Source organism: Trichomycterus rosablanca, chromosome 3 (genome assembly GCF_030014385.1).
Source record: "Trichomycterus rosablanca isolate fTriRos1 chromosome 3, fTriRos1.hap1, whole genome shotgun sequence".
NCBI classification, from domain to species: Eukaryota; Metazoa; Chordata; class Actinopteri; order Siluriformes; family Trichomycteridae; genus Trichomycterus; species Trichomycterus rosablanca.
Window position 1 is genome coordinate 47,325,633 of NC_085990.1, and position 144,179 is coordinate 47,469,811.

General features: G+C 41.4%; 1 protein-coding gene across 1 annotated transcript; it reads left to right on the plus strand.

Moving 5' to 3' along the window:
- The first annotated feature begins 7,573 nt into the window (after nt 1-7,573).
- Nucleotides 7,574-76,752, plus strand: foxo6a (forkhead box O6 a). Its single transcript, XM_062992178.1, has 2 exons — nt 7,574-8,053; nt 75,154-76,752. Exons 1-2 carry the CDS (start codon nt 7,574-7,576, stop codon nt 76,750-76,752), a joined length of 2,079 nt encoding a protein of 692 aa, XP_062848248.1.
- Nucleotides 76,753-144,179: the final 67,427 nt, after the last annotated feature.

The window sequence follows — 144,179 nt, forward strand, 5'->3', positions numbered from 1 at the left end:
TAAAATGATCTCAAATGCCTTGAAGTGACAACCAAAACCTGAAAGACGCAGAAGGAAGCGTGGAACTACTGTTTGAATGGAGCGAAGAATAGCCAGAATGGCAAATACTCAGCCAATGATCACCTCCAGAAAGAATTAGGAACATCTGAAGTTATCAGTGAGTACAGAAGATGATTAAATGAAGCCAATTTACCAGCAAGAACTCCTTGCAAAGTCCCGTTGTTAAGATAAAGACGTGTCCTGAATGGGTTCAAATTTACCAAGAACATATTGACTGGTCCAAAGAGAAACGGCTCAACATTTTGTGGACTGGTGAAAGCAAAATTGTTCTTTTTGGGTCTAGTGGCCGTAGACAGTATGTCAGACGACCATCGAGCACTGAATTCAAGCCAGAGTACACTGTGAAGACAGTAAAGCATGGTGGTACAAAATGATGATATGGGATGTTTTTCATTCCATGGTGTTACGCCTATTTATCACATACGAGGGATCATGGATCAGTTTAAATATATCAGAATACTTGAGGAGATCATGTTGCCCTATGTTGAAGAAGAAATGTGCTTAAAATGGGTGTTTCAACATGACAATGACCCAAAACATCTTGGTTACAGACAAACAAGATTGAGGTAATAGAGTGACCAGCCCAATCCCCTGACTTCAATCCCATAGAGAACTTGTGGGCTGATATCTGAAACGTGTTTTTTTGAGGCAAAACCCAAAATTGCAGAAGAACTGTGGAATGTAGTCTAATCATCCTGGACTGGAATACCTGTTCAGAGGTGCCAGAAGTTGGTCGACTCCATGCAACACAGATCTCAGAAACAATTGTTTTGCCACTAAATATTAGTTCAGTAATTTAAAGTAAAGTGAAACCTCAAACATTTTTTCATGTTATAGATAATTTTTTTGAGTTTTTAATGAAAATTGCTGGCACTGCTATTTTTTTGAACAGCCTAATATTCAGTTTTTTTAACTTTCTGTAAAGGATTAACACAAACTGGCTACAAAACTGGCTACTACAAAAGTATTTTCAGTGCATTTGCATTTATGGAAATAAAAGTTATTATAATGATTTTGTGCTTTATTCACTTTTTTAAAATCACTGCTATTTTTTTGAACACTACTGTATATATAGAAAAAGAGATGGTTGGAGTCAACTTGTTCGTGACGTCACGTGTTTCGCACATTTCGGTTCCTAATCCGAAATTTGTTCATACGTTAAGTTGAAAAAGATCGCTCGTTAAATGTTTGTATGGTAAACGGTTCGTAACTCAAGGGTCTACTGTATATTGGATGAATATGTTCCAGACTCCCAGAAATTACACATTATAAAGCATTGTAAAATCATGCAAAAAAAACATAAAACACAATAAATACATCTATCTATCTATTTCCTGGGCTGCTCCCGTTAGGGGTTGCCAGCGGATTGTGATCTGCATTATTGATTTGGCACCGTTTTTACGCCAGATGCCGGTGTATATCCGGGCTTGGGACCGGCACTACAATGTACTGGTTTATGCATCCTAGCGGCTAGGTACCTATAGGACAATTCAGTGTCTCCAATTAGCCTAGTGGCATGTTTTTGAACTGTGGGAGAAACCGGAGCACCTGGAGGAAACCCACGCAGACACAGGGAGAACATGCAAACTCCACACAGAAAGGACCCAGACCGCCCCACCTGGGGATCGAACCCAGGACCTTCTTGCTGTGAGGCGACAGTGCTACCCACTTAGCCAATGAAACACAATAAATACATCAAATAAATAAAATTTTCATAGTAGATTCTGCCATGCTGAACTACCTAGCAAGATCAGACACACAAACACCAGTTGAGTTCTTTTTTCACCTGCAACATGGTTCTTACAACTTTTTATTTTACTGCTATCACTGCCTTTCTTGGACCCCATGGCAGCAAATTTAATAAGAATATAAAAAAATGAAGAAAAATGAGAACGGTTACTAAAGCAATAAGCCACGAGAGGCCGTGCGTTACTGTGATTTTAGCACGGGGATGACGTTTTTGGCACGACGCGAAGCGGAGTGCCTAAAACTTCTTTCCCCGTGCTAAAATCATAGCAGTAACGCATGGTCTCGAGTGGCTTATTGCTTTTATAAAACGGCGGTCAACATAAAATATAATAAATACAACAATGTTTAATTCATAAATGTATTTATTGTGTATAAACTTACAATAAAGCGTTCTTCCGCGACGCAAAATAGTTCGATTAACAGTGTTGCTAGGCAACATGAGGGCGAAAATAACATTAACTTTTTCTATTCAGTGGCGTATTAATATGGAATGATGTGAGGTGGTCAGAGGTGTGCGTTTATCGGGGATTTTACAACGGCTTCGAACGCGGTCCTCAGATTTTAGGACCGGAACTATCCGTTTTATAAACTAAATTTTAGCACAAGTGAGCACTGACTGACTGACAGACACAGGTAAACTGACCCAATCGTCTATTGTTCAGCAGTCGTGCTGTGGCTCTGTGGCCTGAGAGATGCATCTTGTGTCATACATGTTCCAACAAACTGTGGTTGGTTGGTCGAGAACAACCAACATTGTTACCTCAAAATATGATCTACAACCAAACTGTTTGAGATGGGAGACATTTGAGAACCAAGGTTCCACAGGGAATCAAATGGGATTATGGATGGCGCTCAGGTGGTGCAGCGGTGCTATTGGTCGGCCAGGCATCTTCACAGACAGGATTTTCTATTTGGACCTGTCACAACCCCTGCCCAGGATAAAGTGGTTGATTAATTGAAAAAATATATATATATTTAATCTGTACATGTAACCTTAATTTCTACATACACCGATCAGCCATAACATTAAAACCACCTCCTTGTTTCTACACTCACTGTCCATTTTATCAGCTCCACTTACAATATAGAAGCACTTTGTAGTTTTACAATTACTGACTGTAGTCCATCTGTTTCTTTACATACCTTTTTAGCCTGCTTTTACCCTGTTCTTTAATGGTCAGGACCCCCACAGGACCACCACAGAGCAGGTATTATTTAAGTGGTGAATCATTCTCAGCACTGCAGTGACAATGACATGGTGGTGGTGTGTTAGTGTGTGTTGTGCTGGTATGAGTGGATCAGACACAGCAGCACTTCTGGAGTTTTTAAACACCGTGTCCACTCACTGTCCACTCTATTAGACACTCCTACCTAGTTGGTCCACCTTGTAGATGTAAAGTCAGAGACGATTGCTCATCTATTGCTGCTGTTTGGCTGTTTGAGTTGGTCATCTTCTAGACCTTCATCAGTGGTGACAGAACGCGCTGCTCACGGGGTGCTGTTTGCTGGATGTTTTTGGTTGGTGGACTATTCTCAGTCTGGCAGTGACAGTGAGGTGTTTAAATACTCCATCAGTGCTGCTGTGTCTGATCCACTCATACCAGCACAACACACACTAACACACCACCACCATGTCAGTGTCACTGCAGTGCTGAGAATCATCCACACCCAAATAATACCTACTCTGTGGTGGTCCTGTGGGGGTCCTGACCATTAAAGAACAGGGTGACAGCAGGTTAAAAATGTATGCAGAGAAACAGATGGACTAGTCAGTAACTGTAGAACTACAAAGTGCTTCTATATGGTAAGTGGAGCTGATAAAATGGACAGTGAATGTAGAAACAATGAGGTGGTCATAATGTTATGCCTGATCATGTAACTTATGTATATAGCTGGATTAAATATATAACAGTCAGTTTTATATTAGTGGAATCAGTTCCCGAAACCTGGTATAAACAGCAGCATTAGTTGGGCACCCTAATATTACTACTGACTTAGGGATTCAGCATATGTGTGGGACTAGTTAGTTATTGCATTTTCTAATCAACAACCCTCTAAACTGTTTTGTTAGGCTTGTTATTAGATAGAAAATGTAGATTGGGACATGCTAAATCCATAAAAGCCAAATCCTAGGAGACTGTTGGCGGAGTAACAGGTTGCATATGACTCATAAGTACATCTCATACCTGTTCTATGTTTAGCAGTAGCAATAACACAGTTGTCATTTTCCAAGTAAATGGCACCACACGTTAAAGATTCAGTGGGAGTATTGTGTAACTTCTGAGTGTGTCCAAATAGTAGGTGTGCTGGGTGGATCTAGCAAGGAATTCATGCTAGTGCATAGACGTGATCTGTGGATTTGGTTTGTGGTAACTTGTGTCACTTACAAAATATTTAGCTTAATTGTGTCTTATCCTCACTCTGTCCTAAAAAAGACCGTATACATTCAAAACAGTGTAAAGCGTTAACAAAAATATAATCATACTGTATGTTTAAGTTAAATCAGAAATTACTGAGTCTTTCTGGCTATTATAAACATCTTGACGTCTGGACTCTTTAGCTTGACAATACTTAGAACTAATCAGGCTTGGAAGATCACAAATGTAATGTTTTAAGGTGTAAAACATGGTAGTTAACTGAGGGACTCACTCACCCAATTTGTCTTGTTTAATTTTAAGACCTTACCAAGACTGAGGTTGCTTATACACAGCAAACCCAAGTGTAGAGTGAATTTATCTTCATTTTATTTAATCATACAAACCCCCCAGATGAGCATATTATACAACCCCAAATCAGAAAAAGTTTGGACAGTATGTAAAATGCAAATAAAAAATGAAAATGCAGTGTTCCTTACATTTACTTTGACTTTTATTTGATTGCAGACCGTTTGAACCCAATATATTTAATGTTTTATCTGCTCTACTTCATTTCATTTGTTAATATACCTCCATTAATATACCTCAGCATCTGCCAGATCTGTCTTTTATTGTAAATGTAGGAGAATTAGACATATAATACAATTAAGTTGATCAGTGAAAACATAGGAAATCTTTGATAAAGGTGTAAGAGGATTAACAAATCACACGTTCTAGTTTTAATTGCATTAAACAAAATGTCCCAACTTGAATGAGGTTTTTTTAAATGCATTTTCTCCCCTTTTTCTCCTATTTAGGGCATCCAATTGCACGATTGCTTCATGCTTCTTCTCCACCAATGCTGATCCCCGCTCTGATTGAGGAGAACAAAGCTAACCCATGCCCCCTCCGACACATGGGCAGCAGCCATATGCATTTTGTTACCTACACTTTGACGAGTGAAATGCGGATCGGCACTGTGTACGGAGAGACACACCCTGACAGCACTCTTTTCCCATCTCTGTGCAGGTGCCATCAATCAGCCAGCAGAGGTCGTAATTGCATTAGTTATGAGAGAGACCCTATCTGGCTTAATCCCACCCCTATCTGAAAAACAGGCCAAACGTTGTTCATGTGGCCGCTCAGCCCAGCTGGCAGGCAGAGCTGAGACTCGATACGATGTATTCGAGATTCCAGCCCTGGTGTTCCAGCATGTGTTTTTACCGCTGCGCCACCTAAGCGGCTCTGAAAATGAGGTTTGTGTGAAGTTTGCATATTCTCCCTGTGTCTGCATGGGTTTCCTCTGGCTGCTCCAGTTTTCTCCCATAAGTCCAAAGGCATACAGTCCTAAGTGGGTGTGTAAATGTGTGTGTTTACCCTGTGATGGGCCACCTGTCCGGGGTGTTTCCTGCCTTTTGCCCAATAAATGAGACCCACCGCGACACTGAGCAGGAAAAAGTGCATGGTGGTAAAACAGACATTGAATGAATAAATGAATTAATGCATCAATGAATGGAAGTTACAAAGCCTGTAAAAATTATTATACCATTTTAAAATAGTCACCGGTTTGTCTTACAGCCTGAAATTAAAGCCAATTAAAACATTTTTCAGCTTTAATGGCTCATTTTGAATCAGAAATAAATATGAATACCATTGAAATGATCAGCACCCTAATTCATTGCTTCAATAAGCCACCATTTGCTTTAAGTGCAACCATACACCGACTAGACATAACATTATGACCACTGACAGGTGAAGTGAATAACACTGATTATCTCTTCATCACGACACCTGTTAGTGGGTTGGATATATTAGGCAGCAAGTGAACATTTTATTCTCAAAGTTGACGTTAGAAGCAGGAAAAATGGGCGAGCGTGAGGATTTGAGCGAGTTTGACAAGGACCAAATTATGATGGCTAGAGGACTGGGTCAGAGCATCTCCAAAACTGCAGCTCTTGTGGGGTGTTCCTGTTCTTGTGGGGTGTTCCGGTTTGATCCCCAGGTGGGCCGGTCTGGGTCCTTTCTGTGTGGAGTTTGCATGTTCTCCCCGTGTCTGCGTGGGTTTCCTCCTGGAGCTCCGGTTTCCTCCCACAGTCCAAAAACATGCAAAAGAGGTGAATTGGAAATACAAAATTGTCCATGACTGTGTTTGATGTTAAAACTTGTGAACTGATGAATCTTGTGTATCTACCTGAAACATCTATTCTGTCATGAATGTAACTGAAGTGTAAAACATGATGTTAAAATCTTACAAACGTAGAGGGCTTAGAGGCTGTAGTGAGAGAAAAAGCCAGCCAACCTTAATGCTTGACTAAAATGTGTTGTTACCAAAATCCAGAAAAAGCAGCATCAGTTGCTTTTAATTGGTAGAGGCATCTAAGCCCATGTTAAGATAAGGCTTGTTTGGCTGTGAACACTGTGACCCATGTTCCAGCAGCTTCTATTTCATGACAGACCTGTTTTTGGTTGCTCTTGGATTACACCTGCTTATTCAGACATATAGAAGTTGAGATGCCATTGCGTGCTCTTCGTGTGAACATAAAGCCTGTGGCTGAGATCTGTGTGGAAATGTCTTTCACAAGGATTTGTTAGCTGGAGATGGATAGACCATCACTGGTCGAAACGTCTTAAAGAATTTGTTCACCCTTAATCTTGCCCAGTGCAATAGATGGGCATGGCTTCGTTCAGGGTGCACGCTCCTGTCTGTCCAATTGCAGGCGAGCTGCATTTCTTCAACTGCACACCACCGGCGCGTCATCATTTTACAACCATCAAGAGAACTGAGAGTAGCAACGCATGAACACATGCACCGATCTTACCGGCTCATAGTGATACAGCTAAGCGAGGAACAACTGCTGCACTCGAACCTTGGATTGATGATGAGATTTTGAACCAAAAACGTCTGGAATATTTTACTCTGATTTGAGCAAGGTGGTGTCACCATGCACATAACGCATGACTGAGCAACGGTGCGCACTTCTGCTCCAGCTGACTGAGGAATTTCAATTTATTGGACATTCATCAACACTGATACTGTTTATTAGTAAAGTAAAGCTGGAACTTTTCTCAATGGAACCCTGGTCGCATCTGAGATATCATCTGTTGCTGCAGCCGGTATAACTGAAAGCACGATCAGCTTACAGATTGAGAATCTTCTCAGCTCATTGCTTTTTATTTCACACTGACTGACTGGATATTGCTTTGCCCTCCTCAATGGTCCATAAAGTCATTTAACAAAAACGTGCAATGCCGAATATTGTTCCATCGACGATCGTTTTTACGCATAGGATTGTGAGACATCAACCTGTCGGTGTGAAATGCTGTTTCCTTCACCGGATCTCCCTTAAAAGTAAACATTTCTGATTAATAAAGACGCACTGATTACTTTGGATTCACTATTATTCCAGACTATGATGGTGGAGGACGAGGAGTTGGAGACGCGTCAGCTTGATCTGGACTCGGACCTGGAGCCGCTCAGCCGGCCGCGCTCCTGCACCTGGCCGCCACCGTGTCCCGAGGACTTCCCCGCAGACCTAAACGGTGCTCCCTGTCCACTAACCGTGTTAAAGACCGAAGCAGACATAGGACAGAATCAGTCGTGCAGATCGGGAAGGAAAAGCGTGAATCTGGGCGAACTAAAGCGTGAACCTGGAGCGGCACTGATGCCATGCCTGACCGCCGCTGCGCTCGATGTGGCTGGGCAGCTGCGCAAAGCAAAGTCCTCCCGACGCAACGCGTGGGGCAACCTTTCCTACGCTGACCTGATCACCCGCGCTATAGAGAGCACGCCCGAAAAAAGACTCACCCTGTCACAGATCTACGACTGGATGGTGCGATTCGTTCCTTATTTCAAGGATAAAGGGGACAGCAATAGCTCGGCAGGGTGGAAGGTAAGGCACACCTGCTGCACCTATGGAAGTAGCCTAAATCAAACGTGAAACTCAAACTGTTAAACGTTCTCCTAAAGTTCCTTTTAGTTCAACATTTTGTGTCCAGTTTTTAACGTTATCTCAAGGTTTTTTTTTACTAGTTATAAAACATGACACAATCTGTAACACTTTTAGATGATAATAGACATGGACAAGCTTGTCTGTTTCTATTCCAAAACTGCTGGTTTAGACTTTAGACCATAATCATCAACTGTACATTTCTTACGTTAAGTAGTACTATTAATTAATTATTAATCGAATATACAGTATATTATAATCGTGACACTGTAACATTTATAGGAAGAACATAAAACTTTCTAAGAACGTCCCATTAATTTAAGGGTGTTCATAACTTTGTAAGAACGTTTGGAGACGTTTGTTTTCTGGGGAACTGCTTTGTACCAGTAGTGTTTTCACAATAGATAAGTTTTCCTTACATCTGGAAGGGTTGCATCTGGGCTGTCCTACAGTGTCCGTTATTAGGCTTATACTATGATGAATTATTACATTAACCTAGTTTTTGAATTGAGACTGGATATAATCAAGCACCCAACAGTGGAATCTTGGCTTTGGTGGGTTTTGAACCTGGTACTGACCAGGTAATGAGCACCCCATCCACTTTTAACATTAAGAAATATATATTTGTTGTTTGGGTTGCTATTCATCCATGGTACATAGGTATTTGATTATTAAATGATTCTGATACTTACATTTACATTTTCTGCATTTAGCAGATGCTTTTATCCAAAGCGACTTACAGTTATGACTGAACAGAGTTTTGAGCAATTGAGGGTTAAGGGCCTTGCTCAGGGGCCCAACAGTGGCGGTGAGGCTTGAATCGGCAACCTTTTGATTAATAGCCCAGTACCTTAACCACTGAGCTATCACTGCCCTTAATATAGCTACTTAAAAATTAAGTTAAGATTTAATTTAAATATAATGAATATTTAATATTTTAATATTATTATTTTTTAAAGTGTTTTGTTAGTGTGGTTATTTCTTTTTTTTAATTTAGTGTGTTAGATTAAGAACTCTACAAATATATATATACAGTGTATCACAAAAGTGAGTACACCCCTCACATTTCTGCAAATATTTTATTATATCTTTTCATGGGACAACACTATAGACATGAAGCTTGGATATAACTTAGAGTAGTCAGTGTACAATTTGTATAGCAGTGTAGATTTACTGTCTTCTGAAAATAACTCAACACACAGCCATTAATGTCTAAATAGCTGGCAACATAAGTGAGTACACCCCACAGTGAACATGTCCAAATTGTGCCCAAAGTGTCAATATTTTGTGTGACCACCATTATTATCCAGCACTGCCTTAACCCTCCTGGGCATGGAATTCACCAGAGCTGCACAGGTTGCTACTGGAATCCTCTTCCACTCCTCCATGATGACATCACGGAGCTGGTGGATGTTAGACACCTTGAACTCCTCCACCTTCCACTTGAGGATGCGCCACAGGTGCTCAATTGGGTTTAGTCCATCACCTTTACCTTCAGCTTCCTCAGCAAGGCAGTTGTCATCTTGGAGGTTGTGTTTGGGGTCGTTATCCTGTTGGAAAAAAAGTTTTCGAAGGGAGGGGATCATGCTCTGTTTCAGAATGTCACAGTACATGTTGGAATTCAAGTTTCTCTCAATGAACCGCAGCTCCCCAGTGCCAGCAACACTAATGCAGCCCAAGACCATGATGCTACCACCACCATGCTTGACTGTAGGCAAGATACAGTTGTCTTGGTACTTCTCACCAGGGCACCGCCACACATGCTGGACACCATCTGAGGCAAACAAGTTTATCTTGGTCTCGTCAGACCACAGGGCATTCCAGTAATCCATGTTCTTGGACTGCTTGTTTTCAGCAAACTGTTTGCTGGCTTTCTTGTGCGTCAGCTTCCTTCTGGGATGACGACCATGCAGACCGAGTTGATGCAGTGTGCGGCGTATGGTCTGAGCACTGACAGGCTGACCTCCCACGTCTTCAACCTCTGCAGCAATGCTGGCAGCACTCATGTGTCTATTTTTTAAAGCCAACCTCTGGATATGACGCCGAACACGTGGACTCAACTTCTTTGGTCGACCCTGGCGAAGCCTGTTCCGAGTGGAACCTGTCCTGGAAAACCGCTGTATGACCTTGGCCACCATGCTGTAGCTCAGTTTCAGGGTGTTAGCAATCTTCTTATAGCCCAGGCCATCTTTGTGGAGAGCAACAATTCTATTTCTCACATCCTCAGACCTCAGAGAGTTCTTTGCCATGAGGTGCCATGTTGAATATCCAGTGGCCAGTATGAGAGAATTGTACCCAAAACACCAAATTTAACAGCCCTGCTCCCCATTTACACCTGGGACCTTGACACATGACACCAGGGAGGGACAACGACACATTTGGGCACAATTTGGACATGTTCACTGTGGGGTGTACTCACTTATGTTGCCAGCTATTTAGACATTAATGGCTGTGTGTTGAGTTATTTTCAGAAGACAGTAAATCTACACTGCTATACAAGCTGTACACTGACTACTCTAAGTTATATCCAAGTTTCATGTCTATAGTGTTGTCCCATGAAAAGATTTAATGAAATATTTGCAGAAATGTGAGGGGTGTACTCACTTTTGTGATACACTGTATATATATATATATATATATATATATATATATATATATATATATATATATATATATATATATACACAGTATATATATATATATATATATATGTAATTAAAAATTACATATACATACAAGTTTAATGGAGAATTTTAATTTGTGGATATAGAAAGGAAAGCCTGGTTCCCTCTTCAGTGCAGTGAATTATGTAATTGGTCGCTGGCCTTCAATAAATGCTTATATTGAATACACATTTGCACATACATACAGTTTACATACAGTACAATCTCCCAATAGGTGTACAAATTTATTAGGCTCATGTGACCGTTTTGACACTCGTTAAACAATTTAGTGACCCCACTTGCCCAGTGGATGGGAGCATTGTCATCCTGGAGACTGCTTGCACCACAAAAGAAATGTTCCATCACACTGATCAAATATTAATTTTAAAATAATTAATGTATTGTATTGATTTGCAATGACCCTTTTCTCTGAAAAAACAAGTGGACCAAACTATTCTTGCAACTTATTTAGAGATTCACCTGGTCCCTTTAATGTAGGGGTCAAGCACTTGAATCTGTACCACTTTCTTGTAGTAATCCACTCATGCACTTACTCACTTGTTGAGAATATGGTAAAGGATAATTCTGACTCATCCAGACCTTTTTTCCACGACTCTATAGTACACCACCTTTCCTTTTTGCACAACTGTATCCACTTCATTTGCTCTCATCATCATGATCCAAAATCAAGATCAATTACGTCTACTTAAACTATATGATAAGTGGAGTCTGGCTTTAGACCCTTAAAAGCAAGCCAAAGTGAAGGCAAGGAAATCTCTGTGAGATAGCATTAGAAAAAAAGTGTTGCCAGATTTAGAAAGAGAATCCATTATTCTCCTAACAGTGTGCTCCTGATAATACGCTCATGATCATTTTTCATAATTATTACACAGCTTTTAATTTACAGTTCATTAGTTTCCCATGTTTGGCTGTGAGAATGAACCACTAATTTATTGCTACTGTTGTTCTTCGTCACAACGGACAGTGTAAATGTAGAAATATAAAATAGAATAATGTGTCGGTTCACATGAGATGATTATACATTTTGCTTCGTAACCACATTTACCACCAGGAGTAGGAGTTTAGCTTTTTCCCAGAATGCAATTCTGTATACGATTAATATACACACAAAAAACAACACAGTGCTGGTTTACAGCCCTTTTATTCCAACCTTCTAAAAATAATTGTATAATTATTACAAAAGTTTGTACTATGTTTGTATAATAGTCCACGTTGTACCCTTCAACATTTTAGAAATTCTCTTCACACTTTTTAAAGTACTAACTGTTATCCATTTATCTGTTTAGTGTATATCTCTTTTGGATTTCTTTTTATCCATCTGACTTTGTGCAAAGTGCAATAAGCTTTGTGTTCCTGATCTCACATGTAATCCTTTGTATTATTCTGCCTGTTTAAATAGCATAATTCAAGCATACCCAAGCATGAACATAATCCTTAAAGTGTGGTGATTAACTGCCCTCAAACATTACGTAAAACACCTGAGTCCTTCAGGTACCTCGGTCACACTCATGTGGTTTATCCCTAAGGTGGGCCAGAGTCCCTTGTGTGGTATTGTTGTCTTGTAGCTTAGTCATGCTGACAAAGGATGTGTCTGTTCAGTCTCTCGGATGATCTACATTTGAAGACTTTTTACATCTACACTGATCAGCCATAACATTAAAACCACCTCCTTGTTTCTACACTCACTGTCCATTTTATCAGCTCCACTTACCATATAAAAGCACTTTGTAGTTCTACAATTACTGACTGTGGTTTATCTATTTCTCTACATAAATTTTTAGCTCTTTGCTTTGTTAGCCCCCTTTCATGCTGTTCTTTAATGATCAGGACCCCCACAGGACCACCACAGAGCAGGTATTATTTAGGTGATGGATCATTCTCAGCACTGCAGTGACACTGACATGGTGGTGGTGTGTTAGTGTGTGTTGTGCTGGTATGAGTGGATCAGACACAGCAGTGCTGCTGGAGTTTTTAAATACCGTGTCCACTCACTGTCCACTCTGTTAGACACTCCTACCTAGTTGGTCCACCTTGTAGATGTAAAGTCAGAGACGATCGCTGATCTATTGCTTCTGTTTGAGTTGGTCATCTTCTAGACCTTCATCAGTGGTCACAGGACGCTGCCCACGGGATGCTGTTGGGTGGATATTTTTGGTTGGTGGACTATTCTCAGTCCAGCAGCAACAGTGAGGTGTTTAAAAACTCCATCAGCGCTGCTGTGTCTGATCCACTCATACCAGCATAACACACACTAACACACCACCACCATGTCAGTGTCACTGCAGTGCTGAGAATGATCCACCACCCAAATAATACCTGCTCTGTGGTGGTCCTGGGAGAGTCCTGACCATAGAAGAACAGCATGAAAGGGGGCTAACAAAGCATGCAGAGAAACAGATGGACTACAGTCAGTCATTGTAGAACTACAAAGTGTATATCAGTGTATATTTTTATATTTTAAAACATTTGCATCTCATTTCAACATCATTCTGTTTCTTTATTTCTTTATTTTCATTCACAAGATTATTACATGACAGCACTCACTCACTTACTCTCTTTACCAAGTAGGAATAGCACCTAAGTTTGATTCCTCGGCTGGGCGACCAGGGTCCTTTTCTGTGTGGAGTTTGCATGTTCTCTCTGTGTCCATGTGGGTTTCTTCAGGATACTCCAGTTTCCTACCACAAGTCCAAAAACATGTAGTCAAGCCAATCTGAGCTACTAAAACTATCCTAAGTGAGTGTGAATGTATGTGTGTGTGTGAGTGTGTCTTCCATCTGATGAACTGGTGACCTGTCCAGTGTAATTCCTACCCAATTAATCCTGAACAGAATAAATCGGTGGTAAACAGACAGTAAATGTGTTATGATGTGGGAGGAAGGACCCAAGGATGCGGAGGTTTAACTAAAAAAGGTTTTATTTACAAAATCATAAACATAATATACATAAAATAAAAGGAATAACAGTAACAAAAAACACTTCGGGGAATCCCGAAGGCAGCCGGTGACGCCAGACTGAAAGAAACAAGGGAAAAAACATAAAGGGGAAAAAGGGAAAGCGCGAGGCGCGAACCCTGGTCGCTCACCTCCAGGCTGGGAGCTTAAGCACGCTGCCACAGCAACGCTGAAAGCAAAACCGCTCCCAGCACTAAAGAGGCGAAGCGACCGGGTTCGCGAGGTGGGAAACCTCGCGCTGTTGGCCGAAGAAGGGGGGATAACACCGCCGGTAGATAAATGGCACGGCGCTCACCAGCAGTTAATGCTGGTCAGCGCCATGCCATCCACCGGGTGTGATTTACTTGCGGATTTCAAAAGTTAAAAGCAAAGGCGCTGTCACCAGCCAGGGTGGCTGGGAAGTGGCCATTTGCTCCTGCGCTCCAGAGGGCGGAACGTGACGCTGTCACCAGCGGTAGCTGGGAGGGGGTCAGGTTCCTCTGGGCGCAGTCATGGGGTCTCTAGGTGGCGGCGGCACGGCGGCTCGACGGCTCGGCGGCAGCGGCCCGACGGCGACCTGAGAGCGGCAACCAGGCGGCGGCGGCGGCACGACAGCTGCGGCACTATGGCGGCAGCTTGGCGGCGGCGGCGGCGTGGTGGCGCCCACTAGCGGTGGCCCGGCGGCAGCGGCACGGCGGCGGCGGCACAGTGCGGCGGCACAACCTGAAGATAAAAAAAAAACAATAAACATAAAAGGACACCGCAGTGTCAAACAAACTCAAAGAAAGAAAAAAGAATCGGCCAACATGAGCAGAAGGTGCGACGGCTACAGCTCTGCACCTATCCCTTAAATAAGGGAAGGCACAGGTGTAGCCACTTCGCCCTAACGAGCTGGCCAGGTACTTAAAGGCACAGCTCGTTTCTGCTCTGTAAGGCCTGTGGCATCAGGGAGAGATGGTACATTCCCCTGATGCCACAGAGCCTAACAAAATGAATGAATAATCGTTAGACTGTTCCAAAAAGTTAATGCATTGAGAAAAAATGCAAATAGAAGACCTCACCATGAGTGGCTCACCACTTTGTGGGCTGTGAAAAAAGGAGCCGAGCTCATAAAAAGCTCACACATGGTCAATGGACACTTTGGTCAGGGCACGGTGACCTACTACAAAGCCAACTCAATTACACAAGCTGTCTTGAGGTGTGTCTAGAGGTGTCCGACCTCCATTGTCTCTACACCAGGACAAAAGTGGCCTTCATGTGTGTCACAGTTCAGGCTTGCATAAGAGCAAATTAAGGGGTTTACCATAAGCACAGTAAGTCTACTACTGCAGCAGCTTTTAGAACCTGTCCAGACAAAGCCTGAGTAATGAGGGTGATTAGTCAATCTTTTAAAAGCATGCACGTCTTCAGTTATAGATAGCACTCTGTTTCTGTTAGACACAATATAAACACGTGCTGGTGCCTTAAAATATAACCTAAATTGTTTTATAGAAGATATACTTTATTTGTCATATATACATATACAGTTGTACAGTACAATGAAATTCTTTCTTCGCATATCCCAGCTTGTTTGGAAGCTGGGGTCAGAGTGCAGGGTCAGCCATCAAAAAGCACCCCTGGAGCAGACAGGGATAAGGGCCTTGCTCAAGGACCCAACAGTGGCTGCATAGCAGGATTTGCCTGGATTTGAACCACCAATCTTCCGGTTGATAGCCCAAAAAGCCACTAGGCTAGCACTGTCCCTGGTATATATTGGCTGCATACTAAAATAAGAGTGTCTATTTGACACACTATCTAAACATAACTCCTGGTGCTGAGTATATTATTGATAAGCGTCTATCTTTTTTTATTGTGACTTATGTATGGTTTTTAGAAATACTTTATAAGAGAGCAGGAAATAAATGTTTATATACCGTGCACTATAAGAGGAGAACTACAATACTGATTAAAGCAGCCTGTAAATAGCAACATAGTTATATATTTTAAAAATGGACTGAAGCTTCTAGATTTATCAGTTAAACAGTAAGAACTCCAGATTTCCAAATTTTTGTTTAATCTCTGACCTACGCTTTAGCTTTTAGAGGTTAGGTGTGTGTGTGTGTGCCTGTCTATTTGTCTGTCTGTGTATACTCCAGTGATCACACCTTTTTAGGTTCTGGTAGCCACATTTTCCACAGTGACGTTAACATTCGTTTATGTTCACTAACTGCTTTGTCCTGGTCAGAGTCACAGTGGGTCTAGCACTACCTTCAAACACACTTAAAACATTAACACACACTTATTTACACCTATGGGCAAGCTAGAGTAGCCAATCCAGCTTGTGCAGATGGAAGGAATCACAGATGAAACCCCCATGCACACAAGGAGAAAATGTTAAACTCCACTCAGACAGACGACCGACAAGTAAGAATGATGTATAGCTGAGCAGTTAATTGTAACTGGTTCTTATTTAAGAGCCCTTTTGTGGCTTTTTGGCAGACCTAAGATTTGAACCCACAATCTCCAAGTTAAACACTGGTCTACATTTACATTTTCGGCATTAAGCAGACGCTTTCATGCGGGCGGAACGGTGGCTAAGTTTGCATGTTCTCCCCGTTTCTCCTCCCACAGTCCAGAAACATGCAGCCAGGCTAATTGGACAACACTGAATTGTCCTATAGGTACCTAGCCGCTAGGATGCATAAACAAGTGCATTGTAGTGCCTGTCCCAAGCCCGGATAAATAGGGAGGGTTGTGTCAGGAAGGGCATCCGGCGTAAAAACTGTGCCAAATCAATAATGCAGATCACGATCCGCCGGCGACCCCTAACGGGAGCAGCCGAGGACATAGAGAAGCAGATACTTTCATCCAAAAGCGACTTACAGTACTGGGACAGTATACAGTCTAAGTAATTGAGGGTTAAGGACCTTGCCCAAGGGCCCAACAGTGACTTGGCAGTGGTGGGGCTTGAACCAGCAACTTTCTGATTACTAATTCAGTACCTTAACCACAAAGCTACAACCTCCCTGTAGGACTACCTATCTTCTGTTACATTCATTTATTTTTACTTACTGCTTAATGCTGGTCAGGGCTGTGGTGGGCTCAGCACCTCCTGTAAACCCTGCTAGAATAAGCAGAGGTCTATCACATATTAGCTTCACTAATGACTCGGAGAAGAACATGCAAAACTTGTTACAATGAGTCTCAAATGCAGGCTCCCAGGAGCCGCTATGCCGCACGGCACCCACTGTGCCTCCTGGTTGTAGTTGTGTAATTATGTTAAGAGTGTGCTGGAGTTTTTCTGACACTGCTGAGGCAGTGGTGTCGTATTCTGTAGAAGTGTGTGCAGGGGATCCTCTGATCAGTGTGACAACATGCAAAAGCAGCAGATTTTGTGCTGCTTAAATGTTTGTTGTGTGCTATTGTTTCAGGACACGTGGGAAATAAAAAAGTTGAGTGAAACAGAAGCTCTAAAGTCATGAAGCTGCACCGCATTCTTGCTTAATTTCTTTCTAGGCAAATATGTAAAAAGATTGAGCTAAGTGTGGGTGCTTATGTGCACGAGTGTAGGAGTGTGTATGTATGAGAGTAAGCAACTGATGAAGTGTATGAGCACCTGACTGCTGGCGTTTTGATGCCAGGGGATTGTGATTTAGGTCAGAGTGGGTGCCAAGCAGTCAGTCTGAGGCTCTAATCTGAAGTGACGAGAGTGTTATTTATAACGTGTCTTTAGGTAAGAGCAGAGACCAGCAGTGCATAAGGTCAGCAGCCTGCCACTGTATATAAACTAGCAAAATAAGAGTCAGGAAGTTAGACGGAGACTGAGAGAAAGGAATAAATGAAAAAAGGTTTATTTAAAATATTTTAATTATGATTTAGATAACGAATCTTTAGTAATAAAGCCAGTTGAAACATGTGGCATGAGGCAGGAATATACCCTGGACAGTGAGCCAATTCATCACAGGGCATCATACACTGATCAGCCATAACATTAAAACCACCTCCTGGTTTCTACACACACTGTCCACTGTCCACAGCTCCACTTACCATATAGAAGCACTTTGTAGTTCTACAATTACTGACTGTAGTCCATCTGTTTCTCAACATACTTTTTTAGCCTGCTTTCACCCTGTTCTTCAATGGTCAGAACCCCCACTGGACCACCACAGAGCAGGTATTATTTGGGTGGTGGATCATTCTCAGCACTGAAGTGAGTGGATAAGACACAGCAGCGCTGATGGAGTTTTTTAATACCGTGTCCACTCACTGTCCACTCTATTACACACTTCTACCTAGTTGGTCCACCTTGTAGATGTAAAGTCAGAGACAATCAATCATCTATTGCTGCTGTTTGAGTTGGTCATCTTCTAGACCTTCATCAGTGGTCACAGGATGCTAACCGGGGTGCTGTTGGCCGTATATATTTTTGGTTGGTGGACTATTCTCAGTCCAGCAGTGACAGTGAGGTGTAGCGCAGTAGCGCTGCTGTGTCTGATCCACTCATACCAGCACAACACACACTAACACACCACCACCATGTCAGTGTCACTGCAGTGCTGAGAATGACCCACCACCCAAATAATACCTGCTCTGTGATGGTCCTGTGGTGGTCCTGACCATTGAAGAACAGCATGCAAGGGGGCTAACAAAGCATGCAGAGAAACAGATGGACTACAGTCAGTAATTGTAGAACTACAAAGTGCTCCTATATGGTAAGTGGAGTTGATAAAATGGACAATGTGTGTAGAAACAAGGAGGTGGTTTTAATGTTATGGCTGATCGGTGTAAGATTGCAATGAAAGATTACTGAATAGAATAAAGTGGGACACTGTGGTAGGAGATCCAGGAGGACCCACTACTGTCACAAAAGCATTAAAAGCCAGACTGGAATTTGCCAGAACTTACTCAAAGAGGCCCCAATCCTTGCAAGAATATTCTTTCTGATAAAGCACATCATTGCTTAAAAATCTGAACACAGTCCCTACAGTCAAACGTGGTGGATGTGCACTGATATTTTGGGGTTGCTTTGATGCTTCTTGCACTGGAAGCCTGGCATCATGAAATCTAAAGAGTACCAAAGAATTTTGTCGCACAATGTAGTGCACAGTTTTAAAATGCTGGGTCTCTGTCAGAGGTTATGGGACTTCCGACAAGAAGCACTGGACTAGTAGGCCGCTCAGGTGGTGCAGCGGTAAAGGTACGCTAGCGCACCAGAGTTGGGGTTTCGAATGCATCGTATTGAATCTCATCTCTGCCTTTCCGACTGGGCTGGACGGCAGCATGAACAACGATTATCTGTTGTTCAGGGTTAGAGGGTAAGAAAGTCGGATCATAGGTCCTCATAACTGGTGCGACTGCGGCCCCTGCTGGCTGACTGATGGCCCCTGCACAGGGCTGAGGAATAATGCTGATGGGGGTGTGGCCCGCCATACACAGTGCCCGTCAGTGTGTGAACTCGACTCGTGCAGGTGAAAAATGCAGTCTGTACTGACTGTACCTGCCGGAGGGGGTGTATGTCAGTTAAAAGGCGTCCTCAGTCAGCGGTGAAGGGTCGAATCAGTATAGAGGACGCATTCAGGGTAATTGGACACGACTAGATTAGGGGAGAAAAAGTGGGGGGAAATAGAAAATTAAAAAAAAAAAAAAAAAAAGGTACTGGACTAGTAATCGAAAGGTCACTGGTTCAAGCCCCACCACTGCCAGGTTGCCACTGTTGGACCCTTGAGCAAGGCCCTTGACCTGCAATTGCTTAGACAATATACTGCCGCGGTTTTGTAAGTCGCTTTGGATAAAAGCGTCTGCTAAATGGCAAAAATGAAAATGTAAATAAGTCCAGATCTAAATCCCTGTGGTGAGAATTTAAGACAGCAGTTGGGAGAAAGAGCACTCTTAAAATTATTGATGCTGTTGGCAAAACAGAGTGGTCCAAAATTCCAGTATAGAGGTGTAAGAAACTCTTTCATGGCTACAGGAAGAGATTGATTTCAGTTTTTGTTTCCAACAGGTGCAAACAAATATAAAATTGAATGTGCAGATAAATTTGTCCAGTCCATTTCTGGGGTTCTGTGTTGTTTGATATGAAATTGTTAGGCCACGTAAAATGACAGAGCGGGGTCAGCGGATGCCGAGGCGCATAGTGCGCAGAGGTCTCAACTTTCTGCAGAGTCAATCGCTACAGACCTCCAAACTTCATGTGGCCTTCAGATTAGCTCAAGAACAGTGCGTAGAGAGCTTCATGGAATGGGTTTATATAGCCGAGCAGCTGCATCCAAGCCTTACATCACCAAGCGCAATGCAAAGTGTCGGATGCAGTGGTGTAAAGCACGCCGCCACTGGACTCTAGAGCAGTGGAGACATGTTCTCTGGAGTGACGAATCACGCTTCTCCGTCTGGCAATCTGATGGACGAGTCTGGGTTTGCCGGTTGCCAGGAGAACGGTACTTGACTGACTGCATTGTGCCAAGAGTAAAGTTCGGTGGAGGGGGGATTATGGTGTGGGGTTGTTACTCAGGAGTTGGGCTCGGCCCCTTAGTTCCAGTAAAAGGAACTCTTAATGCTTCAGCATACCAGAAGATTTTGGACAATTTCATGCTCCCAACTTTGTGGGAACACTTTGGGGATGGCCCCTTCCTGTTCCAACATGACTGTGCACTAGTGCACAAAGCAAAGTCCATAAAGACATGGATGAGTGAGTTTGGTGTGGAAGAACTTGACTGGTTTGTACAGAGTCCTGACCTCAACCTGATAGAACACCTTTGGGATGAATTAGAGCGGAGACTGTGAGCCAGGCCTTCTCGTCCAACATCAGTGTTTGACCTCACAAATGCGCTTCTGGAAGGATGGTCAAAAATTCCCATAAACACACTCCTAAACCTTGTGGAAAGCCTTCCCAGAAGAGCTGAAGCTGTTATAGCTGCAAAGGGTGGGCCGACATCATATTAAACCCTATGGATTAAGAATGGGAGTCACTCAAGTTCATATGTGTGTGAAGGCAGATGAGCGAATACTTTTGGATTGGATTGGCAATATAGTGTACGTGTTTTCCATCGGACAGTGACAATATTCAATACATTTACCAAGTAGTATCTGCATGTAGTCAGACTTTAATATTGTAGTTTTTAGTGATTTGTTTTGCAAATTCCACATTTCTCCATCAGAACAAGTAGACAGGTTAAGTGTAAAAAGAATATTTTATCACTCCATTTGGTTTAAAACTCTGAGGTATGTATAACCTGAGGTCATATCTGATTTATATTTCATTATATCACACATTAGAAAAGTAAGGCAACACAATTACATATAATGGCACAGATAGTTTTATCGACTGGGTTGTAAGTAAATGCCAGCTTCCACTTTCTTGCTCTTCTCCTGGGCCATCCTGGAATCCAGCACGAACTGTACTGCTCCACTCTCCAGTGTAATTCAGCTCAGCTGGGCTTTTGAGGGAGGGCATCTAAGGTTAAGCTCCTCGCTGAAATGGGAACAGCGGTGGCTGGATTTAAACTCCATGAGACACCGCCTGGCTTTACATGTTTCCTCAGTGGTCTTCAAAGTCACACATGGTACACAGACTACACAGGATGTTGCAAAGCCAGAACAGAACACCATGATCCTGATGCTGATAGAATATTAGAGTTACTCATGCAAAATTTATTTGCAAGTAAATTGACAAGGTTAGCTGAAAGTAGATAGAAGTAGGTTCCGCTCTGTACATGTTTGTATATTCATTTTTATTAGTTTTAGAGTGTGTGTGGGTGTATAAGTGTACCAGTGATCACACCTCATTAGGTTTGTGTTTTCCTTTGTTTCATTTACATTTGAAAATACTTAACTGACTTTTAGCCAATGTGACTTTTTTTTATTTAACTGTTTTTTTTCTTCCCCTTTTTCTCCCACTTTTAGCGCATCCAATTTCTGCCCGTCAATCATCGTCTCACTAATGCTGGTCCCTGCTCCTGATTGGGGAGGACCAGGCTGCTCCACGCCCCCTCCGACATGTGCACAGCAATCGAACAGATGAGTGCAGTGCAGTACAGCACTGTGTACGGAGAGCCACACCCTCTACCGCACTCCTTTCCCATCTCCGTGCAGGCGCCACCAACCAGCCAGCAGAGGTCGTAATCGCACTAGTCTGAGAGAGAGTCCCTATTTGGCTTAATCCCGCCCCTATCTGAACAAAAGGCCAATCGTTGTTCATGTGGCCGCTCAGTCTCAGTTTGTAGGCAGAGCCGAGATTTGATACGATGTATTCGAGATCTCAGCTCTGGTGAACAGCGTGTGTTTTTTACCGCTGCGCCACCTGAGCGGCATTTAACTGTTTATTGCCGCTACACTTTATCCTGATCAGGGTCACAGCGGGTCCGGTGCAGTGCAACACACATTTGCTTACCTCAAAAAAGTGGTTCAAAATTCCAGTATAGAGTTGTACAATTGATTTGCAAGTAAATTGACAAGGTTAGCTGAAAGTAGATAGAAGTAGGTTCCGCTCTGTACATGTTTGTATATTCATTTTTATTAGTTTTAGAGTGTGGGTGTATAAGTATATCAGTGATCACACCTCATTAGGTTTGTGTATTCCTTTGTACTTAACTGACTTTTAGCCAACGTGACTTTTTTATTCATTTGTTTATTGCCGCTACACTTTATCCTGATCAGGGTCACAGCGGGTCCAGTGCAGTGTAACACACATTCGCTTAATCATACCTTAGGGTGTTTTATTGTGACTCGGAAAACATTAGTTTACCCAGAGGAAACCCAAGTGGACATGAGGACAATAAGCCAAACTCAAACCAGACAGTGACTGGAGGTGAAGATTGAAGTGGAAGATTGACCCATGTTGCTGTGTGGCACTGTACCAGCTGTGTTGCCCTTTCAGCAAAACTGCCTTACTAGCATAATCGATGAGTGGGTTAAAGCATTGATAACACTTCATTTTTAAACAAGCTTTACTTTGCCATGGGCTTAGAGGCTGCTGTGCAAAACGTGACTCTGCTGCTGTTTTACCTCTCTCATGTGGTCAAGAACAAACTACAGCTGAGCATTAAAATGTCAGTTTCTGAGCTTATTTCTTGTGCTCAAGTCTCTAAACCCATGACAATGCCATGCTTGTTTGACTGTAAATAGTAACACCTGTGTTTCAGTTCATAGCTGACCTGTTTTCTTTCCAACCTGGGCAAAGAGATCACTGTTTCATGTGCTCTGTACATTTGTTTGTGCAGATATACTGTATAAGGTCTGTAGTTTCTGAGAAACAACTTAAAGTGACAGGGATCTGAACAGAGCTCCCTACACTTTCCTGATTAGTATGCTTGAGGCTCAGTCAAACTAGCCCAAATTATATTCACCCAAAGATGATGGGTCCCTGCTGAGTCTGGTTCCTCTCAAGATTTCTTCCTGTAATTTTAAGGAAGTTTTCCCCTGCCACTGTCGCCCTCGGCTTGCTTAACCAGGGTTTTTGGTCTGTCGGTCCTGGATTCTGTGAAGTTGCTTTGAGACAATGTCTACTGTAAAAAGTGCTATACAAATAAATTTGACCGGACTTGACTATATGTAAACAGAAAAGCTACCAGCTTTATAAATTAGAAGTCAATGCAACTAATAGAAAGAATATTATAGAACTTTCTATACCTGTAAATGAATAATTAAGTTGCTGTATGTATATTTTAATCCAGCAGATCTTTAGAAAACCCACCAAAAAACACAAAGTTGTTTTAGGCAGAAAAGTAAATTTCAATTATCCACCCAGAGAAAACAGTTGCAAAAAGCATTAAAATCCCAAGATTGCCATGACATACACTAAATGGACAAAAGTACTGAGACACCTCTTCGGATTTTTTTATTTATGAGTTCCAGCCACAACAATTACTAGCAGATGTAATAAATCAATACATAAAGGACATTATGAGTGTGTTCGAAAACCTAGTGAGCTGCCTTGCTGTCTTACTGCCTACATAGACAGCTGCCTAAGTAGAGAGGATTCTAATAAGTCATTGACTTATAAGTCATGTTATTCGAACACGCTATTTAGACAGCGATTCCATCAGTTTTCGCTAACTCAGCTAACACAGTTAGCCTCATGCTATTCAAACCAATGGGATAGGGTGGCACAACATGCTAGCATGTCAACTAATATCTCCCTCCGTGTACCGAAAACGACATAAATAAAGTGTCAAAATAAATGACACTTGTGCAAGTTTATACAAATTAAAAATCAATAATAATTTATTTACGTTTGAAAATAACTCCACTTGCTGCACCGTCCGCCATGTATGTTATTTTTCTGTGAGAAAAGTTGTGCCACACTGAATGCTGGGATTGCCTCCACCGCTAAGGCAGCATTGGATGCTCACTTGTTCTTGAGTCAAAATACTGTTGAAACACCTTACTAGGCAGCATTTTAAGGCATCTAGGATTTCGAACAGCCTCCTTCTCGGGAGCACGCTTAGGATGACGTAAAATGCTGTCTATGTAGAGAGCGCATTAGGTTTTTGAACACACCCAATGTCTATTGTAAAAAGTGCTATACAAATAAATTTGACTTAACTTGACTATATGTAAACAGAAAAGCCATCAGCTTTATGAATTAGAAGTCCATGCCACTAAAAGTCCATGTCATGTTATTTACATTAAAGACATTTCTACACCTGTAAATTAATAATTAAGTTGCTGTATGTTTATTGTAATCCAGCAGTGTCACTTTTTTAAAAAACCCACCAAAAACACAAGGATAAAAAGCAGTAAAATCCCAAAATTGCAATGACATACACTATATGGACAAAAGTACTGGGACACCCCTTCTAATTTTTTAACTCATGTGTTTCAGCCATAACAATTGCTAGCAGGTGTAATAAATAAATTACATAAAGGACATTATATGCTTAAACTTTGTAGCAACAGCCCCATTGAACAGTTTTGAAATGAACTGGAATATTAATTGCCCAGTGCCCAGCAATATGAATGCTCTTTTGACAGAATGGGCACAAATTCCCACAGACATACTCACATATAAGTCCTGTGAGAAGCCTTCTCAAAAGAGTGGCTGTTGTTATAGCTGGAAAGATCACATAGACGTCACTATGAAATGTGATGTCTAACAGGCTCATAGTCAGGTGTCCAAATACTTTTGGCTCTATATTGTACATGTACACATGGATGTTTGCTCCTTTGTGCAAACCTAAAAAAAAGAATTAAAATAAATAAATATTTAAAGGGTGGCACGGTGGCTAAGTGGGTAGCACTGTCACCTCATAGCAAGAAGGTCCTGGATTTGATCCCCAGGTGGGGGGGTTCAAGTCCTTTCTGTGTGGAGTTTGCATGTTCTCCCCGTGTCTGTGTGGGTTTCTTCCGGGAGCTCCGGTTTCCTTCCACAGTCCAAAAACATGCAGTCAGGTTAATTGGAGACACTGAATTGCCCTACGGCATGGTGGCTCGGTGGGTAGCACTGTCACCTCACAGCACGAAGGTTCTGGGTTCGATCCCCAGGAGGGGCGGTCCGGGTCCTTTCTGTGTGGAGTTTGCATGTTCTCCCCGTGTCTGAGTGGGTTTTCTCTGGGAGCTCCGGTTTCCTCCCACAGTCCAAAGATATGCAGTCAGGTTAATTGGAGACAGTGAATTGCCCTATAGGTGAATGGGTGTGTGAGTGTGTGTGTATGTGTGTCTGCCCTGCGATGGACTGGTGCCCCGTCCAGGGTGTTACTGTGTGCTTTGCGCCCATTGAAAAGCTGGGATCGGCTCCAGCACCCCCCGCGACCCTGATTGGATAAGTGGTTAAGTGAGTGAGTAAATATTTAAAATATCTGATAAATAATTTGATTATTTTGCTAAAACTTAAGATCCCTTTTCCAGATTTCTTTAAAACCAGTTTATATGTGGTACAAAAAAATAAATAAAAAAACAGGCAATGATTAAATAATTAGTGTGCATTTAAATGCGATGTGTGGCTGATTCTCCCTTTGACTTAAATGATTGCTCTTTTTTCTCCTCTCTTTTTTAAGCCTCTTTTACATATTCAAGGCACAATAAAACCTGTTTTAATTATTTATTACCAAATAGCTATGCTTGGAATGAGGCAATTTGGTTTTTGCTAGGTGTGCTGTCTTGCATCTTCCATGTACACCTTAAAAAAATAAGACTGAACTGAGAAATTGAAAACAGAATGGATCTCATAAGGCCCTGCAAATTGGCTTGAAGAGGTGTTGTGTTTTGGTGAGTTAATGTGTGTCTTCAGCTTTGGTGCTCTTTTTTCTGGCTCTCTGGACTGGGTTTGTTGCGCCAGGACTTTATGAGCACAAAGTGGGATGAGTGGTAGATATCTGTGCCAAGCCTAGAGTGCAGCCGTACTAATAGCAGTGAGATGAAGTAAGACTGAGCAGTCAGGCACAAAGAAATAACTTGATAAAGGGTACTGAACTTAAATAGGCGTTTTGGCCAGCGTTGCCTTTGTCCACTTGCTGTATATGAAGTGTTATAATGTGGGAGAAGAATAAACTACATTGTGTGTGAATTCTGAGAGGCCGACAAACAAGAGAATGTGTGGGCGCCGGCCAACCAGATGGTAGCAAACAGACCCCTGAGGTATACTGGACCCACAGATCTATAAGTGAAGGTCTTGAGTGCAGCTCGCCTCTTAGCTTTTAATTTTATTTTGTACATTTACCACGCTCACACACTTGCAAGCATTTACATAAAATAATCAAATAGAATAAACTGTCACAGGAAAGGCAGAAGTGAAGCTCCATGTTGGTTGAGGAACCTGCACAATGTACTCAAGAATATTTAAGGGAGACAGATGAGTCCAAATGTCTGAATGTGCCCAGTTTTGTAAAATTTCTTTAAATGTCCTTTTAACCGTCATACAATTAGTAAGCTGAGGTTTGCATGTTCTCCCTGTGTCTGCCTGGGATTTCTCTGAGAGTTCAGGAGTCAAGCTACTAAATTGTATGTGTGTCTGACCTGTGATGGACTGGCAACCTGTCAGGCGTCTTTCATACCTTTTGCCCAATGAATCAGACCCACCGTGACCTGGAAATGCTAGGTGCAAGGCAGAGCACACCCTGGGCAGTTAACAGTCCATAGCAGTGCATCACACACACACACACACACACACACACACAAACACACACACAGACATCTATATATAAGGGCAGTTTAGATTAAGTAATTCATTTACTGGCATGATTGGGAGATGGGCTTTACACCGACAGTAACTAAATGTGATATTTGAACCAACACTACCCGCAATGTGTCTGTCACTAAAAAAGTTTCCCATTCACAGTGAAACGTGTATATACAGTGTATCACAAAAGTGAGTATGCAAATATTTTATTATATCTTTTCATGGGACAACACTATAGAAATAAAACTTGGATATAAGTTAGAGTAGTCAGTGTACAACTTGTATCGCAGTGTAGATTTACTGTCTTCTGAAAATAACTCAACACACAGCCATTAATGTCTAAATGGCTGGCAACATAAGTGAGTACACCCCACAGTGAACATGTCCAAATTGTGCCCAAAGTGTCAATATTTTGTGTGACCACCATTATTATCCAGCACTGCCTTAACCCTCCTGGGCATGGAATTCACCAGAGCTGCACAGGTTGCTACTGGAATCCTCTTCCACTCCTCCATGATGACATCACGGAGCTGGTGGATGTTAGACACCTTGAACTCCTCCACCTTCCACTTGAGGATGCGCCACAGGTGCTCAATTGGGTTTAGTCCATCACCTTTACCTTCAGCTTCTTCAGCAAGGCAGTTGTCATCTTGGAGGTTGTGTTTGTGGTCGTTATCCTGTTGGAAAACTGCCATGAGGCCCAGTTTTCGAAGGGAGGGGATCATGCTCTGTTTCAGAATGTCACAGTACATGTTGGAATTCATGTTTCCCTCAATGAACTGCAGCTCCCCAGTGCCAGCAACACTCATGCAGCCCAAGACCATGATGCTACCACCACCATGCTTGACTGTAGGCAAGATACAGTTGTCTTGGTACTTCTCACCAGGGCGCCGCCACACATGCTGGACACCATCTGAGCCAAACAAGTTTATCTTGGTCTCGTCAGACCACAGGGCATTCCAGTAATCCATGTTCTTGGACTGCTTGTCTTCAGCAAACTGTTTGTTGGCTTTCTTGTGCGTCAGCTTCCTTCTGGGATGACGACCATGCAGACCGAGTTGATGCAGTGTGCGGCGTATGGTCTGAGCACTGACAGGCCGACCTCCCACGTCTTCAACCTCTGCAGCAATGCTGGCAGCACTCATGTGTCTATTTTTTAAAGCCAACCTCTGGATATGACGCCGAACACGTGGACTCAACTTCTTTGGTCGACCCTGGCGAAGCCTGTTCCGAGTGGAACCTGTCCTGGAAAACCGCTGTATGACCTTGGCCACCATGCTGTAGCTCAGTTTCAGGGTGTTAGCAATCTTCTTATAGCCCAGGCCATCTTTGTGGAGAGCAACAATTCTATTTCTCACATCCTCAGAGAGTTCTTTGCCATGAGGTGCCATGTTGAATATCCAGTGGCCAGTATGAGAGAATTGTACCCAAAACACCAAATTTAACAGCCCTGCTCCCCATTTACACCTGGGACCTTGACACATGACACCAGGGAGGGACAACGACACATTTGGGCACAATTTGGACATGTTCACTGTGGGGTGTACTCACTTATGTTGCCAGCTATTTAGACATTAATGGCTGTGTGTTGAGTTATTTTCAGAAGACAGAAAATCTACACTGCTATACAAGCTGTACACTGACACAAGTTTCATGTCTATAGTGTTGTCCCATGAAAAGATATAATGAAATATTTGCAGAAATGTGAGGGGTGTACTCACTTTTGTGATACACTGTATATATAAATGTGTGTATATATACTGTATATATATATATATATATATATATATATATATACAGTGTATCACAAAAGTGAGTACACCCCTCACATTTCTGCAGATATTTAAGTATATCTTTTCATGGGACAACACTGACAAAATGACACTTTGACACAATGAAAAGTAGTCTGTGTGCAGCTTATATAACAGTGTAAATTCATTTTTCCCTCAAAATAACTCAATGTAGAGCCATTAATGTCTAAACCACCAGCAACAAAAGTGAGTACACCCCTTAGTGAAAGTTCCTGAAGTGTCAATATTTTGTGTGGCCACCATTATTTCCCAGAACTGCCTTAACTCTCCTGGGCATGGAGTTTACCAGAGCTTCACAGGTTGCCACTGGAATGCTTTTCCACTCCTCCATGACGACATCACGGAGCTGGCGGATATTCGAGACTTTGCGCTCCTCCACCTTCCGCTTGAGGATGCCCCAAAGATGTTCTATTGAGTTTAGGTCTGGAGACATGCTTGGCCAGTCCATCACCTTTACCCTCAGCCTCTTCAATAAAGCAGTGGTCGTCTTAGAGGTGTGTTTGGGGTCATTATCATGCTGGAACACTGCCCTGCGACCCAGTTTCCGGAGGGAGGGGATCATGCTCTGCTTCAGTATTTCACAGTACATATTGGAGTTCATGTGTCCCTCAATGAAATGTAACTCCCCAACACCTGCTGCACTCATGCAGCCCCAGACCATGGCATTCCCACCACCATGCTTGACTGTAGGCATGACACACTTATCTTTGTACTCCTCACCTGATTGCCGCCACACATGCTTGAGACCATCTGAACAAAACAAATTAATCTTGGTCTCATCAGACCATAGGACATGGTTCCAGTAATCCATGTCCTTTGTTGACATGTCTTCAGCAAACTGTTTGCGGGCTTTCTTGTGTAGAGACTTCAGAAGAGGCTTCCTTCTGGGGTGACAGCCATGCAGACCAATTTGATGTAGTGTGCGGCGTATGGTCTGAGCACTGACAGGCTGACCCCCCACCTTTTCAATCTCTGCAGCAATGCTGACAGCACTCCTGCGCCTATCTTTCAAAGACAGCAGTTGGATGTGACGCTGAGCACGTGCACTCAGCTTCTTTGGACGACCAACGCGAGGTCTGTTCTGAGTGGACCCTGCTCTTTTAAAACGCTGGATGATCTTGGCCACTGTGCTGCAGCTCAGTTTCAGGGTGTTGGCCATCTTCTTGTAGCCTTGGCCATCTTCATGTAGCGCAACAATTCGTCTTTTAAGATCCTCAGAGAGTTCTTTGCCATGAGGTGCCATGTTGGAACTTTCAGTGACCAGTATGAGAGAGTGTGAGAGCTGTACTACTAAATTGAACACACCTGCTCCCTATGCACACCTGAGACCTAGTAACACTAACAAATCACATGACATTTTGGAGGGAAAATGACAAGCAGTGCTCAATTTGGACATTTAGGGGTGTAGTCTCTTAGGGGTGTACTCACTTTTGTTGCCGGTGGTTTAGACATTAATGGCTGTATATTGAGTTATTTTGAGGGAAGAATAAATTTACACTGTTATATAAGCTGCACACAGACTACTTTTCATTGTGTCAAAGTGTCATTTTGTCAGTGTTGTCCCATGAAAAGATATACTTAAATATCTGCAGAAACGTGAGGGGTGTACTCACTTTTGTGATACACTGTATATATATACTGATCAGCCATAACATTAAAACCACACTGTTCATTTCATCAGCTCCACTTACCATTACAATTACTGACTGTAGTCCATCTATTTCTCTACATACTTTTTTAACCTGCTTTCACCCTGTTCTTCAATGGTCAGGACCCCCACAGAGCAGCTATTATTTAGGTGGTGGATCATTCTCAGCACGGCAGAGACACTGACATGGTGGTGGTGTGTTAGTGTGTGTTGTGCTGGTATGAGTGGATCAGACACAGCAACGCTGCTGGAGTTTTTAAATACCGTGTCCACTCACTGTCCACTCTATTAGACACTCCTACCTAGTTGGTTTATCTTGTAGATGTAAAGTCAGAGACGATCGCTCATCTATTGCTGCTGTTTGAGTTGGTCATCTTCTAGACCTTCAATGGTCACAGGACGCTGCCCATGGGGCACTGTTAGCCGTATATATATTTGGTTGGTGGACTATTCTCAGTCCAGCAGTGACAGTGAGGTGTTTAAAAACTCCATCAGCGCTGCTGTGTCTAATCCACTCATACCAGCACAACACACACTAACACACCACCACTATGTCAGTGTCACTGCAGTGCTGAGAATGATCCACCACCTAAATAATACCTGCTCTGTGGTGGTCCTGGGAGAGTCCTGACCATTGAAGAACAGCATGAAAGGGGGCTAACAAAGCATGCAGAAAAACATATGGACTACAGTCAGTAATTGTAGAACTACAAAGTGCTCCGATATGGTAAGTGGAGCTGATAAAACAGACAGTAGGTGTAGAAACAAGGAGGTGGTTTTAATGTTATGGCTGATCGGTGTATATATATGTATATATATGTAGGACGTATATCCTACCTGAGCGGACTGTTTCACCAGTTGCAAATCCATCAAGTAGAAATTGGTCACGTTACTAGCTGTAGTAAGCAACAAGACCCTGTCACAGGGCTGCGATGTTCTGCAGTTATTTATTTATTTATGTTCACTAATCACTTTATTCTGGTCAAAGTAAAAGTGAACCCAAAGCCTGTTTCAGGAACCTTGGATGCAAGGCAGGAATTTATCACAGCACTTCACACTCATTAAACCTTACTCTTAACTAGGTCTGAGGTCTGAACATCAAAGCTTCTTGCATTTTTTCAACTTCATACAAAAATAGCATTAACACAGTTAGAGGTGCACTCATTTGAACTACTATCTAGTATGGTAGTAGTAAAATTCTGCAGCCAGACTCCTGGTTTCCACCAAGAGATCTGTACATTTCACCCCATCCTTCAACAGCTACACTGGCTACCAGCGACTAAACACGTCCATTATAAAATTCTGCTGCTAACCTTCAAAGCCCTGCATTGCCTCGCGCCCACATACCAGTCAGACCTGCTCTGTCCATACGTCCCATTCTGCAAATTAAAGTTCTCGAATTCAGGTCTTCTAGCTGTCCCCAGGTTTAGGCTGTCCACTATGGGTGACAGGTCATTTAGTGTTGCTGCCCCCTCTTTCTGGAACTCCTTACCTTCATCTATTCGCTCCTGTACATCTCTTTCTACCTTGTCTTTCCTCGCTTACCACTCTCAATTAGATTCTGTTCATTATGTAACATGACCATGGGTTTGTGAAATGTGCTACATAAGTCTCACTTATTATTATTATTATTAATATTATTATTATTATATTGGGACACGGTCCAACTGCATTGGATGAACAGTAAGTAAAACTGCATTTAAAAAAGGCAAAAGATTAATGGGTAACCACAGCGAAGAGAAAACACAAACCAGCAACGTTGCCACTATATATAGAGGGAAAACAATTAGTAAAACAGTACCCATAATCAGAGTATTCATAAAAAAATGTTTTAAAATATGTGGTTTCCCAGATGCACACTATAATACACAGATTAGGCATAACATTATGACCACCTTTCTAATATTGCGTTGGTCCCCCTTTTACTGCCCCATATGCAACAAACTGTGATGCTCTGTGTATTCTGACACCTTTCTATCAGAACCAGCTTTAACTTCTTCAGCAATCTGAGCTACAGTAGCTCGTCTGTTGGAACGGACCTCACAAGCCAGCCTTCGCTCCCCACGTGCATCAACGAGCCTTGGCCGCCCATGACCCTGTCGCCGGTTAACCACTGTTCCTTCTTTGGACCACTTCTGATAGATACTGACCACTGCAGACCGGGAACACCCCACAAGAGCTGCAGTTTTGGAGATGCTCTGACCCAGTCGTCTAGCCATCGCAATTTAGCCCTTGTCAAACTCGCTCAAATCGTTATGATGCCGTGATGAAGAGATAATCAATGTTATTCACTTCACCAGACAGTGGTCATAATGTTATGCCTAGTCATTGTATGATAAAAGGATTTTAAGAGGATGCATTTTTGGTGGTCAGAAAAGTAGTTTGAGTAAAAACGAAGGACCAAAATAAGTTTTTAACCACAGTTTAACTGCAGTATATCTGTAGAAGCATGTGTGAGGTACTTAGATTAAGGGGCTGTAGACACATGATGGGTCAGAAGCCTACCTGTAAAAACTGGGCACAAGGTGGAAATACACTCATTTACCTAATGGGAGTACTCTGCCATGAGGAAACCCACTAAAATATAGAAAGCAAAAACCCCTCATAGACCAGAAGTAAGGCTAGAACCATGGCTCCACTACTTTCCGACAATTACAATGTCACAACAACATATTCTGTATATAATTCATATGGCATCCTCTGTTTGTCTTTACATTATATGCTGCAGCTGTGTATTAACAGTTACGTGTTGAAATCATTGCGACTGTTTAGTTGTTCACATCGATGGTCCATAAAAACGGTTCTTCATGACCTCATAATAGGTGCATTTTGATTTCATCCCTTGCTCTGCATGTGTGTACTGGTGAACATGCATTAATGTGTGCCAGATAAAGGCACTGTAAGTGCATGTGTATATGTGTGCACACTTACATGTGTGTAGCTTATTGTGTGTGAGCGTGTGTGTGTGTGTGTGTGTTGATGGGCTCAGTGGGAGACTGGGTCCTGGGGGAATAACTCTCGTTAATAATTCAGACGATGCTCATTATCAAGGCAGTGCAGATTTCTCCCTGATTTCACCTTAATTGCAGGCAGCCTGCTCCACTCAGGCAGTCTGTAGTCACGCTGCGCTCTCTCACTTTCTCTTCATCACTTTCTCCTTTTTCTCTGTGTTACATACAGTCACACGTCCACATTTCTATATATTTACACATTACAATGTAACAATATGAAATTAAAGTAGAGTGTCTGCTTGATTTGGAGGGTATATTTTATTTTATCTATGCACTATGTACCATAAAGAGATCTGAACATTAACTTTTTCATGCTTAGCCTTCATTTAAATGTTCCTTCATCATAAATATAGTTTATTCTGACTAACTAGCAAAGGGTTTCAGTAACTTTGTGCAGTAATTGTGCAGGGTGGACATACCCTGAATAGGGTGCCAGTCAATTGCATGGCAGCACACACATTCACTCACTCACTCACTCACTCACTCACTCACTCACTCTCATGTCATGTACTGGTTGGATGCACAGATGGGTCAGCTTTCTCCAACGCCCTCTGTCTCGTGTTGCTTGTAGCAGACTAGCTCCTGATAATCCACATTGTGATGTTGTCAGTTCAGCTTATTCTTGGTCTTCCTCATCAAGTCCTGTCATAACACTGCCTTCGATGCTGTCATGTGAGTCCCTCATCATATGCATAAGTAATGCAACTTGTGAGACTTAATGTAGTTTTGTAGCTCTTTTTCTGTTCTGGTAGGGCGGCACAGTGGCTCGTCTCACAGCAGGAAGGGCCCAGGTGGAGCGGTCTGGGTCCTTCCTGTGTGGAGTTAGCATGTTCTCACCGTGTCTGTGTGGGTTTCTTCCAAGAGCTCCAGTTTCCTCCCACAGTCCAAAGACATGCAAGTGAGGTGAATTGGAAATACAAACTTGTCCATGGCTTTGTTCATTAACATATTTTATTTATGCATTTAGCACGTCCAATTGCCCGATTGCGTCATGCTTCCTCTCCACCAATGCCGATCCCTGCTCTGATTGAGGAGAACGAAGCTAATTCACGTCCTTTCCGACACGTGGGCAGCATGCCGTATGCATCTTGTCACCTACACTTTGACGAGTGCAGTGCAGCTCAGCACTGTGTATGGAGAGACACACCATGAGAGCACTCTTTTCCCATCTCTGTGCAGGCGCCATCAATCAGCCAGCAGAGGTCGTAGTTGCATCAGTCATGAGAGAGTCACTGTCCGGCTTAATCCCACCCATATCTGAACAACAGGCCAATTGTTGTTCATGTGGCTGCTCAGCCTAGCCTAGCCATGTGTTTTTACTGCTGCGCCACCTGAGCGGCCATGGCTTTGTTCATTAAACTTGATTCTTGTGTTACCAATAATTACCTGTTTTGTCATGAATGTAATCAAAGTGTGTAAAACATGACTTTAAAATCCTAATGAATAATAATAATTTTCTGTTCTGGCCATCTTGTAAACCTGCTCTGTTCTCTGGTCATCATCTTCCTCCATGAGATATTCAACAGTTTTCCAGCACTTGTTCTCAATGAGCCTGAATTAATCTTTCTTTCCCTTTCTTCAGTGTGTTCAGGCTTCATATCCATATGTGGCTACTGGCCAGACAAAGGCTTTCATGAGTAGTACCATGGTGATGGTGCTAACTGACCTCACTTCACTTTACCGGCACATTTTGCAGTATTTGATACTCTACTTTCCAAATATAAGAAGAAGTCTACTTGTTCCAAACTTCTACCTTCTACCATAATCTCCAGTACTTCTTCAGTGTTTGGTTTTTGCTGCATGACACACCAGCTCCAGTAGTTCCTCTGGTAATGTGACCATCATCATATCTGAGATTGCTAATATTTTCCAAGGATGTTAAAAAGACATGGTGAGATGTTACATCCACGTTGGAATCCTTTTCTTACCCTGAACCATGCTGATGTGTTATTGGCTGTCCTGACAGCAGCATGTTGTTTCCTATACAGATTCCTCAGTAGTTGGAGCAGGTGCGAGGGGAAACCCATCTCAGGTGTGGTTATCCAGAATTGGTCATGCTGTACCATGTCGAATACCTTTGTGAAATCAATGAAACATAAGTATGTGCCTGGTTCTTTCTCTTGCTTTTTCCTTGATGATCCAGAGGATTGAGTGGCTACGCGAGCAGCATGGATTGTTCTATAGTGAGTTGGAGATTAATAAATATTAATATATATATTATTATTATGGTGTTATGTTTTATAGAGAACGATAAGGTCAGAAATACTGTAAAACTTGTGTGTGTGCCGATGTTTTCTGATATAAACTATATTATGCCCCTGCGTTCTCATTGGCTGTTCGACACCGCACTCATTGCTAGTCAGGCAACTCAGATTCAGATATTCGTCAGGCTAGAAATCTCGCTTCGTATCGAGTTGTTACGTAGTTCACACATAACAATCGAGTGCCGAGTTTCGATTGCAGAGTGAACGCCGAGTTGCTCCCGAAGCCGGCAAATCTAGCGCCGACCAGTCGGCGAGCGAAAATCAGGGCCAAAAACGTGTAGTGTGAACTAGGCATTAGCCAACTTTGAACTTCCTACAGTGTTGGGCTTCTTGTTCTTTAACATCAATCTGTTCTTCACAAACGTCTTTCCATTTTTGACATACCTGCTTTGGTTTAACAAGTTTGTTTCCCCCATTTATGTCCTTAATGGCTATACTTTGAGGCTGGAATGGTTTGGTGAGCTTTATTATTATTTGGAACACAGGTCTGCTGTTGATTTTCTGTGCGTTTTCTTCCAGCTCACTGCATAATGAATCACACCCTTGTTTATCTTTTCTGAGCATCTTCTGCACTTTACGTCAAAGTTTTCTGCATCCATCGAGGGACTTTGTTTTTCCTATTCCACACATTTCTTATCCTTACGACTTAAAGGTCTCACTGGAAATCCACTTCTTGCATTTGTTGCAGTTCTTCTGTATTGTTTCCTTAGCAGCTTTCAGCATGACATCCTTCATCTGCTGCCACAATCTGTCTGGTGTGTGTGTGGTTCCTCAAGTCTCTCTGTTTGTTGGCAACCTTCACTTGGTATTGCTGCTTGAACTGAACATTTTTGAGTTTTTTAAGGTCCAATAGCAGTGGCTTCCTGATTTGCTTCCCTTTGAATCTGAGTTTCATGGTCAACATCATAGTCTCAATCTGCACTGAGGCATGTGTGTGCACTCACTCTCATACTTAAGGCCAATTCAGAAGAGCCAGTTCACCTTTTGAAAAGTGCAATGAGAAAAAGAATTGATGCCATGTCTTCAGTAGCAAGTGCAGCACCCACTCTTGGCTAGTCTTAAAAAATAAATAAGTAGGACTATAAAAAATAAAGAGTATACATATAAAGCAAGGGTGCTCAGGTGGCACAGCAGTAAATTACACTGGCCAGCTATGGCTGGGATCCAGGGTTTGAATCCCCAGCGGTGCTTTTGGCCGGCCGGACGTCTAAATACAAACATGATTGGCTGTGTCTGAGGGGAATGACAGAGAACCCGTGATGGATTGATGACTTGTCTGGGGTGTGCTACTGCACTGCGCCCAGTGATTCCAGGGAAACCAAACCCATCAGGACCCTGGCCAGGATAGAGCACTGATAGAGCATGGTAAAACTTGCTCTAGTTTTTAAACACCTCACTGTCACTGCTGGACTGAGAATAGTCCACCAACCAAAAATATCCAGCCAACTGCGCCCTTTGGGCAGCATCCTGTGACCACTGATGAAGGTCTAGAAGATGACCAGCAATAGGTGAGTGATCATCTCTGACTTTACATCTACAAGGTAAACCAACTAGGTAGGAGTGTCTAATAGCGTGGACAGTGAGTGGACACGGTATTTAAAAACTCCAGCAGCGCTGCTGTGTCTGATCCACTCATACCAGCACAACACACACTAACACACCACCACCATGTCAGTGTCACTGCAGTGCTAAGAATGATCCACCACCTAAATAATACCTACTCTGTGGTGGTCCTGTGGGGGTCCTGATCATTGAAGAACAGCATGAAAAGGGGCTAACAAAGCATGCAGAGAAACAGATGGACTACAGTCAGTAATTGTAGAACTACGAAGTGCTTCTATATGATAAGTGGAGCTGATAAAATGGACAGTGAGTTATAAACAAGAGGTGGTTTTAATGTTATGGCTGATCGGGGTGTAAATATATATACAGTGAGGGAAATAAGTATTTGATCCCCTGCTGATTTTGTAAGTTTACCCCCTTACAAAGACTTGAACAGTCTATAATTTTTATGGAAGGTTTATTTTAATAGAGAGAGACAGAATATCAACAAAAAATCCAGAAAAAAAACATTAAATAAAAGTTATAAATTAATTTGTATTTAATTAAGGGAAATAAGTATTTGATCCCCTACCAACCAGCAAGAATTCTGACCCCCACAGACCGGTTATGTGCCCATGAGGCACACAAATTAGTCCTGTCCCTGTATAAAAGACTCCTGTCACAGAATCAGTTTCTTCCGTTCAAATCTCTCGACCACCATGGGCAAGACCAAAGAGCTATCAAAGGACGTCAGGGACAAGATTGTAGACCTGCACAAGGCTGGAATGGGCTACAAGACCATCAGCAAGAGGCTTGGTGAGAAAGAGACCACTGTTGGTGCGATAATTCGAAAATGGAAGAAATACAAGATCACAGTCAATCACCCTCACTCTGGAGCTCCATGCAAGATCTCACCTGGTGGGGTAAGAATGATTCTGAGAAAGGTGAGGTCAGTCCAGAATTACACGGGAGGAGCTTGTCAATGATCTCAAGGGAGTTGGGAGCAGAGAAATGCTGGATATGACCCCAAGAACACCATCCCCACCGGGCATTTCTTTGCCTCCAAACACGGCGAGTGGAGTTGATGCCAAAGAGCTCAATTTTGGTCTCATCTGACCATATCACATTCTCCCAAGCTTTCTCTGAATCATTCAGGTGTTCATTGGCAAACTTCAGACGGGCCTGTACATGAGCCTTCTTGAGCAAAGGGACTTTGCCGGCACTGCAGGATCTCAATCCATTACGGCGAAGTGTGTTACTAATGGTTTTCTTGGTGACTGTGCTCCCAGCTCCCTTGAGATCATTGACAAGCTCCTCCCGTGTAATTCTGGACTGACCTCACCTTTCTCAGAATCATTCTTACCCCACCAGGTGAGATCTTGCATGGAGCTCCAGAGCGAGGGTGATTGACTGTGATCTTGTATTTCTTCCATTTTCGAATTATCGCACCAACAGTGGTCTCTTTCTCACCAAGCTTCTTGCTGATGGTCTTGTAGCCCATTCCAGCCTTGTGCAGGTCTACAATCTTGTCCCTGACGTCCTTTGATAGCTCTTTGGTCTTGCCCATGGTGGTCGAGAGATTTGAACGGAAGAAACTGATTCTGTGACAGGAGTCTTTTATACAGGGACAGGACTAATTTGTGTGCCTCATGGGCACATAACCGGTCTGTGGGGGTCAGAATTCTTGCTGGTTGGTAGGGGATCAAATACGTATTTCCCTTAATTAAATACAAATTAATTTATAACTTTTATTTAATGTTTTTTTTCTGGATTTTTTGTTGATATTCTGTCTCTCTCTGTTAAAATAAACCTTCCATAAATATTATAGACTGTTCAAGTCTTTGTAAGGGAGTAAACTTACAAAATCAGCAGGGGATCAAATACTTATTTCCCCCACTGTATATATATATATATATATATATATATATATATATATATGCATTGTATATATGCAAGTTTCAAAACATAAAAGTATTTGTACTAAAATTACTGACAGATGTTACTAAGTAGGATTATTACAATTTCCTACCAATTTTAATATTAGAAACATGATTAACTTTAATATTTTAGATGTTATAAATAACTAAGATTGATCTGAGCAGTTAAAATGCGTTTACATACTGAATTCATTCTGCTGTGGGTGGCATTTACGTCTAGTTTTTGTATCAGATACTGCAGTCTTAGCCACATAGCTTTAGACAAAATGTATGTTTTGGCTGTGTCTGATTCATTTAGATTTTAAGCCTCCTGATAGTCAGCTTTACTGGCATTGATGTTTCTTTGATAATACACTAAAAGTAAACAGCAATACACTCCAGAAACACATTTTTAAATCTAGAATTAACTTTACTACTTGTGTTTGCTCTCTTGGGCCTGAACTAATGATGCACTGACACACAGCCTGCCAAGAAACGAAGCAGCCAATTGTCCAATTAGTAATGCTACTCTAAAACGAGAGGCTGTGTATGAAACGAATGGTGATTCTATCTGGTTCATCCAATAAAGATGTAAATACCCTTGATTCAGACCGGCTCAAGCATACATACAATTTTGACAGTTTGCTATTTTCTGTTGTCTTCTTCTCTTCTTCTGACAGGACTTTACAGGACTCTTAACCAAACTCTTCGTCTTACTGTCTTGCTGTGAAGCTTTATTTAGATTTGAGTTTTGATTAAAACTATTCATTCTTTTCTATCTTAAACATTTGAACTCTCTCTCTCGTCTTCCTCAGCAAGTGCTGAGAAGATATTAATTTTCATTAACCTGGCAACTCTGTTAGCGATTATGTAAGGGAGGAGCACTGACTAAGCACACCCACACATTCAAAACAGCCAATAATAGCAACTTGTGTGTTTTTGATGACCAATGACAAAATAAAAACTATGAAAGTTCAAAAATGCATTTTTATTGGATGGGAAATTTTAATTCATTAAATGTTTTTTTACAGCTTTCAGGTAACGACAAAATTGAAGCTAAAATAAAGGTAAACATTTATTTAAAAATAAAAAAACTAAAATGACAGGGTTGGAAAAGTGATTAATGCCCTGATTTACTGCTTTGAACAGCCACTTTCATTTAAAGCCAGCAGTTTGGAAGTCGGGTGGCACGGTGGCTCGGTGGGTAGCACTGTCGCCTCACAGCGAGAAGGTCCTGGGTTCGATCTCCAGGCGGGGCGGTCCCAGCCTTTCTGTGCGGAGTTTGAATGTTCTCCCCGTGTCTTCGTGGGTTTTCTCCGGGAGCTCCGGTTTCCTCCCACAGTCCAAAAACATGCAGCCAGGTTAATTGGAGACACCGAATTGTCCTATAGGTGAATGGGTGTGTGTGTGTATGTAAGTGTGTCTGCCCTGTGATGGACTGGCGCCCCATCCAGGGTGTTACTGTGTGCCTTAGCCCAACTTCATGGGGACCAGAAATACACTGCTCTCTTTAAGTCCATCCAAACTTTTTCTATTAGATTCGGGTCAGGGCTCTGACCTGGCCACTGAAGGACATTCACCTTCCTATTCATTTTTGGTGATGTATTTAGGTTTGTTGTCATGCTGAAGGGTGAAACTCCTGCCCCATTTTTAGCTGTTTTTCTCAAGAATTTAGATGGAAGCATAAATTTCCCTTTAATCCTGACCAATTGACCAGTTCCTGCTGAAGAAATATCCTCATAACATAATGTTGCCACCACCGTGCTTCACATTAGGTAGGGTGTTTTTTTGGTGGTGTGCTGGTTTTCTCCAAACATACCGCTTGAGACCAGAGGTGGATTACCAAATAAGGTGCATAAAATACAGACAATACTCTAGTCTCTAACCATACACCTTCAAGTGCCAACAGGCAATGTGCTTCTAATAAAGAGACCTGTAAATGTGAACAGAATTTAAAAATCCCAACAACTTCTGTACCTGATGCACTCACACCAGAACAATACACACTACCATATCAAAACCTGGTAGTTTAATTTTAGTGCTAAGAATAATTTAATACCCATATAAAATACAGTTAGTGGGAATCCTATAGGGGTTGATAATAGATAAAGTAGAGGGGGGTACAGGCTAATAGGCTACAGTTAGTAATTTATATTTATAAAATATTTGAGTTTGACTATTTAATCACAGCATTTTTACAGTTTTGATATCCAGCAGAGATAATAATGGAATGCCTCCATATTTATAAAATGCTACTCAGTCCAGCTACTCAGTGATTATGTGCCATGCAAATCCATATGTTACTCTGCATTTCTGGTATAAACATTACATAAGTTACAGGTGAATGTCACCACAAAATGTAATGACAACACAACTTCAGTGATGACCGTGTCCGTGTGGGTTTCCTCCGGGTTCTCCGGTGTCCTCGCACAGTCCACCACAGTCCAAAGACATGCAAGTGAGGTGAATTGGAGACACTGAATTGTCCATGACTGTGTTCGATATAACCTTGTGAACTCATGAACCTTGTGTAATGAGTAACTACCATTCCTGTTGTGAATGTAACCAAAGTGTGTAAAACATGACATTAAACTTCTAATAAACAAACAAACAATCAATGATGATGGTAGATGGTCAGTAATAAGTCAGATTTCACCCAGTTTAACATTATTAAGATTTTTTATGAACCTCTTTGTTTAGATTGTGGACATCAGGGTAAAACAATCTGGAAATCAGAGGAAGCGTGAACTGATCAGAGCAGCGTAATGGCAGGCTTTTGGGCGTGCACTGAGATGTGTGGATTGATTCAGACCCAGCGACATGGCTTTCGCTCGTAGGCTGCTGCTGAGTCCTGATTGATAGCAAGTAATGTGTCTTGCGAGAAACCTGAGGTGATATATGCTTTGGAGAGTACCATATTTCACACTGCTCTATATTCCAGCTGAAATGCACTGACAGGGTGGCAGGCTAGGCAGGCTTCCTCAGGGTTATACGAAGTAAAGTTGTAGGCTTGTTATCATAAAAATCTCCTATAGTAGCACTGATCTGGGATCTGTTTGGGGTTTGGTCTATGACTCATTACATGTACAGCAGCTTTACAGACACAGAGACGGTGCTGGGATTCAGGTTCTGTGCTCCAGGTGCAGAAATGGGAGAGGAATATGAAGTGTGACATCTCAATGTCAGGCTCTTTGGTAGAGTGGAGACTGAGGGGGTGACATTTTGGCTGAGGTTCATATAAAAAAAACTGATTTAGCTCATTGTATTCTGACTTTGTACACAAATAACAAAATCCTAGTATTGTTAAGCTAGTCAGAATAAATGAACAGACAAAATAATTGAATTCAATATCTTACATACACTATATTGCCAAAAGTATTCGCTCACCCATCAAAATCATTGTATTCAGGTGTTCCAATCACTTCCATGGCCACAGGTGTATAAATCCAAGCACCAAGGCATGCAGACTGCTTCTACAAACATTAGTGAAAGAATTGGTCGCTCTCAGGAGCTCAGTGAATTCCAGCGTGGTACCGTGATAGGATGCCACCTGTGCAACAAGTCCAGTCAACTGTCAGTGGTATTATAACAAAGTGGAAGCGATTGGGAACAACAGCAACTCAGCCACAAAGTGGTAGCCACGTAAAATGACAGAGCGGGGTCAGCGGATGCTGAGGCGCATAGTGCACAGAGGTCGCCAACTTTCTGCAGAATTAATCGCTACAGACCTCCAAACTTCATGTGGCCTTCAGAATAGCTCAAGAACAGTGTGTAAAGAGCTTCATGGAATGGGTTTTCATGGCCGAGCAGCTGCATCCAAGCCTTACATCACCGAGCACAATGCAAAATGTTGGATGCAGTGGTGTAAAGCATGCTGCCACTGGACAGAGCAGTGGATACGTGTTCTCTGGAGTGAAGAATCACACTTCTCTGTCTGGCAATCCGATGGACGAGTCTGGGTACTTGTCTGACTGCATTGTGCCAGTTGTAAAGTTTGGTAGAGGGGGGATTATGGTGTGGGGTTGTTTTTCAAGAGTTGGGCTCGGCCCCTTAGTTCCAGTGAAAGGAACTCTTAATGCTTCAGCATACCAAGAGATTTTGGACAATTTCATTCTCCCAACTTTGTTGGAACAGTTGGAGAATCATATTTAACAGGTGCGGTGGATGTAGCATGTGGTCAGTATTGGGTAATAAAACATAGCAGAAGCCATGGTCAGGTTCCAGTTATGAGTATGATGGCCTTTGGCATTGAGGATGTAACACTCTGGAAGTGACTCAACTCTGGTTTCAGAATTTTGCATTGCTTGCTGCCTACAAAGTTGATGTAGTCACTATTTAGCGAGAGAGTTGCTTAGGTCAGTATTTAGCTAGAGTGATGCCGGGGATGTTGAAGGAGACGGTGGTGACTCAGATGGGTGAAAAGTGGCAGTCTTACTTGGATCTCTGTGTCAGTCTGATAAAAGTAGGTCAGGACTAAAGCGTGTTTTGTATTCCATCAATGTGAGCGCTGAACTCTGAGGTGGCAGATAGCTCCTCATGTACCCAAACTGTTTGTGTCTCCGACTATTCATCTTTCTGTCCTTCTTCCTCTGTCTTTTTCATGCCTGCAGTCTCCTGTGCTTTTTCCCCCCTCACACGTTTCAGTCTCTGAATCTTTGTGGTTCTTTTCGTCTCCCGTTTAACATTCACCTCACTATGTCTGCACACTCTAAGAATCTATAAATCCCTGACTCATCCGTCTCCTTCACTCTCCTCCTTCTTGCTCTGTTTCTGTCTCGGTCCGCTGCTTTCTCTGTCTCTGCTTTCTCTTCATGCTGTCTGGTGCTTAGTGTGCTAACGTTTACGACCTCTGCACCTTGTAGTGCTCCTACTGCTTCCCTGTGCTAATGCCTCCCTTTTTGAGTGACACATATAGACAGCTCCTGACAGTGATTACGGAGTCCTCAGTCTTCGCTCTGTATGTTTACCCCAGAGGTTTGACTGGGTTGACACCTAGATTCAGGGTGATGGTGGCCTGGAAGAACACTGTTAAAGAAAGCCAGAATGAGCTAGAGGCATGAGGAGGCTGAACAGATCCTACTACTGTCCTCTGGCCTTCACTTTTTGATAAAGGTCAAAGCTGGTTTTAGTCTGGATCTCCACTGCCCACAGTTATGAGTGGTGATTTGTACTTTTTTTTTGTTTATGCATTTTCTCCCCTTTTTCTCTCGACTTTTTAGCGCATCCAATTGCCCGATTGTGTTATGCTCCATTAATGCCGACCCCTGCTCTGATTTGAGAAGAACAAAGCTAACCCACGCCCCCTCCAACACGTGGGCAGCAGCCGTATGCATTTTTTTCACCCACACTAGGCGAATCAGCCTTGTGTACAGAGAGCCACACCCTGATCAACGCACTTTTCGCCCGCCTCTGTGCAGGCGCCATCAATCAGCCAGCAGAGGTCATAGTGCATCAGTTACGAGGAGTCCCTATCCAGCTTAATACCCTACCCCTATATGAACAACAGGCCAATCGTTGTTCATGTGGCCGCTCAGCCCGGCCGGATGGCAGAGCTGAGATTCGATACGAAGTATTCGAAATCCCAGCTCTGGTGTGCTAGTGTGTGTTACATTACATTACATGGATTATCAACTCTTCCAGATTGGCTTAAAGGAGCTGGAAATGTGTATGAACTTTTTAAGGATAACCAAAATGACTCAGTATGAGTAAGCAAAAGACAATGGCTGCGTCCAAAATCGCATACTTATACAGTACAATACAGACAATGACATGGTGGTGGTGTGTTAGTGTGTGTTGTGCTGGTATGAGTGAATCAGACACAGCAGCGCTGCTGGAGCTTTTAAATACCTCACTGTCACTGCTGGACTGAGAATAGTCCACCAACCAAAAACATCCAGCCAACAGCGCCCCATGGGCCGCGTCCCGCAACTGCAGCTATAGATGAGCGATCGTCTCTGACTTTACATCTACAAGGTGGACCAACTAGGTAGGAGTGTCTAATAGAGTAGACAGTAAGTGGACATGGTATTTAAAAACTCCAGCAGCGCTGCTGTGTCTGATCCACTCATACCAGCACAACACACACTAACACACCACCACCATGTCAGTGTCACTGCAGTGCTGAGAATGATCCACCACCTAAATAATACCTGCTCTGTGGTGGCCCTGTGGGGGTCCTAACCATTGAAGAACAGCAAAAAAGCATGTAGAGAAATAGATGGACTACAGTCAGTAATTGTAGAACTACAAAGTGCTTCTATATGGTAAGTGGGGCTGATAAAATGGACAGTGAGTGTAGAAACAAGGAGGTGGTTTTAATGTTATGGATGATCAGTGTATTTAGTACCTTCCTGAGCATTACAAATATGTATCATTTATACTTACAAATATTGATTTTTTATTAAAAGTTCATATTGAATTGCACTTTGGTTGCTCTGTACACTTGAAATTAAGTATGTGTCCATTACTACTTTCACAAACACTTTTGTTGTCTACTCACTTGTGCTTATATGGTCTACAATCAGGAACTGGCAGCAAAGTAAATAGTTTTTCACCTGACTTCCAGATATCTCAGCTTACAATCTAAATAAGACGTAACAGTAAAGGCTCATAAATAAAAATAGATCGGCTAAGCACAGAAAGCATGAATGAGCTGAAGTAGTGGCACTTTGTGGAAGAGTGGTATTTTAGAAATGTACTATCACTGTTGTGTTGGGATACCACAGATCAAGATTCTGAACTCCTCGGTTCGAAACTCGCCGTTGCCACCGGTCGGCTGGGCACCATCTACGGGCATAATTGGCAGTGCCTACAGCAGACACGGTTCTGCTAGGGCGGGATGACCGGACTATATGGGTGGGGTCTTCAAACGCTGTGTAAGGACCCTGATTGGCAGATAAAGAGGTGCCTGTGCAGAGTGCATAAGTGAAAAAGGGTTCCGCAAAGGGCTGCGCATGGGTCGGAGGAGGCGTGAGCAGCAATATACCCACCTTGACCGCAATCAGGGATCCACCAGCAGCGGAAGACAAATTGACTACGCTAAATTGGGAGAAAGAAAAGAAAAACGTTATAGAGCAGTCTGTGAACTTGACTTTTAGATGGTAATCTTATTTACTGAATTGCATAATTAGTGTGTTTGTGTGAGTGCTTAGTATAGTATAGTAAAGTAGAGAGGATAATGGCGTATGGCACACAAGGACACTGCATGGGGGCAGGAAGTAGGTCATGGCCATTGTTGTGTGGGTAGGATCAGACACAATTGCCAGACAACTGTATCTATGTGACAGCAAGAGTGGTGGGCCTTGGGTGAATTTTGCCAGCTCTTAAGTACAGATGAACCAGAAATGGCACATGTGAGACACGGATTGTTGACAGAGTAAAAAGAAAAAGCTGTGTGTGGTCCCATATTGCCGTAGAAGATGGAATATGCCCCCTAATAAGCATCCTTTTGTACTGCTTATTTGTATTATTTATTGACTTGTCATCTGAGTCTATTTTGTATTTCCAATGATTGCTTATAAAATGCAACATATACTGTAGTCTCCTGCCTATGTTTAAGAGCTTGGTTCTTGTGGTGCATGATCTTATTATATTAAGTATAAATATCTGTGCTTAAAAGAGCTTTCAATCTAAATTAATATAGCACCTATTTCACATATTTGTGACATACTGTTATATTTTATGTAGGGCTGTCAAAGTTAACGCGATAATAACGCATTAACGCGATCTCAATTTAACGCGATAAAAAAAATAGTGCCGTTAACGCAAATTCTATACAGGAAAAATTTACCTATACAGGCAGTGAGGGCCATGTAGAATTACATCACGAAGACCCGCATTGTTATGTTTTGTACTTAACCACGAAATACAAATGACACTAGTTATGTGGAGAACGTGTTGTCTTTATTGCTTAATCCACAACTTGGAGCATAACACGCCGTTACCCGCTGGTCACCTGATACACATATCAGCTCAGTGACGTACAGTGGTAACGTGATACGCAGATCACGTAAATGATATATATCACACGCATGATAATAATAAGCTTTTTTCTCTCTTAATTCTCCCTGACAAGTGAAAAACCAAAATATAGCAACCTTAACATTATGAGGAAGAATTTCAAAGATATTCCTTTGCAATACTTTATCATTTCAAGAATATGATACAGACTGACCAACACTATTAAGCCAAATCAGCATTGAAAATTGACTTTACTTTTAATATTCTTTTACAATGCTGGTGCTTCTTAAAACTGAATATTTTCTTTTAAACAGAAGTGTTATTTAAATGCTATTAAATTGTTTTCCAACAAAATCCGCCCCATTTGGCGGATAACCGCCCAATCTGGCAACACTGGAACGCGTTATTATTATCGCGTTAACTTCGACAGCCCTAATAAAAACGTATTCTGATATCCAGTTAGCAGCGTAGGGTTTACATAGCAGCAGGTAGAATAAGGTGAGAATAAGGTGCAAAAACAATGCAATATTGTGCAAAGATGCCAGTAATATAGTCACTAGTATGAGTTGTCAGAACCCAGGGAACAAGACTGTGTTGATTGTGAATGAGTTTTTGTGTATGTTAGTGTATGTACACCGATCAGCCATAACATTAAAACCACCTCCTTTAAAAAAAATTGCGATTAATCGCGATTAACTATATGAAATTCTGAGATTAATTGCGATTAAAATTTTTAATCGTTTGACAGCCCTAATTTTATGCTGTAATTATAAACTACAAATTGTGCTCAAGACAACTTGGCCTAAGTTCTAGGCTTGGTTTTGATGAGGATGTCGGGATAGGATTGTTGCTGGTATCATATAATATTGACCAACATTCAAAGCTCTGCTAATGGTTTCATAAAAAAAGAGCAGTTAGTAATCAAGTAAGCAGTAAGTAATCACATTTACACTACATAGTATACACTAATCAGCCATAACATTAAAACCACCTCCTTGTTTCTGCACTCACTGTCCATTTTAACAGCTCCTCTTACCATATAGAAGTACTTTGTAGTTCTACAATTACTGACTGTAGTCCATATGTTTCTCTACATACTTTTTTAGCCTGCTTTCACCCTGTTCTTCAATGGTCAGGGCCCCCACAGAACCTCCACAGAGCAGGTATTATTTAGGTGGTGGATCATTCTCAGCACTGCAGTGACAGTCACATGGTGGTGGTGTGTTAGTGTGTGTTGTGCTGGTATGACACTCCTACCTAGTTGGTCCACCTTGTAGATGTAAAGTCAGAGACGATCACTCATCTATTGCTGCTGTTTGAGTTGGTCATCTTCTAGATCTTTATCAGTGGTCACAGGATGCTGCCTACAGGGCGCTGTTGGCTGGATATGTTTTTGGTTGGTGGACTATTCTCAGTCCAGCAGTGACAGTGAGGTGTTTAAAAACTCCATCAGCGCTTCTGTGTCTGATCCACTCATACCAGCACAACACACACTAACACACCACCACCACGTCAGTGTCACCGCAGTGCTTAGAATGATCCACCACCCAAATAATACCTGCTCTGTGGTGGTCCTGGGAGAGTCCTGACCGTTGAAGAACAGCATGAAAGGGGGCTAACAAAGCATGCAGAGAAACAGATGGACTACAGTCAGTAACTGTAGAACTACAAAGTGCTTCTATATGGTAAGTGGAGCTGATAAAAATAGACAATGTGGGTAAAAACAAGGAGGTGGTTTTAATGTTATGGCTGATCTGTGTATACTGTACTGTAGTAGATGCTGGAATTGCTCTTTCCTTTCCAGTAAGTGTACAAGAATAATTTCAGCTTGAAGTTACAGGTTCAGGTCCTATTATTATTGTTATTATTAATTTAGTAACCTCATTATTATTATTATTTTATTTATTTATTTATTGATACCTATTTGTAAAACAATGTGCTTCATACTGTCCTCCAAAAATTCTTATTATTTTTTATTTGAAGATGATGTATGATCTCTATGGAACGTCTGTTGTGGATGTTTAGTTTAGTTTAGTTTCCAGTTTGCTGATGTTTCCTGATTTGTTCATTTTGATTTTTATTAAAGTCCTTTTATGCACTATGAACAATGAGGCAGATTAAAGATGCTGCAAAAGAGATGACAAGTATAAATATGAAAGGTAAAACAAAAGTAAAAGAGAACTCAGAGAAGACAAAAAGGCTTCATAAGTTTTCCCACAGAGGGAAACTGACAAGGGATGAGAGTTTGAAAAGAGAATGACGGAAAAAGCTGTACATTTGGAGAAAGAAAGAAATAGGAGCATGAGAGAAGTGGAGAGAGAAAGAAGATGAGAATTGCAGAGAGCTGTGATTTGGTGCAGACGGCGATATATGACAGGATAAAGGGATGAAGAGAAATGGCTGGAATAGACAGAGACAGGGACAGGCTAGAATTAATGGAGGGAGAAGAGAGAGTGATGATTGCGTGACTGAGAGAAAAGTGTACTTCTCTGTGTGTAATGCTCTCAACTTGGATATTAAGAAGAGCTGGTCTTCTCTCCAAGCGTGCTCCCTTTTCTATATATATTTATTTATACCCCCTCCTCTTTGCTACTCATCTATCTGCTCTAATGATACACACCCGACCACACGGCCTGTCTGAGTGATGCCCACTGACACTATCACTCATGCGAAAAAAATATTGCCGTCGCTGCCCAAGCAACGTCTTATAACACAAAAAATATTTCATTGTACTGAGTGCTTAGTTTTATCAGGTTTTTTATTTATTTACCTTATTACCTATGTCAGTGCCTAAAATTAAAAGCATTTTATAATGTCTAACAAATGTTCAGTTCAGATAAGACCTTAAATATTAAAAAGACCCTTTTTAAATGTATTTTAAATGTATTTAAATACAATGTAATTAAATGTAATTTAGTAATTTACTTTTAAAAATGCACAAATAGTTGATTGAACCCAAAACATTTTTTCTTGAATCTCACAAAACTCTGAACCACTTAATAAATAAAGCTTTTCGACTACAAACACTATTTTATTTAGACTTCTTATATTATACTGCTGGAAAATGAACATATAAATAAAATACAAAAAATTTTTATTTGGCTAGTTTTTTTTTATTATGTTGGTGCTTTCAAAATTTAAGGAATTTACAATGGAAACATAACTACATGAACTGTGACACTGGTACAGTGCCTAGTGGGTAGAGCTTTGGGCTATCAACCCGGAAGATTGGCGGCTCTGCTATGCAGCCACTGTTGGGTCCTGAAGCAAGACCCTTAATCCTGTCTGCTCCAGGGGTGCCATACAATGGCTGACCCTGCGCTCTGACCCTAGCTTCCAAACAAGCTGGGATATGCGAAGAAATAATTTTATTGTACTGTACACATGTATATGTATGTATGACAAATAAAGTATATCTTAATCTTATCTTAAAACAATGGATTTTTTCATCACTTCTGATATCCAAAATAGCATTAACAAATAACAAGGCCTTAGTGTTATGATGCCATTCTTTGCTGTCCTCATTTTTGTGAATTTTAGACAATATTTATAGCGGGAGTAAAGGTGGAAAGCAGTTCTAATGTTTGCTCTTATTCTACATCACATCATTAGTTTTTGGCAGTGACTGATGCAGTCATGTAACATGGGAGTCATATTTGTGTTTGTAAACAGTAAGAATGGGAAGCAGTGAAGGACTTTTTGGGGTTTGTGACTGTCAAAAGGGTTTCTTATGATGCATTTGCTATGATTACATTGCTCAAGCAATTCAGTTCTATTGCATTTTTTGAATAGTTCCAACTTATTTGCAATAGTGAGTTCAATTTTGACTGGTGTACCTTTAATACAATATTCATAATTTTTCTTTGTAGTAGTTTATTGTGATTCTATAATCAAACACAAATCTCTCTCTAGAATCAAGAAGTCTAACATGTGTTGTATAGGTACACTATATAGCTGAAATATTGTGGACACCTGTTGGACATCTTATTCTAAAACCATGTGTACTTATAACAGCCTTCACGTCTCTAAAAAGTCCTTAAAAGATTTTGTCTGTGAGTATTTGGGGCCTTTTTCTCTTCCAGCATGACTGTGCCCCTGCTCACATAGCGAGCTTCTACATAAGCATGGTTCAAAAAGTTTGTTATGAAGCAACTTGAGTCTTTGTGATGAATTGATTGCTCACATTGATTGTGATCCAGGCATTCACATTCGACCTCAGTTCCTAACTTTACAAATGTGCATTTTCTCCCCATATTCCTCCTGATTTAGCGCACTCAATTTCTGTCTTCCGCTGCTGAGGGACACCCGATTGCATTCGAGGAGAGCATGTGGCTGTACACGCCTCTTCCGACACGTGTACAGCCCTCCTCTTCTCAGGGTCCCTACACAGCGTATGAAGACCCACCCACACATAGTCTGGTCCCCACGCTGCAGATACGGTGGCCAATTAGTATATGCCACAGGCACAATTATGCCCGCCAGATGGCGACCAGCCGACCGGTGGCAACGCCAACTTTTGAACCGAGGAGTTCAGAATATCTGCGCTGGTGTGCTAGCAGAATATCCTGCTGCACCACATGGTTGCTCACAAATGATCTTTTGATTGAACGGGCATAAGCAGGTCCCCATGGGCACACTCCAAATTCTCCAAAAGCCTTCCCAGAAGAGTAGAATCTGTTTTAGCGGCAAAGGAAAAGGAGAGCAATTTCATATTAGTGGCCATGGTTATGAAAGCAGATGTCCAACAAGCTGTTTGGGACAAAAAGTGTGAATATGTTAGTGGGGTCTCATCAAGCCTAGAAGGGGGTCCCATTAACTTCCTGAATTAGATGTTGCCCAGTCCTCAAGACATTTTAGCTGGCTGGTCATTCATGGTTGGACATTTTTAAATAAATTTTTATTTATTTGTAGACTTGTCAGATTCAAGATGAGTAGGACTGAGATTTTCGACAGGGCTGGGTGCAAATTTGGGCCCGACTGTGTTAAATTTGCTTAATTGACTTTGGTAAGTCAATAGTTAATTGAGTAATCATATTTTCACGAACAGAAATGGCTATGTAAGTAAATTATGTTTTACTTATGTTTTTGGCTTTTTGTGTGTATAGTAATGGCTTGTTTAATGATCTGAAATCAGTCAGTGTGACAAATCTGCAATAACAGAAGCAATCAGACGAGGGGCACTTTATTTTTACTGTACTGTATTTTAGGGTGAGCTTCATAAAATTCATGATGGTAGAAGCGATTGCTAATTAAGGACATTTATGTGTTCATCTATATTCTAATTCTTTGCTAAACAGTCAGAATTTAGGAACAATAATCCTGTTTATCATCAAGCTGAGTGGGTATAGTTCCTAGCGTGTCGGTTAGTAATGGGGAGGAAAAGGAGGAGCTGGGGTAAGAGGGAGCTACAGTGCTTACACAGACAGGACTATGGCTGTCCTTATTAAGTTTTCAGGAGATTGTAAAAGGTCGAAGCATGCATATCCCACCCTCTGAAAGCACCACCCAAATCTCCTAAACCTCTCCATCAGGCGCTCCTGTGGGGCCATTAGCCATTCAAGTTCCCTCTCATTAGAGGCTGAGTTTTACTTAAGCCATTGGACTCAGCAGTCTGCGGCCGCTGTATGCATTAATATTTTAGTAGCTACTGTTGAAGAGCTGAGAGCCAGTCGCCCCTTTTGGAGTGTAGAGCATCCACTCGCTCTCTTTCACTCACTCATTTTCTCTGTCCTTGCTTTCCCATCTTCCGTGTCTGTTTTCTGTCTCAGACAGACCCCTTTTACAGCTCCCACACTCTTTTGCCCCCTCTTTCTCATTTCCACCCTCACTCCCTTAATTGTGCACTGCCACCACTAGACCCTAACTCACTGCAACCTAATTGGATTCTTTTTATTTGGAAATGGTTATATGAGAGGGTCTCTCTTTATTTGGGCACTTTTTTATTTTTTAAGAGATGTGATCTCCTTCCCCCTTTCTATAACCCCCTTTTTATATTTAGCTCACACTCTCAGCTACTCTGAAATCTGTGAAATCTGAGATTTGATCTAATCTCTCTGATTCAACGGCCTCGTCTGGTATCATCGACACAAGCTGATTAATTATCATCATTAAGCTGCACTTATTGAGTGTTTAAGTAAGATTATCAGTGAGAATAAAATGTCAAATATGACAGGGGTGTTTAGTTTAAGGGGCTTGGTGATTTAACAGTTACCAGGGATTGGCAGTAATAGAATGCAGAATAGTGTATAGAATATTCTAATATAGAAATCCTAATTTCTGGACACTCTCTTTGCTTAGCATGCAGTCAAACAGACCCTAGCCTGCCCAGGTATCTTATGTGTTTTACTTTAAGCACACATGATGCAACTAACGAAGCTCTTGATTAGATGCCAGTGTGTTTGAGACAACACCTGATTTGTAAATGTTTGCATATCTATTCAAAGGTTTGGATAATTCTGAGACCACAGCAGTCATAAAAAAAGACATTTTGTGCCACTTCTTCATCATTTCATATACACAGTCATTTAGTAGCCTTTCATCTTCTTTGATTTATACAGCTTATAAAATTACAATATGAACGACTTACAGAAATCCTGTCTCTGTGACGTGAGGGATTGAGATATAAAAAATACAGTTCACTCAAGAAAATAGTGTGTTTTTCTAACAGATTTTCCTTTAAATTCCACCGTGTGCTTCGATTACTCACCAAAACAGTGAGATACCTTCAGCAAAGCATGTATTTATGAAAACATTTATTTCAGTGAACCAAGCTCTTTTGAGCATTTAAGCACATTTATGTTAGATTTTGCAGTTATTGTGTGCAAATATGGAACAAATAAGCTACTCATTAAAATAGGTTTGGTTAATTAAGCAGTCAACATCATAGTAAACTCTTTTTTTAAATTTATTTTTACATTTTCCCATTTTTCTTCCAATCAAGTCATATTCACATCCGCAACTGTAAGTTCCTCCCCTGCAAACCCCCACTCTGAGCAAGGAGAGCTACAGACCTGCCAGAGACAAGGTCTAACAGAGAACAATATTGTGTACTGAGAGCCATGATGGGAACGCATGCTGGTGCAGCTGGTAAAGGAAGACTGGCAACATTGATCTTGTGGACCTGGATTCAGGTCTCACCTCTGGTCACTGTCTGTAAGAAAATTGGCATGTTCAGTACACTTCTGGTGGGGTTCCTACAGGTGTTTAGGCCTTTAAATAGGCCCTAGGTGTAAGCTAAATTCAAGTATGAAATAATGTACTGATCTGCTATAAAGAATCATTCCATTTGGTTAATAATAAGGTATATAAAATGATATACACCAATCAGCCATATAATTAAAACCACCTCCTTGTTTCTACACTCACTGTCCAATTTTTCAGCTCCACTTACCATATAGAAGCACTTTGTAGTTCTACAATTACTGAGTGTAGTCCATCTGTTTCTCTGCATGCTTTGTTAGCCCCCTTTCATGCTGTTCTTCAATGGTCAGGACCCCCACAGGACCATTAAGGAGTAGGTATTATTTGGGTGGTCCTGACCATTGAAGAGCAGGGTGAAAACAGGCTAAAAAGATATGCAGAGAAATAGATGGACTACAGTCAGTAATTGTAGAACTTCAAAGTGCTCCTATTTGGTAAGTGGAGCTGATAAAATGGACAGTGAGTGTAAAAACAAGGAAGTGGTTTTAATGTTATGGCTGATCAGTGTATAATGTATAATTAAATAAAGACATGAACATGCCTTAAAACAGTAATTGCTTAATTAATTGTACTGCATAATAGAATTAGCCAATCAACTTGCTCTGGTCTATTTTACTGGCTTGATTTGCTCTACCTGTAGACCTCCAGAAGGGGTCCTTGCAAATGAACACAAAGTTATTTCGACTGATCACTCAATCATTATGATGGAGTAATTCCCTTCAGGATGATAAAGCCCAAACCCAAAGGTCACAAAAGGATCATTGAGTGGATTACACTAATATCACTCTAACAGCACCATCTAAGTGGCTTTATATAGGCTTTTGGTGGACCAAGATTTTACTAAGCAACTGTATATTGATTTTTCCTATAATATGTTACTTGTTTGTATATAAACAAAGCCTAGTCTTAAATACCGTTAGAGTACAAGTTACAAAAATGTGGCAAATAATGAATTGTATAACAACAGGTAATCACTTGTAAACACTACCATTCATATAAGATTTAAATGATTTTCATGACATAAGTAAATGGTTTTATATTTCATTTAATTAGTGAAAGAAATTACAGTGCACCATCTAAGTGGATAACACATAAGCCATTTTAAATGGGGATAAAAAGTCAGCTAAAGCATTAAAATAAGAAGTCAAGTAAATAAAGATGATATACACCGATCAGCCATAACATTAAAACCACCTCTTTGTTTCTACACTCACTGTCCATTTTATCAGCTCTACCTACCATATAAAAGCACTGTATAGTTCTACAATTACTGACTGTAGTCCATTTGTTTCTCTGCATGCTTTGTTAGCCCCCTTTCATGCTGTTCTTCAATGGTCAGGACCCCCACAGAGCAGGTATTATTTAGGTGGTGGATGATTCTCAGCACTGCAGTGACACTGACATGGTGGTGGTGTGTTAGTGTGTGTTGTGCTGGTATGAGTTGATCAGACAGCAGCGCTGCTGGAGTTTTTAAATACCGTGTCCACTCACTGTCCACTCTATTAGACACTCCTACATAGTTGGTTCACCTTGTAGATGTAAAGTCAGCGACGATCGCTCATCTATTGCTGCTGTTTGATTTGGTCATCTTCTAGACCATCAGTGGTCACAGGACGCTGCCCACGGGGCGCTGTTGGCTGGATATTTTTCGGTTGGTGGACTATTCTCAGTCCAGCAGTAACAGTGAGGTGTTTAAAAACTCCATCCTATCCACTCATACCAGCACAACACACACTTACACACCATCACCATGTCAGTGTCACTGCAGTGCTGAGAATGACCCACCACCCAAATAATACCTGCTCTGTAGTGGTCCTGGTAGAGTCCTGACCATTGAAGAACAGCATGAAGGGGGGCTAACAAAGCATACAGAGAAACAGATGGACTACAGTCAGTAATTGTAGAACTACAAAGTGCTTCTATATGGTAAGTGGAGCTGATAAAATGAACAATGTGTGTAGAAACAAGGAGGTGGTTTTAATGTTATGGCTAATCGGTGTATATAGTACTCAGGGTATACACGAGAATAATCAGATCCAAAGATGTGCGGTGAGAAATATTTACTTCTGTATTTCCATTCATTGTGGCCAGTTGATGGAAGTACTAGACTGACATCATTAAAACATGAATACTGTATTATACTTTATAATTTAGTTAGTACAGCTTGGAGGTTTTATACCAGTACTCTGATTTCCTCACATCTTCCAATAGAAGCATAAGGAAAACTGACTACTTTCAGCCTGGGGTATGAGTAAGTAAATGAAAGAATGAATGTTGTGTGTCTATGAACTGGTGCTTTATTTAGGGTGTATTTAAGTCAAGTAGAATTTATTTGTATCACACTTTTTTCAATAAAGCAACTTTACAGAATCCAGGTCCCCTAATGTGTATCCCTGTCTTGTTAGTAGGTAGTGATAATAAATGAACTACATTCTGGATTCACAAATAAAATGCTTTGCCTTTATTTATTGTACAAGTATTCATTTATGGCTACATACAACAAAAATAATGTTACAATAAATAAATAAATTAATTAATTTATTAATTAATAAATTTATAAAAAGATTGACTGTGTATAAAAAATATTGATGTATTTTACAGTATATATTTAGAAAAGGTAATTTTATTATATAGTAGTGCTCCCTCATATCTGTACCTCGTTCTCCCTCTGTTACTTGAGTAAAGTCCCCTGGTCTGCCTCCCTTCCCCCAAACTCCCCCGTGTCACTCCCTTGGGGAGGGATAGTTGGCTGGGAGAGAACTGGCTGCTATAGCAACAAGAGCCCTCCCTCTCCCATGGGTCTCCTTAGCAACTGGTCGCTTGGTACTTCTGTTTTAAAAGTGCCCCATGTGCCAGGCTTGTGTGTATTTGTGTGTATGTGTTGAGTGTAGTCCAGAAGGTTGCTGATCACCATCGTGTGACTTGGTCATCGTATGCGTGTGTGGGCATGCCTGGCCTACTGCTTAAGCTCCTGAACCTGCTTCAGTTCCACTGAGCTGATTTTAAAAGGAGACGGGACTGTCCTCAGAATCAGTGGCATCATCAGAATGAGTGGTGGAACTACCAGGCATTCAGGTGGCAAAAGCATTGTGACCCCATAGCATGTGAGGGGCCATAGTGATCAGGCTCACCAACATCTTTCTTAGCCCATTTAATCAATACTTACACAACTTGTACCCATAATTCACCCATAACCTATGAGTATTTAATCATTTGAGTTGCAACGTGTTACTAGCCACAGCTATGCTTCAACCACTCTAATGACCATGCAAAAACATTATATTTTATATAGGGTGGACAAACATTTTTGTATTAAAGCTTAGAAGATGCTAATTTTGTAAACTATAATCAGAATCAGAATCTTTATTTATTCGCCAAGTACCAGGTGTACAAGGAATTTCTCTTGGTGCAGGCTTCAACATTTAAATGTAGTTAAATAATATAGAAAAAGGTTATCATACACCGATTAGGCATAACATTATGACCACCTTACCAATATTGTGTTGGTCCCCCTTTTGCTGCCAAAACAGCCCTGCAACTGTAATGCACTGTGTATTCTTCAGACATCTTTCTATCAGAACCAGCATTAACTTCCTCAGCAATTTGAGCTACAGTAGCTCGTCTGTTGGATCGGACTACACGGGCCAGCCTTCGCTCCCCACGTGCATCAATGAGCCTTGGCCGCCCATGACCCTGTCGCCGGTTTTCCACTGTTCCTTCCTTGGACCACTTTTGATAGATACTGACCTCTGCAGAGCGGGAACACCCCACAAGAGCTGCAGTTTTGGAGATGCTCTGACCCAGTCGTCTAGCCATCACAGTTTGGCCCTTGTCAAACTCGCTCAAATCCTTACGCTTGCACATTTTTCCTGCTTCTAACACATCAACTTGAGGATAAAATGTTCACTTCAAAATGCTGCCTAATATATCCCACCCGCTAACAGGTGTCGTGATGAAGAGATAATCAGTGTTATTCACTTCACCTGTCAGTGGTCATAATGTTATGCACAGTTGGTGTATAAACACAGATATAATTGTATATATTGTAAAATGTAATTGTTAATTATTATTTTTACATAATTTTAATTCAATTTCAATAATACATGAGTAAACTTTATAAAGGGACTATACACAGTTCCAACAATTTGAATTAATCACAACTGATTTAATAATCAACACTTTACAAATCAGACATCACTGCTTTAGAAAAAAAATAAGTCGGCCGAGCTGGTTCACCAGAGTAATTTACTTTCCAAATATGTATTGTGAGTACATTTAGACAGTAGCTTTATAAACTATTGATTATAAAAATGATCCTTTTTTAATATGTGTGTCTTGTGCAGCCTGATAATTTGGTGATAAATCACTGCTAGTATTACTTGCTGGTTTTCCCCTTATTTAGATATTTTCATGCTAATGTAACCCCTGACATCACTCCTGCTTAATATAATTTATGTTCCATGGTTTAAAACTTTACCCCCGCTTGCTAGGTCAGGCTTTCAGCTTCAGGGTGCCTGCTATGTTTATTCTCTTATAGCTAATCATACCTGTATGGCAAGCTTTGACCTTTAGTCCATAAGTGTAAATAACTCACTTCCTTTCACCAAGGTCTAAATGCTAGCCAGGATATTGTCCATTTGGTACTTTGTATGGTTTTACTTATTAATTATTAATTGTCTGTCTTGCTTATTGCATAAAAACCTTAGTAAAGCTTGAAGATGCTGATTATAAAGCAAGCTTGTTTTTGCATAGAAACCCAGGGAACCCAAAGCCTCTGAACCCTGTGGAAGTGTACAGCTTGCTGAACAGTGACAACTGTGTTGCAGCAGCTTCTAATATATGGTACACATGCTGCTTGGTGGTTTTGGGGTTTAAATCTGACCAGTCAGTCAAATGTCCTCTAAACACAATGTGACAGTTGACAAAGAACCACTGTTCCACATATTTTGTACCAATGACAAGTCCTTACAGAGATTATTTTAGAACCTGAATCATATTTACTAGGAATAACAGAAATTAGGATGTCATTCCAAATTTAAATAACATTATCAAACTATGTAAAGCACCATAATAATGTGCTGACCTGCTATAAATAATCATTCTATTTGGTTAATAATAGGCTATATGATATGATATATATAATACATAATTAAATAAAGACATGAACATGTGTTGAAAAACAGTAATTGCTTTATTAATTATACTACTTGCATTTTTTGTTTTGCTGTGGTCCATTTTACTAGCTTGATTTGCTCTACCTGTCTCATTATAGAAAGGGTCTTTGCAAATGAACACAAAGTTATTTCGACTGATCACTCGATCATTATGATGGAGTGATCCCTTTCAGGATGATAATGCCTAAATCCAAAGGTCACAAAAGGATCATTGAGTGGATCAGCTGCTGCAATGACAAGTTTTTATAATAAGAGAATCATATTCACTTGGAATTAGGATGTCAGTCCGAATTGAAATAACATTATCAAACTGTGTATAGCACCACAATAATGTGTAACCTGCAATTTGTAAAATTGAAAAAGTATGGTTCAATCATTCAGTCATTGAAAAATAAAAATTTGATTTATGTAAAATACTCAAGTCTATCGGGATCAACAAGTGTCTCCAGTTAGACAGTCATTCAGTTTAGTGGTAAAAATCTGTCAATGGCTTTCACCAGATTAGCTGATCTGAGCATACATGTAGGAGATCTCATTTGCATCAGGGCCGCAATTTGTGTCTGTAATTTTAATAACAGAAATTGTTAAAACCTTCAGACTACCATGACATACCTGTCCTTTATAAGTGTATGTCAAATTTTACATTCGACTAAGTCACTTTATGAATGTTAATACATTTTTAACTACATTGTGAACATGCATAAGCGTAGAGGGTCTATGCGCCTGATTGCTATGCCGTCTTACAGAGGTCAGAAAGTAAAACAATTAAATCGGTAATTGTATAAATTTTGCATGCTGAACCCATGCCTGGCGAATGAGTTTCCTGCTCTGCTGAAATTAAATTAAACCCAGAGAATGATCTGTATTAAAGTCTGATCAGAGGTGTGCACTGACCTTTAGAATGTGGAAAATGAGATTCTTACGACTACGAATGAGATTATGATGAGAGAGAAGAAAAAAAATGCTGCCTGCATTTGTTCTATTGTTGCCTGTCCATTCTTAGTGTACGGCACATGAGGGTTGCAATATAATCAAATCCATTGCACGCTGCCTGTGGGCTATTAAATACACCAACCCTAATCTTTCACTCTCACACATACTCACAGGCCGGTGCAATGATGCTTACTTTCGGCCTCTCCTTGTAAAACCTGCAGTTAAAACTTGCTCAAAATGTGCCTGACTTAACAAGGTATATGGCAAGCACTGTGGAAAATGTGAGTCGAGTTCACAGAGTAGGTGTGTGGGCGTATGGATGTGTGTGTGTGCACATGGTTGGAACAATCAGAGGCTCCCACAGGTGTACCACACCTGCACCTGTTGTGTGAATGCTCCCTGGGGGGTGCAGGGAAAGTCTGGTGGGACCTGGCAGGGCGTCGTTGGAAAAGCTGTGCTCATGCTGCACTCGTGACACACTCCCAGCTGCTTTTGACCGGGCCAGAAGAAAAGTGGATCCCAGGCCGCTCTTTGGATACTGCGATAGATAAGCCACGGGCACTCTTTTGCAGGGTGGAGGATCTTCCGATCCCCTGTCCGGCTCTCAGATGTTCAGCTAAGCTGGCACCGCTATTTTTAGCCACTCAGCCCACACAGTCCTGCATCCACACCCAGCCACCCGCCAATCTACACAGCCTGCAGGAAACACAGCCCTGGCTCTGCAATTATCGCATAGCCAGGCAGGAATCACCCACCAACCCCATTACCCTCACAGCAGAGTGGCTGTCAGATTCTGGCCGCAGAGTTGGCAGACATATGCATTTCTACCTTATTTTTAGGTGTTAAGCATGCCACGTTTACAGGGAATTTCATGGGTCTCTCCTGCTGGTGTGACTCTATGTAGATTTATTAGTTCTGTCCTCTCTGTAAACAGAAGGGGACAAACATGTATACACTCTTCAACAAAGGTAAAACCTGTATGAAGTAAGTTGTAATACTAACTTTGATGCTGCTGCAGTTGCTGCCTATATAAGCTGGTATATGTTCCTGCATGAGAGATGTAGGGAAAGATGTTAATGCTCTCTGTGAGATAAAGTGAAAAGAAGCAGTCAGACACTGTATGTATTGAAGGTGGCGTGTAATAATCGGGGCTCTCCTTGAGCAGGGGATCTCCTCTTTCAATATTATCACAATTTTTTTGTGTAGACCTTTCATTTTTTATGGGATGCTCTTTAATTTTCATACGCATGAGGTAAAAGGGCACAATTTTACCGGCCAATTTTGGACATATCATGCCAGTGTTTAATGCACCGTGTCATTGTATTGCAACTGATAAGGTTTAGAACGTCTGACCCAGAGTATCTGTATTAAGGCCAGTATTGGCTCAAAGTTCTAAATTGTTTATTTGTTTATTAGGATTTTAACGTCATGTTTTACACTCTTTGGTTACATTCATGACAGGAACGGTAGTTACTTTTTACACAAGATTCATCAGTTCACAAGGTTATATCAAACACAGTCATGGGTAATTTAGTATCTCCAATTTACCTCATTTGCATGTCTTTGGACTGTGGAAGGAAACCGGAGCACCCGGAGGAAACCCACGCAGACATGGGAAGAACATGCAAACTCCACACAGAAAGGACCCGGACCGCCCCATCTGGGGATCGAACCCAGGACCTTCTTGCTGTGAGGCGACAGTGCTACCCACTGAGCCACCGTGCCGCCCAAAGTTCTAAATTGGTATTGTATCCAACCTTAAAGCTATGAATAGCATTGAGGGATTCGTCCAATTGGTTGGGGGGCCTTTTTTCAGGAGCCAAACTGTGTCTGTCCAGTTGATTGAGGGCCCTTTTTCAGGAGCCAAACAGTGAAAACTTGCCCTTTATGTGCCTGGTAAATTGCTTAGTACATTAAACAACCACAGCTACTACAACTATAGAACAGTATAAGCGTTACAGTGGCTTAAATTATGTAGTGTTTAGGTAACTGAAGAAAGCACAGCTGGATTAATAGTAAAATGGTCTGTACTTTTACCTTTTATGCAAATCTGACAAAAAAGTTTTGCATTAAGCATCGCCTGCAGCTTTTAATAGTAGTTAAGGTTGAGTGGACAAACTCCATAAAAATTTTTGCTCATATAATGTGCACTAGTGCCAACACTAGATTGGATTAGATACAATTTCCAATTCACTCACTATTGTACTTGGTAATGCACAACATGAATGCATTAGTTTACTGATAATTTTCTTTTTTTAATGCAAAGAAACTTTGTTCCTTAATCCGCAAGTCTTTGTTTTGTATATTCTGACTGTTAAGAATGGAGAAGTCAAGTTTTTACAGTAGCACTTTTGTTCTGGACACTTGGCCAAATATAAAAGCAGTTTTTGATTTTAGGTGTGCTTCCAGGAAACAGTTTGTGTTTTGGGATTCATTTATCGTAGAAAACAAAAGCAGTGATAGTGATGCTGTTGTCTGCAGACTGAATGCTTTATTAATATATATGAAGCAAGAAAGGGATTCAGTAGCGTGGAATCTCACAGTATTTATTGTTTAAATGTAGACAGGTGACCACATTTCATAGAACACTTTAGAAGCTAAAATTTTTTAAGTAAACTAAGTAGAAAAATCCTCTAAAACATAATGTTCTTGCTATTTCTTTATATATATATATATATATATATATATACAGTGTATCACAAAAGTGAGTACACCCCTCACATTTCTGCAAATATTTCATTATATCTTTTCATGGGACAACACTATAGACATGAAACTTGGATATAACTTAGAGTAGTCAGTGTACAGCTTGTATAGCAGTGTAGATTTACTGTCTTCTGAAAATAACTCAACACACAGCCATTAATGTCTAAATAGCTGGCAACATAAGTGAGTACACCCCACAGTAAACATGTCCAAATTGTGCCCAAATGTGTCGTTGTCCCTCCCTGGTGTCATGTGTCAAGGTCCCAGGTGTAAATGGGGAGCAGGGCTGTTAAATTTGGTGTTTTGGGTACAATTCTCTCATACTGGCCACTGGATATTCAACATGGCACCTCATGGCAAAGAACTCTCTGAGGATGTGAGAAATAGAATTGTTGCTCTCCACAAAGATGGCCTGGGCTATAAGAAGATTGCTAACACCCTGAAACTGAGCTACAGCATGGTGGCCAAGGTCATACAGCGGTTTTCCAGGACAGGTTCCACTCGGAACAGGCTTCGCCAGGGTCGACCAAAGAAGTTGAGTCCACGTGTTCGGCGTCATATCCAGAGGTTGGCTTTAAAAAATAGACACATGAGTGCTGCCAGCATTGCTGCAGAGGTTGAAGACGTGGGAGGTCAGCCTGTCAGTGCTCAGACCATAAGCCGCACACTGCATCAACTCGGTCTGCATGGTCGTCATCCCAGAAGGAAGCTGACGCACAAGAAAGCCCGCAAACAGTTTGCTGAAAACAAGCAGTCCAAGAACATGGATTACGGGAATGCCCTGTGGTCTGACGAGACCAAGATAAACTTGTTTGGCTCAGATGGTGTCCAGCATGTGTGGCGGCGCCCTGGTGAGAAGTACCAAGACAACTGTATCTTGCCTACAGTCAAGCATGGTGGTGGTAGCATCATGGTCTTGGGCTGCATGAGTGTTGCTGGCACTGGGGAGCTGCAGTTCATTGAGGGAAACATGAATTCCAACATGTACTGTGACATTCTGAAACAGAGCATGATCCCCTCCCTTCGAAAACTGGGCCTCATGGCAGTTTTCCAACAGGATAACGACCCCAAACACAACCTCCAAGATGACAACTGCCTTGCTGAGGAAGCTGAAGGTAAAGGTGATGGACTAAACCCAATTGAGCACCTGTGGCGCATCCTCAAGTGGAAGGTGGAGGAGTTCAAGGTGTCTAACATCCACCAGCTCCATGATGTCATCATGGAGGAGTGGAAGAGGATTCCAGTAGCAACCTGTGCAGCTCTGGTGAATTCCATGCCCAGGAGGGTTAAGGCAGTGCTGGATAATAATGGTGGTCACACAAAATATTGACACTTTGGGCACAATTTGGACATGTTCACTGTGGGGTGTACTCACTTATGTTGCCAGCCATTTAGACATTAATGGCTGTGTGTTGAGTTATTTTCAGAAGACAGTAAATCTACACTGCTATACAAGTTGTACACTGACTACTCTAAGTTATATCCAAGTTTTATTTCTATAGTGTTGTCCCATGAAAAGATATAATAAAATATTTGCAGAAATGTGAGGGGTGTACTCACTTTTGTGATACACTGTATATCTTTATTTTTTATTTTATTTTTTGTTTATGCATTTTCTCCCCTTTTTCTCCCAACCAGTTGCGCAATTGCCTGATTGCGTCATGCTTCCATTTTGTCACCCACGCCGGACTAGATCAGCCGCAGACCAGCTCTGTGTATGGAGAGACACACCCTGATCTGCATTCTTTTCCCGTCTCTGTGCAGGCGCCATCAATCAGCCAGCAGAGGTCGTAGTTGCATCAGTTATGAGAGAGTCCCTGTCCTGCTTAACCCACCCCTATATGAACAACAGGCCAAACATTGTTCCTGTGGCCGCTCAGCCCAGCCGGCAGGCAGAGCTGAAACTCGATACGATGTATTCGAGATCCCAGCCCTGGTGTTCCAGCATGTGTTTTTACCGCTGCGCCACCTGAGCGGCGTTCTTGCTATTTCGAGTCAAACTGAAAAGATTTGAATGACTGAAGTCAGAGCGGTTGAGTTTGATTTTGTTGGTGTATTTTGATGCATTATTTAAGCTTTTGTGTGAAAATGCCATCATTTCGGCACCAAATTTTGAATGCCTTTTACATTGACTTTTTTTAAAATCATTCAATCTATCTATCTATCGCATTCAATCATTTTTAATCATTTAAAATGTTTGTCAGAATTGCTTAAGGTAGCATAATTCTATCAGAGAAATATTTCTCAATATTACTACATAAGTTAAACAAGAGCTTTAATTACAGTATATACTGTATAAGCAAACACCTACTGAAAGGCTTGTCTTGAACCATTGATCAGTGGCCAGCAAACATATAAAGCTCTAATTTAATTTGAAATACATGAATTCAGTGAACATAAATAAGTATAATAAACTGAATATCTTCTACTTTGTGTAGTGCAGACATGATTCAAATTTCTAATTGAACTGTCTGTGTAAAAACAAACCTACAAAACGGACTTGAGTACTATTCAAGCACCCAGGGTGAAAACGCCCATTTTCTTTGCAGTCTGAATTTCTGTGCTCCTTGCCAGAATCCCCCCTCCCTGTGAGAAGTGTTTGAACACATCTACCCCCCAGTTTCCATTAATCTGTGTGCCTCTGCATTCTTTATTTTCCTTCAAAGGGACAAGCCCATCCGTGACATCAATCACAGGATGTGAATATTTATCCGCCACTAATTTCCATCAATAGCCTAGAGACAGGCTTAGCTGACAAAACTCATTCCCGTGCCGAACAAAACCTCTTGCATCAAGTTGCTCCCCCATCATTGCTGATGAAAGAAACCGTTTCACAGTAAATGCAGTTAACGCTACACTCACCGACATAACACACACACACACACACACCTTCACACTTGGTGCTTATCAAATTAATGGGGTGTATAAAGAGATACCCACTGATGATATATAATGGTAGCTGACTGCCTGAAATGGCTTAATAATGACTGGTTGAGGATTCTTGGTCATGTCTGGCAGATGCTGCTCTGTGTGGTACGGCACAGCATCTATCTTTTTGTTTGTACAGTACTCTCACTTGGCTGAGTGCTTCTTTTGTTTTAGCGTTTCGTCTCACTTTTATCAGGCTGTCCTCTTAGTTGTGATAATGCACCCAGCAAGTTGGGCCTAAATAGTTTGACCTGGTTCATCAGCCCTCTTGAAGCAGCCTCTTCAGTTAGCAGTGGGAGGTAGCAGACTGAGGCGGGCCGGGGATGTATTCGTGGAAGGCAACTCCATTGTGTTATTTAGATGGTTCTCACAGTGGGCCTCAAGCTGTACCCTCACATTCCCATCCCTTCCCCCTCACAGCTGCCCCTTATGCCAGTCTGAAGGGCTCTGAGTGCCCGCCTGGGAGCAATGGCATAGGGGCATATGGCTTACTGCCAAGCCTGTGAACTGAGCACTGGCACAGATCTCACGCAAAGCTTCCCTGTCAGAGGAGATAAGGCCATTACTGGAGGAGCTGTCCTGGTCTTGGGTGAATGTAACTGAAAAGGAAGAGCTGATTTGATTAATTCTTTTGATGACCGGGGTTACACTGGCACTGCGTAATTTTAGGTTTTTACTTGCATTATATCTACCTGATCCAGCAAATAAGCTAACAATCAAGCTCTTCATCAGCAAAGCTGACAGGAATAAACAACTCAATCAATTACTCAAGAAATCTGGTAGCAACAGATTTATCTGGTAAAAGTTGGGACAAAAAACTAAAAGTGAGAAAGAAAATAAAGTGCTTTTTGTTTAGCATTATTCTAATAAAGAGAAAAGTCACAGTGTTAACAACATTAAATACCATAGTGACTGAGGGCATTTCACACTTAGATTGAATGCTCATATACTTGGGGACTTGTGTTTGACCCATTTTGCATGTTCTCTCCGTGTTCTGTCCATGAGAGATTTATTTAAGTACTCCCACATTGTAGTCCCATGTTGTCTAGTTGTTCATTTCTTTCTGAAATGAAGTTCCAAAAAATATATGCATTCAGTTAATCTGTTGCATATACACTGATCAGCCATAACATTAAAACCACCTCCTTGTTTCTACGCTCACTGTCCATTTTATCAGCTCCACTTACCATATAGAAGCACTCTGTAGTTCTACAATTACTGACTGTAGTCCATCTGTTTCTCTACATATCTTTTTAACCTGCTTTCACCCTGTTCTTCAATGGTCAGGACTGCTATAGGACCACCACAGAGCAGGTATTATTTAGGTGGTGGATCATTTTCAGCACTGCAGTGACAATGACATGGTGGTGGTGTGTTAGTGTGTGTTGTGCTGGTATGAGTAGATCAAAAACAGCAGTGCTGCTGTAGTTTTTAAATACCGTGTCCACTCACTGTCCACACTCCTACCTAGTTGGTCCACCTTGTAGATGTAAAGTCAGAGATGATCGCTCATCTATTGCTGCTGTTTGAGTTGGTCATCTCCTAGACCTTCATCAGTGGTCACAGGACACTGCCCACAGGGCGCTGTTGGCTGGATATATTTTTGGTTGGTGGGCTATTCTCAGTCCAGCAGTGACAGTGAGGTGTTTAAAAACTCCACCAGCATTGCTGTGTCTTATCCACTCATACCAGCACAACACACACTAACACACCAGCACCATGTCAGTGTCACTGCAGTGCTGAGAATGCTCCACCACCCAAATAATACCTGCTCTGTAGTGGTCCTGGGGGGTCCTGACGATTGAAGAACAGCATGAAAGGGGGCTAACAAAGCATGCAGACAAACAGATGGACTACAGTCAGTAACTGTAGAACTACAAAGTGCTTCTATATGGTAAGTGGAGCTGATAGAATGGACAGTGAGTGTAGAAACAAGGAGGTGGTTTTAATGTTATGGCTGATCGGTGTATACTCATTACTTACTTGCCATGAATCAGCCGCTTATTGGGAAGCTCTTCAAGCTAAGATTTATCTATTTATTACCTTATTTTAAACAAGATGTAGTTTTCTGTGTGTGATGCTTTATTCACAGCATATGAATTATGAATGTTTTTGTTTTTATCCACCGATCACAGTGTTTCAATTTCAGCCAGTGTATTGCTTGAAATGATTGCGACTTTTGACCAGTCACATCACTTCCACAGATTCCATTTAGAAGGAGCACAGTCTACACTCAAGCTTGTTTAAAGTGATATTCAGACAGAGACTGGATACTGATAACTCAGCTGGGCTTTAAAACTGTTTTCACACACATTCAGGGTTCTAACAGACTCTGGTGCAAGTGCAGGTACACCCTTAGAATAAAATTAAACTGTTACAATGATCAGAATTGTCCAGACTATGATTCTTTCTTGAGTTCTTTATTGATGTGAAAGCTGGACAGTAAAAAGCTGGACAGGAAGAATATGTCTTTGAATATTGTTGCTGGCTGAAGACCATTGAGACAAACAAATGAATTCTTGACCAAATTAAATGTAACCTCTTATTCGAACCCTAGAATACCACACTGAAGATCTGTTCATTTGAACACATTATGAGAAGAACGATTTATTTGGCAAAAACAATTATGCTTGGCAAAGCTGAAGGTGAAAGAGGAAGAGGACAGCCAGCTACAAAATAGATGGATACAATTAGAGGAATAATGAATGGAACATTAGGAAGTCTAAAGAATATTTATTTAAACTTTTATTTATTAAGATATTAATGTCATGTTGTTTGGATGCTGCAAAGCACCATGAGCCCTGTAGAACCCCCCCACCTTCTCATAGATACTAAAATGTAGGTGGGTAAATTGCTCTAAGATGCTTCTAGGTGTTAGTATGTGAGTGGATTTATAAGTGTACGCTGTATATCTGTATATAATGGATTGGCACCCTGTTCGGGTGTATTCATTAATTTCATGCCCAGTGTTTTCTTGTGGCTTTGGACTGACTGCCACCCAGATCAGGATTGGGCAGTTAATATACAGTAAGTAGAGTAACAAAGTACCTTTGTTTGTAAGTTGAATTTATCATGTTAGGAAACATTTAAGTAAAGTTGTGCAGAATATGGTCCTCCAGTATAAAATCTTCAAACTCCTGTACTGATGAAATCTACTGACTTAATTGTGCTGTCCTTCATCTCTTAAATATCTTTCCTGTCTGTGTCAAATTAGTTGAATCAGTTCTCTGAGGGGATCTGAATTTGAGATGAAACTGGGTGGGAACGTGGCACTGAGTAGGAATCGATTTGAATAGGGGGCACATTATGGTTGAAAAGCAAGACAAGTCGAAGACGGGGAGAAATGAATTCACTATTCAGATAATGGACACAAAGTGAGACTCCTTTGAAACAGGAAGTCTGGGCATTCGGCTCCAAACATATGCACGCTTTTGGAAAAATCTATTCAGTACCAAGGCCACCTGTACTTTGGATAAAAAGTGCAAACTTGTCAGACTGGGACGTTAGAAGACCCTAAGCTTTTAATCTTTAGACAAAGGCAACTGTGGAGAGAAGGTCTGAAGGAAAAGGCTGTATCACTGATAGAACTATCAAGACTGTAGTTGTTAATGAGGGCTGAATTCAAACACATTCAAAGAGGGCACACTGGGATGTTGGACTTTTTCTGTGGGCTAGTGCTGTCCACAAGTCTTTTTGTTCCCTGCTCACTTGATTGTGTTGTCAGACTCGGCGTAAGAGGAGTGGTGGGTGCATGTGTGCATGTAGTTAATTAAAAGTGTCTGGAAGTGTTTTAGTGGTGGGAAAGGAGGGGAGGCCTGTGATTTTACGGCCTTTGACACAAAGCTCTGCTCTAACAGGACTAGGCAGTGTTACTGCTACATCTCTTAGTCTACAGCTGCTCTCTCTGCAGGATGAAGAAAGGTAGTGAGAAGTTAAGCCGGGTGGACACTGTAACTGGTCAATGCAACTATGAATGACTAGTTTGGTGTGGCCAAATACAACTAGGGGCAATTAAGAGTAGCTAATCTACCATATGCATGTTTATGAGAAGTAACTGAATTACCCAGGAGAAACTCAGCCAAAAAGTGAAAATGTGCAAAAATGCTTAAACAAAAATTCTGGACTGCTTCAGTCCCCATTACACATGTTACCATGTAGCTTACTGTTCCAATACTACCAGCTGTGTTACATTTACACACAATTTTAATATGTACATGTAATACTTTTTTAATGAACTTCACACACTGAGATCATAACAAACTGTATAAAAAATAAGTCTGTTACCTAGTCGTGGAAAAATGGACTCGCTGGTGGCTGCCAAGACATCTGGACTGCTAATCTTAAAATTCTTGATTTCAGAGATTTGTGATTTGCATACTCTGTGTTTAAAACTTTATAGGTCAGAAATTAATCGAGTCATTTAATTGCTCAATTAATATTATTTAGGGTTGCTCAGGTGGTGCAGCAGTAAAATATGCTAGCACACCAGAGGTTCGAATTTGAATCTGGATCGAATCTTTGCTCTGCCATCCGGCGGCTATATGAACAATGTTTGGCTTGTTGTTCATACAGGGTAGGAAGCCAGATAGGGACCTCATAACTGAGCAAATTAGGACCTCTGCTGGCTGATTGATGGCGTGTGAACACAGAGAGGAATAATGTTGACTGATTGGCATGTGAACTTGCCTCGTGCAGGTGAAAAGATGCAGTCAGCTACTGCTCACGTGTCGAAGGGGGCGTGTGTCAGTTCGCTCTCCTCAGTCAGAGCGGGGGTCAGCACCAGTAGAGAGGAAGCATAACGCAACTGGGTAAACATTGGACGCTCTAAAAATCGAGAGAAAAAAGGAGAAAATGCATAAAAATAAAATAAAAATCACAACAAAACTTTAAACCGTCTTAAACCGTGTCTGTCTTCAAGAGCTTGAAACAGATACTGAATGTACGGAAAAGTATTTAACCACCTTTGTCTTTTTTTCTTTTACAGTGTGTGCCATTTGCCATTTAACAAAAATGATTTAAAAATATGATTAAAATGATAAATTAACAAATTAATAAAAATTTCTCCCTACTGAAGCCAATCCCCACTCTGATTGAGGAGAGCTGTCACTGAGACTGACACACCCCTCCGACACATGTGCAGTTGCCGACTGCATCTTTTCACCTGCACGAGGAGAGTTCATATGTGTACAAAGACACACACCCTGATCAACACATTATTCCTCGACTTGACTGTGCAGGCGCCATAAATCAGCCAGCAGAGGTCGTAATTGCATCAGGTATGAGGTCCCCATCCGGCTCCCACCCTGTATGAACAACAGCCAATTGTTGTTCATGTAGGCGCCCAGCCGGAAGGCAGAGCTGAGTTTCGAACCGAGGAGTTTGAAATGTCAGCTAGCGTTTTACCTCTGCATCACCAAGTTTTTTTTTTTTTATTATTATTTATTTTTTACATTTGTCATATTGAATGTCTAGATTTAGTTTCTTGGTTGATGTGATGAATTTCCTCTCTAGTATATCCTGGTATATTCTACTCATGTTTCATCGGACCTTTGTTCTGATTTGTCAAAATGCTTGTGTGTACATTTTAGGTAAGCATCTCTGTGCTTCTTTTTAGAATTGTTTTGCTTGGTTTGTAGAAAAAAAGATGATACTGCTGCATTGGTTATTCTTCCAGCTGTTTACAGTCAACTAACTGCTGACTCTGACCTTTCCTGTCATTTGCCCTAGAAGCCTGTTTTGTAGCATAAATGTTTAGGAACAATTTGCAGTTTCGTGAACTTTTTACTTGTGAATTACAAAACCATTTGTACTTACTCGGCTGTATGGTGTGTTTGATGGAATTGTTTAATAATTTTGTTCCTAAGAACTTCAGGAAGCTTCTTTACCTACCTTAGAATTGCTGCTCATTACTGAAATGCATTAAAATAAAACCATACACAGGTTACAAACCCAATGGCTTCCTCCAAGAGACAAGAACGGCATCAGCTTATTTATTTACCCCATCACAGATACTTCTCTGTAATACACAATAGTAATAGAGCTAGAGGGACATACACCTACTTCATCCCTGACCTAATAGTGGGATCCACCTAGCTGGGAGTGCCCATGAATCAACTAGGATCATACTGGGATTATCTGGGATTATGTGGAAGGGAGCAGGGATTAGTTCTGTTTGCTAGTTTCTGGGGTGTACAGGGCATGGAGTGTCCATACAGCCCCTGACTCATCTTCTGAATTAGGAGTACTTAAAACGGTGAAAGAAACTAGCTTAATGATTAAGCAGATTTTAGAACAATTGTAACATACATGTGTGAAATGCAACTGTCTAACATAATGGTTTCAGTATTTAAGGTACAATACTGAAGCCATAAATCAGTAAGTGGGGATGCTTTGCAAACATTGCATTCCCACTTTGCATCCAGGATTTCCAAAGAAGGCTCTGGACCATTAGCAAACCTGATCAGAATAAATTGTTAATGTACAAATAAATACAATTCTTACTTTGATTGAAGGTAGTAAGAAAGAATAACGAGGAATGTACTTCAAGAGCAATCTTGTGTCAATTATGAGTGGCTTTGAGTAAAATAACAATTTAGTGCTGCACTGCTCCAGGAACCAAGGTTTAATCCTGGCCTCCAGTTACTGTTTAAATGAAGTTAAACTTTCATCCTCCCAAAACATGTTAGTAGGTGCACTAGTTGTTTCAATTTACCACGGGGCGCCGTTGGCTGGATATTTTTGGTTGGTAGACTATTCTCAGTCCAGCAGTGACAGTGAGTTATTTAAAAACTCCAGCAGCGCTGCTGTGTCTTATCCATTCATACCAGCACAACACACAGTAACACACCACCACCATGTCAGTGTCACTGCAGTGCTGAGAATGACCCACCACCCAAATAATACCTACTCTGTGGTGGTCCTGACCATAGAAGAACAGCATGAAAGGGGGCTAACAAAGCATGCAGATAAACAGATGGACTACAGTCAGTAATTGTAGAACTACAAAGTTCTTCTATATGGTAAGTGGAGCTGATAAAATGGACAGTCAGTGTAGAAACAAGGAGGTGGTTTTAATGTTATGGCTGATCGGTGTAGGCATGTGCACTGGACCCACCATGACCCATACCAGAATTAAGCAGTTACTGAGTTCAATAAGTGAACTTTTAAGATAATAAAAGAGTAATAAAACAATACAAATATCTCACTTTTATTTTCAGTAAGTGATTTATTCTAGCACATGGCCATCTGAATCTTCTGACATTCTCTGGGAACAGTGTGGGCTTAAGTCCCTCTGGGGCAAAAGTTCCTTTTTCTTTTTTTTGAAAAGCGTGTTAAGTTTGATATCTCCCCATTCCACAAATAGTTAAATGCTGATCTATTTCTGATATGTGCTATCTTTTTTGTTGGCTTCTGTAGTTCATTTGTTTTGTTTCTGGTATTTTGGCCACACTTGTGTTCTACCTTGGTTAAGTATCCTGCAACTGGCTTCTGTTCCCCCTGTCTTACACATACAGGACTTCACCTGCCATTTCAGTGTTGAGGCTAGACCTAAACCATTCCAAGAGATGTACTGTGAAATACAGAGTACCATTAAACACACACTGTAGACATTATTAGTTCATAAAATAGGACACATTTCTTGTATGTTTAGTTTGACTGAAATCCCATTTTGACCATGTTGTTGCTAATGTGGCGGCATTGTGGCACGGTGGCTAGCACTGTCGCCTCACAACAAGAAGGTCCTGGGTTCGTTTCCCAGGTGAAGCAGTCCAGGTCTTTTCTTGTGGAGTTTGCATGGTCTCCCTGTGTCTGCGTGGGTTTCCTCTGGGTGCTCTGGTTTTCTCCCATAGTCCAAGACATGCAGTCAGGCCCATTTTAGATACTAAATTGCCCCACCGTGTGTGAAGTGTGTGTGAATGTTTGCCCTGTTATGGACTGGCAACCTGTCCAGAATGTTTCTTCCTTTTGACCGGTGAACTGTACCCACAGCGATTGGATAAAGCGGAGGTAAAACAGACAATGAATGAATGTTGACATTTAAATTTTTGGCATTTAGCAGACGCTTTCATCCAAAGGGTAATCCAGAGGGTTAAGAGCCTTGCTCAAGGGCCCAACAGTGGCAACCTGGCAGTGGTGGGGTTCAAACCAGCAACCTTCTGCTTACTAGTCCAGTACCCTAACCGGTAGGCTACAACTGAGCATATCCAGCAAGTCATGCAACTGTTGACTTATTGAAATGCTGTGGGGAGCTGTGCTGTGCTCCCCTCCCCCCCACTCATAAGCAAACCCCACAACAGATTTCTGCTTCACTTTGTGTTCGTCCTGTTGCCATGGTTACTCATGTTGGAGGTGCTACCTTGAGAAGCCATTCTTTAATCACCTGACTTGAGTTGCTCTTTCTCTTTTTGCCTTTTTATTCAATCACATCCTAGTACTTAAATGAATAAATGTGACGTTGCGATAAACACCGTGAAATAGCGTGGTAGTTTTCAGACGGTCTAAATGACTTATGATTTTAAGCATAAAGCCTTTATTGAATTCTATTATCATCTAAAAAGGAACAACTTTTTTCTGCTAGCAAAGTCACTTACTTTTAAAATCTAGCTAGATTAATATGCAAGCTGATGAAATTAATGCCTGAGGAGAAAGAAAGAATGATAGATCGAGTGTGAAAATGAGAATCCAGGACCAGGCTGTGTGGCTTGGATAAAATAAGCAATATTCCTACAATCTGCATCTTTTTCATTTGATTTGGCTTTTGATAAAGAAATGATGAAATACAATATAGACACACAAACGTGGGTGGGTGGGAACATTTGGTGTCTTTAGGGTGAGAATATGTTAAGAGAAAGAAAGAGGGTAAGACGTTAAAGGCAGATTAAACAAGAGTGGGAGGCAGATTTGTCTGACTTCATTATTTGCGCTCACTAGTGGCTCAACTTAACATGTTTTCTTCTTAAGACTGGAATAGGAGTCTGGCATGGGGCCCGACTGGCACAGGCTTCAAACGCAGCCCGAGCCAAGCAAACTTAACCAGAGATTAGTTGACGTCCCCACCAGGCTAAAGGAGGAATCCCCAAGTTGCAGACAAAACACACTCAATAAGAAGAATAGGTCAGCCAGTTGTCAAAAGCAGCATTAGAAAGAGATTTATCAGTAAATGAATTGCAGATTTGTGGAGTCATGAGGATTCAGATAATATTTTAACAGTCTTTTTGCTTTCTCTGTCTTTCATCTACAGAATTCCATACGGCATAATCTGTCTCTGCACACCCGTTTCATCAGGGTGCAGAACGAGGGCACAGGAAAGAGCTCCTGGTGGATGCTAAACCCTGAAGGAGGCAAGGCGGGAAAAGCTCCCCGGCGACGGGCAGTCTCCTTGGACAACAACACCAAGTACATGAAGTGCAAAGGCCGTGTAAATCGCAAGAAGATGGTCGGCAGGGCAGGTCTGGGCACAGCTGGACAGGGATTTCATTGCTCCCCAGAGCAAGGAAGTCCAGTAGGGAAGAATGTGACAGGAGCAACAGGTGTTGTGGAGGAGTTTGAGGCGTGGACAGATCTCCACTCACGGACCAGTTCTGCAGCTTCCACTTTGAGCCTGTCACCTATTATGGCCGAGGAGGAGTTAGAAAACCAAGAGGAAGGCAGACTGTCCTGCTCCACATCACCACACATCTATCCTAGTCCATCCAGCACCCAATCTCCTGCAGCACATTGCCCACCTGTTGAACTGCCACAGCTATCCGACCTTACTGGGACCATCAGCCTGGAAGAAGGTTATCACCACCAACAGCCCCCATGCCACAAGCATTCTGCCTACCATTATAGTAGTGGGTCAAAAGGCCAGAGCTCTTATAGTGGTTCGGTATATGGACAAGCAAGTGTGGGCATGCTGTGCCACCAATCCCCCTTGCAAACCATCCAGGAGAACAAGGCCTCCAGCTTCTCTGGCAACATGCAGACTTACTCAGGCACAAATGCCTTACAGAGTTTACTGACTAGAGGGTCACAGTACTGTGCCAAGGACATGATGCTCGGCCAGGAGCATGAGGTCATGGCGATTTCCTCCAGCAGTGGGGTGGGAAGCCATCATGGGCACAACTCTGGGCACACCCACAACAGCACACATGATCATAATCCTACTCCCAGCACCCACAGTCTTAATCCGTCACACAACCACATCTCTGCTCCAAACACAACCAGCAACCCCACTCACAGCCACAGCATGAATCATAGCATACATCACAGCATAGGACAGAACCATTCTACTCAAGTCCATGCCATTAATGCGCCAACCATTAGTGGCCACATGCAGCCCTACAGCCATAAAGCTTCATATCTGTACAGTACTCCAGCTCATGCACACCTTCCTGCCTCCACCACATTACCCTCGAACCCTGCCGGGATGCAGGGTGTCTCTCAGGAGTCCTGCCACCTAGCCACTGCCCCACGTCCACATCCACGGTACAACACGACATACCCAGGCCCACACCAGCAAGGAATGGCTGATGGCCCATACCATCAAGCTCAGGTAATAGGAGAAGGAGCAGGGGGCAGTGGTTATCAAGGTTTTCACCACCCCCATCATGGCTACCCCTACGAACGGCTTCCGGCAGATCTAGATCTGGACATTTTTCATGGCAGCCTGGACTGTGATGTTGAATCTGTTCTTCTACATGACATGATGGACTCAGGTGAGGAGATGGACTTTAACTTTGACTGCTCCCTGGCACAAGGCATGGGAGTCGGAATGGGGATTGGGATGGGAATGGGAATGAGCATTGGACTTACAGGCCCACAGCAGAGCCACAGCAACCAGAGCTGGGTGCCTGGCTGAGATGCACTTTCGTAAACATCTACAGAGACCAAACTACCTTTAGGCCTGCTCGCAGCATGGACGCACCGCCTCCTTGCCAGGGAGATGCACTGTGTGTGACTCTCACATTCCTCAGCTAAGGACAAATAGACAGACAGAAATGTCGGGTTTCTATTTATGATTTTTATCTGATCTGTCTGACCATCTATGTGTGTATTTGTTTTGTTTTTCTTTCTAAAATGCCCCTCTGTTACAATTTGCTTAATGCAAACAGATAAATTGTGATGACAATCTCAACCGTGTTACCCAACATTGCCTTTTTCGCCAGTTAAAACCGACCTGTTGAGCACTTTAGCTGCGTAAAACAAATCCATTTCTTACTCTTATGATGGGGAGCTGGCAACTGGGTAGCAGGAGCTGTAGCTGGCATGTGATTGTAGTTGGCATTGCTGCATAAGTGGGGAAATCTCACACCCATATGGGGCTGATATGCAGAAAAAGTAACCAATTTGGATATATTTAGAGAGGAGTTTGTTGGCTGTTCAGTGTGCTTAATGATAGTTATTTGAAGTCCCCAATTTTCAACCAGGTGTAAATTCGTAAAATCATTCAGTGGTTATGAAAAGCCTTATGGACATCTCCTCTACTGTTAAAATAGACACCCTGTTCTCCTGTTTTTTTACTTGCTTTCTGTTTTCCCTCTTTTTCCCTTATTCTCTTGGTAGGAATTTATTTTAGAACTCCCTCACCTTCTCTTCCAACCGATAGGTTCAGCTCCCCTGCCAGCCCAGACCGGCCCATCATTCTTCACTGGCCCATTAACAGCTTGATTTAAATTCAGCGTCTTGTTTTTAATCTCCAAAGTGATGCTGCAGTGATGCATCATTACTGCAGATTGAATACCCCCATCCAAACTAAGACCCCCCTCCACACACACACATAATGTGTTGAGTGATGGACATGCTCAGCAAGTCAACAGAATTTGGGACACACACAGGGACTGGATACACTCAATCTTCCTTAAAAAGTATGAGATGTTTGTGTAGAAAGGTTAAAGATATTAGAGGTGTGGCTAATTACATATTCTGTTTGAAGTGTGATCTATTAGCAAGAGCAGTTTAGGACATCATGTCCTCTACCTTTTAAATGATGATGTAAAGTGTTTGCCAAGCCAGTTGGATTACTTCTACACTTCAGTGGTGGGTTGATCTTTTTGGTTCCAATTTTGGATTTGGGTGTTTTGCATACATTTTATTAAAACATATTGAATCATGGTCTAAATTCATACATTTCTCTTTAAATGCTATTCTTAATGTATGGTTGATCAGTATAAGGGTTAACTCATTCTTTATCTGTGACAATGAATGTACTAATACAACATATGGCCCAAAGTGTGTGAACACCTTTTTGGACATTCCATTCCAGAATTCCAGCACTGATATGGTGTTGCTTTCTCTTAGATTTTGCCCATTTCTCTTTAAGTGTCCATAAAGTAATGTGTACTCATGGACATGGATGATCCCAACTGATCTTCACTGGGGTTAAGATCAGGGCTTTGTGCAGGACACTGGAGTTCCCTCACAGTGGGGGTGGCATGGTGGCTAAATGGGTAGCACTGTGGCCTCACAGCAAGAAGGTCCTGGGTGGAGGTCCGGGTCCTTTCTGTGTGGAGTTTGTCCACAGACATGTCCAAAGACTTGCAGTTGAGGTGAATTGGAGACACTAAATTGTCCATGACTGTGTTCGATATAACCTTGTGAACTGATGAATCTTATGTAATGAGTAACTACCGTTCCTGTCATGAATGTAACCAAAAAAAGTATAAAACATGATGGTAAAATCCTAATAAACAAACAAACAAACCCTCACAGTGAACCAATCACAAATGTCTTTATGGACGTTGCTTTGTTGGAACAGTTATGCTGCCACAAAGTTAAAACATTAATAATTATTACATTAATTTGGGTGTGGCTGTTATTAGGAAGGCTGTCCACATACTTTTGGTCATATATAGTGTACAATACCGTTTTAGGACATTTAGGACATTTCTTGTTTATTGTCATGCAGATCTGGAACGCTACTATAACATCATGACCAGTCATTTTAAATAAGTTTTAACCACAAAAACAATACAGTTAAATGTAAACGTTTTATATGACTTAATTTATCTTATAAAATAGGATAAAACAAATTATTTATGAAATTTAATAACTATCAACTGTATCAATGTTATTCACACTGTTTATTTCCAATATATTTAGCTCTTTGTTATACAGTGATATCTTGAAACTCAACGCCAATTGGTTCTGGGAGTGGCGTTGAGTTTCAAGGTATTTTTTCCCTGTTAATGCATTCTATGGTCCCGTAGACTTGCATATATTTTAGATATATGTAAAATAATGGGGTTGTTTTTTACACTTATACACTGCATCTTACAATGTCTCAGAACCCCGAGCTGTAACACAAGTTTAAAAGTGAAACAGTGAAAATCCTGATGGTTATTCCACACAAATGCAGATTCGTCTCATATTCACACTTGCCGAGTGCTGTTCATTGTTAATTGAAAATCAAATAAATACATTTTTAAAAAACAAACTGAACACATTGAGTTTAAGAGTACAAATTTCTTGGCGAAGGGTGTTAAGATTTTGAGTTTAGGGGACGTTGAGTTACAAGGTAGCACTGTATATTTTTTTTCTTGTGTGTATTTTGACAACACTGTGGTTGACCATTTCAAGTGCTGAATAAATTAAATTAAACACAATATGAATGTTAGATGCATTGCAAGCGTATTTTGCTGCCAAAAAATCACATTTTGTATTAAACCTTTTTACATTCCTAAATCCCTGTGTTCCCTACAAACAGAGCAAGACTTTAGTTTGTCATCATTTATATAAATTGTTTCATTTTATAAGGCAGTTTGGTTTTATCTGTATATGGTATATAACTTGGCAAGTGTTGGAATATTTTACCTTGTTTGTCCTTTTGTGGGTTTTATTTTAATGCACTAAGAGGCAAACATAGAGTATAGATGGCTGACAAATATAAAACGTTTTTGGGAAGGTTTTGGGCCACCGGACGCCACCAGAACAGCTTTAGTGTGCCTTAGCATAAATTCTATAAAGTCTAGAATTTCTAAAACTTCACTAGAGAAATAACACCTTTTTATTTACAATATATTCTATAATTTAGTGTTCTATTGCTGACAAAGAGTGCTATCTAATGACATTCCAACATGTCCGACAGATGTTTAACTGGTGTGAAGTTTATAACAAATGATCTACACGATTCATACTCATCAAAGCATTTAGTGACCCATTATGTGCTGTGGATGGGGGCATTTTGGGTCCATTATTACCATTTTGTTGGTGTACACTGGTGTGAATTTGTACATAAAATAGTCAGTTGGGCACTTAAGTATCTTTTTTTTTTGACTAACTGCTTAATCCTGGTGTATTGCAGGGCAAAAACAGTCATAAATTCACTGCCTAAATATTTTCTATTTTGTTTATACATTTTCTCCCATTTTTTCCCCCCTTTAGTAGTAGTTCCCCTGTCTTTAGTAGTAGTTTTTCTTCCACTGCTAGGGGATCCCTGATTGTAGTCGAGGTGGGTATATTGCTGCTCACGCCTCCTCCGACCTGCACACAGCACTTAGCGGAACCCTTTTTTACCCATGAATTCTGCACAGGCGTCTCTCTAACTGCTTATCAGGGTCCTTACACAGCGTTTGAAGACCTCACCCACATTGTCCGGTCATCCTGCCCTAGCAGAAACTTGTCTGCTGCAGGCACTGCCAGGGGCATAACTACCGGGGGGGCAGGGGGGACAGGTGCACTGGGGCCCATGGCCCATGACTGGGCACAGCCAATTATGCCCACTAGATGGTGCCCAGCTGACCGGTGGCAATGCCAAGTTTCGAAGCGAGGAGTTCAGACTCTCGACGCTGGTGTGCTAGCGGAATATTCCGTTGGGCAATCTGGGTGCCTTTCACTGCCTAAATTACACATAGGAACAATTTAGAACATCTAAAAAATCTACTTAATTTTTTGGAGATTACTGTAGTACCCAGAGAAAGAAACCCCCATAGGGACACAGGTCACTAGAATCAATGTTGCTATGCAGCACTCTTCTTTTGTGTCTAAATTAACTGATGTGATTTTTTAAATTGTCAACTGTCTGTACATTAAATGTAATCATAGATTAAATACAGTGCAGTTAGGTTAATATAACATCAACATAGACTTGGATTTGATTCTATTTTTTGTGTTTTGATTTTTTCCAGGGTTTTTCTAGGGTTATAGTTAATGAAAATTGCGGGGGAATACAGAAAAAGGGCTAAAACGGCAGTTTGCGGCAGTGGTTACATCAGTAAAAGAACTATTTTCTTTTTAATGACTCTATCTCTCCCTCTCCGTCTCACTCGGTCTCTCTTTTCTTGCACACTGTTTGTGTGTGTTTGTGTGTGTGTGTGTGTGTGTGTGTGTGGTCTCCATAGCTACAGATGAGCGCACCCCCTGAGCTCATGCTCCTTTCCTTCTTAAGCACGGCTCAGCTATACAAAGCAGCCGAGTGGGAAATGGGGTGCATCATTATGGCAAAAGGTCAAGTATAACTTACTCCATCAACCCTTGCTCTCAAATGAACCCACTGAGCTAGCCGGGGTTTGTGACACTAATCTGTGACACAGTGGGAGATCCTTCTTACAATTTTCTATGTCATTATTTAATATTTGCCCCGGTCCCTTGATATATTAGACCACACACTGCGTCCCCTGCTTTGCCTGTAAACCATAATCATGTTCAACATTATCTTGTGTCAGTGCAGAACAAGGCACTCATACTGACTCATCAGCCATACTGCTAAAAACTGTGTTAATGTCGAATACAAAAAAGTACGCTCTAATATATAATATTTAATATATAACAAGTCTTAAAACGTTATTTTATGGAAGTGAGGACGGGCTACATGTCCTGACTCCTTACTTCCTTTTGTGTAATTATGGGATCAATCTTTATTTACTGTTGACTTTCCATAACCTTTTATTTTGTAAGAAAATCTATATATTGTGAATATTGTATAATAATTTTTAAGATAAAAAGGAATATCATTTTCATTGGTTCTTTTTTAAGAGAATGTATCTCATTTGGTGACTGATAATAAAAAATGTTAATCATTCTTTACATGACTAGAATGTGATTTATGTTTGTATGTTTTACATCGATCAGGCATAACATTAAAACCACCTCCTTGTTTCTACACTTATTGTCCATTTTATCAGCTCCACTTACCATATAGAAGCACTTTGTTGTTCTACAATTACTGACTATCCATCTGTTTCTCTGCATGCTTTGTTAGCCTGCTTTCATGCTGTTCTTCAATGGTCAGGACCCCCGCAGGACCACCACAGTGTAGGTATTATTTAGGTGGTGGATCATTCTCAGCACTGCAGTGACACTGACATGGTGGTGGTGTGTTTGTGTGTGTTGTGCTGGTATGAGTGACCTCACTGTCACTGCTGGACTGAGAATAGTCCACCAACCAAAAATATCCAGCCAACAGTGCCCCATGGGCAGCGTCCTGTGACCACTGATGAAGGTCTAGAAGATGACCAAATCAAACAGCAGCAATAGATGAGCGATCGTCTCTGACTTTGCGTACTCCAACTAGGTAGGAGTGTCTAATAGAGTGGACACAGTATTTAAAAACTCCAGCAGTGCTGCTGTGTCTGATTCACTCATACCAGCACAACACACACTAACACACCACCACCATGTCAGTGTCACTGCAGTGCTGAGAATGATTCACCACCTAAATAATACCTGCTCTGTGGTGGTCCTGTGGGGGTCCTGACTATTGAAGAACAGGGTGAAAGCAGGCTAAAAAAGTAAGAAACAGATGGACTACAGTCAGTAAATGTGGAACTTCAAAGTGCTTCTATATGGTAAGTGGAGCTGATAAAATGGACAGTTAGTGTAGAAACAAGGAGGTAATTTTAATGTTATGGTTGATTGGTGTATATCACATGGCTATTATAATTTAAGCTGAATTGCAGAAGATTGGCAGAAGATTGCAAAAAGAAATAAGGTTTTATAGCATATAGTTGTGTATGCATATTTTAAATACTGAGATGTTTGCTGTGAGCCATAGGAAGTGTAGATCTTCTGAATACTAATACTAAATGCAAATGATGCATAATGATGTCGATTGCAAGTAGGATAGCAAGTATACGGTATTCTATAGGCACAGGTTGTGTGGGTGTAAGTGTAGATAGGCTTGGTGTAGGTGTAAAGGGGTTGAGAGACTAACAGTCTAATAAGGCTCGCTATCGCCTCAGAAACTGTAGGTTGGTCACAGCTGTCATAGTCCCATCTGAGGCATTTTCACAGAGGGAGAATGCTTCACTGTACAGCCATGCTGTCTGTCCCCTAGGGAGCCTACCTCCTCCCACTCCAGCTGAGATGCACGCTTTTAATTGACTCAACTCAGCCAGTATCTCACTAGGGAGAGAGCGAGAAAACGAGAAAAAAGGCAGAGGGTGCAAGCAAGAGTATGGAGAGCAATACATTCATAGATGCACACGCTTAGGCAGAATAGTTTTGCTTTACAATGCATAAAAGTGTAATATATTCAGAATATACTGTATATTTAGAACAGATGTTAAAAAAAGCACACATTCATAAAGTCTTAGTGGTACTCACAGGGGGGAAATGTGACCTATATATATATATATATATATTCACTGATCAGCCATTGTTTCTACACTCACTGTCCATTTTATCAGCTCCACTTACCATATAGAAGCACTTTGTAGTTCTACATTTACTTACTGTAGTCCATCTATTTCTCTACATACCTTTTTAGCCTGTTTTCACCCTGTTCTTTAATGGTCAGGACCCCCACAGGACCACTACAGAGCAGGTATTATTTGGGTGGTGGATCATTCTCAGCACTGCAGTGACACTGACATGGTGGTGGTGTGTTAGTGTGTGTTGTGCTGGTATGAGTGGATCAGACACAGCAGTGCTGCTGGAGGTTTTTTAAAAATACACTCCTACCTAGTTGGTCCACCTTGTAGATCTAAAGTCAGAGACGATCGCTCATCTATTGCTGCTGTTTGAGTTGGTCATTTTCTAGACATTCATCAGTGGTCACAGGACGCTGCCCACAGGGCGCTGTTGGCTGGATATATTTTTGGTTAGTGGACTATTCTTAGTCCAGCAGGGACAGTGAGGGGTTTAAAAACTCCAGCAGCGCTGCTGTGTCTGATCCACTCATACCAGCCATCACACACTAACACTCCACCACCATGTCATTGTCACTGCAGTGCTGAGAATGACCCACCACCCGAATAATACCTGCTCTGTGGTGGTCCTGGGAGAGTTTTGACTATTGAAGAACAGCATGAAAGGGGGCTAACAAAGCATGTGGAGAAACAGATGGACTACAGTCAGTAATTGTAGAACTACAAAGTGCTTCTGAATGGTAAGTGGAGCTGATAAAATGGACAGTGAGTGTAGAAACAAGGTGGTTTTAATGTTATGGCTGATCGGTGTATATACAACCCCTACCAGTACCACTAAGAACATGTGCTTTTTTAAGCGTCTGTTCTAAATATATTTTATTGTTACTTAACCAAATATTTTCATATAATACTTAACCAAATTCCAGGATCATATTATATTGTACCACCTTCTCCTGATTTAACCCCTTTGGATTTCTATCTCTGGGGTCGTGTTGTAAGGCCCTTTTTACTCACAAGAAAGTTTTTCATCATACAGACAGAAGTGTTTATGCTTGTGCTAGCATTCAACTTATTGTTTTGCCGAAAGTTCATCAGGAATGGGACACTCAAAATGATGGACAGCATATTGAACACATTCTGTAGACCTTATGGTCAATTTTAATAACTAAGAAAGTTATTAATGTTATCCTAATAGAAAACACATCATTGTTTTCCTGGTGAAATCCTCTACCTGTTTGAGGTGTCACACACCAACTTCCCCATTTGAAAACTTAAGTTGAATCCAAGAAGATGGTATTCAAGATGGTCACCATGTTTGTGATAAGGCCTAAAAAGTTCCCCCCTTCCCCCACAGTGTGTGTCTTAAATTGGATCACCATCTGCTGAACCATTTTCATTTTACATTTCCTTACATTTGAGACACCCTGTATATCACCTGTATGTGTGGGTGGGTGGGAATCCATTCTTGGATGGTATATGCATGGTGAAAACTGACATTACATCACATAACAACATGGTTTTGTCGGGTTGTGTATACTAAAATGTCATCTGTGCATTGTGCTCTTGCATCCTTGCTCTGCCATGCATTTTGTTTAGATTTAATCCAGCCTCATCCATACATATTTAACTGGGTCATTATTTGCATCTAGCTCAAGTATTTTCCAAATTACGGCATAAGCATATAGAAACAACAAGCAGTAAATGCTGTACACACTGAAATACTGATACTTACTTGTACAGAAAACAGTGCATTTTTAGTAAGTTAATATTTAATGTCACTCTGGATAAGAGCATCAGCTAAGTGTTATGAATGTAATTGAAATATGGCCAAAAGTATGCTGGCACCTTACCATGAGCTTGATGGGTATCCAATAACTGAGACTGATGGGGTTGAGGTCAGGGCTTTATGCCAACCACTGAAGTTACTCTGCACCAAACAATAGAATTATTTTTATATGGTTGATTGTATACACCTGTTAGCAGAAGGTGTTGCTGAAACACCTGAACTCAATAATTAGGATGGGGTTTACACAATGTTCATATGATGCTAAGTTCACACTACATGACTTTCAAGGTGTTCAGATCGCTGTACAGTTTACACTTCACAACTTGATCTCTTATAATTGGTTGAAATAATTGAAATTGTATTTAAAATATTAATTACATTAATATATATATATATATATATATATATATATATATATATATATACATTTTTTACATTCATGGCATTTACACTGGTACCGTGTAACCTAACGTCCCCTAAACTCAAAATCTTTGAAACTCAACGCCCTTTGTCGAGAAATTTGTACCCTTGAACTCAACGTTTCCTTTAAACTCAACGTGTGTGCGACTGCTGCTTTGCTTAGCGCTCGGCTTGAGCAGTGCGGTAAAACGTCATGCAAACATGAGACAAATCTGCATTTGTGTGGAATAATTGTCAAATCCAGTCTGAAAGCTCCTCATGTATCTGTGTTCAGCTGGATTTTTCTCCTGTTTCACTTTTAAACTTGTGTTACAGTCGGGGTTTTGAGAAATTGTCAAAAACGCTTATCATTAAAAAAAATATAATGTAACTTAATGTATTAAAAGAATAACATAGAAACACTAAACCTCACTGCTCTGCACCAGACTGTAGAATTATTTTATATGGTTGATTGTATACATCTCTTGTAATCGGGAGTCTTTTAAGTCGTTGTGGTTTTCACACTACACGACTGATCGGCGATAGGGGGTCACACACTTCATCATCTATCCACATCTATCACAGGCGAGTCTGTCTGGTCTCACAAACTATGTTTTGTCACGAAAACACACACAAGAAGTGACAAGGGGTTTAATGACACCACGTCCAAAAATGTACGTCAACAAAAAAGTGAATGATCAAAGTTGTTATGCAGCGAAAAAGCAAGTAGAAAAAATAAATAAATCTGGACGAAGGAGTGGATTTGGCTACGCGGCCAGCAGGAATTGTCTGTTCCGCAGAATGAGTTGGAAGTCAAATAAATATTTTTTGCAATGCAACGTCATTATAATAATTTGGAGTGAACGAAAAAGTCACAAATACTGTAAAGCCTGTGTGTGTGCCGATGAATTCAGATAGAAACTACTTTATGCCCTTCACCCCACACATTCATAACTCCTCCCCCTGGGTTTCCCTTATGTATCTTGCGTTCATAACAATTACAACCTGATCGCACCTGAACACCATTCACACTACATGAGTTTGAGTCGCCGACAGGTCCAGATATTGAGCACGCTAGATATTTTTTAGTCTGCAAGCAATCAGCGAGTGCTCGGTGAGCCGCTCGGATTGAGTCGTTAGACAGTTTACACAGCGATCGAGAACCGATTTTAGAGCCCAGAGCGAACACCAATTTGCCTCCAAGCTGGCACATCTAGTGGCAACCTGTCGGCAAGCGAAAATCAGGGCAAAAATCGTGTAGTGTGAACTAGGCTTAATATGACTAAATACAACATTATGGTGAGTGTTTACACTGGTAAGACCTATTTATATGCATTTCAACACTTTCTTTAGTTCTGACTGTTTAAAAACCGACTGTTCACAGTGAGAATTATGATAGTGAACCAGGGTTTTCGGCTTGAGCAGTGCGGTAAAATGTCATGCGAACATGAGACGAATCTGCATTTGTGTGGAATAATCATCAAATTCTCTCTGAAAGCTCCACATGTATCTGTGTTTATCTGGATTTTTCTCCTGTTTCACTTTAAAACTTGTGTTATAGCTCAGGGATGTAAAAATTTGTGAGAATCAACTTTTCAGAGAGAGTCGAAAACACATCTTTAAAAAAAATGTAACTTTATGTAAAGAATGACATAGAAACACTAAACCTCTCTTAATTATTACTGCTTATTTGTTCTCTTCACTAATTTAGGAAACATAAGGAAACAATAAAGAAGTAAAGCTAAAGTTCAGGTTTTATTGTATTTTTGAGTGATTTTAACTGTTCAATTGTATTTCAGTGTTTTTATATTATATTTGTGTTATTTTCAGTGTATAAGTGTAAAAAACAACTCCATTATTTTACTTTAGCTTAAAATATATGCAGTTCCCTGGGACCATGGAACACATTAACAGGTTTCCCATAAATCCTTATGGAAAAAAATACCTTAAAACTCAATGCCAGAACCAACTGACGTTGAGTTTCAAGGTACCACTGTAGTTGACGCCTTTACCCAAAGAGACTAGCTAATTACAGTCTAGCAATTGAGGGCCCAACAGTGGCAATTTTGTGGTGGTGGGGCTTGAACCAGCAATCTTATAATTACTAGTCCAGTACCTTAACCGAAACTGCCACTGCCATATAAACTATAATATACAAATAAATAAATCATAAATGTTTACATAATTATTACTGTATTGATGCTTACTAAAGACTGTTCATACTGTAGACATCATCAATATTCTTATTTTTTCTTTTGTTTTATTATTATTTTATATAATGTAAAATTCATAAACTGATTATTGATTATTATCTCAAGAAGGGCCAATAGAGTCAGTGATTGAAAAATAGGGTAACATTTTTCAATAATATGCAAAAGATTTTTAAAAAAAGCTTTCATTCTTAGTTGTGATATACAGTAGCTGGTTTGGTTATAGGAAATCTTGAGAAAAAAAAGGAAATAAATGTTATTTTCTCTAAACAATATTTTTACTAGGGTGAAATAGGCATCACTTCAGTACATGTGTGGTCTCCACACTCAGCATTATGGTGAGACAAGGTGAGAACATGTTACTAATACTATTTAGTGTTGCTCTCATTTTCACAATCCTCTCTTAATCTCTCTCTCATCCTTGCTTTACTCCAGAGTTTTTAATCTCAACATTTCACACCACACATTCCTATAACACATGCGCTTATAGGACGTTAATACACAACATTCTGACTGCCAGTCTTAATTCGTTATTAAAAGGAAATGTAATTAATGTGCTTAGGTGGTGCAGTGGTAAAGTATGCTAGTCTGTTACTGGGAAACTCGGCTTCGAAACTCAGTGGTGCTATCGGCCAGTTGGGCTTCAGCATGATTGGCTAATGTCCATGGGGAGGTGCACTTGTCAGCAAGCTGTCAGTGCTGGTCCCAAGCCTGAATAAAAAATAGGAGAGTTGCATAAGAAAGAATAAAACTGTGCCAAGTGGTATGCAGACCCTCTCGCAACCCCTAAATACGGGAGCAGCCAGAAGAAAAATTTAAAAGTACATTGTAATTACTGAGACTGACTAATTACATGATCTCCTGAGCATATATAACTGTAGATTTACGAACACAGTTTTATATAATGTTTTTACTGTATCAACTGAGCCAGCTACATCCAAAGCCCTGATTTTTAAATTTTTACTATTTAAAGCTGAAGATTTCCAGGTCTACCCAAAAATAGTGCTGAAGCTTACATTTCACCAACTTACTATTCACTAGTGGTGGGCGGACAGATCCAAATATCGATATTATCGATACCAATGTTGGTATTGGTATTGGATTTACTTTTTATCCACTACATTCAGTACGTTTCTCCTGTTTTGTCTGAAAGTAAAGACCATGTCTGTACAGACTCTGCTCCTCTCACATGCACACCCTGCTCCTCCCCTTCTGCTCTGCTGTGTTTCGTTGTGGTACCGTCACGTTGTTAAAATCCTAACAGACATTGGTACAAGTTTTTTAATACTTTGCTTTGAAGATACAGAAATAGGGTAAATTTTATGGAAATAAAAGTGTAAACTATACATACGTAAAGTACGGACACACCTTACGCACTTCGCAACACCCTACGCAAATGAATCGGAGCAGGCATAGTGAGGCTCTTATTCCATGTGTATGTGTTTTGGTGAATAAGAGCTCTTTTCTTTTGACTTTGTGCTTATAAATGTAAACAGAATAACATCGATTTTTTATTTTAAATTAACAAGGACACATGTATTCGGTCACTATTAAAAATTTACACATTTATCCACCCAGCAAACACACCTATGTGGTATGAGTTAGCCGCTTTGTGGTGATACGCCATGATGGTAATGTTGTGAGAAAGTAAAGCACCAGAAACAAGAAATCGGACCGCTTTGAACATCTGAATTTATTTACAACTTTACTGAGAGCAGCTACTTACAAAAAATGTATGTATTACAATAATAAACTTAAAGGTAATGAAAATTCATTCATATTTAGCAATTTGATGATGCATCTACCTTAATAATTAAAAAGTATCGGTATTGGTATCGGTATCGGCGATACTGGCCCTGTATTTCCTTGGTATTAGATCGATACCAAATTTTGCAGTATCGCACACCACTACTATTCACTAACCTTATCACTAATATGGCACAGTTATAAATATAAACTTGATGTCTTAGGTAGGCTCCAGACCAACTGCAACCTTATTAAGAATCAAGTGGTTATTAAAAAATAAATAAGGACTGTAAGTAAGTAACTGAACACGGGTGGTTAGGTGTTTGGGTTAGGAATTAAGGTTGGGATAAGATTAGGGTTAGCGGCCTGTAATGGATTGGCAGGCTGTCCAGGGTCTATTTTTTTTTGTTATGCTCCATGTTTTCAGGCAAACTTCTAACCTTCTGTGACCCTGATCAGGATTAATTAATAACTAATAATAAATGTTACTGTTTGTAAGACGTCCTGCAAGTCCCTGTTGTTTTCTAGTTTATCATATGTCTTGGTTATTCAAGACAAATAATTGAAGAATGTAAGTGAGTAAGGTAGTGGCTGGGTGATATCCTGCAATTAATTATCCTGTCTAGGGAGTACTCCTGCCTTGCTCCCAGTTTATCAAGGATGAATGATTGAATGAAAGTGAGAAAGGTGTGTAGGTGTGTGTGTAGCGAGTGTTTTCACCAAAGTATGTTATCCAGTGTGCAGTCTACCCTGACCCTCAGCAAGTCTATCAATTGGAACCAATGGTCCTTGTCCTTTACACATATATGGAGAGGTGGGTGAGTAGTTCTTCTCATTCAGCTGTGGAACGTGTTGCTGTTCTGGAACTTCTTGGTTCTTCTCTGTTCTGACTTTTTCCTCAGACTAGCATGTTAATCCCTCTGAAGAACATACACTCAAACTTACTTACACTTACTCAAAAAGCATGTAGGTGCTAAAGAAACCTCTGATTAAAAAAAGAGTAAAGCTGGCCCCATTTAACTGAAAAATTATATATATATATATATATATATATATATATATATATATACAGTACTGTATATATATATATATATATATATATATATATATATATATATATATATATATATATATATATATATATATACAGTGTATCACAAAAGTGAGTACACCCCTCACATTTCTGCAAATATTTTATTATATCTTTTCATGGGACAACACTATAGAAATAAAACTTGGATATAACTTAGAGTAGTCAGTGTACAACTTGTATAGCAGTGTAGATTTACTGTCTTCTGAAAATAACTCAACACACAGCCATTAATGTCTAAATGGCTGGCAACATAAGTGAGTACACCCCACAGTGAACATGTCCAAATTGTGCCCAAAGTGTCAATATTTTGTGTGACCACCATTATTATCCAGCACTGCCTTAACCCTCCTGGGCATGGAATTCACCAGAGCTGCACAGGTTGCTACTGGAATCCTCTTCCACTCCTCCATGATGACATCACGGAGCTGGTGGATGTTAGACACCTTGAACTCCTCCACCTTCCACTTGAGGATGCGCCACAGGTGCTCAATTGGGTTTAGTCCATCACCTTTACCTTCAGCTTCCTCAGCAAGGCAGTTGTCACCTTGGAGGTTGTGTTTGGGGTCGTTATCCTGTTGGAAAACTGCCATGAGGCCCAGTTTTCGAAGGGAGGGGATCATGCTCTGTTTCAGAATGTCACAGTACATGTTGGAATTCATGTTTCCCTCAATGAACTGCAGCTCCCCAGTGCCAGCAACACTCATGCAGCCCAAGACCATGATGCTACCACCACCATGCTTGACTGTAGGCAAGATACAGTTGTCTTGGTACTTCTCACCAGGGTGCCGCCACACATGCTGGACATCATCTGAGCCAAACAAGTTTATCTTGATCTCGTCAGATCACAGGGCATTCCAGTAATCCATGTTCTTGGACTGCTTGTCTTCAGCGAACTGTTTGCGGGCTTTCTTGTGCGTCAGCTTCCTTCTGGGATGACGACCATGCAGACCGAGTTGATGCAGTGTGCGGCGTATGGTCTGAGCACTGACAGGCTGACTTCCCACGTCTTCAACCTCTGCAGCAATGCTGGCAGCACTCATGTGTCTATTTTTTAAAGCCAACCCCTGGATATGACGCCGAACACGTGGACTCAACTTCTTTGGTCGACCCTGGCGAAGCCTGTTCCGAGTGGAACCTGTCCTGGAAAACCGCTGTATGACCTTGGCCACCATGCTGTAGCTCAGTTTCAGGGTGTTAGCAATCTTCTTATAGCCCAGGCCATCTTTGTGGAGAGCAACAATTCTGTTTCTCACATCCTCAGAAAGTTCTTTGCCATGAGGTGCCGTGTTGAATATCCAGTGGCCAGTATGAGAGAATTGTACCCAAAACACCAAATTTAACAGCCCTGCTCCCCATTTACACCTGGGACCTTGACACATGACACCAGGGAGGGACAACGACACATTTGGGCACAATTTGGACATGTTCACTGTGGGGTGTACTCACTTATGTTGCCAGCTATTTAGACATTAATGGCTGTGTGTTGAGTTATTTTCAGAAGACAGTAAATCTACACTGCTATACAAGCTGTACACTGACTACTCTAAGTTATATCCAAGTTTCATGTCTATAGTGTTGTCCCATGAAAAGATATAATACAATATTTGCAGAAATGTGAGGGGTGTACTCACTTTTGTGATACACTGTATATACACATACTGTATATATATATATATATATATATATATATATATATATATATATACTGTATATGCCGTCAGGGCATGGACTCCACTAGACCCCTGATGTGATGTAAAAGAAAACATGATTCATCAGACCAGGCCACCTTCTTCCATTGCTCCGTAGTCCAGTTCTGATACTTACGTGCCAATTGTTGGTGCTTTTGGGGGTGTACAGGGGTCAGCATGGGCACCCTGACTGGTCTGCGGCTATGCAGCCCCATACGCAACAATCTGTGATGCACTGTGTATCCTGACACCTTTCTATCAGAACCAGCATTAACTTCTTCAGCAATTTGAGCTATAGTAGGATCGGACCACACAGGCCAGCCTTCACTCCCCACGTGCTTCAATGAGCCTTTGCAGCCCATGACCCTGTCACTGGTTTACCACTGTTCCTTCCTTGGACCACTTTTGATAGATACTGACCACTGCAGACTGGAAACACCACAAAAGAGCTGCAGTCATCTACCCATCACAATTTAACCCTCATCAAACTCACTCAAATCCTTACGCTCGCCCATTTTTCCTGCTTCTAACATCAACTTTGAGGATAAAATGTTCACTTGCTGCCTGATATACCCCACCCACTAACAGGTGCCTTGATGAAGAGATAATCAGTGTTATTCACTTCAGCTCTCAGTGGTCATAATGTTATGCCTGGTCAGTGTATATAGCCTAGCATTCAGACTAGCAAACACCAGGCTATTCTATGGACCTGTTTCAGTTGTTAAATATAAAAACATGCTTTTAAAATCCCAGCACTTCTGCATTATTTACACCCCCCAATTTTATATGATAGGCAGCACACTTTTTGTTACAGTATGTTTTCTGTCTGTCTGAATTTTCCCTGAGTACCTTCCAAATTGTGCAGTAGGTACATTGGCTGCTCTTGACTGCTGTGAACATGTGAATGTAATGACTCTGATCGACTGGTACCCATTCCAGAGCGTATTCTCACCTTAAACCCAGTGTTTACAGTTAGGCTTCTGGCACACCTCAATCTTGACCAGGATGAAACAGTCACGATAATTTGATTCCCACAAATTTGATTCTCTCTTCTGTTCATTGAAAAGTTTCACATGGGTTTTCTCCAGGCACTCTCTTGCATCCAATCTTTCAAATGCAGACGTTAGATTGGCTGCTCTAAATTCCCTCTATGTGCAAGTAAGTATGAATAAAGGATGTGTTGCTCTATATTGATGCATTGATGCTTTGTCCAAAATGTTCCTTTATAAAGGAAAAGCAGCCTTCAGGCAATTCTGGGTGCCACAGTCATGCAGTAGGTCATAGGGCGCTGCATATTTCCAGGGTTCAGTGGAATAGAGTTCAAACCTTAACTCTTGTCACTGTCGGTGAGAATTTTGGCATGATTTTGCCAGCCACCCAGGGTTCTCAGGTGCCACCAGACCTGCTATAATCCTGTCTAAAATGACCAGGATGATTATGTAGTGCTGGGTGGCATTGCGGTGCAGCAGGTAGTGAGAGCGCTGCACATCACCAAGGTCCTGGGGACCTGGTTTCAGACCTCTTAATCAGTTACTGTCTGCAAGGAGTTCTGCCAGTCCCTGTGATTTTTCTTCACATACACACTAAACAGGCATAATTATCTCTTCATTACAGCACCTGTTAGTGGGTGGGATATATTAGGCCACAAGTGAACATTTTATCCTCAAAGTTGGTGTGTTTGAAGCAGGAAAAATGGGCAAGTGTGAGGATTTGAGTGAGTTTCACAAGGGCCAAATTGTGATGGCTAGACGACTGTGTCAGAGCATCTCCAAAACAGCAGCTCTTGTGGGGTGTTCCCGGTCTGCAGTGGTGAAAAGTGGTCCCAGTAAGGAAGAGTGGTAAACTGGCGACAGGGTCATGGGCGGCCAAGGCTCATTAATGCCCGTGTGGTCCGATCTAACAGACAAGCTGCTGTAGCTCAAATTGCTGAAGACCTTAATGCTGGTTCTGATAGAAAGGTAATTCTGATAATTCTGGTTCTAATTGTGTCAGTTGGAGGACCAACACAATATTAGGAAGGTGGTCATAATGTTATGCCTAACATGTATTTTCCTCTCACATTTTGAACGATGCAAACAGTGACTGGCTATTTAAAATGGTCTTTGGGTGTAAGCAAACGAGTGAATGTGTGAGTGTATGGGGCGCTGGACATACTATAACCGTGATCAGGATAAAGTGGTTATTAAAGTTTAATAAATAAATAAATGGGTAGTGCTAAATTGTTCTGCTAGTTGCTAGGGGGCAAATGATGATAGAGAAATGGGCTAAGATGGGATTTGATATAAAATGAGATCTCATGGGGGACCACCAGCAATTCATCATGTTCCTCATGCTCATAAATGCTGTATTCCTACACTTTCACACATTCCCTCAAGAGTGAGTGAACACATGAATACATCCTCGCAGAATTTGCAGAATATCCATCACACTCATCCACAGACACACGGCCCAGCTCACCGTGCGTTGGCTGGCGCTCTTTGTAATTCTCAGAGCGCTGCTGAACTCCTCTGCAGCGACTAGCAGGGGCCAAAAGAGTCAGTCTAGACTCAGGTGATAGACATCTCATTAGGATCTCTCACAGCACCGCTGGCAAGCAGGCAACCAGGTGATCAAGAGAACAGAGAGGAAGGGAGGGAGGGAAGATGATCTGAGCTGATGATAATGGCAATAATAGTGCTGAAGGAGGGGGGGCTTTCCCAGAGACAGACGCCATTTCTCCGCTACCACCATCGTTTCCAGTCCTAATTAATTCCTCACTCAATACAGGAGCCGGCAGCGGTCTGCCTTCCCTGGTCTGTATAGCCACAAGTCAGGGCCTTTACTTTTCTGTCTTATTCCAAGACTCCATTTACTCACCTCACTGACCTCTGCTCGATTCCACAATGATGATGGGGCTTTGGAAAAATATATAATGGCTGCAGTGCAGTGAACAGCTAAACCTGGTTCATACTTCATTAGAAGTGTCTTTTAGAACTGTCTAAAACGCCTAAAGGTCTGGAACCAGTGCTGGCCATCCAGTCCAATATTAATGCTAGGAATGTAACGATGCACCACAAGACAGTTAAAAATCGGTGCACATGTGCCATGGTTATTTATTTAAGATGAATCGATATTCACTTTAAACAGCAGAGGGCACTGGCGCTATTCACCTTGCCTGGTTGACGGCACTTCACAAAGTTGCCAGGTAGGGGATTTTCCAGCAAAATGTATTTATGTAAAGATACTTTCTTTATTTGTATTATTAATTTATTTATATAATGTTGGGTTTGTTTTAAAATTTAATTTCAGTTTTTTTTACACAATCATTATTTGGCATAGTTTGTACTTACCTAAGAAATAAAAGGACATTCATTATTTAGATAAATAAAAAGGAAACGTTGTCATAATTTGTCTTCAATTTCATTTTGTTTAAAAAAAATCGGGAAAAAATCGTATCATGAACCCAGTATCGTGAATCGTATAGCAGACACAGTAGCCAATTAGTCTGCTAGGGCACTGACAATTATGCCCGCTAGATGGCACCCAGCCGACCGGTGGCAACGCCAAGTTTCGAACCGAGGAGTTCAGAATCTCTGAATGTGCTAGCGGAATATCCCGCTGTGCCATCTGTGCACCTACATTGGTTTTTGAAGTACTCCAGAGTCCATGTGGCTATATTTAACACTGTTTCTTAAGAGCTTAAAAGGTCACACATATTTAATTTTATGAACAGTAGATATTTTGTATTTATAGTATATAGTATAGTATATAGTACAGTAGATAGTAGTATTTATGAACAGTAGATAGTGAAGTCTAAATTATTTGTAATCTTGCATTGCAAAATGTTCTTTTTGAACTTGTCACTCTTGTTCTGTCTTCGTCCCAACTTTTTTGAAGTGTGTTGTGGACCTCCAATTATAATGTGTTTCTATTTACTAAACACAATGAAGTTGATCAGTTTTCTACTTTTGTAAGTTAAATAAAGATTTAATTGACTTAACAAATCACAGATTCTTCTTTTCACTGTGTTATACAAAGCGTCCCAACTTTTTGCTGAAATGGATTTTGGAAACTGTGTGACATACAGTATATGCTCAAATTAAATAAATCAGAAAGGGGTGGGGTATTAATTCGTGGCACATTATGTCAGAGAGTGACCCCTCCAAACTCAGCCTCACCCTCTACCCTGGGTTTGCCCTCCACACACCAGCCCAAACCTCAGTACCATTGTGCTTCTTCTCCAGCTGTAATTGCTCAGCAGGAAACAGGGATAAGAACAGTTTGTGCAGTCGTCTTACATTTTGAAGGTCACCTCATGGACTCAGGAGGGTACACAAGTGGAGACAATAATGCTGTTAATAAGAGCTAAAGCTTGACCCCAACTGACTGACCGAAAAGGATTAGCAATGTAGGCCGTTGCTCTTTTTAATAGCCTTACTTTATCCAACAATAAACTGAGTAATCCCTTTTTGGACATGTTGCAGTCTAGTATTATATTTTGATACTGTTTCCTAAACCAGTCCTTGGGACCAGCACATGGTCTTCTGTCTGGTTAACATCTAGTCAAGTCATGTCCAATTTATTTATATAGCACTTTTTACAATGGACATTGTCTCAAAGCAACTTCACAAAAAACAGGACCAACAGACAAAAAAACCCTATTGAGCAAGCCGAGGGATACAGTGGCAAGGAAAACTCCCTTAAAATTACAGGAAGAAACCTTGAGAGGAACCAGACTAAGCAGGGACCTCCATCCTTCTTGGGTGGCCGGAGGATACTTTAAATAAAAAGGATTTAAACAAATCATACAAACACAAAATTAAATTTATAACTCGCAATATATATACAGTATATACATATATATATACAGTATATATATATATATATATATATATATATATATATATATATATATAGAGAGAGAGAGAGAGAGAGAGAGAGAGCGAGGGTGATTGACTGTGATCTTGTATTTCTTCCATTTTCGAATTATCGCACCAACAGTGGTCTCTTTCTCACCAAGCTTCTTGCTGATGGTCTTGTAGTCCATTCCAGTCTTGTGCAGGTCTACAATCTTGTCCCTGACGTCCTTTGATAGCTCTTTGGTCTTGCCCATGGTGGTTGAGAGATTTGAATGGTAGAAACTGATTCTGTGACAGGTGTCTTTTATACAGGGACAGGACTAATTTGTGTGCCTCATGGGCACATAACCGGTCTGTGGGGGTCAGAATTCTTGCTGGTTGGTAGGGGATCAAATACTTATTTCCCTTAATTAAATACAAATTAATTTATAACCTTTATTTAATGTTTTTTTTCTGGATTTTTTTTTGATATTCTGTCTCTCTCTGTTAAAATAAACCTTCCATAAAAATTATAGACTGTTCAAGTCTTTGTAAGGGGGTAAACTTACAAAATCAGCAGGGGATCAAATACTTATTTTCCCCACTATATACAGTGTATCACAGAAGTGAGTACACCCCTCACATTTCTGCAGATATTTAAGTATATCTTTTCATGGGACAACACTGACAAAATGACACTTTGACACAATGAAAAGTAGTCTGTGTGCAGCTTATATAACAGTGTAAATTTATTCTTCCCTCAAAATAACTCAATATACAGCCATTAATGTCTAAACCACCGGCAACAAAAGTGAGTACACCCCTAAGAGACTACACCCCTAAATGTCCAAATTGAGCACTGCTTGTCATTTTCCCTCCAAAATGTCATGTGATTTGTTAGTGTTACTAGGTCTCAGGTGTGCATAGGGAGCAGGTGTGTTCAATTTAGTAGTACAGCTCTCACACTCTCTCATACTGGTCACTGAAAGTTCCAACATGGCACCTCATGGCAAAGAACTCTCTGAGGATCTTAAAAGACGAATTGTTGCGCTACATGAAGATGGCCAAGGCTTCAAGAAGATTGCCAACACCCTGAAACTGAGCTGCAGCACAGTGGCCAAGATCATCCAGCGTTTTAAAAGAGCAGGGTCCACTCAGAACAGACCTCGCGTTGGTCGTCCAAAGAAGCTGAGTGCACGTGCTCAGCGTCACATCCAACTGCTGTCTTTGAAAGATAGGCGCAGGAGTGCTGTCAGCATTGCTGCAGAGATTGAAAAGGTGGGGGGTCAGCCTGTCAGTGCTCAGACCATACGCCGCACACTACATCAAATTGGTCTGCATGGCTGTCACCCCAGAAGGAAGCCTCTTCTGAAGTCTCTACACAAGAAAGCCCTCAAACAGTTTGCTGAAGACATGTCAACAAAGGACATGGATTACTGGAACCATGTCCTATGGTCTGATGAGACCAAGATTAATTTGTTTGGTTCAGATGGTCTCAAGCATGTGTGGCGGCAATCAGGTGAGGAGTACAAAGATAAGTGTGTCATGCCTACAGTCAAGCATGGTGGTGGGAATGCCATGGTCTGGGGCTGCATGAGTGCAGCAGGTGTTGGGGAGTTACATTTCATTGAGGGACACATGAACTCCAATATGTACTGTGAAATACTGAAGCAGAGCATGATCCCCTCCCTCCGGAATCTGGGTCGCAGGGCAGTGTTCCAGCATGATAATGACCCCAAACACACCTCTAAGACGACCACTGCTTTATTGAAGAGGCTGAGGGTAAAGGTGATGGACTGGCCAAGCATGTCTCCAGACCTAAACCCAATAGAACATCTTTGGGGCATCCTCAAGCGGAAGGTGGAGGAGCGCAAAGTCTCGAATATCCGCCAGCTCCGTGATGTCATCATGGAGGAGTGGAAAAGCATTCCAGTGGCAACCTGTGAAGCTCTGGTAAACTCCATGCCCAGGAGAGTTAAGGCAGTTCTGAGAAATAATGGTGGCCACACAAAATATTGACACTTCAGCAACTTTCACTAAGGGGTGTACTCACTTTTGTTGCCGGTGGTTTAGACATTAATGGCTGTATATTGAGTTATTTTGAGGGAAGAATAAATTTACACTGTTATATAAGCTGCACACAGACTACTTTTCATTGTGTCAAAGTGTCATTTTGTCAGTGTTGTCCCATGAAAAGATATACTTAAATATCTGCAGAAATGTGAGGGGTGTACTCACTTCTGTGATACACTGTATATATATATATATATATATATATATATATATATATATATATATATATATATATATATATATATTAGGTACCCGTCACATCTAGTAGGAGCAGCATTGTTGGCACTACAGTCTTGACTTGCAGTCTTTAACCTCAAGAGGGTAAACAGGTTTCCATCAAAACAACCTCGGGGTAAAACAACAGAAGGTGTAGCTACAATGTGAAATCGTTAAGAGTAAAATGTCAGTTTTACAGAGAGTAGCTGTAGGCTCCGGCACCCCTAATTATTACAGCATAAGTGAGTTTGCTTGTTTAGTTTGACAAGACTAATCAAAAGCCTGAGTACATACAGTAGACCCTTGACTTACACATTTAATTGGTTCCAAAGGGCTGTCCTTAGGTCAAAATTTTCGTTAGTTAAACCTATTTTTCCCATAAGAAATAATGTAAACAGAATTAATCAGTGCCAGACCTCCCAAACCACCCCCTTACCTAACCTCTCTAATGTCTTAAATGGTCTTTTTTGTTATAAATACAAGTATATTGTCCCTTAAATCCTAAATTATAGGATAGACATTCCTGTAATAAACAATAATAAACAATAATACAAGGTAGTACTGTACTGTACATAAAACACACACCACATTTCAGTACAGTACGTGTGCTGTACCATACACCATAATACATTGTATCTACCAGAAACAACAATAACTCTCATATTTCTCTATTATTTCCTTCTTTATTCCAATAGCATTGTATTTTGTAGATGTAATTTCACGAAAGAATAACTTCCTTCTTCTCACTTACTCACTGTCCCCTCTGTCTGATATACAGTGACACAAGTCCCGGACAGAGGCAGGGAGATTATTCCAAAGTTGTGGAGCTTTGTAAGAAAACGCTTTTCCACCAGCTGTGATCTTTTCAATTCTAGGAACTCTAAGTATTTTCTAATTCTATAATTTCTAGAATAATTCTAGGAACATCTCATAATGTTAAATCAAGCAATCAAGAACACTAGATGCCTGGTACTGAGTGCTGAAAGCTAAAAGAGAGCATAAAAAGTGTGAACAGCATGATGTCCCCAAAGACCAGTTTGGGAAACCCAGTTTTAATGTGTCCTCTGTTGTCAGCACAGACCACCAGGATCCAAGGTGTCTCCAAACAGCGTGAGAGAAGAGTCTCTGAGTAGTGGGAAAATGAGCCCCTGAGGAATATTGTGGAGAGCCAGATGTACCTTGCAGCTGTACCCTATTCCTTTGTTTCTTAATTTCTTCTCCATTTTAAGCCTGTGCTGCCACTTTTCACCAGTGTTTTAATTTTTCCTCTCACATATCTGTTTTTATGTGCTGAGATGAAGTGATGTGGTCGTGGATGAGTCGACTGTCTGGTCGTCAATAAGTTAAAATTTTATTGGCTGGTTTTTAGGGTCTGGACATTTTGTTATTTCTTCACTTTGGACTGTCAGTTCTGCATTCATTTTGGAAGATGCAGGCATCGAGAAGCATTTCTGCTCATGTGAATTTTTGTTGGACACAGCCTTTGGAATATTTTTATGATGTGGAATTTTTTTATTAATGTGGTATTAATTTTAAATAAATAAATTATTAAATAATTTTTAATTTAGTTTCTACAACCCCAAATCAGAAAAAGTTGGTGTCCCAAAACACAAAATTAATAATAAATGCAAATAATAAAAAAACACACAGTTTCTTACATTTACTTTGACTTTTATTTAATTGCGGACAGTTTGAACCTGAGATATTTCATGTTTTATCTGCTCGACTTCATTTCATTTATTATTAAACAAACATCCATTCCTGCATTTCAGACCTGCAACACATTCCAAAAAAAGTTGGGACAGTAAAGCATTTACCACTTTGTAATATTGCTTAAAAGACGCTTTGGCACCGAGGAGACAAAGTGATTTAGTGTTTCGGCTTTTATTTTGTCCCATTCTTCCTGCAAACACGTCTTAAGATGTGCAACAGTACGGGGTCATCGTTGTCGCATTTTTTGTTTCAAAATTCTCCACACATTCTCTATTGAGGACAGGTAAGGACTGCAGGCAGGCCAGTCCAGTACCCGTACCCTCTTTTTCCACAGCCATGCCTTTTTAATGTGTGCAGCATGTGGTTTTGCATTGTCTTGTTGAAAAATGCATGGACGTCCCTTGGAAAAAATGACGTCTTGAAGGCAGCATATGTTGCTCTAAGATCTCAATGTACTTTTCTGCATTAATGCTGCCATCACAGAAGTGTAAATGACCTTTGCCAAGGTCACTGACATGACCCCATACCATGACAGACCCTGGCTTTTGGACTTGTTGCTGATGACAGTCTGGATGATCCTTTTCATCTTTGGTCCGAAGCACACGGTGTCCATTTTTTCCAAAAAAAGACCTGAAATGCTGATTTATCTGACCACAATACACGTTTCCACTATGTGATGGTCCATCCTAGATGCCTCAGAGCCCAGAGAAATCGACGACGCTTCTGGACACAGTTAACATAAGGCTTCTTTTTTGCACAGTAAAGTTTTAAGTGGTATTTGTGCATGTAACTCTGTATTGTAGTGCTTGACAAAGGTTTGCCAAAGTAATCCCTCACCCATGTGGTTATATCAGCTATTGTTGAGTGGTGGTTCTTGATGCAGTGCCGTCTGAGGGATCGAAGATCACAGGCGTTTAGCTTAAACTTGCGCCTTTGGCCTTTTCGCACTGAAATTCCTCCTGATTCCTTGAATGGTTTAATGATATTATGCACTGTAGAGGGAGAAATATGCAAATTCCTTCCAATCTTTCTTTGAGGTTCACTGTTTTTAAACATTTCAATAATTGTCTCATGCATTTCTTGATCATCTTTGCTCATCAAAGACTAAAGGTGTATATCGGTTATCAGTGTATATCAAAATAAAGTTTCCAAAAGTATGGCAACACTCATCTGTGAATAACTTCCAAAAACATTGTTTGATGAGTTTTGGTTTAGACGAACTATTCGCCTGCAGGCCAAGTATTTAGCTTAAACCCACAGTATATTACTAGCTGTAACATACTGTTTGGTGCCAACCAAACACCAGCACTCAGAATTCAACCATTTGTTATAAGACTCAAAGAGGTATAATATTTTACAGTAATAAAGAGAGTAATAGGCTCCTCCCACGATTCTCCATGTCATTTATTACCTGCCTGCTATAAATGACTTCTGGTCCACAGTTGCAAGACACCACTGGCAGTGTAAATGATGAGTGATCATTTAAAATCCTTCAGGTTTTTTTTTAACCAGACTCAAGTGTAACCAAACCAATGTGTCCTGCAACATTAGTTTACTTTATTTATTTGTCTGTTCAAGGAAAGCAGCCTTGCTGTGTCCTAAACTCTGTACTACTATATACACTATATTGCCAAAAGTATTCGCTCATCTGCCTTCACCCATTCTTAATCAATAGGGTTTATTATTATGTCGGCTTACTACGGTGGCCGAGAAGTGCAAAACAAATTTACATTTCAGAAAACAAAATTACAAAAAAACCAAAACAAATTTACAACAAAAGCAAAAACAAATTTACAAGTGCTCGGGTACCCAGTGTTTGTAAATTTGTTTTGGCATATGTAAAAGTGTTTCAGCACTTGTAAATTTGTTTTCGGCATATGTAATTTTGTTTTCTAAAATGTATATTTGTTTTGCACTTCCCGGCCGCACATTTCTGACGGAAAAGGCAGGGACAATAAACCGGAAGTGCGTGTTGCTTACCTGCTGTCAATCAAACTGTTTCTCAGCGATAAAGTGAACGGAGTTTGTGATGGTGACGATAAACAAGGTTTTGTCTAGTTTGTGGAAATCATTTTATCCAGTTGACCCGCTATTGTTTTTCTTGTGGAAAGTTTTGTGCAGATGTTTAGACGTGGCGTGTGCATCTCTATTTACCGTCCGCTCTTCTAAACATCTAAGGAATTCCCACAAGAACAACAAAAGCGAAATAATGAAAATAATTAACACAAAATGGACAAAACATTGTTTATTAGGGACGGAACATTTGATACCGAGGCTTTAAAGCTTGTTTCACTTTTGTAACACTGGACTCAGTGTATCGGAGCTTATATTAAAGCAGCATGTGCGGGACTGATGAAGCTTTGTGCTGAGTTTGATCTCACTCACTATATAAGAGACAACCAAACCAGGGTTACCCACCGTCCTGTAACATACACAATCCTTCTTTATCTGGAGACTAAACGCCGCGTTCTGTATTGAACTGATACAGGACGCTTTGTTCCGTATTTTTATCAGTGGGAGACTGTGGGAATTATATTAAGTAGTATTCACTTTTATTCTTAGTAACGGTGTGTGTGTGCTGGTTATAGCAGCAGGGGGGGACCTTACACAGTCATGAGAACAAAGGTTTTATTTATGGTGTTTAAAATTTATTATTTTCATTCTTTATAATAAGTCAGAACCATATTTTAGGCAAAACAACGCACTCCGCCCACTGTGCTACTCATACAGCGGTGAATTAAACAGGTTATGTCACGTTACTAAGAATAAAAGTGAACACTACTTAATATAATGAATTAAGCAGCAGTTTCCTTCTGTTTTATACACCACACCGTCTCCCATTGATAAAAATACGGAACAAAGCGTCCTGTATCAGTTCAGTACTGAACGCGGCGTTTAGTCTCCAGATAAAGAAGGATTGTGTATGTTACAGGACGGTGGGTAACCCTGGTTTGATTGTCTCTTATATAGTGAGTGAGATAAAACTCAGCACCAAAGCTTCATCAGTCCCGCACATGCTGCTTTAATATAAGCTCCGATACACTGAGTCCAGTGTTACAAAAGTGAAACAAGTTTTAAAGCCTCGGTATCAAATGTTCCGTCCCTAATAAACAATGTTTTGTCCATTTTGTGTTAATTATTTTCATTATTTCGCTTTTGTTGTTCTTGTGGGAATTCCTTAGATGTTTAGAAGAGCGGACGGTAAATAGAGATGCACACGCCACGTCTAAACATCTGCACAAAACTTTCCACAAGAAAAACAATAGCGGGTCAACTGGATAAAATGATTTCCACAAACTAGACAAAACCTTGTTTATCGTCACCATCACAAACTCCGTTCACTTTATCGCTGAGAAACAGTTTGATTGACAGCAGGTAAGCAACACGCACTTCCGGTTTATTGTCCCTGCCTTTTCCGTCAGAAATGTGCGGCCGGGAAGTGCAAAACAAATATACATTTTAGAAAACAAAATTACATATGCCGAAAATAAATTTACAAGTGCTGAAACACTTTTACATATGCCAAAACAAATTTACAAACACTGGGTACCCGAGCACTTGTAAATTTGTTTTTGCTTTTGTTGTAAATTTGTTTTGGTTTTTTTGTAATTTTGTTTTCTGAAATGTAAATTTGTTTTGCACTTCTCGGCCACCGTAGCTTACCCTTTGCAGTCAAACAAGTACCGTTCTCCTGGCGACCGCCAAACCCAGACTCGTCCATCGGATTGCCAGACGGAGAAGCGTGATTCATCACTCCAGAGAACATGTCTCCACTGCTCTAGAGTCCAGTGTCTGTGTGCTTTACACCACTGCATCCGACGCTTTGCATTGCGCTTGGTGATGTAAGGCTTGGATGCAGCTGCTCGGCCATGGAAACCCATACCATGAAGCTCTACTCACTGTTCTTGAGCTAATCTGAAGGCCACATGAAGTTTGGAGGTCTGTAGCGATTGACTCTGCAGAAAGTTGGCGACCTCTGCGCACTATGTGCCTCAGCATCTGCTGACCCCGCCCTGTCATTTTACGTGGCTAACACTTCATGGCTGAGTTGCTGTCAGACCCAATCGCTTTAACTTTGTTATAATAGCACTGACAGTCGACTGTGGAATATTTAGTAGCAAGGACATTTCACGACTGGACTTGTTGCACAGGTGGCATCCTATCACGGTACCACGCTGGAATTCACTGAGCTCCTGAGAGCGACCCATTCTTTCACTAATGTTTGTAGAAGCAGTCTGCATGCCTAGATGCTTGGTTTTATACACCTGTGGCCATGGAAGTGATTGGAACACCTGAATTCAATGATTTGGATGGGTGAGTGAATACTTTTGGCAATATAGTTTGGCAATATAGTTCAGTAAGAAAGATATGGTTAAAGATGATGTAGAGTTTTTGCCTCGGTTATACTAAGCTTGCACCACATCAAAATTGGCAAAAAAAGGGTAAGCAGTTTCCTATAATTTTATTGATATGAAAATGACATTTTTATTTTACCGGTATAAACAGGAACAAAGCCAGATCCTGCTCTCTAATTCTCTCACGTAGCACAATGTCTCACAGTAGATCTCCCTCTTCTCTCAGATCATCACTCTCCCATCTCAGTGACTCAGTCAAGCTGCATTCACAGCACTAGCACATGCCCCACTGAGCTCCATACTGCTTCAATGTGTGTGCTGGAAAGATTAACTGTGCATGTAAGTGTGTGTTAGAGTCCCGCAGTAGGAGAGAGAGAAAAGAACAATTGACGAAGGACTGTTGCGCAGCACGTACGTTGGATGTAGAAAGTCTACACACCCCTGTTATAATAGCACCCTGTTATAAAATGACGCCAAGATTAATCATTTCAAAACTTTTTCAACCTTTACTGTGACCTATAATCTGAACAATCTAATTAAGAATAAACTGATTTTGGTGGGGGGTTGTATTAATAAACACACCATAAACTATAGCATTATAAACTATAGCATAATGCTTGGTAGGGTCTCTGTTGTTCCATATTTTATCCACAGGTTGATGTCTTCATTGTGTTCATTGGTATAAGTATAAGTGCTTTGGAATTTTTTTTACCCTTCTTCTGACTAATACCTTTCAGCAATAAGATCCCTTTAATACTTTGTAAGCTCTTTGTAAGACCATGGCTTTTGCTGTAAGATGCAGTAAATTAAGTAAATTTCAGGAAATCCTTATTACAACAGCTGAAGTTTATATGGGATTAAGCAGACTCAAGAGGAGCATGTGGCACAGTGTGTAGTTTGTATGTTCTCCCTTGTGTCTGTGTGGGTGCTCCGGTTTCCTCCCACAAGTCCAAAGATATGCAGGACAGTTAAAGCTACTGAAACTACCTAAGTGTGAGTGATAGTGTGTGTGTGTGTCTGTCTGTCCTGTGATGAACTGGCAATCTGTCAGGGTGTTTCCAAATTTTTGCCTAATGAATCGGACCCACTGCAACCCTGACCAGGATAAACCAGTGGGCTGGCTAACATTGCTAAGTAGGTACAAGCAAATAGATCAAACATGCTGAAGAAAATATACTTAGATATTGCTAAGAAGCAAGTGTCATGTCTACTAATGTTATCCATCTGAATATAACAATTACATTTTTATTATTATAACAAAAAAATTTGTGCTAATCTCGTCTACCAAGAAGATGCAGGCAGTAGTGTTCTACATTTTGTCTGTTAGATAGACTTTGTATAAAACAAATTTAATTTACAACATTTGTGTATTTCTTGAGTAAATTCATAGAGACAAAATATTTACATTTACATTTTTTGGCATTTGGCAGACGATTTTATCAAAAGTGACTTACAGCTGTGACAGTATACAATCTAAGCAATTGAGGGTTAAGGGCCTTGCTCAGGGGCCCAACAGTGGTAACCTGGCAGTGGTGGGGCTTGAACCAGCAACCTTCAGATTACTAGTCCAATAAAACATGCCCCAAAGCATTTATTTATATATTTATTAACGTCATGTTTTACACACTTTGGTTACATTTATGACAGGACAGGTAGATACTGGTTACACAAGATTCATCAGTTTACAAGTTTAATGTCAAACACAGTCATGGACAATTTAATATCTCCAATCCACCTCACTTGCATGTTGGACTGTGGGAGGAAACCGGAGCTCCCGGAGGAAACCCACGCAGACACAGAGAGTCAGTCAGAGTCAGAGTCAGAGAGGTTTTATTGTCATTTCAGCTACATACAAGTACATATTGAAACGAAACAGCGTTCCTCTAGGATCACGGTGTAACACGGTACAAAAAGTGCAAGACAATACAAAACAGTGCAAATACAACAATAATACAAGAAATCCTATAATAAATAACTACAAAAGATATTCCTTATTATCCCTAATCTAAACAAGTAATTAGAACACAGGACTAAAGACAAGTGTTAGTACATGATGGTGAATAGATGGTACAATGGTTCCTGAGGTAGTGACATGTTGTACATTAGCAGCGTAAAATTGGCAATGCAGATAAGGTGCCTAAAAAGTAAATATGGTGCAAAATACAAGTAAGGTGCAGAAATTATTGTGCATTTCCAGGAGGTGTGCAAAAATGCAAGTAACATAGTCAAAAATGCAAGTAACAGTCAATACAGATCAGTGTGTGGCAGCAGAAAATGTCCGGAGGAAATTGTTACAGTACTGAGTTTAGGAGTCTGATTGCTTGAGGGATAAAACTGTTACACAGTCTGGTTGTGTTAGTCCGGGTGCTGCGGTATCGTCTCCCAGACGGGAGCAGAGTAAAAAGTCCATGTGATGGATGGGTTGGATCGTCCACAATGCTGAGAGCTTTGCGGATGCAGCGGGTGTTAAAAATGTCCGTGAGAGATGGAAGAGCGACCCCGATGATCTTTTCAGCTGTCCTCACTACTCGCTGGAGAGTCTTACGGTCCGACGCAGTACAATTTCCGAACCAGACAGTGATGCAGCCGCTCAGGATGCTCTCGATTGTTCCTCTGTAGAACGTGGTGAGAATGGGGGGTGGCAGATGAGCTTTCCTCAGTCTTCTCAAAAAGTAGAGACGCTGCTGGGCTTTCTTGGTGATGGAACTGGTGTTAAGGGTCCAGGTGAGATTCTCTTCCAGATGAACACCGAGAAATTTGGTGCTCTTGACGATCTCAACAGATGAGCCGTCGATGTGCAGTGGGGAGTGGTCCCTTAGTGTCTTTCTAAAGTCAATGACCATCTCTTTGGTTTTATCCACATTCAGAGACAGGTTGTTGACTTGGCACCAGTCCGTTAGATGTTGTACCTCCTCTCTGTACGCTGACTCATCGTTGTTGCTGATGAGTCCCACCACAGTTGTGTCGTCTGCAAACTTAACGATGGAATTCGAGCTGTGCATCGCTGTACAGTCGTGCGTAAGCAGAGTAAACAGCAGTGGACTGAGCACACAGCCTTGGGGAGCGCCGGTGCTCAGTGTGGTGGTGCTGGAGGTGTTCTTACCGATCCGGACGGACTGAGGTCTCTCAGTCAAGAAGTCCAGGATCCAGTTGCAGAGAGAGGTGTTCAGGCCCAGCGTGCTCAGCTTTCCAATTAGATGCTGAGGAATGATGGTGTTGAATGCTGAGCTAAAGTCTATGAACAGCATCCTGACGTAAGTGTTCTTTCTGTCCAGGTGTGTAGAAGCCAGGTGAAGTGTGGTGGATATGGCGTCGTCCGTTGAGCGGTTAGGACGGTACGCAAACTGCAGTGGGTCCATGGTGGGAGGCAGTAGGGTCTTAATATGCCTCATGACTAGTTTCTCGAAGCACTTCGTGATGATAGGCGTGAGTGCTACGGGACGATAGTCATTGAAGCATGACACAGATGACTTCTTTGGCACGGGTACGATGGTGGTCGTCTTGAGGCACGTTGGAACGATGGCGCTGCTCAGGGAGATGTTGAAGATGTCAGTGAATACATCTGCCAGCTGGTCTGCACATCCTTTGAGCACTCGGCCAGGAATGTTGTCTGGTCCAGAAGCCTTCCGTGGGTTGACTCTGTGCAGAGTTCTCCTCACGTCCGCTGTGGAGAGACGAAGCACCTGGTCGTCACAAGGTGGGATCGTCTTCCTCGCCAACATGTTGTTCTGCGCCTCGAACCGAGCGTAGAAGTCATTCAGCGCATCTGGAAGGGAGGCATCACTGTCACAGACGGGTGGGTTCGTCCTGTAGTTGGTGATGGCCTGGATGCCCTGCCACAAGCGCCGTGTGTCACCGCTGTTCTGGAAGTGGCTGTGGATGTTCTGGCCGTGTGCGCGCTTTGCTTCTCGGATCGCCCGGGACAGTCTGGCTCTCGCTGTTCTCAGAGCCGGCTGGTCACCTGCTTTAAAAGCGGAGTCTCGGGCCCTCAGCAGTGCACGCACCTCTGGAGTCATCCACGGCTTCTGGTTGGGTCTGGAAGTGATGGTTCTAGTGGTAGTGACGTCCTCAATGCATTTGCTGATGTAGCAGGTCACTGAAGTCGTGTACTCCTCTAGATCAGTGTAATCGCCGTATGTTGCAGCCTCCCTAAACATGTCCCAGTCAGTGCACTCAAAACAGTCCTGAAGAGCAGAGATGGATCCTTCTGGCCAGGTTTTCACCTGTTTCTGTACAGGTCTGGAGCGCCTGACGAGTGCTCTGTATGCTGGAATTAGCATTACAGAGATGTGGTCTGAGTATCCGAGGTGGGGGCGGGGCTCCGCCCGGTACGCACCGGGGATGTTTGTGTAAACATTATCCAGCGTGTTCGCTCCTCTCGTAGCAAAGTCCACATGCCGATGGAATTTAGGGAGAACAGACTTGAGATTTGCATGATTAAAATCCCCAGCGATAATAAACAGTCCGTCTGGATGAATGGTCTGCAAATCGCTGATGGCTCTGTAGAGTTCGCTCAATGCTTCCTTCGCGTTCGCGCTGGGTGGGAGATACACCGCGACAATAAGCACGCTGGTGAATTCCCGTGGTAAATAAAAAGGTCTGCATCTAACAATAGCAAATTCCACCATCGGAGAACAGTACGCCACAACAAGCACAGAGTCCTTGCACCATTCGGTGTTAATGTAAACGCAAACGCCTCCTCCTCGTGTTTTACCGGACTGAGCTGCATTTCTATCGGCGCGATACGATGCTAGCCCGTCTAGCTGAATGGCACTGTCTGGAATGTTGTCGCTAAGCCATGTTTCAGTGAAAATTAAAACACAACAGTCTCTGTACTCACATTGGGTCGTTCGCTGAAGTCTGATACAGTCCAGTTTATTCTCCAGAGAGCATGCATTTGCGAGGAATAACGATGGTAGAGCCGGCCGGCTTGGGTTAGCTTTTAGCCTAGCACGGACCCCGGCTCGCTTTCCACGCTTCTGCTTCCTCAAGCACCGCTTGCGGCGCCCCCTCCCCCGGTCACCTGCTTCAGGTAACTCCGAGGACTGCAGGCCTGGTTCGCGAAGTAGGCAGAGTTCATGCAGAGTACGCCGCAGATCATCTTGGAGGTTGGTTTCTGACTGTTTTCTCAATTGTAGCAGTGTATGGCGGTTGTAAACTGAGTCAAAAGTGGTTTCCATACGTTTATAAACAAAACTGTCCTAAACTTACAAACTTTTCTGCAAAACAACAAAAAACACCGTTTTTCGACCCCAGAGCGGCCGCTGCGTGTTAACGCGCCGCCATCTTGGTTTCGCGTTAACCATCTTGGCCGCCATCAGAGAACATGCAAACTCCTCACAGACAGAACCTGGACCACTTTACCTGGGAATCAAACCCAGGACCTTCTTGCTGTGAGACGACAGTGCTACCCAATAGGCCACAGTGCAAAGTACACTTGTAGTTTGTTATATTTCACTTTGTTTTTTAATTTTTGTCTTATCTAAATTTTACCTCTGCCCTTTTTTATGACTTTAAATTCTACCCCAACTTCCAGTTTAACACAGCCACTCTTTATCTAAACTAAAAACATCTCTACAATAACAAATCACTGACTTGGACCTACAGTATATACTTAGCTTTTAATGATTTAAACAAATTGGATGAGAATAGAATGCCTTTATTTGTCATATATACAGTACATATACAGTACAATGAGATTCTTTCTTCGCATATCCCAGTTTGTTTGGAAGCTGGGGTCAGAGCGCAGGGTCATTGTACGGCGCCCCTTGCTCAAGGGCCCAACAGTGGCTGCATAGCAGAGCTGGGATTCAAACTCTCAACCTTTCAGTTGATAGCCCAAAGCTCTACCCACTAGGCTACCACTGTCCCCTTAGCTTTCAATCAGCTTTCAATCAGCTTTCAATGATCATAGCAAACGCTGCTCATTTAATTTTTGGTTGGTTACATGTGACAGTATCTGTACAAGTCTATAAATAAAAATATTTATATTAATACATTTGGGTTGCCTTTAGAGCAGCATCTTTCTTTGGTTTGTTATGGTAAACCAGTACTGAATGGAAAATATGGGGCTGTTATTTAAGAAAAAGCAGACTCACTGTCATGCTAAATTGCCGAGAGTAGGCATTGTGGGTGAAAGGCTTCCTTTGATTTTCAAAAAAGTAAAACTCTTCCAGACCGAAGAAATTAAAGACAGCTCTTTGGATATTACAACCCCATATCAGAAAAAGGGACAATATGGAGAGTACAAATAAAAAATGCAGAATTACAAAGTGTATGAAAGTGTGTGTTTCTTTTGACTTTAATTTTATTGCGGACAGAAAGAACCCAATATATTTTACGTTTTGTCTGGTCAAATTCATTTAATTTGTTATTATAAATTCTGCATTTGTTAATATATATTCTGTGTTTCAGGCCTGTAACACATTTCAAAAACATTGGGATGGGGGCAATATAGGGCTAGTAATAAAGTAAAAAAAATAAAATAAATAATGTTGTGATTCCAAACAGGTGATTGTAATCATGTAGTATCCACAAAAGCAGAGGATCTCCAGTTTGTCAACAAATGTGTGAGAAAATTATTGAAATTGTAACAGTGTTCATTAAAGAAAGATTGGAAGGCATTTGCATATTTCTCCCTCTACAGTGCATAATATCATTAAATGATTCAAGGAATCTCAAGGAATTTCACTTAAATGACTGTTGACTTTTATTTTACCTTCCTTTATAAAACTATCTTCTTTTGCTTCATCTCTCGACAGAAAGCGTAATTCGGCCCGTTGTAGTCCAAAACAGACAAATCCCAGGAGATGCAGCACTAATTAGCACTAATGTACCACACCAGAATTTGGGGTTATTTAAGGAAACCCCGGACACCAGTGCGGTGCTGAGTTATTAACTAAACTCAGCCGGTAAGGTAGAAGGTCTGTGTGCATTCGTACTTACTTTTTAAAGAGAGTTTTCTGTTCTTGATATTTCAGGCGCTTATTGAAAAAAATGCAACAAACTGCTTCGCTATTTGGAAGCCATTGCTTATACTTTGACTCCTTACTGCGAATCGTTTCCTGAACCGACTCCCTTGATTCCTCATTCCTCTTGCTCTTTATTTTTTTCTTAACTTCTTAACGCATCTGGACTTTGACAGCGTAGCATTTGGTTGGTGGATCGACTAACTAGCTCGCTGGCCGTAGTCGCGGTTCCACCTAGTACTCTCCAAGTTGTATTTAAGACCACGAGTGTCATTTGCGCAGGTAGAATCGACTCATCGGTTGGTTGGACTATAGTGTTCGTCTCTAATCCCTCCTGAAACTTCGGTACATTCTTTTCCAAATCCATTTTTCTCTATAAATGTAAGTTTTTGTGAGTTAAATTTTGAATACAATGCTTTACCATGTATTTGTGATTTCTTGGTGAATAACATAAAAAAATATTGATAAGACCGTCACTGTTTTTGTTGACCATTACCTGCTTGTAAATAACGTGTGGCTTATGTGGTTACACTGCCTCACAGCAAGACAGCAAGAAGGTCCTGGGAGAGTTTGCATGTTCTCCCCGTGCCTGCATGGGTTTCGTTCGGGAGCTCCGGTTTCTTACCACAGTCCAAAGATGTGCAAGTGAGGTGAATTGGAGATACAAAATTGTCCATGACTGTGTTTGATGTTAAACTTGTGAACTGATGAATCTTGTGTAACCAGTAAGTACTGTTTCTGTCATAAATGTAACCTGGATGGATGGATGGATGGATGGATGGATGGATGGATGGATGGATGGATGGATGGATGGATGGATGGATGGATGGATGGATGGATGGATGGATGGATGGATGGATGGATAGATAGATAGATAGATAGATAGATAGATAGATAGATAGATAGATAGATAGATAGATAGAAATGATGGATGGATAGATAGAAATGATGGATGGATGGATGGATGGATGGATGGATGGATGGATGGATGGATGGATGGATGGATAGATAGATAGATAGATAGATAGATAGATAGATAGATAGATAGATTGATAGATAGATAAATGGAAATGATGGATGGATGGATGGATGGATAGACAGACAGACAGACAGACAGACAGACAGACAGACAGATAGATGGAAATGATAGATAGATAGATAGATAGATAGATAGATAGATAGATAGATAGATAGATAGATAGATAGATAGATAGATACTTTATTAATCCTGAAGGAAATTAAGGATTTGTAAAAGTGTAACAAAACGTTAAAATCCTCATAAATAAATGTCTATCCTGCTATAAAAGTCTATATTTAATATGTTCTACCCACTTGTAGAAAAATATATCTATATATTTTATCAAAAGATTTAAGCTCTGGTCTTGAAACTGTGAATAAACACAGTTTGCCTCTGCAAGAAACTTTGGTTAAAAAGTGCAATCTGAATTCCGCTGTCTGCCATGTCAGTGTTAACCTCTCACTGTGTGCATATATCTTTTAATATAAAGATTGTGCTGTAAAATTACACCAACATTCCTTTTGTCTTATTGATGGAATGTGAGAACTTCCTGTTTGCTTCTCTTTTGTCAGTTTAATGTTCCCACATGAACATTAAACTGACAAATGAGTTTAATAGACTTGGAGTTAAAGGTTGATGCATTGCTTGTGGGCAGATGTAACCCATATACGGCATGCCTGTGCCCACTGGCAACTTATATACTTCCAACACCTGCTTTATCATTTTAAGCAAGCGCTGTGCTACTGCTCTTCCTAGCAACTGTATAATAAGCAGAGCAGAACAAACATTAACAGACAGAAATTAGCGTGTAATGCTGGCTGATTTCATGTTGTGGTACTGGTCTGCATGGTGTTGTAGGTTTTGATGTTTGGCTGTCGTCCTTGACTGGACTCTGCAATTTGTGGTTAACTTATTGGGGGCGTTTGGGGATCCTTGACGCCTCATGATTCATCACACCCACAGAGGCTGCTTTACTTCTTACCTCATTATTCCAGTGTTTTTGGGCTAATATCATATTTTTGAATAATGTGTTGTTTTGTTTCTTAGTCTCTTTGTTTTATAGTTCTGGTTGTTCAACATTTTTGTTTAAAAATTATGTTGTCTTTGTTAAATCAGTGAATGTATTTTTGCCTTTGTGAATAATGTTAAATTGATTTTTGAAGTGGTTCAAGTTTTGTTTAGTTAAAAAATAAAAATAACTGAACCATATGATATAAAAAATACAACATTAGACAAGCAATAACAAGACAAAGTAGATAGTATGATTCTCTTATGGCTGTAATTTTAAGATCAGGCCCAATAACATTTTGGCCTGAATACCAAGCGTCACATCTGGAGGAAACCAGGCACCGCTCATCACCTGGCTAATGCCATCCCTACAGTGAAGCATGGCGGTGGCAGCATCATGATGTGGGGATGTGTTTCAGCAGTGGGACCGGGGTGACTAGTCCTGATAGATGGAAATATGAAAGCAGCTAAGTACACCGAGATCCTTGAAGAAAATGTGCTCCAGAGCGCTCTGGACCTCAGACTGGGGTAAAGGTTTACCTTCCAATATGACAACGACCCGAAGCACACAGCCAAGAGAACAAAGGAGTGGCTTTGGAGAAGGTCTGTGAATGTTTGTGTACCGACGCTCCTCATCCAACCTGATGGAGCTTGCAAGTATATGCCAAGAGGGTCGAGCAAAAATTTTCAGAAACGAGTGTGCCAAGCTCATAACTTCTTTCCCAAGACAACTTGAAGCTGTAATTGCCAAAGGTGCATCAACCAAGTATTAGGCTAAGGGTGTGTACAGATACAGTATGTAACCCCTAAATAAACCCCTAAATATTTTTGTCAGTAATATAAAATTGCATATTTTCTAAACCCTGTTTTCACTTCATAATTATTAGTGATTATGTTTAGATGTTTGAGGCAAAAAAAGAACTCAATCTATTATAGAATGAGTCTGTAACGTAATAAAACGTGGAGAAGGTGAAAGGGGTGTGCAGACTTTCCGGCTTGACTGTATCACTAAATGCAGTTCAAGCAATTGAGGGTAAAAGGCCTTGCTCAGGAGCCCAACAGTGGCAACTTGGCAATGGTGGGGGTTGAACTGGCAACCTTTTGATTACAAGACCAGTATTTTAACTGCTGAGCTACCGCTGCCTAAAGAGTAGCTTTTAGTCTTAAAAAGGAGAGAAATTTAAACTTATATTGACAATTCTTCATTATATAGTAAGGAATATACCTATACTTATGCAGTACAGTAGACCCTTGAGTTACGAACAGTTTACTATACAAACATTTTGGGTTACGAACGATCTTTTTCAACTTAACGTACAAACAAATTTCGGACCACGAACCAAATTTCGCGAAACATGTGACGTCACGAACAAGTTGACTCCTGCTGTCTCTATATATATATGTATACAGTGAGCAAACATTCGGACAGCGGACGGTGTTTTTTCGGTGTTTTCTTTATATTTTGTAAAATATATTTGTTAAAATGTCCCCAAAGAAGGTGCAGAGAAAGCATAGTGTTGAAAAATTAAAATATCTATTACATTTGTTGTCAGTTTGTTGTCAGTATTTGTTGTATAATTACTCCTGCCAGTAGCTGTCACTGTGTATCAGACATCTGGGACAGTGAGTGAGAGAGAAGAAGGAACTCGGCTAAGTAAAGTATTCTTTCTTTCGTGCAATTACACCTACAAAATACAACACTATTGAAATAAAGAAGGAAATAATAGAGAAATATGAGAGTTATTGTTGTTTCTGGTAGATACATTTTATAAAAAAAAGAAGGAAATGTTTTATGGTGTATAGTACAGCACACATACTGTACTGAAATGAGATGTGTGTGTTTTATGTACAGTACTACTGTGTATTGTTGTTTATTATTGTTAATTACAGGAATGTCTATTCTATAATTTAAGATTTAAGGGAAAATATACTTGTATTTATAACAAAAAAGACCATTTAAGACATTAGAAATGTGAGGTAAGGGGGTGGTTTGGGGGGGTCTGGCACGGATTAATTCTATTTACATTATTTCTAATGGGAAAAATAGGTTTAACTAATGAACATTTTGACTTAAGAACAGCCCTTCTAAACCAATTAAATTCGTAAGTCAAGGGTCCACTGTATAGTTGTTTAAAATGTATAGATTATGTAGGCCAGGCTATCTGTTCATAACAAGAAGTAAATCAAGTTTATGATTTTGTGTATCTTCAGCCACTTTATACATACATGACAGAATGTCTCAGTAACCTCCCTCGTGTCATGTGTTCATGTCTCATAATTCATGTATTATACCTATTATATATGTGATGTTGTTTATTACTGTCACTAATAGGGTTGTGTAAAATATGCTCTGCTAATGTCATGCTGTGTTGAGCCTCCCTACTGTGTTCTATTGTGTGGGAGCATGTGTGTTAAACCCAAGTGTGTATAAGGGGGAAGGGTGTGTGATATGCCATCAGGGTGATATTGTATGACATGTAGGAGGAAGAATTGCACAGTATGTGTCATTTTTTTGTGTGACTGTTGACATTCAATAATGTATAAATGCTTTAATGGATTTGAAGACATGTACATGTTTCCTTCTCACCTACAGTAGTGTATCTGAGTGAATTTGTTTATATAAAGCACATATACACCGATCAGCCATAACATTAAAACCACCTCCTTGTTTCTACACTCACTGTTCATTTTATCAGCTCCACTTACCATATAGAAGCACTTTGTAGTTCTACAATTCCTGACTGTAGTCCATCTGTTTCTCCGCATGCTTTGTTAGCCCCCTCATGCTGTTCTTCAATGGTCAGGACTCTCCCAGGACCACCACAGAGCAGGTATTATTTAGGTGGTGGACCATTCTCAGCACTGCAGTGACACTAACATGGTGGTGGTGTGTTAGTGTGTGTTGTGCTGGTATGAGTGGATCAGACACAACAATGCTGATGGAGTTTTTAACACCTTACTGTCACTGCTGGACCGAGAGTAGTCCACCAACCCAAAATGAAGCATCCTGTGACCACTGATGAAGGTCTAGAAGATGACCAACTCAAACAGCAGCAATAGATGAGCGATCGTCTCTGACTCTATATCTACAAGGTGGACCAACTAGGTAGGAGTGTCTAATAGAGTGGACAGTGAGTGGACACGGTATTTAAAAACTCCAGCAGTGCTGCTGTGTCTGATCCACTCATACCAGCACAACACACACTAACACACCACCACCATGTCAGTGTCACTGCAGTGCTGAGAATGATCCACCACCTAAATAATACCTGCTCTGTGGGGGTCCTGTGGGGGTCCTGACCATTGAAGAACAGCATGAAAGGGGGCTAAAAAGTATGTAGAAAAACAAATGGACTACAGTCAGTAATTGTAGGACTACAAAGTGCTTCTATATGGTAAGTTGAGCTGATAACATGAACAGTGAGTGTAGGAACAAAGAGGTGGTTTTAATATTATGGCAGATCGGTGTATATAAATTATATGTCAGTGTACAAAATATCCTACAGGTTGTCTTTGTGTTTTACAGTAGATAAGGATTCTGATTCTGTATGTTTGGCTCAGGAAGATCACAGGTATCTATTTTTTTTTAATAATGAACATCCTCTTGTGGATAAATGCAATTCTAAAAGTGATCAGGCTCAGCAATTATTTATTAATTTATTTTCGTATTGGCGACTCTCATTTAATGGTGGAGGCTGGGGGCTGGAGATGGCGCAGACGGAGGTTTGCAGGAAGTGTAATTTAATTTGGTTATAATCTAATTTGCTTTGATTAAAAATTTATGCAAATCCCTTTCAGCACAAGGATCAGTGAATAGAAGCGACACCTCTCTCTCCCTCTATCTCTCTCTCTCTCTCCCTTTTTTCTCTCTCTTTCTCACACACATTTCCATATCTAAGTCTTCTCTGCATTTCCCCAATTAACAGCAAAGTGATAAAAGACTTTTTTGGCTCCTCATCCACTATCTAGCATCTCAGCAACAAAACCTGACCCAAACACGTAAGTATCTGCAAACTACATGCAATATTTGTACAGAATTGTATAGAATTAGTAGTAATACTGAACTTATACAGAGATCAAGTGATGAATATAAGTCACCTTTGAACATCATAATTCACATTACTTCTGTAATTAAATTCAACTTCGTCAACATGTACAACAATACTGAACTGAACAAAAGACTGAGGCTGTTAAATTAATTTGGTCAATACTGTATTATAAAGGGGCGGCACGGTGACTCGGTGGGTAGCACTGTCACCTCACAGCAAGAAGGTCCTGGGTTCGATCCCCAGGCGGGGCGGTCTGTGTCCTTTCTGTGCAGAGTTTGCATGTTCTCCCCGTGTCTGTGTGGGTTTCCTACGGCAGCTCCTGTTTCCTACCACAGTCCAAAAACATGCAGTCAGGTGAATTGAAGACTTTGAATTGTCCTATTGTGTGTGTGTGTGTGTGTGTCTGCCCTGCGATGGACTGGTGAGTGGACATGGTATTTAAAAACTCCAGCAGCGCTGCTGTGTCTAATCCACTCATACCAGCACAACACACATTAACACACCACCACCATGTCAGTGTCACTGCAGTGCTGAGAATGATCCACCACCTAAATAATACCTGCTCTGTGGTGGTTCTGGGAGAGTCCTGACCATTGAAGAACACGGTATTTGCGATGGACTAGTGCCCAGGGTGTTACTGTGTGCCATGCACCCATTGAAAAGCTGGAATAGGCTCTGCCCCTGCCACAACAAATGCATTTTATTGTGTGGGAAACAAATCGGTTAGCTAATAGTTTAATGATTCAAAACAGTCCTTAACAATCATTTAAGGTATTGCAGTGCACCATATCATTTAAAGATTTAGAGATTACAGAGAAGTCCCCTCATGGGTGAAAACCACTACTTAATGTTAGTGACCTTTGTTCCCCAAAAGCAGTATTAAAACTTGGCATGGTTCCATATTAGATATCACCAGATGTCGGTTATACCACAGTTTTATCCTGGTCGGGGTTGTGGTGGGAGAGATTTGTTGGGCGTAAGTCAGGGAACCCCCCTCACCAGACAGGTCACCAGTCCATCACAGGGCAGACACACACACACATACTCTGACTTAGGACAATTTCAGTAGCTCCAATTGGCCTGACTGCATGTCTTGGACCCAGAGAAAACCCACATGGTCACGGAGAATATGAAAACTCTGTTCGCCCGGCTGGCCCTTCAAACCCAGACCATTGTGCTGCCCAAAGTAAATTAAAATATCAGTTAAATAAGGTACAACATGGTATAAGGTTCTTTAAGGAACAGTAGATGTACCCTTGAGTACCACTCCAGCAACTAGCCAGTAAAGTTTGGTAGAGGAGTGAAGGAATAAGGAATAATGGTCTAATGCTCTATTTCCCCTTGTCCTCCCAATCTAGTCATATCTAATTCCCCAGTTGTATCTTTCTTCACTCATGCAGACCCCCACCTCGGATGAGGAAAGTCTCAGACTATTACACACCCCCTCTGTCACGTATACAGTTGCTGACCGCTTCTTTTCACAAGCAAGAGAGCAGTACCATGTACAAAGAGTCACACACTGCACAACATTACTGTATATTACCATCTCTTCTCCAGGTGCCTTTGAACACCTAGCAGAGGTTACAATAGCAGCAGCAACAATTAGAAATCCCTTCAACCACCTTCCTCCACCAGACACAGACACATCCAAGACTGTTGGAGTGAGCTGGATTTTCAGTTTTGAGCAGACCAAATCAACTAACATACATAAAATAACAGTTATAGCAGAAAAGTAAGAAGCAGAAGAGTGCTCAGTTATAAGCTTTATTGTTTTGAAAGTGATCATGTGAGAGGTGTCCTTAAACTAAATTGGCAGTAGATGATGTAGTGTAGCTTGCACTGAGATGATTCTGTGAAGTAAATATTTCCTCTAGTTGGTTCCTGCTAAAGGTTTGAAGTCTTCATGCCCAAAACTACCACCTCCCTACACAGACACACACACATACACTGTTCCTTGCCCTCCACTGCGGCTTGTCTTTAGAGCTTCCGTGTCTCAGTGGTTGTGTTACAGTCTACTCTTGTTTCCCTCTGGCCACTGACAACCTTAAACGCAAACCTCAGCCACCATACTGCCTCTAAGTATGCTGCCTGAGGGCTCCCCATGCCTGAATGTGTATGTGTGAATCAGTGAGGACAAGTGAGAAAAAAAGAAACAGAATAAGAATGTATGTATGTATGCAGAAAAGTGACAAATTAAAGGAAAAGTAAAACTAATAATATAATGGAGGAACAAAGCACTGATGCTGATGAGTGCTGATGCTTTTGGACATGTAGGATACACTGATCAGCCATAACATTAAAACCACCTCCTTGTTTCTACACTCACTGTCCATTTTATCAGCTCCACTTACCACATAGGAGCACTTTGTAGTCCATCTGTTTCTCTACATACTTTTTTTTAACCTGCTTTCACCCTGTTCTTCAATGATCAGGACCCCCACAAGTCCACCACAGAGCAGGTATTATTTAGGTGGTGGATGATTCTCAGCACTGCAGTGACACTGACATGGTGGTGGTGTGTTAGTGTGTGTTGTGCTGGTATGAGTGGATCAGACACAGCAATGCCGATGGATTTTTTAAATACCGTGTCCACTCACTGTCCACTCTATTAGACACTCCTACCTAGTTGGTCCACCTTAAAGACGTAAAGTTGAAGACGATCGCTCATCTATTGCTGCTGTTTGAGTTGGTCATCTTCAAGACCTTCATCAGTGGTCACAGGACGCTTCCCACAGGGCGCTGTTGGCTGGATATTTTTGGTTGGTGGACTATTCTCAGTCCGGCAGTGACAGTGAGGTGTTTAAAAACTCCGCCAGCACTGCTGTGTCTGATCCACTCATACCGGCACAACACACACTAACACACCACCACCATGTCAGTGTCACTGCAGTGCTGAGAATCATCCACCACCTAAATAATACCTACTCTGTGGTGGTCCTGGGGTCTGTGGGAGTCCTGACCATTAAAGAACAGGGTGAAAGGGGGCTAACAAAGCATGCAGAGAAACAGATGGACTACAGTCAGTAATTGTAGAACTACAAAGTGCTTCTATATGGTAAGTGGAGCTGATAAAATGGACAGCGAGTGTAGAAACAAGGAGGTGGTTTTAATGTTATGGCTGATCGGTGTAATTAATCAACATTCTACAGTGTATTGGAAATCTCATTGGAAAACTCTAGCAACATCTTAAAAACCACTTGGAATACTATAGCAAACATCAAGCAACACCCTAGCAATCACCCGAAAAACCATAAGGACTACCTAGCAATATCTTAGCAACCACTTGGATTATCATAACCAAATAAATGATTTTTACTTCATTCACAGCATCTTGTACCTCACTAGTGTGAAGTTTGAACAGTATTGTAATATATTAACTCAATCACATTATTCTACTCCTGGCCTTGTGGGTGAATTATTTTACACCCAGTGCAAGCCACATCTGAGATTAAGTGAACTCCAGAAACCCATTTTCAACCAGAACAAAAATTGTTACACTGGCACCCAGGCTAAAAAACTGCTTTTATATTTGCCCTATATACTAATATTAGGGTCCAAACAGACATATGCAGTTGTTAAAACACCATATTATGCTTTTAAAGAGGTTTCATTATTTGAATGGCATAGGCCTTTGTCAAAAACAGACACAGGGAGAACATGCAAACTCCACACAGAAAGGACACGGACCACCCCACCTGGGGATCGAACCCAGGACCTTCTTGCTGTAAGGCGACAGCGCTACCCACTGAGACTACAGACTGGTAGACTATATTAAAGGTTGCACTGTAGCTATTCTGGCAGTTTATGGAGGCCAAACATCATAGAAAGACACCTGATGGTTTTTATTTTATTTTCTCTGTCTATGATAGTGTTCAGTTTTAAATACATTGTTTTTTTTTATAATTTGTGTCACTGTGTGTCTCTTTTTTAGTTTTTCTCTCTAGCCTTTACTATTACCCAACCAGGCAGACAGATGCTGAATCATCAATCTGCCTCTGGCTCTCTCTCAACACCCTGAGGGTGCCAAGAGATGAATAACCATGCCACACGCTCACACACACACACACACACACACACACACACACACATGATTTAAGGCTAAGCTGTTGTAGATGGGGGTGAGCAGGTCTACTGCCCTGTAAATGAAGTAAATACAAGCATACCAGATGAAGATGAAGCTGAAGGACAGAGGAAAGCAATGAGAGGAGAGTGACTTAGTTTCGACAAAGTCAAAATTAAGCCAGTACAACAGAAAATGTAGTTAAACTTCTTTTGTTGAAATTTAACAGTGAACTGTATTCACACTACAAAATGTGTGCACTACCTTTTTTTTTTGTCATTTTTGTCATTTCATTTTAATCACTTGCTTTATACATATCCAGGTTACAGTGGGTCAGGTTTCACTGGGAAACCCCCCCCACCCAGACATAGACATCCGGCCAGTAGAACCACTGAGACTTCGAAACCCTATTCAAGCAGTGCTGGGCTATATATCGTCGTACCGCCTGAACTGTATGTACTGTAAATGTACACTACATTGCCAAGCATTCACTCACCCATCCAAATCACTGAATTCAGGTGTTCCAATCACTTCCATGGCTACAGGTGTATAAAACCAAGCACCTAGGCATGCAGACTGCTTCTATAAACATTTGTGAAAGAATGGGTTGCTCTCATGAGCTCAGTGAATTCCAGCGTGATACCGTGATAGGATGCCACCGAGTTGTGTAGAGCATGCCGCCACTGGCCTCTAGAGCAGTGGAGACATGTTTTCTGGAGTGACGAATCACGCTTCTCCGTCTGGCAATCTGCTGGACGAGTCTGGGTTTGGCGGTTGCCAGGAGAACGGTACTTGTCTGACTGCATTGTGCCAAGTGTACAGTTTGGTGGAGGGGGGATTATGGTGTTGGGTTGTTTTTCAGGTGTTGGGCTCGGCCCCTTAGTTCCAGTGAAAGGAACCCTTAATGCTTCAGCATACCAAGAGATTTTGGACAATTTCATGCTCCCAAATTTGTGGGAACAGTTTGGGGATGGCCCATGACTGCGCACCAGTGCACAAAGCAAGGTCTATAAAGACATGGAAGAACTTGACTGGCCTGCACAGAGTTCTGACCTCAACCCGATAGAACACCTTTGGGATGAATCAGAGCAGAGACTGCGAGCCAGGCCTTCTCATCCAACATCAGTGTCTGACCTCACAAAAATATGTACGCATTTTTTTTTTTTTTAGGTGTACTTACATGTATCAGTTGTATTAGGAAAAGTACCCCCCGGGTTGGTAGGAGGCTCAAACAGTGTTCAACTCAGAGCATCTTGTAGATTCTTCTGTGATGAAGGACTTGTATGTATGAATTGTGCTTTATACAAAAATGATGTCCTGTTTCCTGATGTCCTGGTGCAAAAAATGAAGTTAAACAAACTCTCCATTACTATTTCTTTAACTTCTCAGTCAACCATTGCAAAGCAAACTATGTCCATCATGGGACCTTATACTGGAAGACCATCTACCCCTGATTAAGTAGTGTGTTACTAATGTTTTATTTACTGTGTGTGGATGCAAGAGCAACCAAATCTAGTCAATAACTTTTTATCCTAAACATCAACCAGACTCTTTATCAGCTGGTCAAATTTCACTTCACATAGAGCTAGGTCTCTGTGCCCTATCCCTTCATCTATTAGGTAATAAGGCCTCAAGTTAGCTATACTGCCACATAGGGCTACCACCCAGGTTACGAAAGTGGCCTGGTCATTAGATGCTCACCTGTAAACACCACATACAGATCAATATCCAGGTAAGGGTCTGGAAGTGTACACTTAATGTTGTTGATACATTTACAGAGGATCTATAGGATCACTCTTTGTCACATGAGTTGTCCCATTAGATATTTTAACTAGGGTGGATATGCTGGAATTATTAAGTTCCTTATGAAATAGCTGAGATTAATTATGGTCCCAAAAGATGATGTGTGTATGATATGTACATCAAATACTGCACAGCAAAGACAGTCTGTTCAGAAGTGCTTAAATGCATAAACATGTTCAATATTGCAAGAAGAAACTTCGTATAGTAAACCCAGACTTAGAATCTGTGCTGATTGTTATGTTCTCTTTTGAAAGTCATTTCTCTGAATGGTTGATAAAATATCATTGGTTTTAGTAAATGGGTCATTCCTACAATTCGGTGCCTTTTGTGTCCCCAGTACTGATCACTGTATTTATTAAGTACATTTTAAACAATACAATTTCTAAACATCTTACAGAAATAATTATCACTTTCAAATACTAAACACAATGTTTTCAGTGATGGATATACGAGGTTTAATCATGAAAATATCTCAGTCTTTCAATACTGTTTAAAAGTTTTGCTTAAGTCCCTCTTAACCTTGGATTATTGTTTCTTAATGAGTTTCATTTTATTGCTGATTATAAGGGTTTTTCACACGTCCCTCAAGTTGCTGTCCACCCTGTTATTTCTTACTACTGTCTCTTAAAATGAAGAGCTGTTTTACATACTCACATCATTTCCTGGAGCTCACATGATCTTTTTGGAGGGAAAACAATTGTGGAAGATGAGTGGCTAACTCCTCATTTTCATGCTGTTTTTTCCACATTTTATCCTAAAAGTCTTATATGGTCAACCATAACATGTCCACCCTGTTGAGAGCATGAGAAAAAGCGAAAAAATACGATTTAATCATTTTCAAAATAATCATACTAAAAAGCAGAGAATTCTTTGTCTGATTTCACTTTTATGCTAGCATGGTTTTGGTTATGGTCCACACTGTTACCACCTAAAACGTAACAGGGTGGACGTCACAGTGTATATGGGGTGCATGTATATTTTAGCTTGACCAATATTAGTTTGGAAAAGTATAACATGTCCTTTTCATAATAAAACATGAAAAACTAAAAATTTTTAAAAAAGTTTTAAGGTCCAAAAGGCACCAAATCCCAGGAATGACCTATATAATGCTTTGTGCTTTCTTTGAATTGTATTTCAAGTGTATCAAGGAACAATCAGTTTTTAATCTTTAAAGAAAAAAATGGTATGGTGTTGCTAAATGTTTATTATGTTCCTCGAAGGAAAAAACATTAAACATGGAAACTGGAAGCAGAAAATAATATTTAACTGATTTTAAAATAACAGGAAAGAATGTTTAACCACGTAATGTTGTAAATCCTGTTCAGCAATTTAATCATTTTCCACTATGTAGTTGGTACATTTAAGAACAGCTAATGTACTTATTTACTCTTTATTACAGACTAAGTTAACATTTTTATTTTGTGCATTCTGAAATCTACAACCCCAAATCAAACCCCAAACCCCAAGTCGGGACAGTATGGAAAATGCAAATAAAATAAAAATGTGTTCCTTACATTTACTTTGACTTTTATTTGATTGCAGACAGGATGAACCTGAGATATTTCATGTTTTATCTGCTCAACTTCATTTCATCTATTAATAAACATCCATTCCTGCATTTCAGGCCTGCAACACATTCCAAAAAAAGTCGGGACGGGGGCAATTTAAAAACCTTAAAGAAAGATTGGAAGGGATTTGCATATTTCTCCCTCTACAGTGCATAATATCATTAAACCATTCAAGGAATCAGGAGGAATTTCAGTGCGAAAAGGCCAAAGGCGCAATCTTAAGCTGAACAGCCGTGATCTTCCATCTCTCAGACGGCACTGCATCAAGAACCTCCACTCAACAATAGCTGATATAACCACATGGGTGAGGGATTACTTTGGCAAACCTTTATCAAGCACTACAAAACAGAGTTACATGCACAAATGCACTTAAACCTTTACTGTGCAAAAAAGAAGCATTATGTTAAACGTCCAGAAACGGCTTCAACTCGGGGCTCAGAGGCATCCAGGATGGACCATCACACAGTGGAAACGTGTATTGTGGTCAGATGAATCAGCATTCCAGGTCTTTTTTGAAAAAAAAAAAGGACGCTGTGTGCACTGGAACAAAGACAAAAAGGACCATCCAGACTGTTATCAGCAACAAGTCCAAAAGCCAGAGTCTGTCATGGTATGGGGCTGTGTCAATGACAAAGGTCATTTACACTTCTGTGATGGCAGCATTAATGCAGAAAAGTACATTGAGATTTTAGAGCAACATATGCTGCCTTCAAGACGTCATCTTTTCCAGGGACGTCCATGCATTTTTCAACAAGACAATGCAAAACCACCTGCTGCACACATTACAAAGACTTGGCTGCGGAAGAAGAGGGTACGGGTACTGGACTGGCCTGCCTGCAGTGCTGACCTCTCCCCAATAGAGAATTTTGAAAGGAAAAATGCGACAACGACGACCCTGTACTGTTGCACGTCTTAAGACGTGTTTGCAGGAAGAATGGGACAAAATAAAACCTGAAACACTAAATCACTTGGTCTCCTCGGTGCCAAAAAGTGTGGTGAAAGGGAATGGCAACATTACAATGTGGTAAATGCTCCCAACTTTGTTTGGAATGTGTTGCAGGCATGAAATGCAGGAATGGATGTTTATTAATAAATGAAATGAAGTTGAGCAGACAAAACATTAAATATCTCAGGTTCATCCTGCCTGCAATCAAATAAAAGTCAAAGTAAATGTAATAAACTCTGTGTTTATTTTATTATTTGCATTTTCCATGCTGTCCCAAATTTTTCTGATTTGGGGTTGTAAATAATGGTGTTTGTAGAGTTTGTGAATTTTCCTTACAGAGGAGTTTATGCGTCATGTACATGTTCATTAGTTTGGGCTGATGCCAGCTAAATATCTGTCAGTGTTTAGGCTCGTAATGTTCAGAAGAAAAACGTTACCTAAAGTGACAATTTTAATTAGACAACTGCAAAAAATCTGTGCTTGATTGAAAGTTTACCAGAAAAACAGTTTACATACAAATTGCTTTCAGCTGCGTCTAATTAAAAGGTGAAACTGCTGGTTTACAGTAGCAGAGATGATCATCTTGAAAATCCAGTAGCTAAAAATGACTTAAATTATATTATAAACTATGTAGCATTTATTAAATATATTTAATTTCATAACCTTCATAACTCAAAGCTTAATCTCTACACCATACACTGATCAGCCATAACATTAAAACCACCTCCTTGTTTCCACACTCACTGTCCATTTTATCAGCTCCACTTACCATATAGAAGCACTTTGTAGTTCTACAATTACTGACTGTAGTCCTTCTATTTCTCTGCATGCTTTGTTAGCCCCCTTTCATGCTGTTGTTCAATAGTCAAGATCCCCACAGGACCCCCACAGAGCAGGTATTATTTAGGTGGTGGATGATTCTCAGCACTGCAGTGAAACTGACATGGTGGTGGTGTGTTAGTGTGTGTTGTGCTGGTATGAGTGGATCAGACACAGCAGCGCTGCTGAAGTTTTTAAATACTGTGTCCACTCACTGTCCACTCTATTAGACACTCCTACCTAGTTGGTCCATCTTGTAGATGTAAAGTCAGAGACGATCGCTCATCTATTGCTGCTGTTTGAGTTGGTCATCTTTAAGATCTTCATCAGTGATCACAGGACGCTGCACACGGGGCACTGTTGGCTGGATATTTTTGGTTGGTGGACTATTCTCAGTCCAGCAGTGACAGGTGACTGGTGTTTAAAAACTCCAGCAGCGCTGCTGTGTCGGATCCACTCATAACAGCACACTAAAGACACACTAACACACCACCACCATGTCAGTGTCACTGCAGTGCTGAGAATGATCCACCACTCAAATAATACCTGCTCTGTGGTGGTCCTGGGAGAGTCCTGACCATTAAAGAACAGCATGAAAGGGGGCTAACAAAGCATGCAGAGAAACAGATGGACTACAGTCAGTAATTGTAGATCTACAAAGTGCTTCTATATGGTAAGTGGAGCTGATAAAATGGACAGTGAGTGTAGAAACAAGGAGATGAAGGTTGTTCGAATTCTTAGATGCCTTAAAATGCTGCGTAGTAAGATACCTTAAATTTGCCGCTGCCTTAACGGTGAAGGCAATCCCAGCATTTAGTGCAGCACAACTTTTCTCACAAAAAAATTACAAATATGGCGGAAGAACCAAGCAACCAACGGAGTTTGTTTCAAATGGAAATTCAAATGGAATTCTTATTGATTTTTAATTTGTATAAAGGTGCACAAGTTTTTGGTAGATGTTAGTTGACATGCTGGTGCGTTGTGCCACTTCATCCCATTGGTTTTAATTGCATGAAGCTAACTGTGTCAGCTTAGTTAGCGAAAACTGATGTAATCGCTGTCTAAGTAGTGCGTCCGAATAACGTGACTTATAAGTCGTTGTCTTATTAGAATCCTCTCCACTGAGGCAGCTGCCCAGGTAGGCAGTAGACAGCAAGGCAGCTCACCAGGTTTTTTAAACAGACCCAGTATGTAATCATTCTGGATGGGCGAGCTGCCCCTTTTCAGCAGAGCCCCACGGATGGATCCACAATGGACACGGGCTGTGTCTTAAATGGTCATGCGTTTCACTAGCGGCTCATCACAACCCGCCCTGTTACAAGTACCTGCTGCACCATCGAGCTGCTCTGACCATACACCAGAGATACGCCGTGACTATACGCTGTCTTAACCCTCAACGCACGCAATGGGTAAATGTTCCAGCCAGCTTCCGGCGTAGTGATGAAGCATCGCTCCCTACTTAAAATGGTGGAATACCCTATGTAGTGCACTTCACAGAAACAGACAATGTGAATGGAACGCGCATACAGAATTGGTGCTAATGATTTTAAGAACCGCTTTCTGAACCAATCAGACCTTCTGATTGTAATTTTTAGTAAGAAATGTTGTTATTTGCTTGTATTTAGTTTTCAGCATCACACAGATGATTGTCAATGAAACACTTGACTGGCTTTCTAACGAGTTAGTGTTTTACTTCACAACAAAAGTTTGGAGGTTTTTAATTATAAGCACATTTACAAAATAATGGATTATATGGGACACATGGTTATAAATTTAATACCATCTGAAACAACATAAGCTAAGGTAAGCAGTGTTACGGATTTTTTGTGTTTTGGATTTTGGCCGCTGTGCAGTAATTTGCAATGAAAACAAATGGTACCTAGGAAAGTAAAGGCACGAAGTAAAACGGCTAAATACCACACGCGAGACAGATGACTCTAGCCTTAAGACTCGTGACTTGACTCTGACTCTAGCCTTAAGACTCGTGACGTGACTCGGACTCTAGCCTTAAGACTCGTGACGTGACTCTGACTCTAGCCTAAAGACTCGTGACGTGACTCAGGACTTAGCCTAAAGACTCGTGACTCGACCCGGACTTGTATTTTGTGACTTGTGAACATCTCTGCCATACACTGATATGGAGTATGCTGTTAACATAATTTGATAGCTGCAAAAATCTGATAATAATTAGATTAATGTGTTCATACGAATAAACTCACTGTAAAACCTGAAGGTAATAAGTAAAGTACTTTTCTTGCACATTATTAAACACATTCTTTTCCCATAAGTTTTGGTGTGAAAAGTGCAGCACTGCAATGAACTTTAGGAGTCATCATAAATAATTAGAAACCCTTCAGTTTCTGAAAGCAGCAAAACAATCTCAGACTCTCCTGGCACTTTTAGACCTTTGTCTTCTGTCATCCTAACAACTCCCTCAGTCCTCGCAATTTAGTTAGCATTTCACATAAAAGACCACAAGGCATTCCGCTCATATTACTTTATTCGGGGTCTATTTCTTTTTAAAGTCCTCATATTTATTCATTTTCTGTTTTGCTGCTGTCTCTCAACTAGTGTTCTCCAATTTATTCCTGTCAAGAAGTCCTGTAGCCTTTCACATACCTATCTCTTTTCTTCTCTCTCGTTCCTGGCTCTCTTCCTTTGCTATTCTGCCTCTTTTTATGGTGGAGCGTTCCCTCGCGCCTCCCTCTCTCCCTCAACGACTCTCATCAGGCGGATGCCAGAATAGAACAGGGGAAGCCCTCTCACCTCTCTATCCATGTTGCAAAATTAGCATATTCATGATGGAGTCCATACATTATACATGAGATCCTGAGGGGAAACGAGAGCGAAATGAGACGCACAAGTACACACACACACACACACACACACACAAAAATAGTACAGGCGTATATAATGCAGGAATATACACAAGTACAAATAAATCTGTAGAAACCTGTACATAGCTAATGTTGAATGATAATAAAACTAAATGTCATTGTATGAAACTATTGTAGTTTGCATCCCAGCATTATAGAAGCACTGATTACAATTAAAAATCAGTACTGTTTTACATAATTTAGATCACATAAGATTCATTAATTAATCTTCAATACAGCTTCTTCTTGATCATGGTCCTGTGGGTCTGGAAAGTACCCAGAGGGATGCCAGTTCATCACAGGGCATCACACTTACACATTCATGCACATTTAGGCTAAGGTGACAGAGAACAGTAAGCCACAGTAGGGGACTTGTGCCTTATCCAATTTGGTACACTTCAGAACCATACTCCTCATCATGTGGCCTAAATTTTTAATAAGGGACATATTTGGACTGCAGGCAGGTCAGTCAAGCACACAGTGTATGTCTACATTTACATTTTCAGCATTTAGCAGACGCTCTTATCCAGAGCGACTTACAGAAGTGCTTTCACAGTGAACATTACCTTACTCTAGTTTAGGTAAACAACAATCCAAGAACACAAATCTGCTAAAACTCTGTTAGAACCAAAGTTAGTGTTTTTTTTTCAAGAAATAAATAAGAGTGTTAGTAAGTAAGTACAAGTCAACTTAAGTGCTTGGTCTTTTTTTAAAGACAGCAAGAGACTCAGATGTTTGGACAGACACTTGCACTTGGGTGCAAGTACAGAGAAGAGCCTTGATGCTTGTCTTCCTTGAGTCCTGGGTGGAGGATCAAGTCGAGCGAGACTAGTGGCTCAGAGGTTGCGTGGTACAGAGCAGGGTTTGATTAGACCTTGAAGGTAACTACAGGAATCCAGTGAAGAGAATGCAGCAGTGGGGTGATGTGGCAGTGTTTAGGTTGGTTAAAAACCAGGCGAGCAGCTGCATTTTGAATGAGCTGCAAGGGTTTAATAGTAGACATGGGAGCACCAGGAGGGAGTTGCCGTAGTCCAACCGTGAGATTACAAGTTACTGCACAAGAATCTGAGTGGCTTCCATGGAGAGAGATGATCGAATTTTCCTAATGCTGTAGAGGTAGAACCGGCACGATCTTGTCATGTTGGCTACATGAGAAGAGAAAGTCAGCTGGTTATCCAGGACAACACCAAGGCTTCTTACATTATCAGATGGTCTGATCTGGGAGTAATCAAGAGAGATGACTAGGTCCTGGGTTGGAAATTAAATCTCCAGGAATAAGTAACAGCTCTGTTTTGTTGGAATTGAGTTTTAGATGATGAGCCGACATCCATTGTGAGATATCTCGCAGACAATCTGAGATACGAGCTGAGACTGAAAAAGGAATTGACAGAATGAGCTGAGTATCATCTGCATAGGAGTGGTAAGAGAAACCATGGGAGGCTGTGACATTACCCAGAGAGCGGGTGTAGATAGAGAATAGAAGTGGGCCAAGTACAGAGCCCTGAGGAACACCGGTTGAGAGAGTGCATGGAGGGGATATAGTAGGAGAGCCCTTCAAGGTAGGAGGCCATCCATTGCCATGCCGAACCAGTTACTCCAAGGTTGGAGAGAGTAGACAAGAGACAAAGCCATGCTGTTGTTGCGTGTGCAGAGGAAGGTATTGTCTTTCTGAAAAACCATGGCCTTCCCGGAAAAGTGTTCAGCTCTACGATCCATCTTTGGTTGCTCTTGGGTGGATCTTTTTTTTATACCACATTATGAGTCTCTTACCTCTTACCAGTTCACCTTCTTATTGTGGAATGTTTCAAAGTAGTGTAACTTGAATAAGCTTCCTGTATATTATTATCTATATTAAATTTAACTACTATTTTATAACCTTTGTTCTGTGTTTTAATTTAAAATGTTTATACTTACAATATACAATCAAGTTTTGTTGCAATTTACACCCATCAGCGATAACATTAAAATCACCTCCTTGTTTCTAGACACAGACTGTCCATTTTATCAGCTCCACTTACCATATAGAAGCACTTTGTATTTCTACAATTACTGCCTGTAGTCCATTTGTTTCTCTACATACCTTTTTAACCTGCTTTCACCCTGTTCTTCAGTCGTCAGGACCCCCACAGGACCACCAAAGAGCAGGTATTATTTAGGTGGTGGATCATTCTCAGCACTGCAGTGACACTGACATGGTGGTGGTGTGTTAGTGTGTGTTGTGCTGGTATGAGTGGATCAGACACAGCAGCGCTGCTGGAGTTTTTAAATACCGTGTCCACGCACTGTCCACTCTATTAGACACTCCTACCTAGTTGGTCCACCTTGTAGATGTAAAGTCAGCGATGATTGCTCATCTATTGCTGCTGTTTGAGTTGGTCATCTTCTAGACCCTTATCAGTGGTCACAGGACGCTGCCCACAGGGCGCTGTTGGCTGGATATTTTTGGTTGGTGGACTATTCTCAGTCCGGCAGTGACAGTGAGGTGTTTAAAAACTCCAGCAGCATTGCTGTGTCTTATCCACTCATACCAGCACAACACACACTAACACACCACCACCATGTCAGTGTGTGTCACTGCAGTGCTAAGAATGATCCACCACCCAAATAATACCTACTCTGTGGGGGTCCTGTCCATTGGAAGAACAGCATGAAAGGGGGCTAACAAAGCATGCAGAGAAACAGATAGACTACAGTCAGTAATTGTAGAACTACAAAGTGCTTCTATATGGTAACTGAGCTGATAAAATGGACAGTGAGTGTAGAAACAAGGAGGTGGTTTTAATGTTATGGCTGATCGGTGTACATATAGTGGGTGTGTTCGAAAACCTTGGGAGCTGCCTTGCTGTCTTACTGTCTACATAGGCAGCTGCCTTAGTAGAGAGGATTCTAATAAGTCAATGACTTATAAGGCAGGTTATTCGAACGCACTACTTAGATAGCGATTCCATTGGGTTTCACATTTCGCGTTTAGCATTTAGCATCTTGCCATTAAAACCAATAAACTGAGGTAGCACAGCACGCTAAGGTCAATATAACATCTTCCTTCATGTACCGATAACGGTTACATTTCCTGACAAGCCCGAACTTGCAAATAAAAACACTCGGTACAAGTTTATACAAGTTAAAAATCAGTAATATTTCATTTACGTTTGAAAATAACTCCATTCGTTTCTCCGCCCCGTCAGCCATGTTTATTTTTCTGTGAGAGAAGAGCACCCGACCCGCAGTGAATGCTGGGATTGCCTTGATCACTAAGGCAGCATCGGATGCTCACTCGTTCTTGAGCCAAAATAACATTGAAATATTAAGATGCCTCAGTAGTGAGGATTTTAAGGCATCTAGGATTTCGAACAGCCTCCTTCTCGGGAGCGCGCACAGGATGACGTAAAATGCTGTCTATGTAGAGAGCGCACTAGCTTTTCGAACACACCCATAGTGTAGTATAGTTACATGGAGTTCCAACTTTATAAAACAGTGTTTGTAAAATAGAAAATTGAATCTAATGTTTATAACAAAACTTTTTTAGGTTAAATTTTAATAACTGACAATTAGCTTCAGTAGAACAGTTAGGGTTGGGTTACAGAAGGTCACAGTGTTAGCCAGAATGTAAAATCAGTGAACGTTACTGAATATGATTAATTATAAAGTTTAGGAAACTGAACCAGCCACAGTGAACAGCCAAGAGGAAAAAGGTTAATGCTGCGAGCTCTTCTCATAAGTAGCTGGGCGCCCTCTCAGGAACCCTTAAGGAGAAGCCCTAGCACATACACACACACATACACAAAAACACACACTTTTATTCTCACTACAGTTTAATTCTTGATACATGTGATACTTTGGATATTACATTGTTTATATAAAATAAGTTTTTGCTACATGTGGGCCACAAAAACCCTGAAATAAATGAGTAGAACAACGTAGCTGCAAATGCTTTCATATTACTTTATTCTACTATATATTATATGTGTACTATACACCAATCAGCCATAACATTAAAACCACCTCCTTGTTTCTACACTCACTGTCCATTTGATCAGCTCCACTTACCATATAGGAGCACTTTATAGTTCTACAATTACTGAATGTAGTCCATCTGTTTTGGCCCCCTTTCATGCTGTTCTTCAATGGTCAGGACCACTACAGAGTAGGTATTATTTGGGTGGTGGATCATTCTTAGCACTGCAGTGACAATGTCATGGTGGTGGTGTGTTAGTGTGTGTTGTGTTGGTATGAGTGGAACAGACACAGCAATGCTGATGAAGTTTTTAAACACCTCACTGTCACTGCTGGATTAAGAATAGTCCACCAACCAAAAATATGCAGCCAACAGCACCCATGGGCAGCATCATATGACCACTGATGAAGGTCTAGAATATGACCAATTCAAACAGCAGCAATAGATGAGCGATCGTCTCTGACTTTACATCTACATGGTGGACCAACTAGGAAGGAGTGTCTAATAGAGTGGACAGTGAGTGGACATGGTATTTAAAAATTCCAGCAGTGCTGCTGTGTCGTATCCACTCATACCAGCACAACACACACCAACACACCACCACCATGTCATTGTCACTGCAGTGCTGAGAATGATCCATCACCTAAATAATACCTGCTCTGTGGGGGTCCTGACCATTGAAGAACAGGTTGAAAGCAGGCTAAAAAGGTATGTAGAGAAATAGATGGACTACAGTCAGTAATTGTAGAACTTCAAAGTGCTTCTATATGGTAAGTGGAGCTGATAAAATGGACAGTGAGTGTAGAAACAAGTAGGTGGTTTTAATGTTATGGCTGATCAGTGTATGTTTCTATATTTATCAGAATAACCTGACGAATTCTTAAACAATTTTGTCTGTGGGCTTAAAGGTCACACAGTGCTTTCCAGCCTTGTCCTACATAGACTGAGATTGCTCAAAATTCCCTGAATCATTTTACAATATTATGTATAAGAGTGAACGTCAGCAGATAGACGGTCATAGAGCAGCACTTTCCTTTAAAGCCCAGACAGGGTTGCCAGATGCACAGATAACCTGGATAATTTGGTTAATTTCTTACATCTTGGTAGTCCAGTTTCCTCTTATCTTTTGCACTTGGGGTAAAATTGTGTGTTCTCTGGCAGAGGGTGACCCAGTGTGACCCTGATCTGGATAAAGTAGTTGTTGAAAACAAATAAAGATTCAGAATTTGTTACTGCTTTGATGTAATTTGATGTCATGTTACACACACACCTAATTGTACAACACAGGATTGTGTGTGTGTGTGTGTGTGTGTGTGTTGCTGTACTTTTACCACAAGCATATGTAAGTCGTTATGCTCGAAAAGCAGAAAAAAATATTCTGGGCAGGGGAAGACCATAGTGACACACCCATACACAATTAACTTGCTCTGTTTTACCCAGTTAATTAAACACAACAACCATTTTTTTAAACTTTACATTTTCTCCTGTCTGTCTGTGTAAGCCTGTTTAGTGTAATATAAATGTTACTGCTTTGCACAGATCTGTATATTAGTCATATTTAAACTGTAGGACAGGCCAGGAAATGGAGAAACTATAGAATAAATGAGCAAAACATGTCTATGAGACCATGTGAATATATGTATTTACCAGAGGTGGAAAGTAACGAATTACATTTACTCGCGTTACTGTAATTGAGTAGTTTTTTTGTGTACTTGAAGTAGATTTTACAACCAGTAATTTTACTTTTACTTAAGTATGTTTTGTATTAAGAATTGTAATTCGCTACATTTTAAATAACATTCATTACTTTACAAAAATCGCGTCTGGGAAACTGCTGCAGTGAATTCTGCGATGGAAAATAAACTGGTGCTAAAATGAAGGATCTGTAATCTATGTATAGAGTAGGAAAGGGCGATTTTAAAAGTTTAACATGTTTGGAGTTTGACGTTTCGTTATTTGACAACATAGTCTGATGTCAAAGAATGGCAGAGTTTTGTCTTACATCTTGAAGGTTTTCTTTTGGTCATTTAGTGAAAGTCACAACACTTGTAACCTTGACTTGTTTTGAGTTATGAGATTTGCAGTATGACTGTTGTTTGGTACTTGTTAGTGATGAAAAGAAAGCTGGTCTATAGAATCCACAATTAATGCCAACTTCAGTGGCTATACAGTTTGAAAAAGTTTTATGGGATGGTCTGTACTAAAATTCAAGTCAAGTCAACTTTATTTATATAGCGCTTTTTACAACAGACATTGTCTCAAAGCAACTTTACAAAATCCAGGACCAACAGATACAAAAACCCCTGTTGAGCAAGCCGAGGGCGACTGTGGCAAGGAAAAACTCCCTGAAAATTACAGGAAGAAACCTTGAGAGGAACCAGACTCAGCAGGGCCCATCCTTCTTGGGTGGCCTGGAAGATACTTTAAATAAATACACGATTTACACAAAGCATACAAGCACAGAATTAAATGATCTAAAAGTTATAACTGGTAATAAATAGATAAATAAATAAATAAATAATAGAGTTGTTATTCGCTCTAGTCTTCAATAAAGTCTGTAGTGATTTCTTGTCATTCTTGGTGCAATTACTCCAGACCCGTCACATCCGGCAGGAGCAGCATAGTTGTCACGGCAGTCTCGACTTTTAATCCTTAACATCGGCGGGTAAACAGGTTTCCATCAGAATGCCTTTGGAGTAAAACAACAAAGAATGTAGTTAATAATGTACAATGCTAGTTGAGTAAAACAGTTTTACAGAGAGTTTTAGACTCCGGCAGCCCTAAATATTACAGCATAACTAAAAGGGAGAGCAAGCAGGTAACAAGGTCATGAAGGCTTTCACAGGACATCAGCGCCCACCTCTCCTACCCAAACCTGAGTGATCGGACAGGAGAGGCAGAACGACAGCAACCCAACATCCCTGATCACCACAAGTTTCTATGACCAAGAACCCCCAAGCTCTGCGCCTTTGTCTATACTAATCAAAAGCCTGAGAAAATAAATATGTTTTCAGTCTAGACTTAAACATTGAGACTGTGTCCGAATCCCGAACAGAGGCAGGAAGATTATTCCAAAGTTGTGGAGCTTTGTAAGAAAATGTTCTTCCACCAGCTGTGGTCTTTTTTAATTTTAGGAACTATAAGTAACCCTGCATCTTGTGAGCGAAGTGAACGTGCTGGGTTGTAGTAATTAATAAGTTCACTCAGATACTGTGGAGCCAGACCATGTAGCGCTTCATAGGTTAGTAAAAGTATTTTGTAATCAATGCGGAATTTAACTGGCAGCCAGTGTAGAGATGATAGAACAGGAGTAATATGATCAAATTTTTTAGTTCTAGTTAACACTCGAGCTGCTGCATTTTGAACTAACTGGAGTTTGTGTATGGATCTACCAGAGCATCCAGTTAGAAGAGCATTACAATAATCTAACCGAGAAGTTATAAACGCATGGATCAGTTTTTCGGCGTCATTAACAGATAGTATATTTCTTATTTTAGAAATATTACGCAAATAGTAGAAAACAACTCTAGTAATATTATTAACGTGTGCATCAAAGGAGAGATCTGAATCTATTGTGACACCCAAGTTTTTTACATCTGAGCTGGGAGTAACAGAGAAAGTGTTTAGGTTAGACAAATGACACATGACACATCCCTAAATGTTTTAAATGCTCTATCAACATGTTTTTTTCTATTATATTTTAATTAAAAACAACTATTGTAAGATTTATATCCACTTGTCCTGTTTGCATTACACAGGAGAGACATCCTCTCCTGTTAAAAACAGTAACTAAGTAATGTTTACTCTGAGTACATTTTAAATGAGATACTTTTTACTTTTTACTTGAGTAGATTTTTAGACTAGTAATTTTACTCGTACTTAAGTAAAAAATTCATTAAAGTAATAGTACTTTTACTTGAGTACAATATTTTAGTGCTCTTTCCACCTCTGGTATTTACTTTAGAAATATTACATTAAAAATATTATGGGTAATGTGATAAAAAATTTTCACACTGTTAATTTTTCATGTTTGTACTTAACAGAATAGGCATTACGTTATTTTGTTGCCTAAGGTATTTGTTTGTATGGTAATTTAGCACATATAAAGGTTCTGACTGTTACTGCCGTATGTGAATGGAAAGGTGACAGCCAGTGGTGTGATCAGGGTCATGTGCATTTATACAGAATATATAAACACATTTTTCACAATCGACAGGGCAGCAGTGTGAGGCATTTATACACTATATTGCCAAAAGTATTCACTCACCCATCCAAATCATTGAATTCTGGTGTTCCAATCACTTTCATGGCCACAAGTGTATAAAACCAAGCACCTAGGCATGCAGACTGCTTCTACAAACATTAGTCAAAGAATGGGTCGCTCTCAGGAGCTCAGTGAATTCCAGCGTGGTACCATGATAGGATGCCACCTGTGCAAGTCGTGAAATTTCCTCGCTACTAAACATTCCGCAGTCAACTGTCAGTGCTATTATAATAAAGTGGAAGCGATTGGGAATGACAGCTACTCGGCCACGAAGTGGTAGGCCAGCGGATGCTGAGGCGCTGAGGCGCATAGTGCGCAGAGGTCGCCAACTTTCTGCAGAGTCAATCGCTACAGACCTCCAAACTTCATGTGGCCTTCAGATTAGCTCAAGAACAGTGTGTAGAGAGCCTTATGGAATGGGTTTCCATGGCCAAGCAGCTGCATCCAAGCCTTACATCACCAAGCGCAATGCAAAGCGTCGAATGCAATGGTGTAAAGCACGTCGCCACTGGACTCTAGAGCAGTGGAGATGTGTTCTCTGGAGTGACGAATCACGCTTCTCCGTCTGGCAATCCGATGGACGAGTCTGGGTTTGGCAGTTGCCAGGAGAACGGTACTTGTCTGACTGCATTGTGCCAAGTGTAAAGTTTGGTGGAGGGGGGGTTATGGTGTGGGGTTGTGTTTCAGGAGTTGGGCTCGGCCCCTTAGTTCCAGTGAAGAGATTTTGGACAATTTCATGCTCCCAATTTTGTGGGAACAGTTTGGGGATGGCCCCTTCCTGTTCCAACATGACTGCGCACCAGTGCACAAAGCAAAGTCCAAGACATGGACGAGCGAGTTTGGTGTTGGAGAATTTGACTGGCCTGCACATGAGTGAGTCCTGACCTCACAAATGCGCTTTTGGAAGAATGGTCAAAAATTCTCCTAAACACACTCCTAAACCTTGTGGAAAGCCTTCCCAGAATGGTTAAAGCTGTTATAGCTGCAAAGGGTGGACCGACATCATATTAAACCCTATGGATTAAGAATGGGATGTCACTCATATGCGTTCATATGTGTGTGAAGGCAGACGAGCGAATACTTTTGGCAATATAGTGTACTTATTCTCCTAGGCACACTTCAGAATAATGGCATGTATTGGATGGTGAAAATCTAGATGGGCACTGAAGGAACATACAAAACTGTCCAAACATACAGTTACCAAAAGTAAGAATGGAACTGTCTTCTAGTGGTATACTGAAGTTTTAAGATGGCTTGTCTAATTCTAATGATGGTATCAAATTATACTACTATACTTTATTTATTGAGGACCATCACAAGACCACCATGGTGTCACGTGGGAAGAAAGGGACACAAATGCAGAAGCAAAATTATATAAAAAGGTATTTTATTAATTTATTAAGGACAACAGAAAAGGTAAACAGCTAACATAAAACAGAACAAAAACCAGTCGGAAACTCCGATGGGGACTGCAAACGCAGCTAAATGAAAAATGCCAAAACCGAAACTAAGAAAGCGGGACGCGAACCCGGGTCTGAGGAGTGACTGCCGGGAGCGTAACCACTGCGCTATAGCTGCGCAGAAAAAGAGAGCGCGCGAGCGCCCAAAGCGCTCCGAAGAGAAGGTGGAGGAGGGAACCTCCGCAGAGCGCTAGCCCCAGCACAGCGGTAGGCTAGCGCGGGTCTTGATCGGCGTGCTGTGGGTCGCGGAGCTGAAGCACCCCGATCTGAAACAAGAGAAAAAACAAACGAGTAAAGTTAGGCAGGTACCGAATGCGGATTCGTACCGGGGCTACTACCAGCGCTGAAACACAGCGCTGAGTGAAACTGCTAATGCTAATGTTAGCGTTTAAAGAAACAGCAATACGAAAACTGCCCAGCAACTATAAGAAAGTTGGGCAGCTGTAGACTGTGGATTCGAACCGGGGATGTTGGCGTAACTACCGCTTGCTTTCCGGAGTCGCCACCCAGCGGTTGGGGAAGCCAATGTTCAAATTAACTAATGGCTCTGAGACCAAGGATACTACCAGCGTTGATAGACAGCGCTGAGTGAAACCGCTAATGCTAACCGCTAGCGCTTAAAGAAACAGCAGTTCGAGGACTGCGCGGCGTCGCACCACACTAGTTCTAAGAAGTAGAAAGAAAATCCTGACTACCTCAAACCTTGCGGTTTTACGCACCCTAATGGCCTAGTGCCACCAGGGGTACCACCTACGGCTACAAACAGTGTGGACGAGCTGCCACAAGAGACCAAAAACAAACAAAGGTGCGACACCCGCTGCTGTGTGGAGCTGGCTTAAATAGTCAGCTCCACAGCTGCGGGTGATCAGCACTAATTGGGAGGCCTGATATAAGAGGCCTTTGTTTCCTGAGCTCTGTAACGTCTGTTTCGCTGGGAACCCGGGGCACGTTCACCAGCTACCACAGACCTCGTTATAGAACCCCCTCCTCTAGGGACAGCTCCTGAGGTCCCAAGACCCGCAGCTCGGTTCCGTCGAAACTCGCGGATCAGTTCAGGGTCCAGGATCTGACGAGCCGGTACCCATGAACGTTCCTCAGGGCCGTAACCTTCCCAATCCACCAAGTATTGGGTGCTACCCTGAACCTTCCTGCTGTCAAGCAACCGGCGGACAGTGAAGGCAGGGGCACCCTGGATGATACGAGGGGCGGGAGGTTGGGGAGGGGGTAAAACTCCCCCGCACATAAATGGTCGGAGATGGGAGACATGAAAGGTTGGATGCACTTTCATGCGGGGAGGAAGCTCCAACCTATACGTCACCGGGTTAATCCGCCTTACCACCTTGAACGGACCAATGTACTTGGGTGCCAACTTGTGTGGGGCACCTCGAACGGGGAGATCCCTCGTTGAAACAAGTACTCGTTGGCCTGGCCGGAAGGTAAGAGCCGGCTGCCGCCTGCGGTCAGCTTTGCGCTTCATAGAGCGCTGGGTGGCCACAAGTGCCTGCCTAGCTTTGCGCCAGGCGGCGCGGCAGCGGCGGACATGAAGCTGTACAGACGGGACCGCTACCTGCTGCTCCTGCTCAGGAAAGAGCGGCGGAGGGTACCCGAACTGAGCTTCAAACGGTGACATGCCAATCGCCGAATGATGCAGGGTGTTGTGAGCAAATTCTGCCCACATCAACTTATCCGACCACGTGGTCGGATTCCCTGCCGTCAGGCACCTGAGCATCTTGCTCAGATCCTGGATAAGCCTCTCCGACTGCCCATTCGACTCCGGGTGGTAACCGGAGGATAAGCTGGCCTTGGCGCCAATAAGTTGGCAAAAGGCCCGCCAGCACTGGCTCACAAACTGTGGACCCCGATCAGACACAATGTCTGACGGGACCCCATGTGCTCTCACCACATGATTCAGAATGATCTGCGCAGTGCCCATGGCGGATGGTAGCTTGGGCAGTGGGATAAAGAGGCAAGACTTGGTAAACCGGTCGATAATTACCAATACTGCCGTGAACCCTCTGGACTTTGGCAAGCCTGTCACAAAGTCCAGGGCAATGTGGGACCACGGCCTAGCTGGTATTGGCAACGGATGAAGAAGGCCTCTAGGGCGCTCTCTGGGGCTCTTGTTCAGAGCACACACAGAGCAGGCACGGACAAAGTCACGTACCTGGTTTTCCATCCCCGGCCACCAAAATCTTCGGCGCAGCAAGACCAGGGACTTAGTCACACCTGGGTGCGCCGCAAATGGGGAAGCATGAGCCCACTCAAAACCCTGACGCCGTACGGATGAAGGTACGTACAGTCTGTCAGGAGGTCCCCCACCGGGGTCGGGTTCCGCCCGTTGGGCATCCCGAATGACCTTCGATATGCCCCATGTGACTGGGGCCGCTATCTGGGTCGAGGGGATCACGGGATCAGGTCCGGTCTCCGGCCTAGTCGGTTCCCACTGTCTAGACAGAGCGTCCGGTTTGCCGTTTTTGGACCCCGGTCTATAAGACAGTGTAAAATTGAACCTTCCAAAAAATAAGGACCACCGGGCCTGACGGGAGTTCATCCTCTTAACTTGCTGGATGAATGACAGATTTTTGTGATCCGTCCAGACAAGAAAAGGATGTTTGGCCCCCTCGAGCCAGTGTCGCCACTCCTCTAACGCCAACTTAATGGCCAAGAGTTCCCTGTCTCCAACCGGGTAGTTCCGCTCGGCTGGAGTCAGGCGGTGCGAGAAGAAGGCACATGGATGTAGCTTCTTCCCTGGCCCCACTCTTTGGGACAAAACTGCCCCAGCCCCGACCTCGGAGGCATCCACTTCGACAACGAATGGTTCCTCTGGGTCTGGCAACTGCAAGACGGGAGCAGTTGTCAAGAGTGTTTTTAGCTTGTCAAAAGCTTGTTGGGCCTGCACCGTCCATTGGAACGGACCTTTGCCTGTGAGGTCCGTTAACGGGGCGGCGACTGAGCTAAAGTTCTTAATGAAACGCCGAAAAAAGTTTGCAAAGCCCAAAAACCTTTGCAGTTGGCGTAAAGAACTTGGAGTTGGCCACTTCTCCACAGCAGATACTTTAGCCGAGTCCATGCGCAGGGTGCCCTCAGAAACCACAAACCCCAGGAACGAAACCGTGGGGGAGTGAAAGACTGACTTCTCCAGCTTGACAAACAGATGGTTGTCGAGCAAGAGCTGGAGAACTCGTCGGACATGCCCTATATGCTCGTCGATGGACCGACTAAAGATAAGAATATCGTCTAAGTAAACATAGACGAATTTACCAAGAGTCTCCCGCAAGACCTCATTGATAAATCTCTGGAAGACTGCGGGGGCATTCATTAACCCAAATGGCATCACCAGGTACTCATAGTGGCCAGTGGGCGTAATGAACGCAGTCTTCCACTCATCCCCCTGCCTGATCCGGATCAAATTGTACGCGCTGCGAAGATCGAGCTTTGAAAAAATAGATGCTCGCTGAAGAGCTTCGAAAGCCGTGGCCATCAGCGGCAGCGGGTACCGATCCTTGATCGTAACGGCATTCAGCCCGCGATAATCGATACAGGGGCGCAGGGTGCCGTCCTTCTTGTTCACAAAAAAGAACCCTGCCCCAGCTGGGGAGGAGGAAGGACGGATGAACCCCTGTTTGAGCGCCTCACGCACATACTCCTCCATAGCAACCGTTTCTGGACCGGAGAGCGAAAAAAGGCGCCCCCTAGGAGGAGTAGTGCCGGACAAAAGGTTGATGGCGCAATCGAACGGTCTGTGGGGGGGCAAGTCCTGCGCCCGGGACTTGCTAAAAACCTCCCGTAAATCATGGTATACAGGAGGAACAG

Bases quoted from the DNA above. Each gene is read 5' to 3' on its own strand.
- foxo6a (XM_062992178.1), top strand. From the start codon at position 7,574: ATGATGGTGGAGGACGAGGAGTTGGAGACGCGTCAGCTTGATCTGGAC. The intron at 8,054-75,153 runs GTAAGGCACACC...TTTCATCTACAG, and splicing joins ATAGCTCGGCAGGGTGGAAG to AATTCCATACGGCATAATCT.